This window comes from Perissodus microlepis, chromosome 2 (genome assembly GCF_051167445.1).
Source record: "Perissodus microlepis isolate ML-2025 ecotype Zambia chromosome 2, ASM5116744v1, whole genome shotgun sequence".
In the NCBI taxonomy this organism is placed as follows: domain Eukaryota; kingdom Metazoa; phylum Chordata; class Actinopteri; order Cichliformes; family Cichlidae; genus Perissodus; species Perissodus microlepis.
Window position 1 is genome coordinate 16,006,182 of NC_140462.1, and position 121,896 is coordinate 16,128,077.

General features: G+C 39.5%; 2 protein-coding genes and 1 long non-coding RNA gene across 4 annotated transcripts; 2 read left to right on the forward strand and 1 right to left on the reverse strand.

Moving 5' to 3' along the window:
• Positions 1-7,697: 7,697 nt before the first annotated feature.
• On the forward strand, positions 7,698-31,211 carry LOC146392584 (uncharacterized). The gene is made up of 3 exons (XR_014802172.1): positions 7,698-7,901; positions 16,913-16,982; positions 30,732-31,211. It is a non-coding gene; the product is annotated as an uncharacterized LOC146392584 (long non-coding RNA).
• A 13,478-nt stretch (positions 31,212-44,689) lies between these two features.
• On the reverse strand, positions 44,690-115,514 carry zic6 (zic family member 6). 2 transcript variants are annotated; one of them, XR_014802168.1, is made up of 5 exons: positions 115,144-115,514; positions 108,047-108,123; positions 53,453-53,563; positions 51,443-51,583; positions 44,690-44,803 (listed from the first exon to the last, which is right to left on the reverse strand). XR_014802168.1 is itself a non-coding variant. In XM_084950167.1 (4 exons), the coding sequence occupies exons 1-2, from the start codon at positions 60,836-60,838 to the stop codon at positions 57,580-57,582; spliced, it is 1,584 nt and encodes a 527-aa protein (XP_084806293.1). In that variant the 5' UTR covers positions 60,839-62,416; the 3' UTR covers positions 44,690-44,803; positions 51,443-51,583; positions 53,453-57,579. The 2 variants fall into 2 exon arrangements, 1 of the variants encoding a protein (XP_084806293.1); XM_084950167.1 differs by lacking the exons at positions 108,047-108,123; positions 115,144-115,514 and adding an exon at positions 59,881-62,416 and having other exon boundaries at positions 53,453-58,205.
• Positions 68,358-73,581, forward strand: zic3 (zic family member 3 heterotaxy 1 (odd-paired homolog, Drosophila)). The gene is made up of 3 exons (XM_084950180.1): positions 68,358-69,627; positions 70,391-70,554; positions 71,148-73,581. The coding sequence occupies exons 1-3, from the start codon at positions 68,637-68,639 to the stop codon at positions 71,328-71,330; spliced, it is 1,338 nt and encodes a 445-aa protein (XP_084806306.1). The 5' UTR covers positions 68,358-68,636; the 3' UTR covers positions 71,331-73,581.
• Positions 115,515-121,896: the final 6,382 nt, after the last annotated feature.

A 121,896-nucleotide genomic window follows, 5' to 3' on the forward strand; every position in this document is an offset into this window, starting at 1 on the left:
TTCTGTCATTTTAAGGTAAGTTGAATGTCTACACACCAGTGAGCGCTCTCGGGGAAGACAAACTTTAATGTAAAATGTTCATTCCTCCTATCTCGCTTTCTCTTTCTCCCGCGCTCTGTGTTCATGTTTGCACATATTTCTTACACCAATATATCTGCAAAGATTCACATGTTGCTTTTGCAATTGTAAATTATGATCTCAAATATATGTTCCCAAACAAGACCCATTTGTCTTAACAAGCATGAAAGGATTTTAGGAGATTTACACTCTGCCTGTGATTTCAACATCAAGGCTTAACCTATTTCTTTATGAATAAGCAGTTGCAGGGGATGGGGCTCCTCTCACAGTACAACCTGATGATTCACTCATTTGTGGAAAGAAGCTGCTTTCACAGCTTTATTACTCGAATATTTATTTCATGTGTATGATCAAGCACAATGTTGTTGTTTTTTTATTCGTGATGATGGTGTTATACTGTCCCATGTAAAATAGAACGCTAAATCTCGAAACACTGTGAGCTTCTCTGAGCCTTTAATCACAGAACAAGAAATAGAATACAGCTTTATTATTCACCATGAATCACAGGTTAAGGTAAACATCATCTCTGACTCTCGTCGTGTAAAATTTCAAAATGTTTGCAAAATTATTTAGAGTACTGTAAGGATGATTCCCAGCGAAATGCCATAAGTTGAACTACTGTATATTATCATCGCAATTTTTTTCCTCAGAGCTGTTTATATCTTGTTAGAAGTCATCAAATTATAAAGCATTCAGTGCAGAGAACATGATGAAGTATTGAGTCCATCTGATTCTCTCATACTCCAAGCAATTTTCTCAAGTCAGTACATCTGTCTTATCTGATGATTGCTGGAGTGTACAGTCCCGCCACATATGCTGTTTTGTTTGTGTGTATGTGTCTGTATATGTGGTTTGCTTGGTAGTCAGGACAGGTTTCAGAGTATTCTACACTATTTTCCAACTAGGCCACCTGCAGCTGGGGATCGATCAGTTCTCTGGCACCCCAACAACCAACACCAACTGGCCCCCACTTTCAGAATACCAGCCTGTCCCTGGCTGTATCAAGCAGACCAACAGGGGGCTGCCTGTTTCTTCACTTCTCTGGTGAGAGTGAAGTTCACATTAATGCAACATCATAGCTGCGCAAGAGGACACTAATAGCATAAGTTGGAACAAAATTCACAACCTCTTACAACTGCTGTATGTGCATACTAAACATCGTGCACGTGCAATGGCGTGCAAGTGGATTTTAGACTTTTAGACATTTTTTGACTGTACTATATTGTATGTTAAACTATGTTTTTTGTCAGTTAAAACAAGTGTTATCCTTCAATCTTTTTATTTCTTTATTGTGCAATTTATCATTTCCTTCCCCATTTAGCTGCATATAAACACTAACTGTGTTTGCCTTACCTAGAGGGAGGTGGCGACATTTTAAAATCTTGTTTCATTTACTTTACACCACACTTCAAAATGTCAATAATCTGCATAGAACATGTAAAACATTACATTTTTATTTGTATATATATATATATATGTTTTATGGATGGGCAATATCAAGTAGGAACTTCTCATTTGTGTATTAGATCAAATAATATTTACAGAACTGTAGAGTTAGCGCGTGCTCATTGAGACTCTCGTGGTGAAATATAAAGTGAGAATCACATGAGGGCCCAGTTAAAACGTTGCTCATCCCTGTTTGCTACTAACACTTAAACTAAGAAGGAGATTTGGAAGCCTGCTGACTCAAATCCCTCTTATTTTAGAACTCCTACACCTCATCAGCCTGCATTGTGGCACATGGGTTTTGACAAGAACAAACTGGTCCTGCTGGAGAAGTGGAGGTTGTGCCAGACCCTTACAAGGTACTCCCTGCTGAAGATTCAGAGGAGAGAAATTTTCCATTATCAAGGATTCTCCCCTAATGATGAAAGTAAACAACATGAACAAGAGTGTTTAATATTTCATAGCCCACCCACAGGTGTAGCTCTGTGCAGGGAATAACACATACATCCACACCAATGCAAGGCTGATTAAGATGAGGTTATTGTCGCAGTTGGCCAGGTCTTCTATGTGTGTGTGTGTGTGTGTGTGTGTGTGTGTGTGTGTAGGTGTATGTGTATACATGCATGTGTGTGTAGGGTCTTGAACATATTTGCTGCTTCAGTCCTTTTTTTCCCCCCCTCTCGTCCCTCCCCCTGTGCACCACCCTCTCTGTGGTGATATATGGAACATATGGGAAATTATTGTGGGGTTATAAAGGGCTGTTGACTTCAACAGACATGCAATAAATTAAGCTGTTTGTGCAGGGGAGGAAAAACATGAGCTCTTTAGGAACACTTAGAGCAGATTTCCTGTACAGACTTGACTCTTTCTTTCTGCCCACCCCCCTCTTTTCTTACTACTCCTCTTACCCTTCAGCCCTTTCCTTCAGTCTCTCTGACTCCATGTCACTGTCGTAACACAGGCCAAAGCACAAACTCATTCTGTTCTCCTAGTTGGTGGTAACACAGTGGGATATATCCACACAAATTACACACATAAAACTCGTAAAGACTAGAAAATATTTTAATAGTTTCCGCACCCCCTTAGTGGCAACAAGCTGCATGTGCAGACCTGGTGAGCACCACCAACATTATTGGTGCAGTTTAATGTGAAACACAAGAGAGGAACATGGGGGAGTGGGAGCCCAAAATGGCTGTAAACAAGGAAAATGACACTTGACAAGTTGTAATTTATGGACGTCATTTCAAAGGCAAGAGACTCACCATTTCTACAGTGGCAGAGTAGGAAGAATAAGGCACAAGGATCCAGGCATTAGAGGAACTATTCACAGAATGTTAGTGCATCAAAGCCACACAAAGACAAAAAAAGGGAAAGAGAAAGCTGTGACTTCAAAGTCGAAGCATGATGAGCAATGCAGAGAGAGAGAAACCAAGAGAGAGACAGGAAGTGTGTGTATATATGTGTCAGAGAGAGAGAGAGAAAGCTTTGCAGGATGATTGTGCCCAAAGCAAGCACGGGATGGGGGATTGAGGCGGGGGAGGCCCCTGGATACAGGCGTACTCTCCTCATCTCAAAGAATCCTAAATCATACAAACACACATACACACACACACACACACACACTGTCTGGGGAAGAGACGCCATTAAAGAGAATACAATAGGACTTCAGTTTTCATTCCCTAACCCCATATAGAAACAAATCAGCGTCACCATTTACGTGTTTACTCTTTCCAAAATGAGGACAAAACTGAACCCAAACAGTCACTGAAAATATGCATGCTGAGAAAGCTGAAGCATTGTCATGCCTGATGAAGACTTTCAATTTATCTTTCAACAACAGGAGCCAAAGCCAGGTGTGTGTTGCGATAGTTGCACCTTGTGCTTTCTCTACAAATATACTCACTAAACAAGCTCAGTATACCAACAATTCCTAAATAACCATAAGGCTAAAACACCCCTAGTCTTTAATACAACTCACAGAGTCACTTTTGAATCATGACTGAACTTTTTTGTAATCTGACAGTGTAATATTTATTGTTTCGTTAGGTTTAGGCAAGTTTATTTCTTCGGTTTAATAACTTAATTATGAATTATATTGTGGTTATTTGGTTGTGCTAAATTATTAAACATCCAGTAGAAAAATAACAGGGTACTGGTTTGAAGAGGAAAATAAAGGATTGTTTCAAATATAATGTGCTGACAACCCATCAATCCATCCCAGTGACCTCTATGTATGGATTTGTATGCTACTGTCATTCTCTTACTGGCTTCTTTCTATTTACTACAACCACTTGCTTTGCAGGGCAGCTGTGGCTCAGGAGGCAAAGCGTGTTTATCTACTATTTGGAAGGTCAGTGATTTGATCCTCTGGTTCCTGTAGTCTGTGTGTGTATGTTTGAGCAAAAATACTCAAGCCTGGGTTGTTCATGATGCATCTGTCTGAGTCTGTGAACCTGAGATGTAAAGTGCTTTTATGAATTTGTTGTTGAATGAGGTCTGTAGTAAGAGTGGTCATATAGAGTACAAATATAAGTACCAGTCAACTTAAGATTTTTATCTAATGAATAATATAGTTTGTTACAAAGTATAACAACAGACTGTAATCAGAGACTGCAAATTAAGGATGGTGGTAGACACTGTGACCTTACGCATCGGTTTGGAAAATCCAGTTTTAAAGTCTTCATTTTGAATGCTGCCATTTGTTTTTCTTTTGGAGACAACAGTGACTATACTGGGACAGGAGGGTGAAATGCTAATTTATAAGCTAAGCTTACACCAGCAAGCTTGTTAGGCATATGGCTTCCATAAAATGTGCAGAACACAGATGCGTGGTAGTTTGTGCCAAGTAATATACAAACAACTGAGAAAAAAAAAAACTTGAATTTTACCCAATCCATCAACCCCACATGTACACTCACAGTTGTTATGAAGGTAGAAAACTAACTATAGAGACACTTTTTGGCTTTTAATGTGTTTATTTCTGCTGCAAAGATGAGCATTTTGCATGGGAGTCTGTCGAAACCAAGGAATTGTAGTTAAAAACAAAACTTTATGTAATAAAGATTTGGGTTAACTGAAACAAAAATATAAACTGTACTTTTTAAAAAAGAACAATAACAAAAAACTAACTGAAACGAGGTATGGCTCATTTCTGTGTGGTCAGATTTGTCAACAATAGCAGCATGGGCTCTGGTGTTTTTGAGTCTGTGAGTTAACACTCTCCACAAATTGCAGGCCCCTTTTAAACGTCTTAAATGTGCTCCTGACAAATAGCAACCACATTTAAACTAACACTGAAACTAATAAAAACTCAACATTACCAAACAATAAAAACCAGCTGAAACCAGCAAATCTAACCTAGAAACTGTCCGGTTGTAGCTGAAACTAAGCTAAAAATGAAGAGAAACACTCAAAATGAAATGAATAAATTTAAAAAAAAAATGCAGAACTGTAATAACTTTGGTGGGGACCGACTCACTTTTGGTGCCAGCCTTAAGTGGCCATTCTAGGCACTGCAGTTTTCCCACTGCCTGTTATTTTAGCCCTGGAGTTTGCTGCTTGTTCACAGCGAGCTCCTTTCACATGCCACAAATGGAGTCATGTTTTAGGGAGGACAGGCTGCAGCATGTATATAACAGTGTAACTTTAGATCATTCTGCTAGCCCTGTGATTTAAAATGTCTGCTTTATATCAGTTTTGTATAGACAATATAAACAGAAGGAGCTAAGGTATTCTGACACTGTATTTCAAAGTGGCGTGTGTGCTTCAGCTTGCACCATTTGAAAACTTTTCATGACCAAAAAGATTTAATAAAACCTCTTTAAGTAATTTGTCATTTTTAGTCCTTTTAATCATGACTCGGACCATTTTCCTACAGAGAACCAAACCCCACTATTTAATAGTTTTTCATTTTCTTATCTGCTTTTCAAGAATTACATTTAAAACCAAATGAATAAAAGGGTCTGATGCATGCACAGCATAGTAAAAGATTATTCTTCAAAGCTGGACCTGCCAAAGGCATTGAACAGTGAAAATTTTTTAATTTTGGCAAACTGCAATCACTTTACTTAAAAGAGCCGCTTTTTCGAAATGTGATCCATTTGTTTGCATGGAATTCCACAGTGGACCAAAGGACCTAGCGGTGATTAACAAAAATTTGAAAGTCTTCACAGTAGATATGGAAGACCCATTGCCACATAAATACAGAAGCTAAATTTTGCAGTGTTGATCTCCTGTAATTTGCAAAATGACAAAATGCTTGTCTGATGCACTAAGCACCTTCAATTGCAGCTCATTAACTCAGTCAGGGGGAAACGTTCTACAAGCTCTGAGAGAAACTATTAAAATACTTCCATTAACTGGAAGAATAAATATCCCGGTTTCAATCCAAAGTGTCTTCATTTGGGCTCAAATGTGAGATATGCCGTTGCTATGGTAATATGGCGATGGCTGTAGCCCTCCTCCCAGCTGTTGGTGGGTTTTGTGTGTGAGAGGGTAAAAGAAAGAGAGAGACTGTGTGTTTGTGTGCACGCACACTTGCATTGATGCTGCCTCCGTGCTGTGTTCCCCTTTTCAGTCTTCAGAATAGTGTCTCTACTAATCCGTGAAAGTTGCGGCGCTCTGAACCAGTGGCCAAGCCTTTTCCCACTGAACCAAGGCCCAAGGTCTGTGCTCTGCTTCACACTTGATTGGTCCCTCCTGTGGCAGAACTCCCCTCCCTGCTGGGCGTGGGCCCGTCCCCCTCGCTGGGCTGCTCAACGCTCCTTAATCACCTTCTCCCCACCATAATTACCAGCGCTGAGCCCAGGACTCACCACCACACCATTAAAGTCTGGCCAGCCTGTCCTCACCAGTCCTCACACATCCAGCACTTAGCACCAGCCCAGAGACAGGCCTAAGAGAGGCCCAAGTCCACCAACAGTGCACCTGTTCATGCCTGAGATGCCCCGCAGCACTGTGGACTTGGCTGGTGCTGCTGCTAGGGTAGGATAAAGAGAGAGGGAGAGTTGGCAGCTGTGCTGTTGTCCTCCTCCCCCTGCAGTGGAGGTGATGTGTTTATTTGGGCTGCAGTGAGAAGCTGTGAGAGGTAACTATCTCCTTGTTGTGCTGTACAGAGTACCAGAGAATCCACCCTGCAGAGACAGAGCCCTTTGATATGTGACCACTTCAAACCCACAAATACAATGGAAGCAGTCAGTTGTGGAAATAGCCTAAGTTGATGTTGTGTGGGCAAGGTGAGACAAATTTTCTTTGCACAGAATCAACCCCGTACTTTATTTTTCTGCCCCTGTATATTTCCAGCACAGCAAATGTAACACATGTTGTCAATTCCAAACGCTGTGTGTAAAAATTTGAAATAGAATGCTCCCAATTTCAATTTAGTTGTGCCCACAAGGTCCCTAAATTTCAGACTATTGCAACATTGCTGAGAGCATATGGGACTGGGCAGGTGAAACGCAGTGACCTGGCAAATAGTCCAAAGACTGATGAGAGTCGGGTACACGTCAGAAGCCACTGGGTGTGCTGGCACAAACGGTAACCAGAATGTGGATCAGACAGACACCCAGCACTCGTTAGCTTATTACTCTCTTATTAGGAACATTTTTGCCTTGCATGGATTGGCAGAGTCCTGCTAGCCACCCTCTTCACATGGCCCAGGCTCTGTCAGAGCTGATCAAAAGACATTTCTTCACATCTCCAGACGCCAGGGAAAAAAGAAGAAGAAAAGAGGGAGAGAAGAAAAGAGCCAGAAGGGGGCATACTGCTCTCTCTTTACTCTGGTCTTTTGGTGAATGAGGACATTTCACAATACCCTCTCCTTTTTCTTTTTTTATTTCTTCAACTGCAAAAAAAAAAAAGAAAAGAAAAGAAAAGAAAAACAGCACTTCCCATCGCATTTGGCCAAATTGTTCTTGCCATATCAAAAACAATTATCCTCAGGTGAAGAATGTGCCTGCAGAATTACAACCATTCCAGGGGGAGAAAGAGGTCTTCACAAATCTGACTGGCTTCCAGGCAGCCAAGACCCCCTCGAAGTGGTAATGAAAAGTGTAACTTTAGCCTCCCAGCTGTACGTCTCAATCCATAATCCTTCCCCAAAAACCTCACCGTAGAGACGCCTACCACTCCCATGGCGTTCCCAGCCTGTGCCGGGCTGGGCCTACACTGATTTATGTGGCAGTCCTGTGTCATACTCTCAACCTGAAAAGGATTTGCTCTCCTATATTTACCAGGGTGGTCAGGGCAGCTCTCTGGAAACACAGAAAGCCCAGTCTCCGGGCCTCACTCCCGCACAGTCGTTTTACCCCTCTGTGCCAATAACATAGAGATTTTGGAGCTCCAGTGTTTCCAAAGTGGGGTGTTTAAGCAGTGCAGAGGTGAGTGTTTGTGTATTTAGTACGTACTATTTACAAATGTATCATAGCACTAAGATTTGGTAATTTGGCCTGTGAAGTGACAATGGGCCAACGCTGAAACGCACAGACAGATTACACTTAACCATGATTTTTTTTGTTGTTGTTGTAAAAATGCATTTATTGATCTTTGTGCAATTGCATGGCTGCTGCTCCTGTGTCATAATGGTGCAGTGTAATTTTCCATCGCAATGATATACAGTATGATCACTACTACTTCAGGCTCAGAAAAGTGTTAGAGGAAAGTGTTTTACAGTAATCTCCCAGTAGCCCACTGCTACTTTGAAAAACTAGATTAAAAATGTATTAATTTCAAATAAAAAATTCTGTCAAAGTTAAATAGGAAGATAGTAATTGGTAGAATAATAACTAATTGATGACGTGAGTGTAAATGACAGACTTTCAAAGAGTTGAACACATAAAGAAAGAGCAGTCGTAAAGTAGGTCTGTCCATCACAGTTTTTACTCCTTGGTGCAGCGGACTTGGGTAAAGTACAGATTGTGCTACTTACCCCGAAGATGACACAGGTTCCTAAAAGAGGTGAGAGCATGAACACATGTTGTTAGATGAGCTGTTGTGGATAGCGGTGGTCCACTCTGCCACTGTGCATCCACTCCAGTCAAGTAAACAAGCCAAGGTGACCTCTGGACAGCTGGGTGTATACATCCTGTGGTTGGTTGTCTACATGGTGTGGCAGTGGAATCAGCGGGTGGTTGACGCAGTCTCTAAGAATGGGATCAGCTCATCTTATTTTATGCGTGTGTGTGTGTGTTGGTGTGGGTGTGCGCGCACACTAGTATTTGATGTGCCTGCACATGAATGTCTTGTATGCATGTACATTTGACAGCCATGTGGTTAATAATGAACAGTGAACAGGAAGTGAAAGCATTATTTCTTGGAACATGCTCAGCGCATGCCTGATATAATTCGCATTTTCTGCTCGCCATCTTGGTTGATGGCTCAAAGTAAGAGAACCTGTTCTGTAAAATTTTTTCAAGAAGCTGGTGTTACCATCTCCTGAGCAGAAATTGCCAGAAATTTCTCGTGACCTTCAATACACATTTAGACCAATGCAAAATCAGACAAAATGGCCGCTGCTGCTAAGCTAACTGGGGAGGAAGAAGATGGAGCTGATGCTTATGCTTCTACATGAAAGCAGCGACTAGATGGTTGACTTCTGCAAATAGCGACATTACGAGTGTAAAATGCTACATTTGTCAAGTTTGTTTTATAAGCTAGATATCGCTGTAATACCTTTTATTTCAAATATACAGTATGCTTTGCATTGCACAAGCCAATCACTCTGCCAAAGGTTTCATTACACCACAGCTTCACACTGACTCAACACACGTGCAATTTAGTTTGCTTGGCGTTGGATTACTTACAATTAATAACACGTCGACAAAAATTTAGTAAACAAAATAACTATTCTTTTTTAACAAACTTGAATATTGGATTGAGTGAGCGCATAAACAGTTGAAAGCCTTCATTGTATGACACAATGAAAGCCTTCAGTTTTTCCCCCCTTTTTTTCTCCCTATGCATTTATAACTTTGAGGAATCATGGGAGAGATAGTTTTCTTGAAATCTAAAGGATAAGACTGCTAAGTTTTTCCACAACTATGGTTTCACACTGATCACGGTTTTTCAAGTTTAGAATGTGGAGGAGAAAAATTGGGTTTTACAGTTTTTGCCATCATTTTCAATGTTTCTTAGACAGACAAACAGAAAAAAGAAAGAAAGAACAAAGTCTTTGAAACTATAATGAAAAATTAAACTGGGAATTTTATCTGTTAAAATCATGGTAATCTATCAAATTAATCAGGGGTTATCTAAATTAATTGATTTTACAATGCCATTACACTAACCTAAATAAAAGAACTGCTATGAAAAGCAAATAGTTATTGTCTGTACTTTAACTACAATTGACCTACTGGTTTAAATACAATGTAGTAAGATTGGTAAAGAACTGATGATTTGTGGGAGTATGTCACTGTCTGCAAAAATACAAGGAACACCACTGACAGTTTAATGTCCTCTTTACAGACAATCATAAAAAAACAGATGGCGTCTTTCCTTTTACAAACTGGGAGAAGTTTCACATTTCAGTCCAGCAGAAGCATCTGATTTGAGTTGCACTTTTTGATCAAAAACTCTAGTTCTTGTTTATCATTGCATATTATTTGATTGAGATGAGAGCCTCCCATTCAAGACAATGTCCCTTGAAGAAATAAAAAGACTTGAAATAAGAGAATCTTGCCAATTAGACACGGAGAGTTAATGAATTTCATTGTCTTTTGATGCTGCACAATAAGTTTTGCAGATGTAAAAAACAATGGAAAAGAATTACAAAGAATCTTAGAAACAGATGGCTTTTTCAACAAGCAGCTAAACTAACAAAATGTATGCATAATTACTTTCTGATTGTTCTCTGTCTGACATTAGCAGGAAAACTTTTTTATTAATTCTTGCAAACTTTGATATCTCCATCTGCTGAAATTACAATGAAACTCATAGTGTTTGTTAAAGCTTTTTCTTTTTACAGAGAGTATTCGGATGTGTATGAAAGGACAAAACAAAGCTCTTATATATGTAATGAAAAAAAGTTATTTTTTGTTTTAATTACCTTTTCAAAAATGTGCATTGCCTTCTTATGCTTTATGTCGATTTTACACTTTTTTTTTTTTAAATCAGAACAAAACACCGAAAATACTTTTTTTCGATTAACCTTAAAATAGTTCTTGATGTGTTTTTGTTCTTAATGTCTCTGTGAATACATTTTTGCGCATTATTATTTTGATTTATTTCATTTTTTTATTAAACTTTTTTTTTTTTTAAAGGCATACTCTCCACCCTTAACTTTAAATCGCAACAGTAATTTCAAATAAAATTTATTTGTACAAATTTAATTTCACTCAGCGAAAATCAGCGACTGAATATTAACATTCAACAACATTTTACCAATGCTGTATAATGTGCAAATTTTTGAAGTTCTTCTTTTTATTGTTATTATTTTAGTGTTTTTCGGCACTAGTGAAATGCCAGGAATTTGAACATTTCACGGGGACAGAAAAATTCAAATCACTGTTCCTTTAGCAAAAGGAACATTTCCGTCAACAGAAAACACAGTCTTGGAATTAGATTAATCAACAGTTAGAGTGTACCGCTAATAGGTTTTCTAAATAGAGCATCTTTATTTGTATTTCTTTATTATCTTGTGATATGAGTATGCTGTGTATCATGTGAAACAAAAATGATAATCACAATAATAACGACAATGTGACCAAAAATAAAGTAAACACCCCATCATTATCGCTGAAGAGAATGCATTCAGGTAGGTGGCCTGCTCATGCCACATCAGCCTCATTTTCATTTCTTCAGGTTAAATTGATTCGCCTGAAGGTTGTGGTCAAATATTTCTTTAAATGCATTATGTACTTTAAATTAGCCCTACCATAATTCAGGTGTACAAAAGAGACATGTCAGAGTCAAACCACTGATGAGAAATAAATAGCTAAAGAGAGTTGTGGGTGTTCTTCAAAGAAGCTTCAATTTAACACAATCAAATTAAAGCACTCGTATTTTAGGCCCACAAGTGCTATTCCTGCTCTCTAGACTTTTTCTTTTCCAAAGATATAATTTAGGGAATCTGATATATTGTGGCGTGCATGTTTTGTTAAGGCAAATACATAATTAACTGTTAATAAATCATTTAAGACTAATAATCAGAAACATAATCAACATTTTTAATTGGAGATCAGGGAATTGGGAGTTGGGCCTTGAGTTTTCTGCACCTTCTAAGGCTCTATAACAAATGTGTTATGGTGTTACAAGTTTCATGACTACATGATAAATCTGAAGAGTCGTCTGAGCACTGCCAGACATCACTTTTGATTCAAGGATGTTATTTTGTATTTGCAAAAATGACATACATGAGTTGCACATGTGTCCTGTGCAGATGTTACTGCCAGAGCTGATGCCCATTTTAAGGACTCTGATGTGCAAGTTTGAACTGAGGAGATTTACTAACATATAGCTAGTTTTTAAAAACAGCAATAGCCACGTCTAGTCAAAAGTGAATGGAAAAATTGCAAAATAACACTTTCAAACAAACTGATATTAATCATATTAGTATTATGTATATTCTGAGATCTTAAATAACAGGCATGTCTTTTAATTAAAAATTAAAATTCATGTAGTGTTATGAAACCAGCCGTTTAACTGCCAACGTCCTGCCGCTTGTTTATGGTGACATCTCATTGCTTGGTCAATGGGTTCTGCCAGTGTGCATCTTTATTAGTTTCTATGCACTGCTGGCATGCACTCCCTAGTAGCAGCAGGGACAGCCCTTATCCCTCCTCTGTGCTCTACCTCATAATAAGCCTTGGATTTGAGGGACAGGCGGCTCAGGACAGAACAAGCGGGCCAAAGCAGCACGTATGCAAAGCTCTAAAGCATGAGGCCACACTCCTGTGTATCTTTCAGAGACAACAAATAAACCACACTCACTTCTTGAAAAAGACATCACAGTTTATGCTTCATCTGCCACACAGCCAGGATTCACTTTAAAAGAAAGTTAAAAAAGTTAAAACAGAAAGTTACCTGTGGAGCGTGTGAAGTCGATCTTTGAACAAACAGCACAAAAAAGAATCCATCAGCCCAAATCCACACGTGTTGGCTTAAAGTCTTCATAATAACATGGATACCGACTCCCTTCAATAAAGTCACTACAAGTTTACAACATTTTGTTAAATTATGAAAGACCAAAATAATATCAAATTCACACATGGCGAAACAGGCGATGTTACTACCTTTAAATCTGTAGAGTGAATTCTTCATTCCAAAAGGAGAAGTTTCCTCCCGGGGAGCACCAGGAGGTGCTGTAAAGCAGTTAGTCTTTGATATCATAACACCACCAAAAACAAACATGGCTGATGAGGGGGTCAGGGCCGACAGTAATGTATACTGGTTCAGAGAGTCAATGCAACATTAACGTTTGTGAAGCACTCTGGGCCCGGAGCATCAATATTAAGACCCCTCTTCATGCCCTTCTACCTGAGGCTCAGAGAGGCGAGAGGAGATGCACCCTGCTATGACCTCTGCTTAAATATTCAAAGTCATGTCCAAAAATGTAGTGCTGTGTTGACTAGGAAGTATTCAGCAATGCTTAGCACCCCGCCATGCAACGTGTCATAATCAATGTAAAGTTGCATCTTTTTCTTTAAACTACTGGACACTGGTGTTATTGAATTTATGTCACAACTTTTCCAAATGTTTTTTTTCCAATGAAATATAGGCCAGTTGATTACATTTATCTGTTGAACGAATTTAGAACATTTTAGTAAAATGTCTCAAGCAGAGGTTTACAAACAGTTTCAGTCCTTCTTAGTACGTGTTTCTGCCCATTTTACCACTGGGAATGCTAGCTATGAAGGAAAAACCATGGGTTTAGTTGGGGGAAAAGTGGATTGATTGTGTCAGTAAAACAGTAAAAGGTTATTCATAAAGTCCCAGATTAGGCCCAGCATAAAGTGACAAACTAAAAGACGAAGTGAGGCGACCCGATCCTCCTTCATCCTCATCTGAAGTGCTAAACCTCACCCTGACTTTGTAACACTCAGGCTTGTGAGTCACAACTGTGAAGATATAATGTTATTTAAACCCAATCTGTCACCAAATGGAGCAAAAAAAATGCTTGCCAAGTGCACAAGTCTAACATTACCACTTATGAGACACACACTCCCACACACACAACACTCATACACCTCCCTATCTTCATGTCATTATACAAGCAAAATCGGCAATTAATAGAAAAAAGTGAATTCGTGGAGTTATCATTAACACAATCGCTATCGAAGGTCAGGTTAGGCATTAAGGAGTAAGTGACAGAAGTATCAACACTATTATGTGACTTAATATGACACAATTAAGTGAAATAATTAGCCCCTGTAACTGTTGGGTTATTTTAGATGGTAATGAGGAAACATTTGAAAATATTTTGTTGATGTGATAACTTACAGTAATGAATCACTTTTTAGCGAGGGATATTATGGCATCCCCCTAGGGTCTTAGTTGTTGCCTCAGTGCGTGACCCACTTTGCCTTTTGCTAATTTTGACAGCTCAATTCACGGATACCCAGCCCTTCACGAGTCTGCCACCTTCTGCAGCAATATTGAAGTTGGTGACAGACGAGAAACACTGGCATGGTGGTGCCCTGATGGTGCCCAAGTGGTGCTCTGAAAATGCTTGTTGCCACATGCCCATAATGGGTGGACGTCTGCTGGCTTTAATCCATAAAAAGTTAGTTTTATCAACAGTTCTTGACTTTCATATGGGCTTTACTTATTTTTCAAGTGAAAGTACTAATAGTAATAGCAGAAAAAGTAGGAATACATGTGTACATTTTGCTTGCTTGCATTGCTATACCTACTATCCTATCAGCTCATTATTACTAGTAACACTTAAACAGCATTTAATGTTATACAGAGCTAAATTTAACTTAATCCTTCTGGGTGAGACGTGTAAAAGCAGCCACATGCCACAAAATGTTTCCATTTGAAATGCATGGCTGAAGTATAGTAATATGGCATGGAAATACGCAAGTTGAGTTATTGACGTAATTACTGTAATGATATTGCAACTTATATTTCATAACATGTTTGTCTGCGATCATGATGTCTATTTCATGTCAGTGAAAGGAAGCATTACAACCGGGTATTCCAGTCAATATCGTCTTAGAACTGTCAATTTAATATACGCATTTATATATTTCAGGGCAATGCCACACATTTCTTCATTATAAAACTTAAGATTGTTGCAAGTGTCTTTCATAGTTTTGAGGCAGTGTGATGCAACGAGGCTCCGAAGACTAATATAAGATACGTGAAGCGTGTATTAGTCATTTTCAAAAATATATACCTTCTGGTGTTTATTCTAAAAAATATGACAGAGTTCGCTGTTTATGATGCATTTTTTTTCTAAAGATCATTTGGGAATTTTGTCCCTGAAATGTTAGCGTGAGAATAGAGTTCTTGGTCTCTTTTCTGGTGTAAAGTAGTTTGACTTTGTCTTGATGAAGGCCAAAGGGTTCTGATGAATTACTCTGTGCAGGTTTGTTTAACTCAGCAGGTCTGCAGTATAATAGAATGGATTAACGTAAGTAGACTTAAGATATATCATTGAAGCATTTGAATCTGAACTGCTGAGTGATGCGGTATTTGCAGCCTCTGGCCACATTAAGAACCAAATCAACATGGCTCCTGGGCTTGAAAGAATAATAATAATCTAAAGAAATTATATATTTCCAAAATGAAACTGGAAAAGAATGCACGGTGTGCACGTGGCAAACGGCTGTTCTGTAAAGACATCTGCTGATTACACAGTTTGGGGAGGCCTGGTAGAGAGGAGACTGGCAGAGAAAAGTGTAAAGAGATTGAGACCACACGACAACTGCTGAAAGCACACAGCACTCAGGCCCTCACAGCCAGTAACTCCGAGCATGAAGCCACAAAGATGTGAGGGGGAAAGTTGCCTTCCCTCTATTTTACACAACAAGAGAACCCTGGCTTCCCAGGGTGGCAGAATAATATTAGGCCGCCAAAATTGAGTCAAGGGCTTTCTCATTTTGTTTAGGTCTGCTACTTGGCAGGCACAGAAAATACCCAGCACAGGCTAGACTGAGTTTTTCCACTGCTGTTGTGGAGTATTAGTAAAAATAAATAAATAAATAAATAAAATGTCAGAAAATCTCTATTTTACAGTCCTCTCTTGAACTTGCTTTCTGCATGCATCACACGTGCCATGTTCGCCTTCCCAAGATGGTGGCAAATTGGTGTCTGTCTGCGCTGACAGTTACATGCCTGTAGACAGGTCCACCAACATGCATCCCTGCATGAGCACATGTCAGCGCTCTATGTGGCAGGTGGAGACATAGACCTGCTTCAGGTGGCCCATGTGCTGCAGCATGGCTCCCCAGAGAGAAGTGCCATGGTGACGTACTGCAGATGTCTTACTACATGTGGCAGCAAGACCGGCTTGAGAGCTATATCACAGCATTCACAGCCTTTCACCCAACAGGGCCAAATCACTCCGCACAAGTGACGTCTACATCCTTCTGTTATGCTCCTTTTAGAGTCAATATTGAATCACCAGGAGCTATAACCTATGTGATTTGTTCATCAGACCTGTCATGCAGTAACGTATTGTCAGGGTGACTTTGATGTAAGCAAACAGGAAAACATTTGGTTCAGAAATTGATGAAAATCTAAATGCATTTCTTATTTATGCATAAACATTCAGATTGAACTCGGAATTAATTAAGTTGCACACTAAGTAATAGGCAAATATTTCCACAGTTATATTAAGCATGTTATCAGTGTAACTGCATCTGAGAAAAAGTTTCATGAGAGATTTGTTTGGATCGATTTCTCTGGTTAGTTACACACAGGCTCTACAACTGACGTACAGATTCAGAGAGAAAAGAACAGACGGATCGGACAGAGCGTCAACTATGTGTTCTTTTATCTTTTTTCTTTTATCAAATGTCTATAAATATTGGCTGGAACAACCTTTCCTCAGTGGGCTTCAGGTACTATTGTTCAGCGCGAGTGCTCATTATGACTGAGCTCAGTGTTATTTTGAAAGACAGAAATCTGAAACGGCTTCCCAATTTGCTACAGGGCAAATGCATTTTCTTTTAAATCTGAACATAACTAAATGTACACAGCGATATTGACTTTAAATCGATGTTTATACAGTATTTATGCATAATTTAGCACAATCCATTGTAAAAGGACTTGTTTACAATAGGTTTGGATTTCATCACCACATCTGAGGGTGTCTGGTCCTACCTCTTTTTAGTCATATGTGACTGTCTGATCATATGTAGTCAGTGTGTCTTATGTGTGTTTTTCCTAATCCTCCTCTGCCTCTGTGACCTCTCACCCCAGCTCTCTCCTTTTCTTTGTTGTTCAGGTCAGAGTCCATGTACTCACGCCAACACAGCCACATGGCCACGTTTTGGTATGCAGATACACAGACACAGGTAAGTCTGGTCCAGGTGCACCCCACAGTGATCCTGACCCACTCTGGTTCACCCCGCAGCTCTCAGGTCAAGCCTTGGGCCCAGCAGGTTCCCAGCACAGGTCACAGAAGGCCTCAACATCCCAGAGATGAGACTCCACACTTGCATGAAGAGGAGTGTTTGATGTGTCCCTTAGCTGGGATGTGTTACCATGTTACTATGCCTTTAATTAGCTCCAGCAGCTGCTACTTCCTGGTTGACAGGCCCTGGCAAACTCCACTGTCTCTGTAATCTCTTACAGGTGACTGTCAGTTACATGTCAGATGTTGTATAGTTTCTGGGATGTGTGTTCTCCTTTAAGTCAGGTGTTACAACTTTAGTAAGCGCCATCGGTGCTTACTGAGCTAATTAACCGTGAAGTGACAGTAGACAAGAGTAGTAAAAAAGAAAAAAAAGTGCTCGCGCTGCTGTAATGACCACAGCATGTTTCCAAATATGTTATGCAAATACGTCTCCAAGTGCCAATTCCTGCCCATTATTTTTTACAAGTTTCGTGTCTGGTTTCCGAGGATGTAATCATGACAAAGAGATAGCGAAGTTCTCCTGGTGACAGTAAAAGTGCCACTCTGCATTCTTTATGTGGATTTCCAGCTTGCACAAAGACATCTTAACCACTGGAAATTGCCCTCTGAGGACTGACAGATAAAAATTTATCTCAGATTAGATGATTGCACCTTGTTCCCTGCTCTTCTTTGTCACTCCCAAGTTGGTGGATCTTTCCTTAAAACTCCACTAGAGATGAAAAAAGGAGACTTCATAGCTGGCTATGGCATACTAATACCCTGGACTCATTAAATTAATGGGGGCCAGATTCCTCTTACTGAATGTGCACTGATGCCCTTTGAGTTTGCCGGGGCTAGAGGGTGTGCAGCACTTTGAAAGCCCTGACCGGCATATTGAACATGCTTTAATAGAACCCTTTTGAGAGTCCTGGTAGGATGCTCAGTAACTCTTTGCCTTTAAGTTCCCGCACCTCTCTGTGTGATCTCGTCAGATAGCCACTCTATCCTCGGATTCAGGCCTGGAGAGGGGGAGGGGACCTTGCACATTAAATGAGACCAGAGGTGTCCATATCTCAGCAGAAGCCATTCTTTCCTGGAGATGTGAATCTTTGAGACATGGTGCTGAGAAAGCTTTGATGTAGAACGGTGCTCAGTGTAAGGCTCTGAAACAGGAGGCTTACAGGCCTGTATTCAGTGGGATTCCCCTTCAGGGAGAAGAATCTGGGCTCTCGTTGGACATTCGTGGAGCGTTGATTTAATTACTCTATTCTGCTATCCATCCAAGCACTTGAGGCACAGGAATAAAATTCCGTCCAGCAAATGGCCATTACGAATGTCACTGTCCATTTAATGTGAAGACACCACTATCAATCGCTCCATAATCTAGGCAAGCCAAAGGAGTTTAAATAAAGATAAAAACAGCAAAGAAAAGTATATTGTTTTAAATACAATACTGTGTCACAGTGAATGCCTTAAAATAATGGGAGAAATAGAATATTAATACATGAATTTTGCATATTTGCCTGACAGCAAAAAGATGAATTGATAAGACAAGAAAGCTGTTGAACTCTAATTTGCATGATAAAAAGTCCCTTTAGAGTACCCTCGTGACTGTTGGAACCACAAGTACCAGATGTTAAGATAGAGCAAATCTACCTCAGTGAAATTAAGATATTAGGCTGGAGAATCATTTATGATTTAATTATTTCAATATTGGTGTCCTAGTAAGGCCCAAACCATGTAGCTTTTTGCTCAGCTGTAAGGATATTTTGATAAAATGATAATCTTCCTCTCTTTTCTGCTCTGTCATCTTGGCTGCACACTATTTAATGCCATGAACAGAAACATCACTGACAATGATGTGATTACATAGTCCAGTGTGAGGTAGCAAGACTCATCCAGATGGGCTGGGGGAAAAAAACTCTTTTAAACCCAGCTGAATAAGGCAAGCATCTATAGAAGTACACTGACCGAGAAGATGCAATGCATGAGCCAGACAATGAACCTCTAGCTGTTGCACATAGCGAACAAGCAGAAATCCAGTTGAACTAAAAATGGCTGACTCAGACACACAGTAGAGATAGCATCACATCTCCCGCTATAATTCTCCATATCTCTCCCTCTCCCTTTTGCATACGACAAAACAGCACCATATACTTCTTACAGCAAACCATGTTGGGCAATCATTTGATTTTCATAGCTAGCTTTGACAGTAATGATTTCATAAAGCCTTTGATTTTAGCTCAATCTCAATGGCTGCAACATTGCTGGATACCTCACCTCATTAGCGATTCCATAAGCAGAGAGTAATGCTCTGTTGTAGCTGCTGATACTTACATGCCTCCCACTCTAAAGTGTGGCGATAATTTATTCTCTCCCCAGTGCTCATCATCCTGATGCAACTCACACAGTGACAAGAATCCATCTCGTAGTACCTGGCAACAAACCGGAGGGGGGGGGGGACAAAGGAGGGGGATCACATATTTTGTGATCACAATCAGAGGCATGAGGACAGTTACTAGGAAGGTTTAAAATGTCCCAGTGTCATAAAACTCCCACTAGAACACCTTGTGAAGAGTAAAACTGGTCTGATTTATCATAGACGTGATCACTCATTCAACAGGTCTGACTGAGTTTAAATATTTTCAAGAGCAAAGGTAAAGAACAGTTCACAGATTTGAGCACATATAAGCCATCTTCTGATGCCAGAAGTTTTTCTCAGAGTCTGGCTTAAGCACTTCAAAGTTATGTAGGCTACTATATAGAGAGCACGATTCATTTGGCAGCTTGTATTGTCCAGCTTGAAAAACCTAAAGCTAGCCAAAGACACACTGTGGGCCGTTTTCAGCTTCAGAGAAGAGAAAGAATTTAGCTTGAGCTTAGGGCGCCCATCCCCATCCAGAGATGGGCTTTTTTTCATCTTATCGTAGTCTTAGAGCATTGGTGTGGTGACTATGTGCTTCACAGGTGGGAGTCTGCCTCTGTCAAATGAGGTAGTTCACTAAGGATGGGATTTGCCGCTGTTATTTTTCTATTAGGGAAGAATTATGCTAAGCCTTTAGAGGCCATCTTTGTGTTGCTATGGCAGCCCATATTTCCTACCGGGTTGCGACCTTGAATGACTACAGTGCAAAGCCAAGTAGCCCCAAAACCCTTTGAGGATTAGAACCAGTGTCTCATAGTTATGCAAAACGCCTGTGATATGATTGAACCTTGAATGGATGAATGACAAAGTTTATTGAGATTGCCTCTCTTTTCTTCTGATTGTCATTTGATCATCCCAATCACTTAGCATGCCTTTAAATGCAGCCTTTCAAACGGCAATTGTTTGGATTAAGTTTTCATGCCCACCAACCTTACATTGTTAACTACTAAACCAGTAAAAACAAGATAATTTGTGCTCGTACAAATGTAACGCTAGGAACTATTGACTAACATTCATCTTATGTGATAAAATGAATGGAAATTCTCACATAATTTCCTCTTGGATTAATAAAGTATTCTGATTATGGTTCTGATGACTGAAAACAGTAAAAAGTATGTATAAGCCGCGGTGACACCTTCAATTTGCTTTCTATGTCTAATAGTCAAAAACCAAAAGGTATTTAGTTTTACAACTATGAACACACCATAAAGACGCAATGCAGGGGTATGAGAAAATGTTGCACATTTTTCAAATAAACATTTGATTAAAATTTTATGTTTTTTTCTATTACTAGACTAATCAATTTTAGCAGTAAGTCAGACAAATTGGTACATTAATTATAAACACAATGGTCTAAAAGGGGTAATGTCCATTTTGATACTGATTTTTCTCTTCCTGTCTTATGCTGATAGATTTTTTTAATCATCACCACATACTACTGCTGGAGTTCTAGTGCTGGATTGCAATTTACAGCTGACTGGGATGTTTCTTTCTGCGGCTGGCTATTTCTAAGCTTACTAACATTTATTACAAAGTTGAGGTAGAAATATAGTTTGTGCTTATGGATCAAATTAAATGCACAACCAAATCAATGATTTATTTATTTTTTCCAATTTAGAATTTGTTGCAAACTGTTTTCAAACCAGCCATCAAAGCCTCAAGTCTATTCGGAGGCATGTATAGACAGCTACTCAAAGCTGACACAAAGATGAGGCTTTGAAAGTATGAGATTGACACTATTGTGGTCACAAAGCACAACAGGAGACTACTTTGAAGAGGAAAATGCTTTGAGTATTGGATTTCACTTCAGAAATAGTGGCCAAAGACAAGCTCAGCTGCCAGACGTGTTGAATTGGTGTACATTAAACAACAAAACCACGTACACTATATGCCACTTCCGTGTGTCCAAAAAGAAATACGGAAAGGTTAAAACTCTGGTGTTAAAGTTTTGAAACTGCAGATAAATATTATGCACTAGGCTTTTTTTCTGTCTTCTGTATCTTGGGATGGTGAAGGCTTAAGATGCATAAAAACTTGACAATATATCCAAGCAATCCTTACTTTTTTACTTCACAAAATAAAGTGCAGCTATCATAGCCATGTCTTGTTGGCAGTTTGGGAATTGATCAGTCTCAATCCCAAGCTGTATCTTTCTCAACTGGCAGGTCTCCTGAAGTTGACACACCGTCTGACAGTGTCTTGTCAATGACTGAGCTTGACTGAAATCCCCAGCCATGTTTGCTCACTGCCAAAGTGGTATCTATCATCTTATTTTTGACAAATTCGTCACACACATCTCTCAATCTAATTGGTCTTTGAGGTTCCTGTAAGACAAAGACTGCTAATCTTAGTGTGAGCGTTTGAACGGCGCTTGCCATTGAATACTTCTCAAGTCTTTGAGCGAAGTTTGAAAAACATGACAGTCACATTTTAGGTGCTCTGATGTCACACAGTCTTTCTGGCTTAAAAGTTCACTCAATATGAGGTTTGGTCTACTTTGATGTGGGGTCTCTAGTGATGTGATTTTAGCATGCTATCTGCCTCTGCTGTTCTCTGTCACCCACTCCTGCAAAGACTGACGTGGGAGCTGCCAGAGCAGAGATTCAGCCTTTTATTCCTGGTGACTACAAATTAAAGATATGGGGAAGGTAAATTCAGGCAGCACCATGACAAGCAGAAGGTACAAACTTCTGCCAGTATTTACTCCTGCGAGAGACACTATACCTAAAAACCTGGAATATAGTCTGGCTCAGTCGTAGATGTTTTTTCCCCCCGTTTTGTTTATAAGACGACAAAAATGTTATTTTTAATGTCTAGTGATCGTGAAGAGCTTCTCCTGCTTCAAATGGCAAGAAAAGCAAAGCTATCAAGCGCTGTTTTTGTAATGCATCTCCAGATTAATTTACATGAACAAGCTCACCTGCTTATAAACACCCTGGAAAACACGCAGGGAAGTTTATTTATGACTTATTAATTTAAGTTTAAAATACCTCTCTCCCAAACAACTTATAATTCATTTCCTGCACATTATGCAACATTCCCCCGTCTGGACCTGAGACTGTGAAGTAGCAGTTCTGCGAGGGGGGGTAGAAACGCTGAAACGACGATAAAGATCTAGTAATCTTGTTTTATGCTTATGGCGTCGAGAGAAGATCCTCCGCCCCCCTGCGACGAGACGCTCACCTGAAGAAGCTACCGGAGCACCACATGACTCCTCTGCTGCTCACATCACCGTGTCCTGAGAATGGGGATTTAGTGAGGATTAAAGCAGAATATTTCAATTTAGCGCCGGAATTTACCTGGCTGTGCCAAAGTAATTACCTACCCCTTCTGGAAAAAATGCAGTTATGGAAACAGTGAAACACACCTACAGACGGGAACGACGTGAATGGCTCTAAGTCGAATAAAGAGGAAATCTAGGACGTTAATGAAAGTAATTAAAAAACCCGTCTCGGTTGCCAGATCTCTTCATTATATAATAAATAGTTAATAGTGTAAAATAAAACAATGTGCCATTCGGTGTTAGTCCTGTTCGTTAGGTAGCCTATTGTGTTAACCCTTTATGTTCTGGAACATTATTATAACATCATTTTTCAGTCTGGACTGGGAGCATAGTCTGTCGAAGACTCCTTAAAACGGAAACGCTATTTTATTATTATTATTAATATTATTAATATTATTTTGTTTAGAATTTTTTTTTAACATTATGAGGTTAAATAGATATAGAGGCGAGATATCATTTGGAAATTTCACTGAGTATAAAAGGAAATATTCATATTGGATAGAAAATTATAATTGTGGGAAACCTGGTGTAGTTTCAGTGTAAGCCTGTAAGAAAATCGCAAAGGAAAATATAGATGTTAAACTTTAATATATATTCACATATGTGCGATTATTATTATATAGGCCTATTTGTTATATCCTGTAAAATACATTTTTAAACTTAAAGGCCGAATTTGAAATCATAATTTTAATATTACAATACATTAAACTGAGGTTGTTGCTAAATATTAGGGTACAGTTTAATTATTTGTACATTTACCGTCCTGCTACAAAATAGACGGAATGTGATATTTTTTTTGTAGTTTATTCTTTTTTGACTCATAACATGTTGACTTAAGTTTGTTACGCTCAAATGTAATTAGTGGAGTCCCTAGGTGCAAGCTTCTTCAGATTAAAGCTTTTATTCATCTGTGTGATGTGTTTAGGTGCTGTATGGAGAACTGCGCCAGCTCATTTGCTTTAGCTAAAAAATGAAAGAAAGAAAAAAGGCCTGAATACATTTAGGTGTTGTCTGTGGTTATGATTTATTTCACTGACCAGTTATGACCAAATATACAAACAAAAGGCCTTCATGTTCAAATATAAATACGTTTAGCTCTTTGATATGATAACTTTACACATTTTGTTGAGTAATATTTTCCTTCACTGCAAAATAAATGCTTAAATAAAGTGGAATGGTTCCTAGGAAAGTATGAAAGGAATGCAGACAGCCTAAAAAATAAGATGAAAGATGGGGACGGAGTCATATTTATGCTCTCCGCTTAGCGTCACATTCTCTGATTTGGATTTGACGCAGATTCTGTCGGTGATCTTTCATATTGCCTTTCATCACATGAGAGAGACGAAAACATCTGTAGGATACCTTGTTCGGTCTGTTCTACAGAGAAGACGAGACAGAGGGCCCCTGTGTGAGTATATCCCATGTAAACAGGGCCCTGTGCATTGTGTGAATTAGGTGGATTAGCCCCTGCTTTTGTTGGACATGGTGTGTACACACGGACACTGATTCAGCTCTCCAAAAGCCATTTTGGCCCTCACAACTTTAAGGAAGCCTTACATTCTTAGGAGATGGTCTAAATGGGGGATTCCTTTTGAAGCAACACGGCATTCATTATTGTGTTGGTTCAGGTTTTGTTTGGCAAAATGCAAAAACACTGAATTCAGTCGGAGCCTCCATTATAGTTTAGCCTACAAAGACGAATGGAAAACATCCTGTTGGTGTCTTAAACTCGTCAAACGAAGCCCCGAATTCGAGTAATAACCCAGTGAACACAGGCAGAGATAAATACCTTTAATTAGACCTATCGAATCTATAATTATTAGTTTTGATTGACTGATATTATTGGTGACATGAAATTGGAGCATGTGGAACACCCACCCATACAGTCTCATCGACCACCCGCCGCGCGTGCACGTGATTTTGAGGTGTAAATAAACATTTGCACGTATTTCTTCATATTTCCAGTTTTTGAACAATTAAGACAAACAATTTAAGGAATGGTTTATTAACGCCGCCCAATTAAAACATCCCCCAGAACCAATTTGTCTTTATATCAGCTGTCCTACCACGATTTCTTCCAAATATTTTCAAAATCATTGCGAGCGGGTTTCGTCCCTCACGTCTGTCAGGTGCGATCCAACAGATGTGACTTAGATGATATTTTAGAGTCCGTGCTTTTATTTTTTTCGTAATATTTGCCGTTTGAATAGAAACATAGTTTGTTTTTTTCCGATCTGTTCTGCTCCCATAAACTTTTGCTTAGTCCACTTCGTTTCATGTGTCCTCACTAAAAATATGAAATGCAACAGATGTCGGAGACAAAAGAGGGAAATTTAATGGGATACCGATAAAAGTCAAACTGGCCGATATGCAACGCCATGGCCTCTTTACGATTCATGATTTTAGTGGCCAAAGAAAAACTAATTGGAAAACAGTTTTAATGCGGATTTTGTAATAAGAGTACATCAGAAGGCCCGTATAGGCCCCCACTCTGCGGGACGTTTTCATCAGTATTCATCCACCTGTAGCTTCAAGGCTTCTGTTGATTTTGAAATTAATAATGATTGTTTTCGCAAACTACTCTACTCCCGTCATTTGAGTTTGTTGGGTTTTTTTTTTTTATATTGTTGCTGGTATTTGGTGAAAGTCATTAAAGCCGAGCTGTTGGAGAATAGATTAAAAACTTTAAAACGAGGACAAAAAAGTGCTTTCAGAGTACTAATTTTGACACCCACCTTCTTAAATATTTAATTTTATGCATTACTGTGCTTTTTAGTTTGGCTGAGGACCGATAAAACCGACGAAAAAAAAGTTAATGTAAATTAAATCTAAACTTAACCAAAGCTATGTTTGTTGTATTTTAATTTATAGAAAATCGTCTTTTTTCTTTTTCTTCTTTCTTTCTTTCTTTTTTCTTTTTTTTTTTTTTTACAGCAGAGCGTATTACGGAGTAAACTACTGATATTCGACCCACAGTCTATTTGTTATTAAAAAAACAAACATTTTCCATTATTGGCGCTTGCAGTGGTTTTGATTTTTCATCACTCAAATGTGGCTGTTTGAAAAAAGTACGTTTTCTATTGCAATTTAGAAGCCCGCGCTGACTGACTTTGATTGTGCTTAGTATGAAATGATTTTGCGTCTTTGTGCTTGCTTGTAAGCGGATTAGACTTGGAAAGATGAGTTTCAACATGTGGTGATAACCTCTTCAAAGAGGAGAAAAGTACAGCGGGTCATCGCAGTTTCTTATATTTCATTAACTTCATTCATGTGTTTTTTAAAGGGCCCAAAAAATATCAAGCGCCAGCTTACAAGATTTGAACTGAGTTAAGGGCTAATAGTCTTCAGGATACACATATATAAACCACATCTGAGGTCTGACTGCGCCATTAGTTTATCAGAAGGAATAAAGTTTTATGATTGAGGTTAGCCTGTTTATATGTAGGAACAAGATCCATTACTTTTAAAATCACGTTTTCTGGATATCAATATCTACGCCTGGATATTTATTAGTTAAACGTAGGCCTTCAGTCATGCAGCTTTCGCATGTATCCTGGAAACCAATTTAATCTATGAGCAAAGGGTTATTTAATAATTCTACCTTGTTTTTCCATGAGGTACAAAGTTTTATTTGGTCTGTGTTTGTAGAAAATGCGGAATGTGTCTGGTCCTCTAAGTTATAGATACTTTTGTCCAACAATCAGGGGAAATCACAGTAATTCAGCAACTACTTCAAAGTAAAATGCCTCTGGAGTCACTAAGCAAAGAAAGAATTAATTTGCATCACATTTTCTAATTAAAAACGAAACTTTTTTTCTGTGTGCAAATATATAGATATTAGGGTCCAGCTTACTGTGCCTAAAATGGCAAGAAAAATAATGGAGAATTTCACATGTTAAACTCACCTCTGCTTCCAATGTAAAAGAGTCCTTAAAGAAGTGCGGTGCGAATAATAACTGAGGCATTATAGGACTTAACTATTAAGAAATTCCATATGTTTAACTGTAATATATCACATAGATTGCAGTCAAACCTTGACACTTTGTAGATGACAAGTATGAGCACAATTTTATATCAGGTCTCCTGATAAAGATGAGTGTTCCGGACTGAGAAGTGAGTGTTTGAGAAAGAGTTATCAAACTAAATGAGGGAACTAAAGCCATTCTGTGTTTCGCATCTTAATGGATTTAAAGACAGACCCATTTAATTCACTGGCGTGCTGAACACTTGTATTCACGTGTCTAATTTTACACAATACAGTATGTCTGTGGAGCTAATTGTGCCTAATTGTGTGTGTTCTGGAATGTATGGGCTCATCATAGTTGTCTTGTTGTCTGTGCCTCCATGTGCCTGTGTGCCAGTGTCAGTGTGTGCCCATATGCGAGTGTATGCATGCTCCACTACTCTGTATCTGTGTGTGTGCACCCATGTGTGCTGTATGCAGCCTATTAGTGGAGTTTAACCCCTGTGTTCAGGGAGTCACATCCCCTCAACACACAGGCTCCATTCTTATTCTGGGCTTGCAGCACGTTAACATTTTACTCTCTTCCCTCCCCACCCACCCCGTTCACTTTTGTCCTAAGAGGGCAATTAAGGAAACAAACGTTTTCCCCAAGATAAGCTGGCTGCCAGCTTTGCATACTAATGTATTGCCAAGTGGTTACAAATAGTGAGTGCTCTAATTACCGGCACTATTTTCAATCAGAAATTGCTCAATTTCGCAGGATGAGGTCTCTATGGCTAGGAAAAAAGCCCAACCTGACAGGAGAAAGAGACAATCATCTCTATGTGGAGTGCGGCTGATTTTGTCTGGCTATGTGTGTGTTCATGTGCCCACATGTGTGCATGCATGTTTGTGCGAACAAGTTCATCTTCCTCTGTGTGGATAGACCCCGGCATGACCCACTCTTTTGCTGTTGCCCTTGACAAGTCAAGAAATGGATCCTGTCAGCCTCTCACAGCATTTAGCACCACAATTATCCCCTTTCACAGCCTGGCGGCATTAATGTAAACCACACCAGGCAGTAGTTGCCACTCAGTGATCAGCACGATGTGGTGCACCATCTCTGGGTGAGCAATTTGATGCAATTGTGTTGCTCTGTGATCATCAGTGCAAATCAGGCCCTGCTCATTTATTAAGCAATTTCTGCTGGAGAAAATGAGATGGAAGGCTGTTTTAATTTGGCAGGAGATAGTAATATCTGTAAAAGCAAAAATAATGCAGAATGTGGTTGACACCAAACCAAAAAAAAAAATGTCACTGAGTAGGGTGCATCAGCTCATCGGGGAGGGGGCTATACTGAGAGGAATGGGCATCCTCATGTGGTTACCAGAAGTAGGGGGTAATGCAGACCAAAGTGACAAGGACTCAATCCCTGGATGTGAGAATGAGTCACTCCATAGGATGCGGATGCAGGACCCATCCGTTGGCCTTAGCTGACCTTTAGCTCTAACGGTGGCTAATGGAGGGCTGGCCCTCGATCAATGCACTGAGAGACTGGGCTCCCTATCCTTGCCCTTTCACCGGGCCAGGAAGGGAGGGATGCTGCCAGAAGCCACGCCGTGCAGTCATCGACCCTGCCACTTTTCCATCCTGTGGGTGACAGCTGCAGTGCCAATGAGCCTAGGGACGCCATGCTGCCCTGCCATGTAGGAAGGACAGCCAGAAACTCTGTCTCTGTGGTGATGGTGATCTGTTTGTGAAGATGACATCCACGTAAACAACCCCAGCAAACACGTCGGTGTCAGATTCTCATATGATGCATTAGTGTTGAAAACCTTCATGAAAGATGAAACTTGTTTGAATTTGCCTGAAGTTGTGAGTTTTGTCTTAAAACTTATTCAGAATCTGTTCAAATTGTTATTATTTGACTGCTATTATACAAATTACAACTATACATATGATAAGATGCAAATCAGTCGTGGTTGTTAGATCTGCAGTGTAACGTCCGTACACACAAAGAGGTAAAGTCACCTTTACTTTACTTTTATTGCATTTGTTTATAAAACGGTACAGTCGCATTTGAAATTTAGGTGTTGTTGGTAAACCTTAAAGTGCTGCAGTGGAGAATATATTTTTTTATGCTGCACTATGTTTTTGTGCTTGGTGATGTACTTTGTAATCCAGATGGCGCACCACTGCATACCTTTTTTATCAGAACACACTCTTCTGCAAAGAGACAACATTTGCATAAAAACACCGAAAAAAACAAAAATGAAAATGAAAATATTTAGTGCGCATTTTAATTGCAGAGACTTCCAAACATGACGATGTTCAAAATAGTAGCAGATGAAACATTCTCTCCATATGGAGAGAGAAAAGAAAACATCCAAGAGGTTTAACACAGATTGTTCTTTTTATTATCATTAACAGTAATGTGATTTTGAAGCCCTCTGTGACCTCCTCACAGCAGCACCTCATTTCAGAAGTCATTCATTAGAACAAACAGAAGGCAGGCAGAAAGACAGCGAGGAAGAGACATGGGGAGCGAGCATAGTGTAAAATAAATTAGACTGTTCTTATTAGATGAACCACTTTGAGATGGTGAAAGAAAGCATGCTTCAGAAATTCAAAGGAAATCCAATAGTACAGTATTTGGAGATGAAGATGTCACGTGGAGCCCGTGATCCAGTTGTTAGTTTGTGCTATGTGTAATCAGTCAAACTACTGTCCATTTTGGACTGTAAGACCCAAGGGAAGCCTTAAAATAAGGGTCTGAGCAGCATGTTCGGACTGAGATTGGGTAACACAGCTGTTCTTCAAGACCATTGGCTGATGCTGACTGCGGTGAAACTAATCAAAAAGCTTCTTAAGTCTCCTCTGATATAAATGGATGGTACAGTCTTTCCCTTATGATTTGCACCAGTGTTTACAGAATAAGGTTTTTATACTGCAGTGACAGCAAGGCCGCATCTCTTCATTATGCACTTGGCCTCTCTTCTTATCTGCACCCCTGGAGCTGCTTATCTTACCAGGTCTGTAAAGGTCCAAATGACCTACCGCAAATATGCAAATATGTGAATCTATACGTACGTGAGAATAAAATAGTAGAAATGTGATACAGAGTGGCCAGAGGCTCGGCTGCACGAGGGGGGCAACAGTGGGTGGGGGAGGAGGGTGAAGCGAGCTGTGTGGATACTTGGAGTGGTGTGACAGACTCCCCAGCCTCCTGGTAGGATTTGTTGGAATGTGAGAGAGGAGGATTTTAGCACCAGGCGAGCCACGCCAGAGTGCTGCAGACTTCATGCCATCTGTCTCAGCCTCCATCTTCTCTTTGCCAAACTCATCAGACCTTTATTTCCTCTCCCTCTTTCTCCTTCTCATCCCTGTTCACAAGAGTAGCGGACATACTGAGATCTGCTAATGTATTGGAGGGAAAAAATGGTCCAGCTTTATAAAAAGATTCAAAATCTCAATTGATTAATATGTATTCTTGGAGCTTATTGTCCAGCAGCCCTGACGAAGATAAAAATGTGTGTTTTATAGTCCTGCCATTTGTTACTTGACCAACAGGGAAAGAGAGAGAGTTATTCATACCATAGATGATATGGTGCTCAGTTAATAATAAAATGTGTTTCAAGTGACCGCCAAAAAGTTTACTTATTTAATGCTCCTTTATAAACAAGCTCTTACCTTTGAAAAAACTGTTGGAACAATGTACACATATTGTGTTATAATATGATTAAAAGGTATGCTATAAATATTAATTCTTTGTGTGGAAGTAATTATTTTCTCTATGACTAAACTCAGAACTTTTTAATGATGCACTTTACACAATCAAACTGTGGATTACAGATTTGAAGTTCCTTACACACCTTCAAGTTCATAAAAATGTAGCAGATCCTTCACTATATACTACCAAATTAGCTCAATGTATAGACATATATATTGTTGGGCTTCGATTAAATCAAAAGCAGACTTATATTTCAAATGATTGTGTGACTCTGTGATGTTTGGGTGGGACTGATCTCTCACCCTGTCTCCGCATGTGGGCGGCTAGGGAGGAGGCTGAAGGAGATCACAGGGAGGAGCTGTACCAGCTCGATGTCCTTAACCTGTTCTGAGAAGGGCAACAGAGGGTGGAGGGACTGGAAAGGAAATGCACCCTTCGACCGAAATGGAACACCAGGTGGCAGGAAGGGGGCAGGAGGCCTTTGAAGCTGACCCTTGGTCTCTGCGCTGGGATGGCCTCAACACTCGATTCAGCCAGAGATGGCAGGGAGGGGAGCCAGGTGCCCCCAGAGGGCCTTTAGACCACACAGATCTATTATGGCCGAGGCGGAGAGATTAGGCCGGGGCTCAGCCCAATTGCTCCCAGTCATATCACTGTGAAGACAGCCAGAGTCAAGCAACTGCATCCTAACAAGCAGAAACATACTGAGTAACGTCTCGTATCATCATCAAAACTGTGTGTTTTAGGAAGATTTTCCACTGTGAAATTCTGTCAAATCAGTATGTAAAACGCTGCATAATTGGCACGTGTGCACACCTGATAAATGGAATAAATGTAGATCAGCAGAAAGCTTTTGGAAATGACAGAGTAAATGTTGAAAGCAATAAAGACAGAAACGAGTTATTTCAGCATGTTAATACATATTTATTTATTTTTCACTGAATATAAACAGAGATGAATGAGCTGGGGAAAAATGTACTCTAGAAGGTGTAGGGAAGAAAGGATCAATCAAAATCAGAAAATAAAATACACAAGATTCAATCATACTACATAACAGGAAGATTGGAGAATGATCAAAGAGGTATACAAACACAACAATATCACAAAAGAAGAAAATTAAATCAGCAGATGTTTGTTTGTGTGCAGGAGTACACATGTTATTGTGACAAACTGCTAAGTGATCCAGTAAATTGCAGGCATTATATTGAATTTCCCAACCAGGAAAATATCAGCAAATACTCAACAGAAGTTGTGTGATTTGGGATACTTTTGCCATTAAAACACAGATGTAAAACATCCAGTGATAAAGCTGCAGCAGTTTATTAGGAGATAAGCTTGCATGTCTATGAATCAGGCATCCCATTCATAGTGTTCAGCTAGGACAACACTAGGAATGCGCAGGCTGCTTTGTATTTTGGCCAGCTTTGGAGGAGGTGAGTGCTATCAGTGTCTACATGCTCATCCCTCTGTATTTCTATGTTTACTGCACACAACACGCAAGCAAACACACATTTCCACGCACACTTACACTCACAAACAGAAACTCAAATCCTGATCCTCACCCACCCCCCTATGCTTCCCTCCTCGGGTGAGGAAATGACACTCAGCGAGGATGGCTGGGAGAAATGAAGACATGTCTGATTTCCTCAGTAGCCAATGGTGTTTCTGCTCTCTGTACTCTCTGCCCTCTGATAGGTCTTTGTAACTCTCTTCATCTCAAGGCCCATGTCATTCCTTCTAATCTCCTTCCCAAACACAAACGGGCCAATCCTGAGACATGGCTCAGGGGCTGGGGAGGGATGACGCAGCTGAGGCATGGAAAGAGTGAGGGATGTTGTTCAGGAGGAGAGAAAGGTGCATCAGAAGGTGATGGTGGTGTGAGAAGGAGCCAATGTGTTATTATTAATAAAGCATTAAAAAAAAAAAAAAACGCGAGCACATCAAAGCATACAGGGGCTATGCTATCATACATGAAAGTAACGCACTATGGCTTAATGTTTCCTAAGGCATGTTATGGTGACGTCGCTTTGATTTGAAATGCATTGTGTGGAAAATGGATTTACAGGAGTGGAGGGAGAAAGCTTGGTGTGGGTTCAGACCATAATTTAAAACCTGACCTCATAGGCTCTTCAAAGTCTCTGTGAGCGTGGATATTTAGGATGTCCTTACAGTATGTGTGACAGACCTAAATCACAGCCTTGCAAACAACAAATAAACACATATATACATAAGAGCGGGATGAGGAGAACACCTGCAAAAACAAAAAATGAAAATTTTAAAAAGTCTAATATACACACGATGTTCACTAAAAATACTTGGAACTAATTTTTCAATTTGCTTTATTCTTTCTTTTTTGAGCAATTGGTGTCGCACCTGATTGAACTGTGTTCCTTTGCTGTTCAAGGCCTGCAGGAAGTCAGAGATTTTTTTTTTCATTGCTCCACCATGGCTAGGTAATTATCCTAATCTACCCTCCTCCCGTGTTCCAGCGCCAATGCCGTACTGGCTCAGACCACCTCTGTGGCTTCATTATCGGTGCTAGTACTCACTAATGGCTTTAGAGCATCACTGTGCAGGCTGCTAGAGAAGAGAAACCAGGGTAAAGGGGAACGAAGAAGACACAGGAGGAGGAGAACAGAGAAAAGAGGGAAGGAAAAAATGAGGTACTGAAGAGCAAGGGTTGCCCTGAAGGTTAACATCTCAATCATGAGGGACAATGCTCACTATGGTCCAAATGCTTCGTCATCTTAAAGTCATATTTTACTGACTGAGGATGAAGCTAAAGTGCATAACACCGTTAAAAAAAGAGGAAATCAGGAGATCGCCCGTACTCTCCACACAGCACTGTGTGTATTTGACGTGGAAGGTCGCTGTGTCTACGTGTCCATCTGATACAAACACCCACCTTGCATTTTTGAAAGAGCTAAAACCTCATAACATACAGAAGGAATGGGGGTGGGAATACAGTTTCACTTTTTTTTTTTTGTTTTTTTGTTTTTTTCTGACAAATGACACCCTGACAGTTGGAAAAAAAAATGTTGGGGTCCCTGAACAGATTTCTCAGTTATAAAAATAAAATGTGTTGGATTAGACAAAGACAGACATCTTACATTCTACTTTTGAACCCCAATGAGAGCCACCCCACCCCCACTCCGTCTGTGCCATGATTGTTGTTGTTGGGTTTTTTTTCCCTCTCTACAAATGTCATATATTAAAGATTCTATATGGCACAAACAGAAACTGATTTCTTCCATGTGTACACAACATATAGGATGACAGATTGAGATGGTGTAAAATGTCTGCGCATTACTCTAAATAGGCACGAAAGCTTTAAGCGTTCTTTATATACCCAGTAGGGGGGCCTTTTAGTCCAGTCAATCTATTTCAAAAGAGGGCCCAAGAATTTTCAGTAGTAAGATTTTTAAATACTTTTTATTTTTCCTAATAACCTTCTGCCACACATAGTGAAAATACCTTAAAGTACCTTAGTAAAACTTGTTTGTTTTTTTTTTTTGTTTTTTTTGAGGTCAAAAGCAAGTTTGACATTTTAGGGTGATGTGGTATGGTAACAAAGTATTTACCTTAGAGGGTCTATGTACACCGATCCACTGATTCAATAATATTTTCAATAAACATATATTTAGAAATGTTCAACCCTTACATTTTTGCCAGATTTTCCTGTTTGTAACACCTTGATTCTATTGGTGTACCTGCATTTAAAATAGGTATAAAATGTCCCTTATAGCCACTGTGTTATTTTAGAAATATTAATAAGAAAAAATTAATAAATGCACTTGTATTGATTACATTTATTAAATTTCTTTAGTTTTCAAATGATTGACACCAACCCACTCTTGCTTTACAATGGTTTGAATCACCCTTTCCCACTCCAACACCCTTAGCTCTCAACAGTGGTACATTATGCAGGTACAATGATTGAGTGGGAATCTGACCATCTGTGGTTGGCCACTCACCTCCAGTAAGTTGTTTAAAGAAAGGAAATATTGAATATTTTTACCATATAACACAAAATAAAACATTTAATATCATGTAAAAATACTGTTTGCTCTGAACTTGATATTTAAAGTAAATTAGATTATTAGGGGCTTATTATAGGTAAGTTTAAGGATGCCTGGACCATCTCGAGGTAGTGTGTACGCTGAGAATCCATTTAATCATTTATGTATCTATAACATTTATCAACATGTATATCTGAAGTATCCAAGAACCATTTAATAATTTATATACTAATGACAACTATTAGCATGTATACCCTAAACAGTAATAATACATTAAAAGTACATAACTTCAACTTACATGATTAATACATCCACTAATCTTATGAGGGTCTTTTGAGTGTTAATCTGGATCCTATCTAAAGAAAACAAAAGTAAATTAAGTGTAAAAATTATTTTGTTCTCTTAACTTAAACATTGCACTATTCTTTAAGGTTCCCGCTTTATTTCATGAGTAAGTATGCAAAGTGGCGGCAGCACAGTGCGTGATCTGCTTCCAGACAAGGTACAAGTACACCAACCAAAGAAATCTTAAGGAACAGACGTGACACTGAAAGAAACCTAAGTTGGAGTCTGTAGAAAAATTCCCCAAGAGCAAAGATGGTGGTAGAAGTACAAAAAAAACTTTTTAAAAGGTTATGGAGAAAGTCAGCAAAATTTGAGCTTTTTTGGCAGGTTTCATTCATGATTTTATATATGAAGTTTTTAGAATCTACTGCTGATTGAAATTAAAGTGTGGGTTCAAGCAAAGGGCTTGAAAGAAATACACCCAGCCCTTAACCTTCCCTTCTCTACACTCTACCCTTGTGCCCTGACAGGTTCTTTGTCCCTGCTCTTGACACTGAGAATCTTGAATAGCTGTCCCTTCTAAAAGGAAATATTTGAAAAGACATTTACTTTCCAGATAATTATAAATTAAGTGTTCACGAGCTAATGTCTTAAGATTACTAATTGGGCCAGAAAAGCAATATCATGCTTACCACTAATGATTCCAGGTCTCGATCTCTATGTTCCATATTTGCTCACTTATGTTTTTCTTTGGGTTTTTTTTTTTTCTTTTTTTGCTCTTTTTTTTTCCTTCACGAGACAAAGACCTGTGAGCCAAGATCATAACAATCATATTTTATCGATGCCTTTCTGCTATTTACAGAATATATGGAGGTTGGAAAGATAGTTATGGTAAATGGACTGGTTCTTATATAGTGGTTTTCCACTCTACCTGAGCACTCAAAGCACTTTATACAACTTGCCTTATTGTGCTTGTGTGCAATTCACACAAGCACTTTTTTCTCTTCTTTTTCTACGTAAGAGCTTTCTATCTAACACGACACACATCCATAATCCGATGGGGGTTAGTATCTCGCCCAAGGATATGTGAGATGTAGACTGGAGAAGCCAGGGATTGAAGGCTGTAAGCCAAAACAGGTCAGAAAGCATATTGTTGTGTTCCTGCACTTTTATATAGAGTAACACACATCACTCTCTATGGGCAATGAGATGAAATAGAGATATTAGAAATATTTCAAATATTTCAATTTTGAACTTGTTAAATACCTCTATTTGACTGAAGTCAGTGATTAAGCATTTGAACAAAACTCTCCAGGTTTTGTTTTGCATACTAAGCTGAGTCAGTATTTGTTAACCAAACTAGAGGCTTCCACTGTTGCAGCCAGTAGAGCGGTATGTTGAGAAAGGTTTTACATGCCTTTTTCTGCACTTATCATTAGACCAGTCATCCTTTTGTCCTTTTTTTTTGGGGGGGGGGGGGAGGGTGTTTACAGATTGCCTCCCTGCCATGGGGAGAATACATCAAGTAAGGTGGCTTGCTGCAAAGACCTTCTCTAGGTCTGTCCATCATCATACATCATATTTTGTAAGGAAACAGGTTGTGGGAGAACTATAGGATGAAATTAATCTGTATCTAAGGGTTCTATTTCCCAAGCCTGTTGCCCACACTGATGAGCTCTTGAAACCTGGCAAATTTAGGAGAGAGAAGAAGACAACTTTGCTGAGAAATTTCTTTGCCAGCTTCCATTCCCTCTTTAAATTCCACAGGGACTGAAAGCATCACGTTGGGCCTCTGAGAGTAAGAGGGCTTCTGTTTTGGCTCTAGTTGGGTTTGAAAGATCAAAACTGGTTTGTTGAGAAGATTCATTAATTTTCTTCACATGCGAATTTCACTGTATTCTGCCATGTGTTATATTAACAAGGATCAGGCAAGATGGGGCACTTGTTAGATTGTGTGAAACCACAAAACATATGAAATCTCCTGGGCACAGGGTGGTGGAGTAGGCTATTAGGTAGCAGGCAAGTAGAGTATTCATGACTGGCAGAGTGGGAGCAATAACTCTGACTATTTAAGAAAGACATGGCACTCAAAATAAATGCCTTAAAGGATAAATACTATCCTTTAAGGCAGAAAGACCCAAGATCCAATCAGCTGATAAACCATAAAAAACACCATCCTGTTTCCACTGACAGATGTACAACTGAAGTTGACAATTTTAACAGTGTGGTGGAAAACATATCTACCTTTTGTTGTAGTAAAGTAGATAACAGAAATGCAGCTAGACAACCAACACTGTCATCTAAAGCAGGTTAACAATTAACACGTGTCCTCAAGAAATGCTTAAAACTGTAATATAGAAAGAAAATAATAAAAAGTACCAAAAACTAGTTTAAGAATTTATCTGGATTCAAATCTGGATTCAAAAAAGTTAAGTGCACAAAAAAGTGAGTTGCAGCTTCTAAGAAAGCAATTTTGAGGATGGTGTGTATAAGAGTGTGTGTTTTTACATTTAAAGACATCGCAACTTATTTTCATACAATAATGTCCTCCAGCACAATGAACTTGCACCCTAAGCTGCTGTTAATAAAAAAGCAATTCAACTGATCATTTTATTAAATGAAAACAGAAATGATTCTTTTTTACAGAGAGAGTCTCACCTCGTTCCTACATTAAGGCAAAAATACTGAAATGCTTCCAGTAACTAAACTACTTCTTAGGACACCTATATTTGGTAAGCATATAAGTGGATAAATAACGGTGACAGTAAATGTTCATGCTTAGGGCTCAAGAGGATATTAATACATTCTTTCAACCCCAACATTGTTGTCAGTTGGCACAAGCAGTCATCAGAAGGGTACTCCAAGTGGGGTTTGGTGCAGACAAGCATGAAGACATGCTTTATTTTTTGTCAGTGGTAATGTGATGATACTTGATGCCATAACAGTCTTTTTGCACAGGATTCTGAATCAGAAATATACTATATATAAATGCTAAAAGGGGTTCAAATGGGTTTTGGGGGAAGAGAAAGAGGGAGAAGAGAGATCTACTTCAAATGTTTTCCTTTTCTTCCCAGAAGAACTATTTTAGCTAGTAAAGACTTCTTGAAGGTGAGATGCAAAACGAAACGTTACTCTGGCTTTTCCAGGTCAGAAGGTAGCTTGAAAGGTAAAGGTCTCCTTGTCTGAGCACTTCAAATTTTCTGTATTAGATCACAACCTCTTTTGTTGTTGTTGTTTTGTTATTCAACCTGGAAAAAAATGTGACTATATATTAAATATTGTGACTTCTTTCTCAGTGTGTAACATGTTTGTAGAGAAGAATACAGGCAGCCGAAGGCAAGGGTGGGGCATTTTTTTCCTACAATTCCAAGATATAAAAAAAACCTTCCATGCTTCCATAATAGGATCTTGAAGGAATGAAAAAAAAACTGCACTCCTACAGAACCTCTGCTTTGACGACCCAAAATAGGAACCAGCTAGGACAAGTATTCCCTGAAAACAACCATCTATAACAGATGAAATGTTTTTTGTTGGGAGTTTTTTTCAGTTGCTAAAGACACTGAAAAACTCACCAACAGGAATGAGAGATAATACAACTAACAAAACAGTACTGGGTGAAATATTTATTTCCCATTTTTAGGTTAATTGGAAATAGTGTACCTTTGCACTATGAGAAGAACTATATCTACAAAATTTGAGCTGACATTGTTGTGATAATGTCTAAATGGAATAATAAATCCAAACAACCTGCAGTGTTTGTTTAGACTTTTGAGTGTGAAACTATTGGCATCAGTATATTTACCAAATATACTTAAATCAAAGTTCTCATGTTTGCTTTTAGTCTTGAAATTACAAAGGCATCTGCACTGTCAATCAAAACTATTTCCCTATCACCATTTCTGAAGATAAGCCTTATATTGCATGACTCTACATTTAATTTGTTTCTCCTTAGACAATTTTCAGGTACTTTTATTTCTCTTTATTGATATTTACTCCATCACGTTTCAATTTAAAATAGTATTTTTATTACATTGCATTTTTTTAATCTATGGTTTGTTGTTACTTAACAAATTAAGTTTTACAAATAAAACATATGATGTTCTCGAACTAATCATCTATCTGATCCAAATCATATCCAAAAATCTACAACATTCAAGCTGTTGTAGCGATTAATACATCACTATATGATCAGTTAACATCATATATAACCATTTCTGCACTTTTACTTTCGGTACATTAAGCAAGTTATGTTGCACGTCTTGTTACAATTGTATTAAATGTATGAATTTAAATTGCAAATGTATTCATTTTTACTTTTTTCAAAGCATATCACTGACATCAGCTAATATGTCAGTAAACACATGGTTATTTACCAAACTCAGCAGTCCTGGGGAAAACTATTATGTGGAGTTACAGTCCTGTAACAGTAAGATAATGTATAAGAAAAAGGAACGCTCTTCTTATAGCTGCATAGCTTCATTCGTGATCTCTACTGTGTTCTTCATCAAGTCCCAATTTTGATCACTTGCTTGTTGTTGGGTGTTAGATTGTGGTACATTTGTGGACCACATATGCAACACAATGTGGTGTAACTGGAGATGTGGACACATTGTTCTTGCACATTATTGCATTTCAAGGATAACATGCATAATTTTCTTAGGGATTAGTAAAGTATTCTGATTCTGATAAGCAACAATCACATAATCAAGAACACAGGAGTTTGTGGGTTAAACGTAAAAAACGTTCTAAGCACTGGAAGGCTATATTCACAGTAGTATGCTTTCATTTTAAAACTGTGTTTTAATACTGAAACAATTTCTGTCCATACAAGGACAGTGTTACCACAGTTTCAGAAGTGATCTCTGTCCGTATTGTGTGAAGACGTGTGGATGTTCAAACAGGAAACAGAAGTTTGGTTGTGGAAATTGCTCCAGAGGAAGAAAACTACATCAAAAAATAAGACCAGAAGCCTTTTTGTTCGTACTGACAATGTTAGTGTAACTATACCTGAAGATAACACTCGAAAATGTGGCAAATATGGCAATGGGAGCACCATGGGGTATCCATCACAGAAGGATGAAATCACAATAGGTATGTGAGCAAATATTGTTTTTGTTTTTTTTAACAAAACCTCTTTCAGCACTTTTATAACAAAAAATGTTAGTATTCTGACTCTAAGATACACCCCAAATATATATTAAAGCTAGGTTATTATAGCATATATTATAGCTAGGTTATTATAGCATATATTATAGCATATATTATAGCTAGATGCTAACCTATTAAGATACCAAACGAAAAAAAATTTTGTTTCTATGTCATCTCTGATAGAAAAAAGTGATAAAACACACCCTGATATCCTTTTTTTTTCTGCAGTGTGCAAGGTGTGCTTTAACTTTAGAGCGGAGTCTGTTAGTCAAACAATGGGAGAGCATTAAAACATGCCAATATAGCAGTATTAGTCAACAGCCTCAGTCAATACATCCCACTGGGTCGTATGCCTTCCTACAAACACAAGCAATTGCTTCAGAAGGCCTCAGCACTAGATAGAAACATCAATTACAGTAAATTACACCAAAACAGTGTGTAACACTTCAATTTGTTTAATCTCTCGAGCTGTCTGAGCTGTTTTGGATGAAAGCAGAGCAGAGTAAGATAACATTAAATAGCCTTAAGATGTGTTGCATTTACTTGGTCATGTTTATGCATAGCATGAGTTATGTATTTTTGATTCCAAAGACTTACTTCGAAAGCATTATTAAACTTCCTAAATATTTTTTCCCCATGTGCAGCCTAGACTTTTAATGTTGAATTTAAATGGGAGCACTCTCCTGCACTGTGTCAGCCCAGAGACTTGCAAAATCCACACTGGTTGCTTAGTATCCTTTTGGCATTGAGACTTTTATGAAAAACAAGTGCTTTGAGTTTATAAAGTTGAAAACAATGAAAATGTTTTAGATGCTTCACGTGTTCCTTGTCCCAAAGTCCAAGGACATGGACAGATAAATTCTGAGGTGAGTCCTTTTTTACACGCTGCAAAAACAGCTAAACTATCTTGGTTTAAGTAATCTTGGGTTTCACTTGTATTTTCTTGCAATGGAAGCTAAACGGCTTCATTCAAAAGTACCAAGGCATAGGTTCATAAATTTTGAGGTAAGTCTTTTTTGACACTTTTGACACAATGGAAACAAGGGTTAAACCATCTTGGATTAAACTATCTGGGTTTACACTTTTGTTTTCTTGCAATGGAACCACAAATGATAGCTGCAGCAGCTGTGCTCCAAAACAAAAACGTCCAATTTTGACTAAACAGTGCATCAATGACTTCTCTTGCTATGGTTGATTATCCAAGAGGGGTATTGGTTGCTGCGGACAGATAAAGATTTGGCTGTTTGAGTGAACATTTTGGGAGGGGGTGGGGGTGCTGGAGTAAATGAAAGACAAATGCGAGTAGTGCCCACTCAGCTATTTTCCCAGTCAAGATCAAAGGCACGCCGGACTGGCCGCTCCACGGGAAACTTGAGATGGGTCCTGCCTTTGTTTGCTGTTGCTAGGAGACCTGCAGAAGGCTGAAAGTGTTTGCAGTGGGGTACAACATCAAAACCATTTCCAATATAAAATTTTAAGACAGCCATGTATTTTTGCTTTCAATTTACTGAGCACAGTGAAAACACTGACAATAATGATTCGACGCTCTGTTAGCCATAGATTATTGTTTGTTTAAAAAGGAAAAGTAGTTGTAGACAATTATACATGTCCACACTTTGAAAACGCTCTTGTCGGTATTGTGTATACTACACAGTACATGTATCAGTGCCTGTCATAGTACTTAGCAATTTTTAGCTGTGCCGATGAACACAATACTTTCATCAAAATACCATACACACAAGAAAACAAAATATAAGAACTGCATACATTGCAGTTACGCAACTTAACTGTTGTTTGATATATTTATAAGCTTAGGTTTGGCTTCCCAACGAAGCTAATTATGATGCTGTTATCTATTAATGGGCCCCACGATAGTAAGGGTGGCTAGACATGTGTCACAGAGAGCTCATTACATATCATTAGTTCAACACTCCAATAATGTGACCTGCTGAGCAGAAGATAATGACTTGGCCCCTGATATTTGCAGAACTATTGTGTGCTAAGCAAAGCACCACCAGGAGAATATATCTACAGGCTTAAGAGCTACATGAAAACTGATAAAGCCATACAATAACCTAAGGTACACACATTTTTCCTGTGTTGTGTGTGCAGCATAGCAAAGAAGAAAGCTGCATTTCTTTGATTTTTTTTTTCTTTAACAGAACTGGGGCATGAGAGCTAACTCATTAAATAACAATCACGATGAGCCTCTTGTGAACAAACAATTTTTCTTTCTTTACACATGGTGTTATATAATTCAGAAAAATAAATGTATATCACAAGATTTGTAATTATCTATTTACTATTGTGCCCTATTAATAGACTTGTACTATTGTAGTTGATCACTAGAGTGGCCCTAAATCACCCTGTGTTACATAACTGTGCATGGATAACCTGACCTCTTTTTTTTTTAATGAGAAGGAAATCAACACTTTCATAATTTATACAGGAATAAATCAGTTCAATTTACACATACATCCAAAGTACATGGACTCAGTCAATAACTAGCCAAACATGTAAAAACTGCAGGTGCCAAAGCAGTGACCTTTGTGTCTGGAACGATGAAAATTAGAATTGTGCTGTGTCTGCCTTGTGTTTTCACTACTTGCGCCAACTGGCACAGCACTGGCGTCCTCTCCCCGGCTCCCAGTCTGCCGTGATGACAATGGCAACCAGTTACCGCATGGCATGTAAAAATGACAAAAATACCAGCAAGCCAATGGACAGTTGGAGGATGCGAAGATACTATAATATAACTGATCAATCACTCTGACAAGAAAATGTATTCCTGGACACGGCCATCGCAAACAACATTTGAATTTCTAGGACATCCGCTTCTTTATTCGTGCCTGTAAAACAGCGAGCTTTCAGTTGCATTAAAAAGAGCCAATTTCGAGCTGGAAGGAGAAGAAATGAGGCTCCTTGAGGATTCTAAGTTTGTATCCTCTAAAGAGCTGAATTTCTCTTCTACCCAACAAGAACTAAAAATGGCCTACATTCAAGTGTGTCACGTGCTTATCTACTGTGTCCTGCCTTAACCTGCTCCAGTCAGTACTAGTGTGTGCTGGTGAGGCTTTAGCAGAGAATATGCAGCATACAGCAGACAAACAGTGTGGAGACAAAAATGATTCATCTTCTGAAAATTTGTTTCACCGCTTACAAAAAAGAATCATGACTCATCCTGCTGTTTCTGTGTTCCTATGGAAGAAAGAGTTGTCTTCTCTTGTCACTGCAACCGGGGATCCACCCCTGAGTGACATCACATCGCTGCCAAATCTTGTAAAAGCCACCTAAATTCGCATTAATTGGTGTGTGACTAGCTGGCATTAACTGAACATCATGTAGATTTATGATTTCTCAGTACAAATCTGTGCTGAGCTTGAAATAGTTTTTGACTGAGAACAACTTTGCTCATTTGGCTGCCACCTGCTTCTCACTAATACAAATACTTCACTGCAGTTATCAACACATACTCACACTGGGTTTAATTTGTTTGCCAAATCTGTGGCTACATTCATGGCTTTACTGCCAACAGGCTGCTTTTTTGGAGTAATGAAAAGCAGTTTGATTTATTACATTTTTAACAATTTTACAACATACTGTGACTTAAATCGGGCTCCAGTTGTTCTTTGGATGTTCCTCTTTGTAAAGTGCAACATTGCAATCAATAAATCATCCACGGGGAAAGTTTTAAATAATGTAGATTTAAATCACCATCAAAAGTTTGCATATAATCAACATGAAAAAAAAAAACACAGTAGGGAGGGTTTGAAAAAGTCTAAATGTTAAAAATAAGACTCATAAGTTTTGGAGCCCAGCAAAGACATCTGATGACTGTTAAATCTTAATTTGTGGTCCATTCACATTTTACAGATAATTGATGTTTTAATTCAGTCAAAATCTTTAATCGTGCACATTTCACATAAAATTCACTATTTTTTAATATGCAACAAACATAACGGGAGCTTTTGTTTATTGCTTTGCCTAATATATACTAAAATCTACAAGTCTGCATTTGCTTCGTTCCCCTCAAACTCGACAGGTCTGACTGATAAGTTAGCACAGCACCGAGAGGCTTCCCCAAACAGTTCACCTCTGTTTTGGTCGATGACTACTGCCTGAACTCACTATCCCTACTGAGACAATAAAACGGCTGGATGGCTATAGGACTAGCAGAAAGGCCAGTAGTTTACAACTCAGGAGAGGCAAAGAAATACAGCTTGTGTGAGGAAGAAAGATTTACAGTTCTCAGGCTGAGGTCACAAGGCCAAAGTTACCCTTTTCAGTTCCTGGATTGCAAATGAGGAGACACTGGACACAAGTTGAAACATACAGCTACACCCTTCCAGCTTTAGACAAAAGATTATTTCACAGTGAATCATTTCCAGATCTCATCTTTCCAGTCAATAATTGCTTACTTAGTTTGTAAAGGACATGTGCTATCTTTAGAAAGAACAGTCCACTTTAATCCAACCTTTTACTACCTAATAGAATGAGTAGTATGGACAATTATAGGAATAACAGTTCACAGTATTTATCATAATTGTCTATCAAAGCCTTTGTAAAGAGACATTTAATTTTCTCTGTACAGATTTAATTAAGACCTGTATCATTTGACTGACTTTCAAAGCATGCAAATGTTACCAGGTCGATGATTTAAGTTTCTCTGCTCATCATAGGAAATGTTTTTTTATTTTACTTTAAGCCAAGTTTAGTTCATAAAATAAACAACAACAATAAATAATCAAAATCTTTATTTCAACTATTATTTCATGTGCAATCCACTGTTTCAGACTTTGTTGTCACTACAGAAATGTAAATAAAGACAAAACGTCTGAGTAAAGATCTTTAATTGAAGCTTTTATGACAGCATTCAAGATGTTCACACACAAAACTTCAACAAGATGCGTGAAGTATTTTTTCTCATCTTGAAAAGAGCCTTCAATACTGCAAAACAAGAAAAAAAAATAAGGAAATGTAACTTTAGTTAATTTTTTTTACCTTCATATTTTTAAATTTCTATAAAATATAAATGTTTATTTTGATAAAACCTGACTTAAATAACCTTAACCTAAAGAGGAATGCATAATATTATCCATATCATAATATAAAAGACGATATATTATGATATGGGGTATTTTTTTAAGTCTTGATCCATTCGCACTATGAAAGAATTGTTATTGACAAGGATTTGCTGTGAGATTCCCCTTTCATTCTAATGGTATTTAAAAAAGAGAAAGACTGGGAGACACAAGAGTGAGGCTGACGTCACAGTCCAAGAGTCACCCGCCGTGTGTTCGGCGTCTCCGAGTAAAGACTTATCTGCAAAGAAGTTTAGACGGACAATGTGGGTGGACAGGGCGTGAAACTGCTATCATCATCAGTTCTGAATGAAAAAAAGAAAACATATCTTCCACAAAAAAGAAGGCTCATTCCAATTCAGCTGCGTTGTTAGGACAACGAAAACCATCCCTCAGATGATTAGTTCCACTTCAAAAGAATTTACTTTCCGCTGTGGAAACGTCCCCCTTTTGTGTCCTTACACAGGGTTTTCTCAGCCCAAAAGAAGAATCGTATGTTTAGTCAGCCTGTTTATTATTCCTTCTGTTCACACTACAATTGTATTAAATAAATAGAGTACTACTAACAAAGGCCTATTAGCCCATAAACATGTCCCGGTACACACAAAAAAGACTAAATCACAGTCTCTGCACAGGAATTAAGATACTCTGGTAAAGGCACAAACTACATTGCAGGAGACATGGTGCCATGTCTTGTCACTGACATCATGAAACATGCATGTTATGTTTCACATATTTTTTGTAAACCATCCATCTCAATTTTGAGAGACACCGCCCCTTGCAAAACAGCACTTGTCGCTGGTGATTTTGTGAAGCAGCAGTCAGCGGTAGAAGTTGTGCACGCGGTTTCAGAAGGATGAATGGGCTTTGCTTTTTCTGTTTGCCTAGACAGACAGGCTCATTTTAGAAGTAATAATGTGTCAATATAAATTCTAATAATACACACTTTAAATCTCAAAACAGGCCAAATTATCTGCTAAAATCTAAGAATTCAACATTTTTACATCTAATGTCTAAACTTACTCCACACTGGACTAAAATTAAAAATGATGAGTAGTTACTTGAGAGTCAGCAAGAATTAATTACAGGTAATAAGTGGGCACAAGTTACATTTGCCTTAATGATCATAAATGTGTGGCTGAAGTGGCAAATCAAAGAGTTACAGCTGTTAGCTTTGCTGCTAACTCTGACTTCCTTGAGATTTTAAGACACTATTTTAATGCTAAAAAGAGTCGGTTCAAGTTCTGTTGCGTGTGCAGATAAACAGATAGCTTGCCCAAGTCAAAATTCCAAACCACGTGGAGGAAAAAACATAAATACCTCAATGTGGATACATGGACTAAAAATGAAAGGTTATTTACGACAAGGTCTGAAACTCTAAGCGTTTACATTTTAATTATTATTTTTTAATGTCTGAAATCAAAACCCAAAAGTAGCCTGTAATAACAATATGAGCTTATGGCCTGTACGCAACATGCAACTAACAATAAGAACAGCTTGTACTGTTGAATCACTTTCTTTTCTACAAACAGATGTGACACCAGGATGAAGGAATTGTATTTATTTTTTTGCAGCGATGGATCTTTCAGTTAAACTCAGGTTTCCTTTTTACTTTTCAGGAGCTCTACTTTAAATTCCTGGTTGATTAATAAACTGTGTCATAATACTTCAGTCATTTCAGTAGCCAGCTAGTGCACTTGTAGTGGATGAGTTTATATTCCAGCAAGAATATTGGCTGGATCTGTGCCTGGTGTGGCTCGAGAGTATCCATCTTCTCATACATGATCAACAGATGAGCCTGCTCATGACCTACAGTATATTAATATGCTCAGCATAAAGAAGCCTCTTGGCACAAGACGTGCCAGAAGCAGCCCTTTAATGTTGGCAACTGTCAAAGCTTTGATTTCTGATTGATGAGTAAGGTCGGTGCAATAACGGAACGACACTACCAGTCATCTCACCCATTTTCCACAACAAGAAACATATCCTTTAACGTTACAACAGCACCAGCATCACTCGGTTGAAATTGTATATCTACAAAAAGAGCATCTCATGCCTACAAATGTAGAGCCAGCAAAGAAGAAATAACCAGAGAGGAACTAAAAAGGTGGGCGTTTATCTCTCCTATGATCTTTGGGAAATTAGAACTTCTCATTAACCTGTAGTCTGGGGCTTTTTTTTGTAATATTTCAGAGAAGCAAAATAAACTCAAACAATGTTGGCCTACTTATTTAGGAGTTTATTGTTTACACTGGAATAAAATACTATACTATTAACTACCTAACTATATTGTAATCTAATACAATGGCCTTGAATTTAAATCTACTGGCAGCAAGGATATAATTCAGTGTTTTGATGCTAATGTTATTTTAATTTCTTTTAAACGGCATGAGTATTAACAGCAGCTTAGCAGGCTGTAGTCTTATGTGCATTTGAGCTGTACTGCATTACACTGAAAAGTGTATTTTGCTCATCACATTTCAGTAGATAAAAATTTTGAAAAAACCCTCAGTATAAAGCAACAGTAGCACCATAAATCAGAGCATCCAAGTTGACCGTGAAGTTACGGTGTTAACAATTGTTACATTATTATTAATTCCACGTTCTGTTGCAATATGTTTTAGTTAACGTCTTGTGTTTTATGAGCAACATTAATTTCACTGTATGTTCTTACCATGACAATAAATACAGTTACAGTTCCAATTCTGATTCTTGACATCCCTCTATTTAGCCGTCACAAGCATAAATATGAAATAAACTGTGAGTGGCAGAGTGCAGTGAATTTGCTTGTAACTTAAACTCCTCCTACTGGCTCTCATGAGAGAACTAATCACTGAATGCAATATATGTTAATTAAAAATGTTCTCATACCTGCTGAAATATTTGCAAAAATATTACTATACTGTTATAATTTTGAACGCAGTCAAATGGTCAAACTTATGGTCAAATTTTCCTCAGATGTACCTAATGACCTGGAATCTGGGTTGGTAAAAACTAAAATGTAAAAAAGTAATCCTACCTGTAGGTCCAGCTTCTGCAGTATGATTATATGGACCACAGTAACAACAAGAAAAATTACCTTCATGTAAAAAAAAAAACGGAAATGCATGCAGTTTATGAAATATAACTAAAATTTAAAGCAACTCAGTAAAAACTGTTATAAAGTTTGTGGCAAATATGTTAGCTATTGTTTTGTTGACAAGGCCAGACAGGTGTTAATAGAAAAAAAGGAAAACATAGTAAGAGAATATAGTTCGTTTGAACTATGATCTCAAACATAATAGAAAAATTAAAGATATTTGATACCCGAACTGTTGAATGAATTGCAGTGGCATAAAAATGTGAAATAAATATGAAAGAAGTGAATGAATGCATTATTACTATTTCCCCTTTTTGTTTTAAATGAATTAAGATGAGCTGACTTGGAAAAAAAAGAACTTAACTCAACTGCAACTAATTGCTCCTTTCATCTATCCAATTAAACACAAAATTTTAATCCAAGAAGTTTATTTCTTGTTTTGAGTTCTCATCCTTTTAATAAGGACAAAAATGTAAGTGCTGCATATTAATTCTGCTCCACGAAATGAGCCGTTATTTACACCTTTGATTATCATCACTCTCTCTCTGCCCAGGACTGCTCTTGGGCCACTCCTACAATGACTGGGCTTAATTGACAGACCTACCAAAGGATGTGTTGGCAAAGTTAGCCGCTAACCGCTAACATTTTCAATCCATACCCACTCAGGTGTGTATGTGTGAGAAGGTGAGAGGAGGTTGTTAAAATGGTGCTGAAGATCAATAGGATGTTGTTGTTAGTGAGAGACCTTTCATGGGAAACATCAGTAAGGTGGCATCACAAGTTGTCATGTGTGATATTTGTGAAATGTGTCTGGAATGTCTCTTCCTTCAGCTGCCTGAATAAACAGTCAGCAGCTACAGCTCAGCTCCCCTAGATATTCTGTGATAAAACAGCTCGGTTTCATGAGGTAATCTCACCCTCACCCAAATGAGATGGTAATGCCTTCACTCAGGGAATTCAGAAATACACAGCAGTACCTAGATGGAGGCTGCGCACCTCAAATGGGACTAATAATAGAGCCCCTATTCTCTTAACTTGGAATCTATATTATATGCTTCAAGAATGAGATCAACTATATGGGTCAGTGGGATTTCTGTAAGAAAAAAACATAGAAAGGAACAACCAAAAGAAAATATGCACTACTGACAACAGATCTGAGGAATGCAGTAGCTTACAAGAAAATTATTTGGGCAGAGTCACAGCTTAGAACTTTAATTAACAGAGCTGGTTTTAACTGATTGAAAGGGAATACGTGTCCGCACTCATGTGCGCGTGAGCCTAATTATTTTCAACTCCTTGATTGTCTACAGGCTCCATAAATAAAAGCACAAGTGACTTGAAATGTTCAAAGCAAATTATTTTAGAAATGGAAATGATCAAAGAGCAGTCTTTCATAAGTTCTGTGATCTCTGAGCTAGAATACACGGGGACTTCAGTCCTCCACGCTGCTGTGGCCTAGGTCCCGTTTAACACACACATAATGCACACATGCACACACACATACTTACATATGCAGACACACACACACCACCTTCCAGTCTCACAATCTGTCTTTCTTAGCAGACAGTAAAAAAAAAAGAAAATATCTTCTTACTTGGGATCCCCAAATTAAGCTAAAATGGAAAAAACATAAATTGATATTGTTATGATATTGTATGGATTTACATGCAACAACAGTAAAAGCTGTTTTATATTAGAGATCAGTAAAAAAAAATATGTATAGGCAGTTAAGTCAGCCATTTTGCAATGATCTCTTGTTCACATGTTTCAATTTATATTATCAACAGCGCATGCTGACTTCTAAGCTGTTTACACTGTACCTGTTTGGCACATTACCGTAATGTGTTGATGAATACAAGGACATTTACACCATTTTAAAACACAGGCAGAAAAAGGGTACTTATACTGCAGCTGCGTGATATGAGTGATGGCTGTATCTTTTTTTCTCTCTCTTCCATTGGTTCCTTGGAATTACTCATGGTCCCTTTTGTGGGATATTTTGAATGAAATTAATGCATATAGCAAAGTTAATGATGCTTTCAAACGGGAAGTGATATTACGAGTCAAATATATTACACACATAGCTTTACTGATTCATTTGTAGCTGTTTCTTTGGTCTTGAAAGTCAAGAAGTGTACACTTTTAAAAACAAATATCATTGTTTCTACAGTAAACAAACTCCCTCTCTTCTCTCTTCTGTTGCACGCTCAGCTTTTGTTTGGGTATTACTGACCTGATGCATGTCAAAACGGTGGGGATTTTGTATTTGTTATACTGTAGGCATAGCATTTCCATAAGTATATTTTCCTTTTTGTTGCAGATTATTTTTTCTGAAACATACTTATAGAGATTGCATAATTCCGTCACTTACATAACTGAAAGGAATGCTATGGCATTCACAACAGCAACCAAACAGATAACATAAGGTACTGGAGTTGAGCTGAGGAAAATTGCTAATTACCTCTGCCATATCCTACTTTAATACAGGACCTAAAAAAAACAATGTGACACACTCTCCTGTTACATAAGAGATGGAGTTTTGATCCCTCTTCTCTTTCAGATATCTTAAAACTAGGATTATTCCCCGCTGACGGAAATAAATACCATCGGTTCTTCCTTGTTCTTTTTGAAAGTCATCCATGAAAAGGTGAACACGTCACAGGTCTGAGTCAGCAGTGAAGGTGGTATGCCACTGATGGTAAGACAAAAATTAATGCAGCTGTTTTTGACATTTAATGTGATGCTGTACGCATGAATCCTCACTCGATGCATTTCAAATTACCATATCATAGACTGCACCTAATAGAAGGCCAGGCTTCCTTACTGATGATTATTTTTGCCTTTAAATACATTACTTCATCTCCTCAAAGCTTCACTGGTCACTAATTACTCTCTCGCATGCCCCTGTGCTCTCTTTAGCAAGTGGCTAATAATTTCCATCGTTAGGGCTTTAATTTCAAAGGGACATAAATGAAACATTGGTCCCCTGGGGACATTATATTGTTGATGAGTGTAAATAAATATATCATCAACCGGTTACCTTGCATTCCTTCCTGTTGCCTCAATGCCATTACTCTGTTTTTGTCTGTGCTATCCACTTTAGGGTCAACAAATCACATTTGTCCCCTCCATTAATGATACACCCTTAATATAAAATATCATCGCAGTGCAAATCTTGGTCTAAATGTAATTAAAAAACATCAGGGGAAATTCCTAGGTTGTGTGAAGACCCCCCTATTCCCCGTCACCTTACATCCATCATTGTAGATTTAGGCCCTGGGGTGAACTCGTAAGGCTGAAGGTTAACAGCGAGATTGCCATGCATCCTCCCTTACAGTGTTCTAAAATGTGCTCCCACTACTGCTACAAACACTAAATATCGGCACACAGTCACATCCAGTACATAGAAATGTAACCACCACATACCAGTGAGTGCAAGCGCGAGTGCGTCAACACCTCCATGTTCGGCAAATGGATGGACTTCAATAGGGATATGATCAGAAACAGAATCCTTCCTTCAGATGTAGAGTTCACAGGCTTGATCATGCAGCTGCCTTGCAATGCATACTGCAACAGATAAAATTAAACACTGACGATTACTCACCACTTTGAAACACCCTGGACCGTGATCAATGTAATTTCTTTTTTAAGTTCAACCTCAAACAGCAGAGATTTGAGAAATCGTACAAAAAGTCTGTATCTCGCAACAGAACTGAACTGTTTCAAATGAAAGGTGACAGTTTTGAGAGACAGCAAAGACAACAGCCATTTAGGATCTCTTTGCATTGTTTTTGTAAAATCTAAGGCAATGTGCTCTTTAGGAGTCCAAATCAAAGCGATTTTCTAATAATGCTTCAAATGCATTCTGTAAAACGTGAATCATTATGCAGAAGCTCTAAGATGTATGTCAAAGATCATATACTGTTCAGAAAGACAGATGAAGATAAAGGCATCAATTTCTGGTCCAAGTGCAGATTGAAGCATATTGATGTGACTCTTCGCATACATGAAAGCTACCAGCTGCCCTTGCCAGCAAGTGGAGGACATTAAGGCTCAGACTGGTTGATCTGTGATGACAAGGGTCTGGAGGAGGGATTAGAAGCAAGGGGACCAAAGTTATGGTCATTCCCTTAAAAGGATGGCAGTGCATCTCATAGGCCTGGAGCTTGCAGGAGTTGAAAGATCTTCAAAGGTCGGCTCACCCCACACAACCTACTCTAACTCCCCCCAAAATAAAAAAAAAATTAAAAAAAAATAAAAACCTTGAAAGCATGAATTTTGAGAGATGTGGACTTCTAAAATATTATTTATTTTCCTTTTGCATTGCAACAGGCCACAACAAGTTCTGCAGGCCACATCTGAAAAGAAAACTTTTGCTTTTAGGTTGTTGTTTATTCTCCATGTGAAATGATCATTGTCAGTCATATGATTACCTCCTGAGCTTACCAGCTTACCCAGAGACCATGAAATATCAAAAACTGGCTCATCAAAAACTGTCAAAATTTCAGTTATGTAAGGCATAGATAATAAATGAAAAAGGAAAAAGGGGCATCTTTTAAGAACCAACCACAGGGGTAAATTGCAATGCATCAAAAGACAAATATGCAGCAAATATAAGGATAGACGGGACCTTTCTCTCTATACTGCTATATATTGGCTATTAAGTGATGCTCTATTTAGTGACACTAATTATTCGTAAATTCTCTAACAACAGTCAGAAAGCTGAGTATTTCAGGGACTTGGGATTAAGCTGACAGTACAGCAGCCATAGGGAAGAGTGACACGAGCCTAGTTTAATAAGACCTGGTACAAGCTGGACTACACAGGGGGTTGGCACCACTGAAATCAGAAAACTACAGTGCAGATGAAGATGAGAGGGAAAACTAAAGGATCAGTTTGGTTAAATCATAAGAGCATAGCACTGGGATTCAGCATTGCTATTCACCATTTCATGGCTCGTAACCACACAAAACATGTGCATGTAAGTGCGATGATTGCAATATCGACCATAAGAGCACAGTTTCTGAGTGTTTTATGAGCTTATTAATTGTCAACCTGCACATGCTTAGACATGAAACTGATTGCCTTACAAATGTTCTCAGATAGAAACAAGTGACCCATAAATTTCCCTCTTCTATTCTGTCTTTTTTAATAGTTGTACAGTATATTGTCCAGTAATTTACTTCAGAGTTAAAATTTGTTCATTTTTTTTTAACTGTCCTTATTATACAGTGTTGACATCACCCCTCTGTGGCAACCATTCTTTAGCTGGAAAGGGCAAGCAAAAGAAAATAAAGCAGCAGTCAGTGCAGCTGCATTCAGTTTTCCATGTGGTGTTGCAATTTTCCATGGAGTGGCAGTGTAAAGAAAAAGCAGATATGTGAGTCAAGTTCCATGCATGTCAGGGGGGGAATCTAGCAGAGGATACCTACTTACCATCAGACCACTCTGGCAGAGATTAGGGTGCCATCACGAAGAAGTCATGGAAGGTGAAGATGGGCAGGAGCTGCAGGGATAGATATAGATGAGGCAGAGGAACAAGAGGATCTGGGGAAAAAAATAAAAAATGGGAAGGGTCACAGAGGGGTGGATGAAAAGAAACCAAGAAGGGAAGCAAAAGAACCACTGGCTTGACCTAGGAAGGGGGGGGGGGGAGATCCAATTAAAAACACATTTGGTCAGTCAGAATGAACATTGACACAGATTCTCCTGCTTCTTCAGACCAAGCTCAGTCCCTAAGCTGCACCCAGAAAAGTACGCCAGCTACACAGTGTAAGTTGTGCTAGATGCCATATGTGGTTATGATAATGCATAAAACCAAAGAACACCCCCTGTTACACAGTTGGCGCTCAACCTAAGTATGGCACAACAGCAGCCCAGGGGGGCAAGATAGTAATTTACCAGATCCCAGGGTGAAATAGATTTATTTACATTAAAATGATATATACCCTGTATACCTTGTCCAAGATGGCGCCTATGCTTGTTGCTAGGCAGAGAGTACAAAAGTAAAGATGGCGGCAGACAAGTGGCAAACTGAGAAGTGGAGGTCTAATCAGTTGTGATTACTTGGGGGAAGGGTGTGGCAAGGTTCAGTGTTTATGGAAAAAAAAACAACCATGGCATGGTCAGAATATATGAAGAAAGGGTTACATGCTGGAGGCTGAGAATATCAGTGTTTAGCTTGTTACCTTTTGACTCCTAACACTACAGAAGAACTATTTTGCTTATACAAACACAGAAGCTTCTTTGAGCTCAAAATTATTTTTGATCACCTCTATTATGCTTTCTGTGGAGAGATTTATTATTTTTAGAAACAGAGCAGAAAAGGGCAGAATGCGACAGTTTGGGGTTCAGTAGAAGAAGAATGAGTTACAGAATATCTCAAGATTTTTTTAAAGATAACTGTAGTACATAAAGCATTTGATGAAAGGTATTGATATTGTTGCATTTCAGGACAAAGTGGCCTCATAATTTCAGTCATCTCATCATTAAAGCATACTGATCAAAGCACACTAGGTTGGCTTAAATTTGCTCAAAAAGGAAACACTTAAATATTTTACAATATCAGCCACTTGAAATCTTCATGTTAGGCCATATCACAGTACTTACCACAAAGAACTTCAACCCTATGAATGTTATTGTTATCAACCTAAACAGTACTGATGCAGCGGCACCAATTCGCTCAAGTCAACAATGAAATCATTAACACAGGTTAAAACTGTTTTTTCTCTTATTGAAATAGAAATGAAACATGTTGAAGCTTCTCACAAAGTCTCACACTGAAAACTTAAAAACAAAAATTAGCTGCGGTCAGATTCAAGGGGGATTTGTAAAGTGCATCATCAAAAATATCTGACTCTCCCAAAAGATCTATTCCCATGAGCATCATGAGCAACGAACACTAGAACCAGAATGCATAAACAAGTGCATCGCAGATTGCAAGTATCACCATCTCGATAACAATTACATTGTGGAAATACATGAAGAATGTGTGTTTTAGTCAAAAAAGATGAGAAGATTAAAGAAGATGTTTTTTGGACTTTTTTCCACACTTTTATAAGCGTAGAAGTAAACTTGAAATTGTTTTACAAATAACATAAAAATAAAAGCAAATGTAACTAAAACTGCAAACTCTTATGTAACGTCACAGAATGTGTATAAAGTAACATGTGTAAGGGGTCCATAATCAGATGTAGTTTCAGCCTATTTTTCCCATATATTCTATGATCAGTGCAAACTCACCTATAAGTAAAATTATTTCACTGCAATAAAGAACAATATATATATCAAAGCCTGTCAGATCAACATAATAAAATATTCCAAGGAAACATAAAATTGGTGCACATGAGACCTGATTACACAAACTGGTATATGAAGTTAGATGGCACTAGTCATTAACGTGTTTAATGGTAGAATATGCTGACATCCATACAGGTGCAATGAATAACATTTTCTAATAGTAGTACAGTGGGATTTCTTTTTCTTTTACTTTATTTGTGATTATTGCCACCTTCACAATGACCAAGCACTATACTTTCCTGAGCAGGACAAGGACATACAGTATACTTATTTGCTATACCATACATACTTGTGTACATAGTCTTTAGCTACAGAACATACCTGAACCTGATCACTTAATTTCCAGTTACTTTTTCTTTTGGTATTGTTAGAGAGGGGTGTTGCTTCTTGGACAGGAAACAGGAAGTGTGATTTCAGAATAGACTGGATAGCAACAATAGTTCACTAAAAATGAGCTATTGTCTGCACCAGGATTAGTAGCAAAACGGAGTAAAAGCTCTGTACAGACAAATACAGGCTTCAAACTGAAATCCCAATACCACGTTTCTTATTTTAAAGAGAGTTTTAATTGAAGGGTTGTATTTGAAGGAACAAAAAACAAATAAATGTGATCATATGTGTCTCTCAAAATGTGCTATAGGCGAAGTAAAACATTTAACTATTAATAATATGTGCATCCATAAAGAGCAATCAAGTGAATCATTTTGAGCTTTTTTTCCCCCACAAAAACCAAACAAACAAAAAAAACTTTCTAACTTATACCAATACCCAAATCAAACAGAACAGCACATATGTCTAGCAAAACAGTCTCAAAGTCTTAAAAAATTCAGACTCAATTAAAATTCTTAGAATGTAAATATCTTTAAAGTATGTTTAACTTATAATTTGGGTCTTTTCTTTTTTTTCTTTACAGCTTGTTCACCTTCAAAATAAAACGCTCCATGGTGTATATGTGCGTCTAAATAAGACACAGAAATAATATAAGGAGATAAAATTTATAAACTGATTTAAACATGAAGAAAAATCAGATTTGATATCACTAAATGAAAACACGCGCGAAACCCCGCAACAAAAACACATCTCCCGCCTCTCCAAAAAAAAAAAACAACAACAAAAAATTATTGCGCAGTTAAGAAAATTAAATTCGTTGAGTAGACTGCAATTTCCTTTTTGTATTGAGAAGATTTTATCTTACCACGTTACAGTTACCTTTGATTTTACCTCAATCAAATCACTTCCACATCTACTCTAGAATATAGACTCTGCATGTATGCACATATAGATTATGCAGACTCATCGGTAGGTCTGGCTTGCACAAAAATGCAAACTTGCAAATATGGCGAATAGCACTGGATGTGTTTTAAGGGGAAGAACAAGGTTTGGCATCATCCATTGATTGGGTTTAACCACACACTCCTGATCAAAGAGAATATAGACACAAAATATAGGATAATTAATTATACAGTGAGCTTATGTACAGTTGAACTGTATGCTAATTAAACGTTTGAATAGTAACACGACCACTGGTTTATACTCACACTCTTACTCTGCACAGAAATGTGAAATATACATATAATACACAGTGTGTAATAAAAAAAAAATTAAAAATGGGGCAAAAAGTGAAACATAATCAAGGGCAGGAAAAAAACTAGTGAGCCTTGCGGTATTTTAATTACAACTCATGCTCCAGGCCCGTCACGCAGGGTTGTTAAACCTCAACATTTAACTTGAGGGGGGCGAAAAAAAATTAGATATTTATTTTATCTTGCGACGTACATAAGTCATGAATAATATTTCTATTCATCCAGACATACATTAGACTAGTTTACATTCAAGAAAGACCCCTACAGTCAGGGCTACATTCAGCAAGACACTTCCCTTTACTTAAAAGATTCAAAGTTCAGAATAGACTAATCAACACGCAGGTTTCCATTAAATCCTTAGTCATTTTTTCCCCACTTAAAGATAGATATCTTCAATACTTATGCAACACAACGGAAACTAGAAATACACATAACGGTTCCTTTAATCCACTTTTGGGAGATGTATGGGCTTTAAACCAAACCCAACCGAACAGACCTCACGACAACAAATAAAGCTTGCCACATTTCCATTGAATACTCAATAGGATAACTGAGGACGTCACGCAAAATATGTAATACAACATTTACGAAAGTACAGAGAACAACAGCTGTAGGTTTGAGCTACCACATGAAAAAATAGGCCCAACATTCTAAGCCGCCTGTGTGTGTCCCAACAACACCTCACAGAGACGGGATGTTATTGCATTGCTTTGGTGGGAAAGAGTCCACGCCGCTGTGGCATGTGTACCATCCATTAACAATACTTTTCTGAAAGGAAGAAGCAGGGGAGAAAGTCCTTGAGCTCTGGGCAAAAGCGTGACCTGTCTGGCTGCAGGGGTACTGGGAGGACTGAGGCCTGTAGCTGCCTCTCTGTAACAACAAAGGGTCCAAGAGGGGCTGTGACCTGTGTGTTGAGTAGTCCAAACTGCTGTCAAATGTGTGATGGAAACGTGACCTCGGGGTCGGCTCGTCTCGACTCTCTGGGGACAAGGGGACATCTTGAGATGAGGTGGGTGGATGAGGGGGGCTGATCTGGGTTCCATCCGAGACTCGGCTTGACCTGCCCTCCGCAATGTGACCCCCACCACCAGGACGCGCGTCGCCGTCTTTGGCGACTTGGGTCTTGTTGCAGTGGAGTTTCATATGTTTTCGCAGGGAGCTTGGGTGGGTGTAACACTTGTCGCAGCCCCTGACCTTGCACATGTAGGGTTTATCACTGGAGTGCACATGTGAATGCTTCTTTCTGTCGCTGCTGTTCGCAAACCTCCGGTTGCAGCCCTCGAACTCACATTTAAAAGGTTTTTCACCTAAATGTGCAAAGAGAAAAGTGACGGCGAGTTACGAAAAGGTTTGCAGGTCTCCGCATGTTCTGCCTGACCATGTAAACTAATGTTTATGTGTCCTGGGTCAGTGAGTGGGCCATGTCATATGAAATGGGAATCTAAAAGTTTTATTTATTTATTTTTTTAAAAAGTGCACAGCCATGTTTCGCCCAACACTGTGAAATTACGTTAAATCACTCGCTCAGCAAAACACAGAGTCGCCCATAGGCATCGGTTCGAATTCTTTAAGAATGTGACACTTAAACGGTAAACTGCTAACAATTTACAAATAATAGTTGCTGAAACTTTGGTGCGGTCCTAATTGCAACAAATGAGGCAGTGTATCTGCAGAGTAAATCAAAACGGCTCCAGGGCCTAGTTAAACATGCATTAGATTAACCTGCGACCGCAGTTGATTTGTTTAAATTCAGTTACCATGCTTAGAGTGAATTATGGCCATCAGGATACTAATTGTTCTTCTAGCACAAAGCTGCCTATAGCTGCTAGCCCTCGTCCTCCTGCACATACGTGGGGAAATGTGTAAAAGCCGGACTGAAGGAAAAAAAAAGAAAATCGTAATCCTTGCGTGTGCATATTTATCTGAATTTAAAAACAGAATTAAAAAGAAAAAGCTAATATCTCAATATATATTTTTACATAAATTGATAAGCTGAACAGAGTGTGCATGTGCAGTTGTGTAATAGCTTAAATGCCATTAAGCCTCTCTGTTCTGCCTCTGTCTCTTTGCTTTCATTAGTAAAATAATTTACAGCACAAGAAAAAGAGCTGCTTAATAAACGCCTTTCGGTCCAGCTTCTCTTATTTCTAAAGAGGCTATTCAGTACAATTTGGCTGTATTTCATTGTAATTAAATCTTGTTCCGCAAATTTTGAAATATTTTATATACAACACAAGCAGAAATATTTTTTTTATATTTTTGATTCTGTGCTTATGTTAGTTGTGCAGAAAAAAGGGCAAAAGTTAGTCTGTAGAGTGACGTGATTTTTCTTTTTATAAAAGGTTCACACTGCCTCAAGTAACATGTCTATTAGAGTCAACAGGGCATAAGAAAATCATTCAAATATAACTCATTTTGTTTATACTGAATGAGGTCATCTCTGTACTTACCAACTACTGCTACATCACAGTGTGATGTGCTCTGTTAGTGTTCCTGAGTACAGGAGATGAGTCCCTGGGAGGCAGAGGCAGCGTAACGGCTACGTCACGACTCTCCGGTGTCCCGGGATTTATTTAATAATTTCACTGAATGAAGTGGGAGAGGCACCCAAACCACCAGGCCTGCTGCCTATACTACACATAGTTTGCAACTGTCTTACTACTTCTCTGTCAGGCAGTAACAGAGAAGGCGACAAGTGTCACAAAAAGCTTTGCGTAACATTTCAATAACACTTTACATTGTGCTGTGCAGATATAATAATAACAATAATAATAATAATAATAATAATAATAATAATAATAATAATAATAATAATAATAAATGTTTTTAAGAAAAACAGCTGAATATTGAAAACATAAAAAATATGTTCACATTGGTAAAAAATGAAAATTAATGATTGAGCTTGTAAAGTTGATAAAACTGACCGTTATTAATATTATTATTATTATCACTATTTGTGTCGTTGTCTTATCATTAACTGACCTGTGTGAGTCCTCTTGTGGATCTTTAGATTTTCTGATCTTGCAAAAACTTTCTCACAGCCGTGAAATGGGCAGGGAAATGGCTTTTCCCCTGTGTGGACTCTGACGTGGTTCACCAGCTTGTATTTGGCTTTGAAAGGCTTCCTGTCTCTCACACAATTCTCCCAGTGACACACATATTCAGAGTGCTCAGGTCCTCCGACATGCTCCACTGTCACATGGGTGACAAGTTCATACATGGTCCCGAAGGCTCTGGAGCAAGGCAGCTTCCCAGCCCCCTCTTGGCCGTCACTCCACTTGCACACCAGCTCATGCTTTACTGTTTGTTTTGAGCACCTGAGGAAAGCGTCTCCTCCTCCACGCTGAATTGCCATGTTCAGGGGTTTGTACAAACCCAGGAACTGAGTGACAAGTTGCTGGCTGTTTCCCTTGGGGCTGATAGTTTGGCCGTAAGGGTGAGTCCGGGTGAGGAGGTCGCCAGGCAGACCCAGCATCATCTGGCTGCCGAGATCTCGAGATGCGTCGGAGGACGCATGGGCCTGCTCCTGATAACTTGTGAAAAAAGTATGGTTTCTGTTGTCTCTGTAGCCATGAAAGTCACGATAGCGTCCAATCCCTCCATGTTGGTTCGGTCTTGATGCCAGTTGATCAGTGACGGGTGGCATGCCGGCTCCAGAAAGATTGGCTCCAATGATAATGCCCCTAGGGCTGTGCTCTAACCGGTGACTGGGGTATCCAGAGTCTGAAAAATTGGGAACCGAATGGTCAACATATGCACTGGACCTCGTCTCTGGGTAGTCTCGCAAATTGTGCGAGGGGCAGAGTTTTAAGGAACTGCCAGTGGGGTGTCCCATGTGCTCTCCTGCCAAAGGTGGCAGCACCACGCTGGGTTCAGTATTGCTCTCCCCGGGGTTGACGCAAGAGAGAGGGCAGCCACTAAACCTCGAAAGGCTTGTCATGTTTTGTTGTGAGTTTGGCTATGAGTTTGCGAAATCAACCAATTCAGCACTCAGGATACACCTAGAAATTCTGTTTCCATTTTCCTTGTTGTATATCATCTGCATGTGAAATTCTTGGCCGTGAACTTCGCAGAAGTAGGAACCAGACTCAATTTCGTTAAAGTTGGTGTGAGTCCCATGCCGTTCACTTTGCCCTCTTGATTTGTGGCAATAACCGTGGTAGTAAAAATGCTTCGAAACAGGCCATGGTGCAATATAAAAGCACAGCAGGCCGACCTGCTTTTAAAAAGGGAGCTTTGGGATTGGTTGGAATGCGCTGTGATTGACAGGCGCTGGGTTTGTTTTAAAAGGGACACGCAGGCGTTCACTGCACGACTCCGTTTTCAAATATCGCAGAGAAAATGCTTTGAAATGTGCCGCGATACTCCCAAATATTGCAGCCTCTTTAACTTCAGGCGACGTCTTATAATGCCCCTTCTCTAAATCTCTGCTTAGGAAAAACGCACAGGTTAATGCATAATACTAATCTTCTAGTAGAAATCGAGTGATTAAAAACCGACGTGAGCAAAAACACAACACAATCAGTCCCCAGCCTTCATGCCTTTTATTTCAGCAAATGTCCTGCTCCTGCCTGGCAAGTATAATAGAGAGACTGGTCCTTGCGTGTCCAGGCCAATTATTGTCAAGACTTTCATTTTGAGTAGAGCACCTCGTTTGAAAATAGTCAGAGTTACAGAATATTATTCCTCACAAATGCAGCAGTTGTTTGATTCAAACAAACAAACAAACAGACAAACAAACAAAAAAACATAATTGCTTCGGCACTTCATTAACCTATATGAGCACATTTTTTCTAATAGTAATAGAAGGCTACTGTTCTCTCTCCGGGGTAAGATCATTGTGGTACATTTTTATTTTAGAGTACATTTCCGTGAGGACGCAGTAATCTATTGGGCTCGTGTAGTGTGAAAAATACAACTTTGATAAAGCAACAAGTAGTCCTACGAGGCACGATAATCATCTTGTTGGAAATAAAAGTTGTTTCAAACATACATTTCTAGTAGTGTCACTGGGGAGTACAGCAGAACAAGATGTACTATTTTATCCATGTGCTTATTGTACATCACGTCTGTATATAACGCTGTTCTTATTAAGCCTAAATAAATTAATCATTTTCAAAAGTTCATCACGCACCGTCGTGCAGGCTGGCACAAATGTGAAAATGGTTACGTAAAATGCAGATTATGAAACGTGACGAACAGCAGTGGATGGGCTCCACTGTTCCTAGGAAACTCAGATAAACTTTCTTACTTTGGGGTGCTGTGAGGACAGCAAGCTTCAAGCTCTCCACGCTGCTGAACTGCAACACATATTTCTGCACGTTTTCGAGCTTTGACGTGGCTCTGGTTCGATAAACACGCAGCTTTTTGGGGTTTTTTTTCACCCTAACCACTTTAGCCTGATTCTTTTATCTGTTACTTTTATTTCAATCTACACAACTCGGCGTAAGATCCGAACTGCAGCTTACAGGTTTAAGGTGAAAACCCCTCTTATTTCCAAAGACTCGAGCTGGTGGTATAATCAACATCAACGTGCAAAAAAAAAAAAAAAAAAAAAAAAAAAAAACTTTCTGACGTCACCTGCAGTGGGTCCTATGCAGGGACAAAGCAAGGGGCCCACTTGACATTAAGTGCTGGAAAATAGTAGACATTCCCAGAACTGGCCTAATTCCGTGAGGATTGTAATGGACGCTCATGTTTATCAACCTTTAACCTGATGCATTTCCGAAAAAAATCGAGGTTTAAAGGCCAATAAACTGAAAGTTTCCAATCTGATATTCAGATGGCATAAAAGCCTGAGAGACCTCAAATAACCCCTGTTCCTCATTTACAGGAAACAAAGGAAAACTGTTTAGAGTAGCTGCACTTTAAGGACTTAAATTCATATGCTGATATTGTGGCTGTTCAGGTATACCTTTTCAGCAAGTTAAGTTTGAGACAAAGGCTTACACATATCTAACAATTAATAGGCCTTTTTAATATTTGCCCCATTTTTGTGCTATAGCAAGGAAATGTGAGCTCTTCAGTTAGTTAGTGTACCTGCTTTAAATATGACATAAATTTAACAATTTTTTAATTTCATGAGATAAATATTGCAAAAGGTTACCTTCAAACAATAAATCATAAAATTAGAAGCAATGGCAACGATAGTAAACAGTGTTTATTTAGTTAGGGGTTTGCAATGTTGCTTTACGCACATGCAATGTTATTATGACATACAGCTAATTTGGAAATTGCACGTCAATGTATAAAACTTCAGTTCAAATATCTACTTTGTAAGAAATGTAAGAATTTTGACATCTGAAATCGCCTCCAGCCCTGCAGCCTTATAAGTCTGGTTTATGCTGGCTGTTTGACAAGGCAGATGAAATTCTAGTGACTGCTGCATGTGAAATATCACTTGCAACAATCAAAACATTCATGTCAGGGCATAGTTTTTACAGCCACAAGGTCCATGTCGCTCCAAGTCGCTCTTAGTCAATATGAATCAAATATATTATAAAGGCGCAATGCAGAGAAAAAATGGAAGACAAGTCAAATGCCAGTTTAAATTCCAGGCTTACTGAATACGAAGCAATGTTATAGACTGGAGTGAAAATTCAGCAAGTTCAGTTAATTTAACCTTGGATGGTGATGAGAAGAAGTCTATTTTTTTTTTATTAAATAAGGCCCTTTTTGGGGAAAACTATTTGCACACAAAAGGGAAAAACAAGCACAACCACACACACACACACATAAACATACACACACATCTTAAAATGAAATGTAGCCTGTTGTAGCCTATATTATAATAATATGGCTGCTTTTCTATAATAATCTAGTCACTATCCGTATACAAATCACTAGCGTTACACACGGTGAATGCTGTAATGTAACACAAGATATAAAAAAAATTAATAATAAAAATAAAACTTCAAATGGACCCCAAGAACAAAATGATTTCAAGTATCCATATTCATTTGTGATTGTGTGAGCTGTGTTTGTGTTTTCTTGTAGTAATAAGAACGTGTGTATGTGGGTTTGTGTGGCTGTTTAAACAACTGCATGCATTAGTGTGGAGTGCGCTGAAATATTATAATTGATGAGGGATGGCAGTGCACAGTCTTGCCATGACTTTATGAAATTTAGATGAATTAACAGGTTTGGGATGAGTCCATTTGGAGACAGATGCTCGAGCAAATCACAGCAAGAAGTCATTTAGCCCTCTCCATCAGCCATATGAAGGCAAACTCCATGTGCTGTAGTCAGTCAAGGCCCAACTGACCATATAATCTATGAAACACATACAACGATCTGCACAGTTATTATTGTATTACATACAGTTATGAGCCTGTAATGAAATAAATGACGAAAATATGGAACTGCGGAAACATTTCGCCACTGAAAAACATGAGAATTGAAAAAAACTAAACACATGCATAGCACAAAAACATGCCTAGTATCAATGTAATACACGCACTGTGAAATTCTATATTACAAGACAGTTAAATTACCGTTTGTATTGTAAAGCAATATGATGAGAAAATCCTTCTCATTATCAGCTGCTACATGTGCAGGAAAAACTAAAACAGCATTTGTTGCAAGCTCCATGTGTTTTGAAAACACAAAGCATGATGTAAATTTTTGCTTTGTGAAAGCACTACGCATTCTCAAAATAAGTGGATGCACATGTTATGAAGACAAATAGCAGAACTGGAACAAATAAAAGAACCTCTATTATTCTCAGACTCTATTAAATTTACTGGATGTTCGTGTGAACCTGAGCCACTGTAGTGTTTTAAGCTCCGTCGAATATAAGAGAAGTGGGAAAAGTGACAGAGAATGCACCCTATTCAACACACAAAGCACCACAATTCATTTTCTTAATAAATCAAGCAACAGACATGCCACATTTAAACCACAGCAAAATGTGGAAGTTCAATCTTCACATTGTCTATTTATCCAAAACAGTGAATCACAGAATCATCCATGTAATTGTGCCTCTGGGATACATTGATCACTTTACTTTACATTTTAAAATGTAAATACTGAAAACAGGATCACATACAGTAGCATTCGGTTGCAGCTTTTCCATTTTAGGAGAGATTAAGGTTATACTTCTGTCTGGTCACTACTGAGTTAATGTCAAGTCCACAAACTTGTCTATAGCACTAGCGGCCTAAGCCGGCCAAACATAGTGTGGGCCACAGGCCAGACATCATGGACTAAAAAAAATCGCTCAACTTTGCTACACGCACATACACAGAGAGAGAAAAGACTGGGCTGTGATATGTCTACTGGTTTATATAAGAATAGAATTACCATGCATCTAGGTCATTTACGAAATTACACAATGGAAAAATCCTTTATAATTACTGACTCTAACACATCTAGTTAGAATAAACATATAAATGTGAGATGTTTACCATTTAGGGTGATGATTATGTTCTGCTCTTTTCCAGCAGCAGTGGGCCTACTGTCACAGAGGTATGCACACTAAAATATTCTGATATTTTTTAGGTAACGCGCATGCTCAGTTGGAAGAAGATTATGTTATAACCAATAGGCTATTCCAACGCCCAGTGAGGTAATCCCAGGAAAGATAACTAAATAAGCAAATTATAAATACCGCAGTCCTACAGAAGAGCCTTCAATAAATTGGCACGTTTCATTACGGATACTTAAAAAAGGGGGGAAGATGACATGTGTCTAGCTATAGAATAAATAAAAACACATACACCCAAATACAAAGTAATGATATATATGCATATTCCTCTAAGAATTTAATGCAATTGGCAATTAAAAGAACATATAAAAATATTAAATTAAATATACAAATCAGTATGATTGTAAAATGAATTTGCAGCTTTACCTACATTAAATTAAATAGATACGTCCAAACGTGAGAGGAAAATGCCAATCACCGCAGAGCTCGATGTTAAATATTTTGGGGTAAAAAAAAAGCTGGTGTGCATGAGACAAACGATACGCAAAACCGCAGTCACATTAGTTTTGGAAAGTTTCTTTCCCCACTATTTGGAAGTTCCCACATTTTCTATTGTTCAATAATAATAATAATAATAATAATAAATAATAATAATAATGTTAACGTTCCCGGGCAATGTTCCCCTTCCTGGCAAGAAGACGTGGATAAAATACAGAACAAAACAGAATTTTTAAAATAAAAAAATAAATAAAAATGCTACCTAATACTCTTGTAATCCTGACTCTCTTTATGTTTGTTTTGATGAGAGCATGAATAATTAGTAAATGAGTGTTTGATGTCCCCAGTTGTCAAATTCCACATTCGTGCAGTGAATTAAATAAAAAATATTAAACAAATGCCAGCCAGGATACAAGAAGAGATCAGCGATAGTTTTAAATTTAACTCTCAAGCAACAGTTGCTTTACATTAGGCCTGGCTGATGACAGCTCCCCCCCCCCCTTTTTCTCAGCAAGAGCTCGGTGCCTACGCTGCTGCTCTGTGGCTCACAAACATTTGTGACTCATCTTAACCATGTCACTTAATTATTTCATAGCGGTAATATGGCTTGCGAATACACGGCACATAACCTTAAGTGGTGTATGGAGCATTCACGTTTCAACGAGCCAATAAAATATGGAGGGAGTTTAGGAAAACTTAACAGGCTGCTTGTCGCTTGCGAAAGTTCACAAAGGTCGCAATAAATCCCGATGAGTTTTTTTCTCTGTGTGTATGTGTTCGTCTTACACTGTGTGTGTGTGTGTGTGTGTGTGTGTGTGTGTGTGTGTGTGTGTGTGTGTGTGTGTGTGTGTGTGTGTGTGTGTGTACGCGCTTACTGTGTTGCAGTATGAGAAGACGAGTGTGTGAGAATGAAGGGGGGAGTAAACTGTGAGAGGCTATCCCTTCGTCGTGAGAGAGAGAGAGAGAGAGAGAGAGAAAGGGAGAGAGATGAAGAAAAGTAGAGGGAGGGAGGGAGAGAGGCTGAGCGAGAGAGAGGGAGAGGGAAAGGGAGAGAGAGCAGCTTATGGAGGAAAAAGATGAAGTGAATCTCATTTCCCCCCCCCCCCCCCCCCCCTTCAAAATAAGTTATTGAGTTATGTTGTCGAGTCGCAATTGTTGCATTAGTATGCGAGCTGGTTAGAAAAAGAAAAAACAGAGGTTTGCGGGTTCTTGCAACAACTGAATCAACATATGAGTAACAGGCCTAAACACTAAGCAGCCGAGGTTCACTTCAACAAAACTAAATCTCGTGTAACCTCCACGGGCTAAATAAAGTGTAGATTTTAGCACTTCCACAGCATGCAGTTGACACAGGCCTCTTCTTCTCTCTCTAGCACAGAAAGACGACGGATAAGTAGGAAAACTCACCTTTTCAATCTATAACTCTTTCTCGACGAAATGTTCTGGGAGTGAATGCGGTAGGATGAGGGCGAGAACAGAATGAAGAACTGATTTGATTTTTTTCTCTCTTTTTTCTCTCGCTTTTTTTTTTTTTTTTTTTTTTTTAGCCCAGATCCCCTAAAATAAAGAATGTGAGCTCCTTCCTGGGACAGATTGAGGGGGAAAGGATGTGAAAGGCTTGGAGTTAAAAAGCGCCGCTTGAAGCACTCAGCGCGTCTCTGAACTTGATCAGATTTTATGTGTCCTGCAGCGAGTCAGCGGCAGCCCTGTGAAACTTGCTCAATGGCACGAATTTTTTGGCTGAGCGAAAAAATCTCAGGATATTACAATTACTGCCATCTTTCTTTCTGTCTTTTATTCCTCCGTCTTACACCCTATAGAGCTTTTGCAAAAAAAAAAAAAAAAAAAATACCCCCTCCCCTTTCAAGCGGCTTCAAGAAAGCCACATTTTGGAACTGCGCCAAGTACATTCAAGTTTTCAGTTAATAAGAGCCAAACTGGTCACATGAAAGAGAAAAAATAAAGGATAATTCAATGATAGATAGATAGATAGATAGATAGATAGATAGATAGATAGATAGATAGATAGATAGATAGATAGATAGATAGATAGATAGATAGATAGATAGATAGATAGATAGATAGATAGATAGATAGATACTCTATAAAACCTACAACACATTTTAGTTTTTCTAAGTTCATCGATACTACAAATTTCAGTTCAAAAGTGCCATAAGTGGTTGCTCAAAAAGTTAACTTTCTAGTATATCTTCTACAGATTGTAGATAATATATTTCTCTGAATCTTTAAAATTGTTTGGGAGTTTCATCAGGAGTACGACTCGTGTACGGCTGCATTTGACATGCGCTCCACATAACACATGCAGGATCTGCGCTAGAGCGTTGTTATACCTGCAAAATAATGCCTGCAACAACCAATCAAATGAAAGCAATTGAGACGAACTGCCATCTTCAATACCAAACTGTGCCAATCACCAGAAATCAAGCCAATTACCACCCTTCGTCGCAGTCACGTGTTACAGGGGTAGCAGAACGCCGATTGGCCGTCGTAGCACTGCCTCCCGAGTTCATTTATGTTCTGGGAGTGAGTGATTGACTTTATCAGTCCAAGGACATCATCCGCCTGGTAAGGGGGGGAAGTTTGATCCTCTTTCTCACGGATTGCAGTCAACGGGAGTTTTTTCTCCCAACTCTTTGCATAGGATTTTTCCCCATTTTGGCTTGGTTTGTTTTTGGATTTTTCCGCGCAACGTGGTACATCTCGACGCAGTGTGCAGCTTGCGCGCTCCGCTAAACTGGATTTTAATTTTCTTTTCAGTTTTTTTCTTCCCAGCTCCTGAGTTTGCTTCAAGCTCATGACTATGCTTCTTGATAGCGGTCCGCAGTTTGCATCGTTAGGAGTGGGGGGCTTCGGGACGCCGCGGCACCACGAAATCGGGAACAGAGACCCTAGTCTGGGACTGAATCCCTTCAGTGATTCCTCCCACTCCGCTGCTTTTAAAATCAGCCCCGTGGCTCACGATATCGCTTCCAGCCAGACATCAGCTTTCACACCGCAAGCCAGTGGATATGCAGCTGCCCTGGGACACTCTCACGGCGGGCAGGTGGGCTCGTACGGCGGGGGAGCTTTCAATTCAACACGAGACTTTCTCTTCCGGAACCGGAGCGTTGGAGAGTCCACAGCTCCGAGCACCCAGCATGGGATCTTTGCAGCTTCGGCGGGGAGCCTCCACGGGCCGCCCGGGATCACCGATAACCCCGGACATTTGTTGTTTCCAGGACTTCATGACCAGGGAGTGAGCCACACTTCATCCAGTGGACATGTTGTTAACAGCCAAATGCATCTTGGCTTGCGCGGGGACATTTTCGGCAGACCTGATCCGTATCGTCCTGTAGCAAGCCCTCGGACAGACCCCTACGGGGCTCAGCTCCACAACTACAACCACCCCATCAACATGAATATGGGGATGAATGTGCCGACACACCACGGTCCGGGAGCCTTCTTTAGATACATGAGGCAACCGATCAAGCAAGAATTATCATGCAAATGGATAGACGAGAACCAGATGAACAGACCCAAAAAGACTTGCGACAGGACTTTCAGCACCATGCACGAGATGGTCACTCATGTGTCCATGGAGCACGTCGGCGGCCCCGAGCAGAGCAACCACGTCTGCTACTGGGAGGACTGCCCGAGAGAAGGGAAATCTTTTAAGGCCAAGTACAAACTCGTCAATCACATCCGTGTGCACACGGGCGAGAAACCGTTCCCATGCCCGTTCCCCGGATGCGGGAAAATATTCGCCAGATCGGAAAACCTGAAAATACACAAAAGAACACATACAGGTAGGCACCAACAGCATCTTAACATAATGTAAAAAATATAGAACGTGAGCCTATTTTTAAATAGACCCCGTGCTTCAGTGTTCCAGATATAAACGTGCATGTTGTTGTGTTATTGTTTACGAGGTCCTTTTCAGAAATTGGACCAACTTTTCTAATGGCGATAAGCTCCCAGTTTCCTTTTTTCGAAATTATTTGAAAATATACAGATTGGATAATGTTTCCACAGTAGAGTATAAACCACATTGCTCTGCAACTTTGCTGTAGTGTTCACCCTCGTTAATTCTTGCAGCTTTTGTCCTGAGAAGTTTTGTGCCAGTCCAAAAGATACTTCATTTACTTTACGCCAAACTTTCGGTGCATTTGCTGTATTGGTGCTTCGGGCAGACACGGGGCTCGTGTGCTTTTTGAACACATCATTACAAGTAAGCAATTTCTGGCTGCGTTCATAATTGTCGCTCTAGTTCAGCCAGTGCACGGTACAGAATGCCCTGTTGATTCAGTATTTACTATACAAGAGCACACGCACTGAGGAGGCCAGTAGTAGCATGAAGGAGCAGGCCTCTTGAATAAATAAAGCCTGACAGAGCAGTGTGTAGTAGTGGAGCAGTATCCATGTCGCCCCGAAAATGTAGGTTACTCTGTTATATAATAGGCTGCAGACAATTTACATCTTGTGTCTTCGGATTTACAGTCGGTGTTACAATGGGGGTTTGTTTGTGCGGGCCATTGAGGGGTAATTCATGATATGTATTTAATCCTCCAGGTGAGAAGCCGTTTAAGTGTGAATTTGATGGCTGTGACAGACGCTTCGCCAACAGCAGCGACAGGAAAAAGCACATGCATGTGCACACATCAGACAAGCCATACATCTGCAAAGTGTGCGACAAGTCATACACACACCCTAGCTCTCTCAGGAAACACATGAAGGTAATTAACGTCTTCATTACTCCTTAAACACATTAACACACTCACACACACGCCACTCCTCCTCCTTTACCACAGACAGACACCATCACAACTTCAGGTTTTTCTTTAAGATGTTATAGGCTAGCAACATGCACTGCAAAAAAAGGTACAAAAAATGGTGTGCAATCACAATTAGTGTGTTAGCGACTCTTGATTTTAAATAGCTAAAAGATTAAACGATTAATAGCTTAAAAAAACTCCCCTTTGTTGTTGTTCTCTGATGATGGATTTTGATTTGTATTTTTCTTTAAAATAGCCGTCTTCTATAAATATCCGCTAGCAATAACCAATTTTTTAAAATATATTTTAACCATCTAGTACTTTGAGAAAACCTATTTTTATATAAACTTTAACAGTATGTTGATGCGGATATTTTTATGCAGTCCAGAAGCTCGCCTGTTTCACGTTTGCTGCCTGTTTACCATTACAGTTGCCCCATAAAACTCAGAGCTAATCCGCATTTAAGTTCAGCCTCCTTCCATAAAGACACTTAAAGGTCACCGTTTACAATGACTGCCTCAGTAACTCAGTGCTCGTGTCCCCATGTTTTGCAGGTTCATGAGTCTCAAGGATCTGAATCGTCTCCAGCAGCAAGCTCCGGATACGAGTCGTCCACACCGCCAGTCCTGGTCTCAGCCAGCACTGAGGACCCGACAAAAACGCCGCCGTCAGCCGTACAAAACACGTCTGGTCACAGCGAAGGACTGGCACCCAACTTTAATGAATGGTACGTTTGAAGTCAGAAGAACAAATTCCCTCTCAATGTGGACCAAGAGGATGAGGAGAAAAAAAACATAAAAAAAAAACTATTCATTTTCACTCCACACACATACACACACACACACACACACACATCATCATCATCAGATACACACGCAAACACACGCGAATGGGATTGGAACAAGAACAACAGCAGGAGATGAGAGCAAAAGCCAGCACCAAGCAGGCCACGTCCGTTCTCAGGATCACGAAATTTGACTTTTATTCCGCAGTTTTGAGGAAATCAAATAAATCACGAATAAATAAACGCTATACTTTCTCAATATAAATAAATGTTTTTTTATCTTTTAGTTTACAGTTTTCAGAAAAAAATGTTTTATTTTTCATTTTATGTATTTTCTCAAATTTTTATTTAAAAAAAAAAAGAATAAAAAAGGAAAATTATTTCACGCTGTTTTATATAACGGTGACGCTCTATTGTCGCCTCTTCAATTGATTGTTGAAACTTCAAACAGTCTTAAGAAACGTGCCAAAGTCTTTGTCATGAACTTGAACACAGAAAAAAAAAAATCATAACTAAATATTATCTCGTGAATGTATTTCCTTGTTTGATGGGGTCGAATCTGTTGTCAACGTCCGTTTTCAGGTGGAGAAATGTGGTATTAGGTTACGATTGTTACCGTTGAATATAACGTTGCCTTTTGTTAATACCGTTGTAAATACATATCCATGATGCCATATTTATCAATTTGTAATTTAATTATGGGTATAAGTTCTGAAACTTAAATGATATTTATGGAAATGTTTTCTAACAAGAACTGTACAGTTTTGGTCATAACCAGCTTAACATGGAACAAATGATAAACTCTAAAGCTCCAACATCGCGATTGTATCCTTCTGTTTTTTGTTGTTGTTTTATTTTTTCCTTTTTAACCAATAGGCCTACATGTGTCTTATTTGGATTAATTAAATCATTTATATGAATATTATGGATTTGTCTATATATAATGCAGATATTTCCGTCACTTTTATTTTGTTTATGAGACCATTGACATGTAAAATCATTGACTTTGTAGAGCTGAGTTCAGTTGAGCTGAGAAGCTATACAACGGTTCTGTTGATATCTTTATTTTTGGTTAAATTTAAACTTTTTGTGTATTTTACTTTTATAGAATCAGAACTAGATGTCAATCTTAGCATAAACTCAGTATTGGGGGAAGAAGAAAAAAAAGAGAGAAAAGAATGAACCCATCAGCCTATTGCACTCCTATACTACAGGTCTTAGAGTGTGCGAAGTCATGATTTCCAAATCAAGGTGACAGCATTTTGAGTATTTCAAATTGGGGTCAAGACCCTAACTATATGCGCCAGTATGGCAACCTTTCTAGTTCCAGCAGTGTCTTTGTGCAAGTATGTTTAAATGTGTGCATCGGCAACAATGGAACTGTCACAACACAGTATCTTCAAAAATAAAAAAGGTTTTTTTGTCTGTCAGCTTGCATTGTTTTAAATGTAATTCTGTGAAACTAAGCGTGTTATTTGTTGTGGTGTTGCATATAGAGCAGTTTGATTACACATTTGCTTGTTTTGTGTGAATAACTTGTCAAGATGACATTTTTGTGTTTAACAAAATTTAGTGGAAGGAATTCTAGATCTATGTGGGTTGGGGAGAACACGTTCAGTGGCAAAAAGAGTTACAGCATTGCATTGTAACCTATTCTCAAGAATTAAATATTATGCATACACAAAGTATATTGTACTCATATGAGAACAATTTCAGACCACCAGCACTACTTTTAAAATAAAATGTAAAAACGGTACCTCTTGACAGTGATATATGAAATAAGTTTATTTAAATAATTTAAGGAATATATGTTTTATATGCTATTTTCTATACCTTAATTTAAAAGAAGTACTTTTTCTTATTCCCACCACCTTTCTGCCCCATGTCCAGAGGTCAGAGAATAATATCTGATGTATAAACACAGCTAGAATGTGATGTTGTAACACTTTCTGGGAGAAATGGGTCACAATCCAAGTTATTCCTGAAGAGCAAAAATGTTTTACTGATGAACTGTGTCACTGTGCCACATCGAGGCAAACCATGTTACAACAGCAGGCCTATGCGTTAGCCTATAGCTACCAGAGTCAAACGTTCCTTGTACTTTTTAGGCTACTGTATGTTGGTTGATTTATTTTATCAACTATTTATGAAGAAATGTGAACGGAAATTTTGACTGAAATTAAACAAAACATTATGAAAAGCGACTGTCAGACTGCGCCGTTGATTATTATCAGCATGTTGTTCTGCACCCTGCATGTTAACGCATATAACCGACACTGCTTGCCATGCTTGCTATTTAGTAGGAGTCACTTGAACTTGACACTGATTAAGGCGCCATCTTAGTATCTTGGCCTTGTGTGTGTGTGTGTGTGTGTGTGTGTGTGTGTGTGTGTGTGTGTGTGTGTGTGTGTGTGTGTGTTCAATGGAAATCCTAGGGGGAGGAAGTTGAAGGACGACTTCTTGGCAGTGTGTAGGGACTTTAGAAAGACATCTGTTTATGACTATGAAAGCTGCAAATGTAAAGTTTATTTTCTTCTTCTTCAATGACTGCTTACAGTGATTGAAAAAAAATATATAATAATCCTATCATGCAGAGTGGAAGACGGGCAACTGAGGACACTGTGTGACCGTGAAAGTGGAGCAGGAATCGTTGCCAAAAGTGGCAGTGCCTCAGCGTCTCCCACTACCCGAACAAGGCACAGCTACATAAAAAACAACCAAAGGAGTTAACACACATCAATAGGCGCCATAATAAGCATTTAAACGGCGAAAAAAATCTGTCTGAATTACAACAAGTGCACATGCACACATCGGGAAAGCCCCGCGTAATAAATAGGAATTTATTCAGTGCTTTAAAATAAAAGAAACAACAACAAATGCACATTTCCTATTGGTCTGTCTGGGAGACTGGTGTAATCTGACGACTTTACTTCCCGGTAAGTCTGACACAGAGGGGTACTTTAAACCCCCACCACACAGTATTCTTCAGCTATAAACAGTTATTGAGAAAAACTGATTCTAATTCTGTTATATTCTACTTTTGCGCAAGCGCACCCTTCGCATTTGGTTTGATTTCATTTCTTTTCACCCCTTCCCTCCTTGCCTCCCCCTCCTACCCTTTCCTCCCTCCCTTCCCAGCTAGTCTAGTCGCACATTTCAAGTTGCTCCTCTCACACACCGTGACGTCAAATAACCGAGACCCGGCTTTCTCCGAAGCACGGCGGCTCGCACGAAGGTTGCATTTTTACGCGCGGATTTGAGATGTCCTAAACACAGACGTGGCTGCGCCCTGACCCGCAGCAGGTGACGTGATAAGAGTAAAGAAAGCATACCACGAGGAAATAAACACAACTCTAATATACCTACATTTAAGAGTTAATCACACCTCAGTTTACGTGTCATTAAAAAGCACATTCATGTGAATTTGGGTCATTAATGTAGGGGTGAGTTTAACTCTGCAATTAAAATGCAGCTTGCCAATAAGGTTTATTCAAGCTGTTTCCTAAAACAAGCCATCATTTCCACACTATATGAGAACTCGGTACCGATGATTCAACCCAGACGGAGGAAAAAAACATGAAAGGCTCTTTTCTAGTGGGTTCTCAATGGATTAGAAAGCAGTGATGGTCACGTGGATGCAGTTGTGTAAAGACTAGCGGCTGTATAACAACAATGTCCCACTGTAGCAGACAACAACTGGCTCTCAATTAGCCTGCTCATTCATCTTGGGTTATCTTATGGATTGCCGTACTGGGCTCCAGTGTGTGCACTCGGAGAATGGCAGCTGACTGTTGGCAGCGTGCAGCAGCCTATAATCTCTCCGCTTATATAGTCTTCTTGTGGTGGTGGGGGAGGAAGGGATCGGAGGCGGAGGGGAGCGGGGGGGCTGGGTGCGGCGAGAGGGGGGGGGGTGCATTTTGCAGGGGGAAAAATGGACCGAGACGTACGCCTCGCTTGCGCATGCCGCTGAAGTTTTATATCGGATTGATTGGTCAACCCCAACCCCTTTACCTTCCTCGGTCTTCTCAGTAGCAGAGTATTCGCTGGCTAAGCGGGAGAGCTCGCTCTAAGAGGATAAACTGACACAAGCAGGTCCCAAACGCCTTTTGTCACGCAACGGAGGCTGTGATCTTTAAAAGGGAAAAAAAGGAAAGAAAAAAAAAACAGCAGCTAATTTATCGCTAAATGAAAATTAAGTCATTATTGGGCACAAAGTGCAAAGATAAATTTCGATCAATTCACAAGTAACTCGGTTAGTAGGTTAAAAGATAGAGCTGAAGATGCAAGGCTATTATTAGCTTTTATTCGACACTTTAAGCAAGAGGTTATCTGGCACAAGGCTGTTTAATAACTTAGGGTGTATTCTATTTTGCTCAAAGGCACAGCAGCACGGCAGTTGGGATACTCTGTATCGGAGACAGCGCCTGCACATCTGCACATGACCGCTTTGCTGATACATGTTCAGGTTTTATCCCATCACTCCTTAATTAATGGGATGCTGCCAAAACTGAAGCATCATGGAATAACTGCACCGAGCATGGGAGTGTGTACTGTTTCTCTGTGTGAGGATATGAATGTGAGTGAAATAAGAGGGTTTCCATCTCCGCATACAGAAACGAAAAATCTGACACTGCTGATATTTATATATTTTTTAATGAAGGCATTAAAACTACACGGTTAACCAGAATAGTGCCTCTAAACTCAGCGTGACAATTAGAGATTGAAATGAAACTGATTTGTAACAGCACGCGGCTGCATATAGCTTCATAAACAATCAGTTGCATACATCTGATAATTAAAAGCCTCCTTTTGTGCTGAAGTTAATGTGTTTGCCAATAATCGAAGGTTGTTTCACCTTCGGCAGGGTGCTGAATATGCATCCGCAAGGTGCCTTAGTCCACGTGTTTCTTTATATCTTAAGGTGTTTTGTGGCTTTTGTGATGGAAACTGTTGAACACAATGGCATTGTGTTTGCCTTCAATTATCCTTCAACTCGCTCACACTAGGCTAGGTTGGACGCTCACCTAATGCACATTTCGTGACGATTTATTTGCCCCTAACACTGTGTCGCACGAAGTGATGAGTGGAAGTTGTTGGCCTGTCATTTCCACAAAAGAAAAACAAAACCCGCAAAATAAAATAAGCTACTCACCAAGTTCAGTTTCTAAAGCGTCTCACACTTTGACAGCAGCAACAAATTGCCTAAAAAATGCACCTGGGGATTATAATTCGAAATAAAATTTACTTCGAGGCTTCTTAGCCACCTCCCTTCAAGATAAACAAAGCATTCTTTCAAATAACATTTCTATTATGCTGTGAGCTGAAAGACAATCCATTAGCAGGATGTCCAACAGGAGACAGCGGCAATTCCCCAACATCTGGCAGGGTGTCAGAAACTTGATGAATTCCTTATCAGAGCGGGCGCAGGAATCAAAGCTAATAGGTCCCTGGAGTAAGGTCTCTGGCAAACGCTCATTCAGAAAAGCAGATGTTCGGCAATTGTGCCTTGCGTTTGTCTTTTGACAGATATATTTTCAACACTTTTGAGAGGTGGCAAATGGGTAAATGAGCAATTGACATCCATTTAATGACCGGTTGCTCTGCCCTGAACGCTGCTGTTGTGATGCTTCCTCCCAAACAGGAGCAATAACAAGCCTCTCCCTAACTGCTCTCCCTTGAGGAAGCGAAAGCAGTTTTATGAATCGCTGAGATGCATATTATTGAAAAAAGGTGCAATGCTGACGTTCAGTTAAACCGTTAAACAGTGTGTGCCCTTAACTCTCACCACCTGCAATTAAATCGTTAATTAAAGCCAAAGCGGCCATTATATTTGGCCTTTACATCACCTGCAGAGTCAACAAAAAGCTACAATTAGTTCAGATCGCATTAAACGCGTGATTCAGCATCTCCAACAAACTTTTTTTGTTTTTAAACTTGAGAGCACAAGACAGACTCAAGCTCACAGGACGGTTTCTCCCCCAGGGGACGGACAGCTGCGCTCACATATTCATTGCTCTCTTCAAATAAAAATGACAATGTCGTTAATTTAGCCCCCTTCTTAAGACAATGAATTAGAATTGGAGAGCGTCTTTCCATTATTTAAAGAGCTCGTTCGTCGCCTCTCGCGGCGATTTTGTTCGCGCGTGCGCAATGCCCTGAGCGGCTGCACGCTCTTAAGTTTGCTGGAACATCAGAGCAATCAGAGGGCGCACATGGGTTTGGTGTGAACATCCACATGTTGAAGGTTGGTGCTGCGCAAATATAGATAGATAGATAGATAGATAGATAGATAGATAGATAGATAGATAGATAGATAGATAGATAGATAGATAGATAGATAGACGAAGACGTAAATAAAAGCAAGCAACAATACCAATTGTGTCCCAGAAATGCCAATCAAGGCATAAAAGGGGGAGATCTAGTTGCATAATGTCTGCGCAATCTTTAATCCGTTATGGATATGCATGAGGCAGGGATAGCACCATGAACAACATCCCGCCACAGCATCAGCACGTGTTTACATGATTTCTGGCATCAGTAAAAACAAAGGAAGAAACAATGAAAGATAACTACTTTTTTCCTGCAACTTCCCATTCAGGCAGGCGGTGGGGGTTGACCTGCTTTCTTATTTTTAGAAATAGAGTATATTCACCTTTAAAGACTGAAAATCTTTGTGATTTAAATTCAGGAAACATAACATGATAACTAGTGTCACCATGATGACAAATAGATTGCATTTGAAGAAGGATGTAGGCAATATGTTGTTCAGGGGGGAATTCTGCTTTTTGTGAAAGGGTTTAAATTAGGATTATTTTACGTGATTTTTTTTAACACAACTTGACTTTGCTTTACTTTTTCTTTTATATTTGTTATATGCTTCAAATATGATCAGGACTGAGAGTCAACATTGCCAGTTACTAGTAACCAAGAACACTGATTGGAGTCTATTTCCTTAAAGACTAGGCCTAACTGCGTGAGATGAACAGACCTGTTGTGGTTATGACTACCAATGGTGCTATAATGTGCCTTCTGTGAAACAAAAATAATCTTCACCCTCCACGCATGCATCTTTTAAAGCAGGTTTCCAAATGTGCACACACAATTGCAGTCACATTCCTGCAAAGAGAATAACAATGAAAAGGGACCAATGTATATATATAGCATAAATATATACACGAAATATATTTGAGGTTCTGTGAGAGTCAAGGAAAGAAAAACATAAAAAAAATAGGAAAAATATTGTATTTTGAAGGAAACAATAGGTGTCATTTCTTGCATTTGCAGCAGTCATTCAAGAGGGTTAAGGATAGGAACCAGTGTTTTAGTATGCACTAACATCTGTGCTATGCCAGCAGCAGAGACTGCTGTAATGATTAATATAAGTAAAGAGAGGAAGCATGACACACAATGGCAAGCATAAGGCTGAATCTATTACAACAACAATGCAATCTGGATTTTCATATGTAATGCCCTGGCCCTTGTTAGCTCTTGTAAGCCCATGATCAGAGGTGATCTTATTGTAATAAGATGTGTTTGGCTAACAGGGAAAGACCAGGTTTTTGTGTGGGTGGCGGGGATTCTGGTGCTAAAAGACAGTTATATTCAACAGCTGTGTTATACAGGTTTTCAACAGCCATAATAAAAAGTGTTAGACATAGCACCAGTTATTTCCCACTTTTCCACTAATCTAGGCTCTGCTTTCCAACTGTTCCTTTTGGCCAAACAGTACACCACTGGCTCATATTTTCGCAACATTAGATATACACTCTGCAGTTTTTTGGTTTGCAGGTATTTTCACATTTCTGTGTTTAACTACTCTATCAAAGCTGAGTCAAAGAGATTTTCTCCGCCAGAAGTATCAACAATCAATTCCATCATGATGGGAAACAATGCAGTGTGATTACATGCCTTCAACTTTGTGGCATACTCAGCGAACAGTACGGATTTTTTGTCTTCTTTTTGTTGTTCTATTAATGGTCCCCATCCTGGGACAATAACAGGCACACAGGGTTTTTTTTTTGTTTTTTTGAGAGAGGAGGAGGAGGTGTAGGAGGAGAAAAAGGAACCAGGTAGGAGGGCATGATGAAGGGGGGAGGGATGGGAAAGCCAGGTGCTGGTGGAAATTGGCAGGCGATTGCCAAAGCGACCTCATGCCAGGATAATGCATGGGGCCATAGGTGTTCCCCAAGCCAATCCCAACCCTCATGCTGATAGCTTTTCAGAGCCTGTGGGACAATCTCTTCAATAATTGCTTTTCCTGTTTCAATTGTTGTCTGAAGACCAGTAACAAAAGAGAGGGGACTTTGTTTTCCACAAGCATTGCAAAAGTGCGTGCTGCACTGCACTCGGAGCCATTTGTAGTTACCTTATAGTTCTAAACAGGAAAATTTATCCTTGTGTGTTATGTAAACCAGTATGGTAGTGGTTTTGAGTTTCAGCTTTAAAAAATCATAAAAAAAAATCCAGACCCAGAGAGATCTGGGGTCATGTGAGTGACAGGTCAACTATATTGTGCATTATCTGCTATAAACGATGAGAGCTTGCAAGATACTCAAATATAACAACGGTAAATACCTCTTTTATTAGTATCTTTGAAATAAACTTTCCATCTCTGTGACATTTGTCTCCTAATGGAGAGAGTGAGGCTTAGCAGGCTTAGTGAAATTTCAAACTTTTCTCCACAGCTCTTCTGCACAGGCCCTAAACAAGTGGAAACTGACTTGTTGCTTCAACAATAACAGTACTTTTTAAAGTTGTTCCTTTCTTTGTTTTACTAAATAAACAAATTCTTCCCAATTTTGTTATTTTTATCATCTGCCCAACTTGCAAAAACATAGGTATATAAATATGCATGAAGCTAAATATATTTAAGAGGCCTTACAATGCAACATATTTTAATTAGAGTAATAAGCCAACTGTGCCAGTGTTAATATAATATTATTAGATTCATATTCTATTAATGATACAAACAACAGCATAAACAACAGCAATTTGTCCATTATCCGATTACTACTACTGTTATTATTATCAATATCACTCTTAATAATAATAACAATAATACTAATAATAATATGATCAATATTATTATGAGCTGATTATAATTTTAAATCATATGTTTCTCTGCTTACTTAAACGTTCGGACTGAGCGCATTTAAAACAAAAGAAACTACAAGGCCCGTGTTTTCCAGCTGCAGTGACCTTCCTCTTCCCCCATTGCGCAACTCCAAATAACAGAAAAAGAAAATGTACGCACGTCAAATTATTACCGACCCACTTGTCTTGTTCTTGAGAGATTTGGGAGCGATGAAGGCAGGGAAACCAAGTTCATTTAAAACGGGGTCAATGTCAGAAGAGGGGACCACTTCAAGAAAATTCTTTCCATTTTAATTAATCGCTACTGAAACTTAAATAACAGACAAATTTCGTCGTTAAAGGGTTAAAACGGCGCGATTAAAAAAAAAAAAGAAACAACAACAACATTTCAAGAATCGAATCGAGACTTTTTAAATCCATTAGTGTACTTTGTGGTGTTTTCGTCGGTAATTCATTGTTTAAACGCGATTATTTCTTTTCTTTTTTTTAAAGCGTAAAATAAAGCTAACGTAATTTAGATAGATTTCTCCTCTGAATAAAACAAAAGGGTGTGGTGCTGTAACTCAAGCTGCGCCGCAGGTCAGCAAGAAGTTTAATACTGCCAAACCTTACTACGCAGGCGTTTTGTTTTCATTCTTCCGAAGCATAAATAATGTAAGAACCTCTCCTGTCTGTCAGTTACACTTACAGCGCAGCCGTGCATACACTGGAAATAAGGCTGATGGAAGCTGTTGTAAAAGATGATATTATAAGACGTGACACTAACTCAGACTTCAACGACCAAGTTCACACCTTGAAAAGAGGTTTAAAAAATAAAATCTTAACAGAAAAGAATCTGAACAAATTAGTGAGCAAACTTCATTTTTTTTTCAACTTCAAACATTTTTTTTTAGGAAAGCTGACCTATGAATATATAAATGGCATTTTTAGGTAAGAGTTTGATGCAAAATGTGCAGTTTTATGAAATAGAGTCTGCGTTAAGGTTAATTTTGTTTCAAGCATATACAGTAAACTTTATATGGTGTTTTGTTTAGATTTTTTTTTAAATTGAAACTGGCAACAGTGTGCCAGTCCAATACCCAGTTTAATTTACCTTGTCTTGGGACTGATTTTTTTCCTGTATTACCTAAATAAGGTGAAATCTGGGGCAGGCAGACTCTGTACTGCTTGTCAGAATCAGTGGAGTGTAAAATTGCAACACCAGACAGCCAAGATAATAGCTCAGAAGGGGGCTAATGTTCCTGCTACATTCACAGAACATTTTTATAATGACCGAGTTAAAAAGAAAAAAGTATGGATTTATGCTATATTCAGTTTGCCCAGTTTATTCCTGTTTTGCTCTGTGCTTTATCTTTCCGTAGGCGCATTTGTCCTATTAAAATTAAGTAGTGTAAATTAATTTAGATCCAAAACCGTAAAAAGGAATCGACTTGTGCAGTGCACCGCAGTCTGGCTTCTCCTGTCTGGGCCTCTTAGAATATCTTTTTCTCAGCTTCCTTTGAGAGGGGAGTACCAGTTGGAGGAAAAATATCATTACTGAGTGCCCTTTCTGCCCAATCATGCCACCAGAAGATAATCCCAGTCCCACATACATGACCAAAGCCAAACCTTTCCTGTTGGTCCTTCAAACAGATGCACAGACACACAAACTTATACTCGAGCACACACATAAATTACATGGGGATTACTGAGACATGGTTCAGAGATGTCACCAGCAGGGTCTGATTTGTCAGGCTTTGCTATACCCAAAATCAGCTGGTAATACGTCTGCTTTGAGATCATTCCAAATACCCCCCAAATCCTTGCGTCTCACCATTTAAAACTCCCACAGGTGCTAAACCTAATCTTTCCTCGGACCGAGGTCACCATTCTGGTGGTCTAAGCTTTCTGGCCACTGGATCTCAACTCCTAGCAGCAACTTTTATTTCATATGGTATTAGGAGGCAACTTGCAGAGTTTATGTAGTTTCATCACGCATTTAATATAAACTCTCAATACAAAGAAAACTTATTTGCTTAATCAAAAAGAAGAAAAGCAGAAGATAAACTGGAGAAATGTTGATTAACTACTAAGTTAACAGAAGAGTTAAGGCTACTGAATTCTGACTTTATTCATAATGTTAGAGCAATGCTTCTTTTTTAAGGATGTTGTTCTGGTGATGTCAGAGTGTTCACAATAATCCCAGCTTGTTCTAAGACTTAGAACCTCATGAAATCTGTCTAAATAAGCATGTTTTCATGTTCTCTCAAGCCCATAAACTAAACCCACCCCTCTTCATTAGGAAGATATAGTGGTTTTTAGATTGTTTTGATGTGGTCAGGGAGCAGACGGACCATTGGCTAAGCATTGGAAAGAGCAGACAGTCCAAGCGGTTTAGCCTTGTTTAAAATTATTAATCCACTTCTAATTCCAGCTGGCCCCCTGACAGCACAGAACCCTATCAAAAAAAATCAGCGCCTCCATTGTGAGGCCTGGCAGAAGGGGACTGGGCGTATTTTTTCTGCTCCAATCAGTTTCTAGAGGTTGGGCGATTAAAAAAAGAATCCCAGCCCCCCCTTCCTCGCACAGCGGGGGAATAACGGAATCATTAATTCCCCATTAATTTCAGAAAAAACGAAATGTCGACTCAATATAGTCCCTTAGAGAAAAGAAAAAGATGGGAGTGACAGAAGCGACAAGTGCCTCTGGTTGCCCAAGAAGTGCTGAAAGGTGACATTCCAAAACTTTACATAAACAGGGGAAAAAACAGTTTAATGTGATGTTTAACAATCCCTTCAGTGTAACCATCACTTAAAACTACAGTCTGTAAAAGTCATATCAATGCGCACAGAGCACAATTTGCCTGCTGTACTTTATAAAAGTTCTTTTAGTGTTTTAGGAGACTTTGTATTTCATTTTAATGAAACAACCTTCAAATTTAAATCAATTTTTCAGAAAAAGGCACGTAAAAACACACAGTAAGGCAGAGGTGTGTACATTATATTTTGTGCTGTGAAATAAAAGTACAATTAGAATGCATCTGTGTAATGTTGCAACACAGTCATTTTAAAGATACCTCATTTGTCAGTTACTGAAAGTAAAGGCTACTGAAATTCTTGTTAGCGTTTGAAATCAGCTCTAAACTCAAGATATTTTCAATGCCGTTTGTAGGTCGTTTTATAGGCTTCAAATACTAACTTCTCCGTTTGTCTCCAAACCATCCTTCATAAGTTTTTAAGTTATCTTTTATTGGCTTGAAATCTCGCTAATAGCCAGACTTTATTTGCAGTCGACATTATGTTCATGAAATAAATAAAAATCTACCCGTTATGACTCACTTTGAAGGGGTCTTTGTGATTAAGTTACTTCAAGAGTTTCTGTCTTTTGTCAATAACTGGTTCACATTTTGTCTTGTCCTTTTGCAAGCTGTTCATAAATACAATGATGTTCCAGGTGGCTAACCTCACATACAACAAGGAGGCAGGAGGGGCTGGGCTAAGGAAGGGGGACAACAATGTCAAATCTTGGAGGGGACAAAGAGGTAGTTCTGCTCCGTCTCACCCTATGCAATCACTACACAGCAAGCACACAAATGCACGCACACCCAGCAAGCAGATAGTTTTTGATTGGGAAGCATGGCTGGGCCCCAAGTGTGGGCCCCTATCATCACCCTTTCATGATTACACACACATGCACATTCACTTATATGCAGACGCACACACAGACATTCATGGGGCCATTATAGCTGTCTCTGCTCAGAGTGACAGCCTTTCATATCTGTCTGTCTCTAAGCCAAGTGGTTATCATCTATGCACCCAACCATTAGCAAGTGTCACAAACACACACATGCACACACATACATGCAAGTACGCGCATCTGCGTGCAAGCACACACACTAGTTTTTCAGGAAATGAGGTCCAATTAGATGTAATCAATGGCGGATAAGTAAAAAGCATTTCAAAAAATTCAATGCTTTTAATTTTTTTAAATTGATTTTTCCACTAATTTCTTGCTCCCCCTCTCTTTCTCGCTGGCTCACCCTCTTTCTCTCTACATCTCTCAGGGTGACTTTTGAGCACTCAGATTGACAGAACAAAAGAGATTGTTGTGGGGATACTAATTATTTAATGAATTCTTTATTTATTTTAAAAGTTCCCTGGGTGGCGATGTGCCCAGACTGTTACAGTAGATGGAAAATTACAGCCTGGAAGACAGTGAGTGACACATGAACAGAGGCAGAGGTGCAGGGGGTGGGCTGTGCCATCCAAACATGCCCATGCCCTTAAAGCCATGGCAACATCCCCTGATCCTGCCAGAACCCCCCACCCACCCACTCACTTCATATCCTGCAACCCGCCTCCTCTCTTTCTCTCCACCTCCATTTGCTACATTCCATTTCAACAAAACTGCCATATTAATCGTGTGTGCTCATTTCAATCCAGCTTCGGTGATTTTTTTTTTTCTCTACTTTTTAGTAACTCGTGCTTCTTCATTCAAAGTCCCAATTTTCCAGAAACAATCCTTAAAATGGCAACAATTGACAGCCAATTTCCCTCGGCGAGGGGCCATATGTCCACTTCAATGAATTCCAACCACAAAAAAAATCTTTTCTACACAAGCTTTTTTTTCCCCAAATGATGTGGAAAACCGATAAGTAGGGCATGGGGAGAGTAGGCCACTAAAGACCCGGTCGTTATTGATTTGACAAGTGAGTGAATAATTCATCTCTAGTGGAAGGCATCAGCTGGAACAACAGTTTATGACCACTACTGTTACTAGAAGAGACATATCGCAAATCTGACCTTTGCTCTGCCTCTTCCACCAGTCTGTTATGTAGTCTAGCACTGCTCTACTGTATATCCTGTACCCCGCTTTTGTTGGCCTTCCTCGCTTCATGGGAACTCCTTTTATGGTCTCTAGTAATAATTCCAAATGTTCCTTTCAATCCCAGATTTTGTATGATTTCTTCAGCCAAGTGCTGCTTAATTTACGATCATTTCCAGTTTCCCTGCAGCTCTTGGCCAGCAGGACACAAGGACAGCTTTATGCATGGGTGTAATTCACACACGCATTGGCACCGCACCCAGCAACTGCCTGCTATACAGAAATACTGATTTACTCACTACCTCGGTAATAGAAGATGTTAGAAAACAGACAGTTTTGATTGGCTGAGTCATGTTCAAAGCTGTTGCCTGAAAAACACAGATGTGACTGCTGAGCTGTTAATACAAATCAGACATTCCCATTCATGCCAGTACTATGCTGCTGGGCAGATGAATAACTGCTAGTTAGGCAGTGGTTACAACATGCACAGTAGTGCAAATCTGCTATAAGTCAATCTTGTTAGTGCTAACAAAAACACCAGGGAGATGAAAAACAGTCCTTGTGGTGGTAACCTTACTGAAAGGTCACAGACTGATTCCAGGATTTAACTCACTAATGCTCAGTGGCCATCTGAAACTAACAAATCACTGGACCAGCTATGACCTCAGCTCTCCATCTTGATTTCTTCAAACAAGTATCACTCGAACGCACACATTAATTAAGCATAACGCTGCAGTCTTGCAGGTTATTAAAAATAATAGGTTATTAAAACAGTACAATCTTACTTACATCAAATCTCTACCAGAATGTGTACCTTGAAAGATGAGCAAACTGAGCCCATCCCATCTGTACAAAGTACAAGAAAAAAGAAGAGAGAACTCCTGCACTTTATTCTACAAGAAAGGAACAGTCATGCTCTTGAATAGAGCTCTCAGGGTGTCTCGAGCACGGAAAGGCAGAGTTAGTTTCAATCTGTACTCGGACTACCTGCTGAGTTACCAGATCCCCAGCGAGTGTGAAGTCAAGCAGACTGCTTCTCTGACTCAACGCTCCCTGCCACCACCTCCACGCTACATCATGATTTATTCCACAACAACAAGATGTTGAGACTGTAAGATTAAGATGCATTCAGCAAGATGCAGAAGGAAAACATGTAGACATGTGTAAAGCAAACACTTAGAGAATTTTTCCTGCTCCGTTTTTACATCCTCAGATTTGGTTACATTTCAGCTTTGTACAGTGCATATACGCACATACCGGCGCACACACTTTCTGTCAGTAGGTCAAGACACCATAAAGAGTGTCAGAGCAGGCTGAAAGATGAAGTTAAGATGAGTTATGTGCCTGAGCAGTCTGTGACCTTTGCTGCTCTGTCCATATGATATCACTCAGCAGGGAGGGAACCATGGAAAGCTTCAGTCTCAATCCTGCTACTCCGAAGCTGCATACTGCTCTCAGATTATCTGCATTTTAGGAACACATGCATCTACCCAAAGAGTATATTTGTTTAGTCATCCTGGGGTTTTTTTTAGCGCTACGAAGACGGAATCCATTTAAGCAGCTATGCAGCCTGAAAATACCTTTTCTTGGTGTCTTTTCTCTTTTTTCCCGCTTGTTCTTTCTTTCTTGCTCGCTTCCTGTCTTCCTTTGAGCTACGTCTCCCCACTCACTCAAGTACACACAGGGGCCACAGGGAACTCCAAGTTTCCATTCATGCTTCTCATTATCAGGGCATGTCTGTATTTTATGAGGCCGTGTAAACCACTGAATTACTGCACTTTAAAATGTATCCTGACACTATTACGTGACCATGTTGATAGAAAGGCCTTTCATTGCTAAAGCGAGGACCTAAAATGGTGGACGACAAAAGAGCATGACTTGTTAATTATTTTTAACTGCCGGATAAAAATGATTATGAAGTAAGGCAGGATACACAAATGGCTAAGGCCACATCATAAAGCGGCTCCCTGTCTCTGGAGAAACACTAACCTTAGTTTTAGAGGGGAAATGTGAGCATGCACAAAGCAGAAAAACAGACCATTGCGTCCACTTACAAAATTCATCTTAAGCTATCTAAAAACAATTAAATAACACTGAACACAAACAATGAATAATTTGCCATGATTTGCTCTTTAATTAGATGAAGTAAAGCAAATGTGTTTTGCAGTCAAAAAGGCACCACTGATTTCCGAGTCTGTTTGTTATTATCGGAACATAAAATGAAAATAAAATTGCATAAATAAGAAATTGGTCCCTCATAAAATTCAAAAGAGCATATTAAATTATGATACCACATGCAATACATTAAGTTCACACAAGCTGTATTTTTCTGACATGCTATATTAATTAAAGGAAGTCATTAATCCCGGTTGTCTTTTCAATTTAATGAACGAGCTTTTAATTAAGTGATCCTCTCATGCAGCCATACACAAAGACTTTCAGAGATATATCAGTGTGTGTGTTTGTGTGTGTGTGTGTGTGTGTGTGTGTTGCCCGGTTTTCCTGTTATTGATTTTTTTTCTTGCATAAGTGCAGAATTCATAGACGGTTTGAAATAGCAGCTTTCACAACTCTGACCATTTTCAAGTCATTAAAATTGCACGTACTCATTTATATGAAAGTGTTGGGCCACATTATATTGAAAATGTAATTTTGCTGACACATCAGCTAAGCCCTGAGGGTTATATACATATATGATAATATATGAACTTCCAGATGAGTCCCAGAAGCGCAGCTTCTTCTCCGTCTCTCTCACACCCTCCAGTGCATTTTTAATACTTGTATGCTTTATTTGACTAATGCTACGATCAAAGCCAATTACACTATTTCCAGTCCCTCCAGTGTTCCCTTGGATTTTCGTGGCTGCTTCCCACAAGTGGTGGTTGAAATATGTATATATGTTTATGTGTGCACATTTATATTCCACGTTTATATTTGTGAACTTGTGTATGCACGAACAGTAGTGCGGGCGTATCTCAGAGAGCCGCAGCGCCAGCATAGCTAGAGCAGGAGCAAGCTGTTGGTCTGCAGAGCAGTGACAATGATAGGTGGCAGACCAGTCAAAACAAGTCTTGTTCTTTCAGGCAGGGCCAAAGTGCTGCTGAAGAGGTTCTTTTGAGGCACCCTTAATGTGGTAAAGTGATCTCCTCCACAATTGGGACACTCCAAGAGGCCATCCCTGACAACCAGAGCAAAGCAAACTCCCTCCCCTTTCACTCAGCCTTGTCACTTTGCATCTAACCCATTTGGCATGGGTGTTATAAGAAAACATCCCACAACATGAGGGAAGTAGATGCACATAGAGCAAAAACTAATAATCATCTTATTACCATAAATGTTACAAAGCTGCTTTTATTTATGTGCACATACTACTATCTAACATTACCCCATTTATGTATGCATCTATTACCATGCATCACGTATATACCTTCTGGTAGAACAGCCTGCATTAACTGTTATTTTGAATGCAGATGAATTCATTTTTGGCTTGCTGACAACATATTTTTCTAACCTTTATACCTCCCATTACCATCTGAGCAGATATTTCCCCTGTGTTATTATGTTCTGGATATGGAGGTGACTTTGTGATTGGGCCAGTTTACCACGGTAACCCCTGTTGGCCCACATGAAAAACTTCTGACTGGAGAAGCTGTTTGAATGAAACAGAGGCCTAGGTTGAGAAAAAGCCAGACAGTGCCCAGAACACGACAGCACAGCCCAGTTGGCCTCCTGACAATCTGGCTGACAATACCAGCAGACTTAGCACTCACTTTTTACAAGGGCTGCCTCAAATTGCTTCTCTCTTTCTCTCTCAGCAGCACTCACAAAAGAGTGAGTGGCAAATTGAAACTGAACTTTATTTGAGGCTGTAGCCAAACATAGTCCGTAATAAGTATGGCTGCCCTGATCCAAATAAATAATCACCATCAAAGGAAGCCGTCTAAAACACAGATTTGACCATTCTGGCTAAGTCTCCGTAAAGCTTCCAAAGTGGAATAGAACTTTGGGTCTCAACCTAAATGAAAAGGGGGTTTCTTTTCTTCTTCTCACTCTATTCTAACTCTTCCTCTTTTCTTCCTTTACTTCTTCTTCTTGTCTGTTGAAACATGTGGTCAGCTGTTATGCTTCCATGTGGTCAGATGATCAAAGCTGGGGAGCAGCAGTAATTGTCCCCCGCTGAAGCCCTGCCCCGGCTGGGATCAGGATCCCAGCAGGTGGGGGGGACAGCCATGAGAACGGAGGGAGAGGGTGGAGGAACGCAAGAGGCCCTGCCTGGCAGAAATAAAGACTTCCTAAGGGCTGCTCTCTGACAACAGAGCCCCAAAGGGAGAGTGAAAAATGAAGCCTCCACACATTCGAAGGGGTTTTCACTCACGTAAAGGGGCCGCGATTGGGGTGAACATTAGAGAGAGAGGGCAAGATGGAAAGCATAAGAGAATAGGATTATAATATTTGCTCAGAGCGAAGAGGAACAATTGTGCGCCTCTTTCACAGTGTCCTTAGAACGGAGCCTGTGTCGAATCTGAGGTTTTTGATGCTTCATGAAATATGGATGCTGTTTATTTCACCTGCCAACCCTGCCTTCTGCGGTCAGACACCTTCTACTGGCAAAGACTATTACTGGCCAAAAAGAAGGAAAACTACAGAAATAAATCTAGCAGTCGTTTTTGTAGAACATACAAATACACAAACCGATGACATGGATGTAAACACAAGAGAGTCCACTCTTTCTTCTCACAAGGAAGCCAACAAACACATTATTACCATACACAAACAAAATCACACACACCGAGGTGTGGAAAGACCACGCATACCTCGGCTGGTCAATGTTTACCTGAAGACCAGAGGGAGCTGTGAATGCTCACAAGTCGGGCTACTTTGCATGTATGTGGGAGCCCGCAAAACACTTCTCACTGCTGTCCGTCATTTTGATTGCCCAGCATGACTCCTCTACCCCAAACCTCCCAGCACCCCCACATTGCAACATCCCCCCAGCCAGATGGCTTTTTTTTTTTCTTTTTTTTTTTAACTGTCTGTGGGCTCTTGCACCTCTGCTCTACCACACTAAATCCCCGAGATGGCTGGGTGGAGTGGAAGGTTTGGAGCTCTGCGTGGACAAATGGTTTGGAGGTAGCAGAGCAAATAAAACGGATTAAGAGGAGTCTTTTCACAGATACTTCAAAACTATTTTGGCGCTGAGCCATGGATCCCCCCCACACACACCCACCTTCTCCAACACCCCAACAATTCTCCCCCTCGACAAAAATCAGACACCCACAAAGACATTTCTACAGCATCCAGGTCTTGTAAAATGTGCATGCGCTTACATCACACATCATCAATATACTATTTAATCTGACATAATCTGATTAAATGTGATATGTATGAAGCTACAACAAACATCCGTATTTGCTCATTCTGTGCATTGTAGATACAGTTCTTCTTAAGAAAGGATTTTTAAATGGGTGTTGTTGTTGTTTTTAATCTAACACACAATCTATGCAAATCATGTCCCACAGTGGCTACTACAACATATGGAACAGCATGTGAATTTCATTTAATAGCATGCCATAATAGAATAACAGACATCTCTCAGGCTCTAAAACTAAACACACTAGTCCTTTTCATTTCGACATCATGGGAATAACCATGACATATTTCACAAGAACAAAGTGTGAGGAGATATAATAAAGCCAAAGCACATTATTATAGTGCAAAATGACTCACAACCCTCCATATACCAGGACTGTCATTTTCATAAGCGCTGTTAAAGCTGACTGACTGACGTTGATTGAATGCTTCAAATTTGCTCAGAGAAGTTTAAACACTTTCCAATTTTACTATATTAACAAATTTCACTCACTTTAAAACATTTAAACGGTAAAGTGCATTTCAGTCACAGTCAGAACACATCAATGGAAGGTGATATGAAGGAAATCCAAATGTCACCTCTTGGCTCGATCCAGCCAAAGGTTAGATTCTTGAATCCCTGCTGTCTCCTATCATTAGGTTGCTTAGCAACAGGCTACAGGCTATAATTAACTTAGCAAAATTAAGATTTCCATTTTGTTAACACAAAAACACTTATCTGAAAAGTGTCACATGTTCACTGAAAGATTCCAAAGGCAAGCATTGAAATATGAGTGATGATTTTTTCTTTTTTTTTTTGAAGACTTGGCATGCTTCGACTGTTGCCAATGAGTGCAATGTACAAGTGCAGCTGTTATAGCATACTTAATGAAAAATCAAAAGATGGGGCATGATGTCACCCTGTGAGCATCTGTCAAATGTTATTCTCATATGTTTGCAGCATACTAATTTCAGAACTGTCTAACTGTCCCTCAGTCCTTACATCTTATATATGAAGCCAAAAAAAAAGCAAAAAGTAAAGAAAATAAATCCTGAAGGTCCATTAAAGCTTTTAGTTCTCCCTGCCATCTTTCTCCATCCACCCACATCTTCATACAGTCACACACCAGTACATAGTTGCTTTTATTGAGTAACTCATAAAAGGCAGTAATTTCAATCATTGAGCCTTACAAGGAAATGATGCAAAAACATTAACAGCATCAGTGCTAAGACACTAAAGTGCTATTGAACTTGCATCCTAATTATGGTATACCCAATATATCCACCACTCATCTCATCATAATTTTCATCACAATACCCCACCCATCATGGAGACAGACTCCAAGTTACGACTTAAAGTGGAGGCCACCAACACCAGCTCCTGCTGACTTGTTACCAGGCAGCAAGGACAAGGTCACTAGGATCACTCAGTTAGCAGGTGTGACAAAAGACCCAGCAGGATTCAGCCCGGCATCCCCCAACACTGACAGAACATCAGCCACTACAAGCAGGGGCCCAACTGCTGCCACCAACCTTGGTCTAATTGAAGCTGTTGAGCACTGCTGTTTAGGTCAGTATTCAATATGTTTATGTTCATGTCAGACAATCTAAAGATGTCCACATGTGACATGCTCAACACGATCGCTGTGGCTGAACAGAAAATGCTGTTTTTGTCTAAATTCAGCAACTTTAAACCAAGATGGCCAATTGATCGACTGGCACGAATCTTTAAAAGAATGAATATTCACAATAGCTATTTTCACACATGAACTCTGAACAATGTCGGGAGAATCAGGTGGGGGTATCGTCCGAAGTTGCTCTTACCACACATGCAGCGCACAACAGGACACGTGTGAAAGTTATGTGATTTATTACAGCAGCATAATGAAGTAAGTGTTTGGCATCTGTTGACTAAACAGCCTCTCAACCTAGGTGGATGTTAGGGTGGTGAAGGGTATAAAACTGCAGAGGGTGAAGCAGGGCAGCAGCAGTGACATAAATAGGTCACCAAATTGGGAGAGTGAATTCTGTAATGTCCAAAAAAATTAAGAGCTGCAGTGCGTGTTTGAAAATGCCTTAACTGGAAAGTTTCTCTGCAGCTTTTTTTTAAAAAATTAATTCCAATGAAATTTGCTCAGCTATTATAGAGATTATGCCGTGGGACAATTATGTCTTGAAGTTATATTTACTATATCGTTGCATCATATTTTCAGATTACTAAGTAAATGTACTTGCTGCTTTGATTATGGGATAAAATTTTGGCAGAAAATATTTGTCACATTTACAAAGTAAAATGACATTAATGAGCCCTGTCTCACATTTCAATTTACTGTTCACTTCTTCAGGAATCATCCAGGGCTATGATCTTTGCTAAACCCTAACAACGACCTTCAAATTCTTAAAGGTAACCGTATAAGCTATTAATGGCACTTTGCTTGACACAGGCAGTTATATTCATGTTGTTAAAATTTTTTTAGACACATTCACACAAAACTTTGTAAACCGACAGACAAAAAATATGAGGCAGCATTTCTTCTAAATCTGTTTGCTATTGTAAGGGTGTGCTCTATGCATTTTTAGGAGATGGACTGAAAAGAAAAACATTCTACATACATTTTTACTCTTGAAAAACTGAGAGCTATTTATTTATTTAATCAGTTTCCAATTTTTTAAAAGTCCCACTACAGTTTCACAGAGCACTGGTAAATGTATTTTAAAGATGGGCCATTTCAAACTGACTGACCAATGATACCAAACCCATAGATACTTAAATTAACAGGAACATGTTATAATAATATTATCTTTTAAACACTGTAATCATTAAATGTCAGATTTTTTTTCATATACATACAACTTCAAAATTTAGTCAGTGAAACTAAGCAAAAGCTCTGGAAGCAAAATATATCATCAGCAGTTTTGCTGACTTTAGATCAGACCATTGCAAATGTGATTGGCATTATTCAATAACAGCGGTTTAGCAGTTGCTCATGATACGTGATCAGCTGATACTAATACACTTGTATTACAGCATTACACCAGTGAGATGTAAACACAATTTTGGTCAAGCTGCATTTTGATGAATGCAATTTGTACATACGGTGCATGTCTTCTTTTCTGTCAAAACCATCTTTGAGTATTTCCCCTTTGTTGCAACCTGTCTTATTGCATTCCTCTCCCTCTGCTGTCTTATTTGCACCAAAACGCCTCCTGTCTAGATCACTGTTCAGTATATTTCTTGTAGCAGTGAACAGACATAACCCTAAGTGTGTAATGTGCTGTCCCTGTTGAGTAAATTCTTTGGAGTTGAAAATGCTGGAAGGTGAGGAGATATTGCCAAAGATAGGTGTCTCAGCATTGTTAATTATAACATCTCCCTTGATGGGTCTCAGCCTCAGCTCTGATAGGTAAGGCAGTGCACACACGCGTCATTACACACAGGAACAATATACAGAAAAAGCTGTGGAATAAAAAGATTGAGAGACTTATAAAAGAAAATAACTCTCCTGAGTCTTTCAAAGGCTTTGTGTGCAAACCTTTTTACACATATACACACATGTGTGTTAAAACGTTTGGAAAACCACATGAGCAGATATGTACAACTGTGTTCAAAAGTTTACAGACACTCATCATGGGCATGAAGCCCATGTGATTCTGGGCAGTTTAATGGTTTCTTTGAAATCATTTTTTTCAGGGCAGGATGATTGCACAGTCATCTTTAATGACTTTAAAAAACTGGATCCACAAGTTTGAAATCATTTTGGATTTTTTTCTAATCCACATAGGATTAAAAGTATACATACGCTCAAATAAGTCTTTTAATAATAGTGCTGAAGGTTCCACAGTATCTTTTAATTTGATTAGGCCAAGGCCTAATAGCTTCTTGTTAGTGATCATGATTGACTACAACTGGCAGTTTCTCTTTGCCAGGATAGAATAGATTTGTTTGACCGCATTATAGGCTTTATAGGCTATTCTGCATTATCTTTCCTTGCAACCATTTGGCCACACTTATCCAGTCCAAATTACATCCCAATATAGATGCTGGTGAGTTGGATTGTGGTGGTCAATATACCACCAGCATCTACGTCTTACTTTATGTTACCATACAGGAGATGACTAATTGTTACTCCACTCTTGAATCTATATTCCTATCCACACTTTGCAGTGGTCTAGCTTAGGAGGTTAAGGCCTATGCAGAGCAGCACTAGGGACAATGCATCCTCTTGGTATATTCTGCACATGATGGTCACTTGTGCAATTGTGCAGTGTCCACAGTCCCAGTGATTTCCTGATGAATGTCATTAGCACACTATTACCCTTCCACAGTGCTCAGCACTCCAGTATCTATGTATGGGGTACTGGCTTTCTTGTAAACAACCAAGGTGGTGGTCAGGTTGGTCTGTCTAGTGTTAGTGTTACACTGGGGTGTAAAGCTCTATCAAAGAGTAGCTGGTATTTTGACCCTCTGGTGTTATTTCCAATGCTTTTTTGAGCAGTGCTAATGCATTGACTCATGTGTCAACTCACCTTGTTTGCTAGAATGTCTAAAGTGTCTTTTCCACTAGTACCAACTCAAGTTGATTCAACTCAACTCTATTGTTTTCTATTACAATTCAGTACCACTTCAATGTGCTTGGGGTATTTATAGCAACATGGCAGAAATTCCCAAAGTCATTCGTGTGGGACACAATCAAAACAACAATAGAGGATGTTAGAAAGCTTCATAAGAGATTACTTGGTTCAACATGTCTGGAAAAAATCATGCTTGGGTGTAGCTTGTGAAACTGAATGAAGCTTTCCAAAAAATGTGGTTAATCACAGCTGATTCATAATTTAATGAGACAGGGCCAGGTAGGTTTGGATAGTTGTTTTCCCCCTTAATAAATGAAATCATCATCTTATGTTTATTTAATATTAAAATTGAATACTAAAATTTGTTTGGTGATATGAAATATATAAGTCTGATAAATGTGCAAAAAAACCCTAAGAAATCAAAAAATTGAAAACATTCTTTCATGGCACTGTATTTGTGGTGCCAGGTACTCATGACGTTTTGTTAGGTTCTTCAGCCAGTGGGCATGAATCAGTCAGCTCCTGATCATGTCCAGCTCTTCATTCATGAGACTGAAATTGAACGTCTTTCTTTGTGATGTTGACTGGTTCTTGTCCTGGGAGATTGTTGTGGTCTGCTCTATGGTCCACTACCCACTCAGCATTAGTTTTGTGTGACACCTCTGTCTCTTCAATGCTCTTTTAGTGTTGTTCAGTCTCAGCTCTGAGCTCTGGGTGGGTTTGCTGTCATTCCCTTGAGAGTACCCTATATGGGTCTTTTGGAGAACAAAGAGCAATCCGTTGATGCCGCTGGCAATTAACAGGTGGCAACTGCCTGTTACAAGGTTACACATCTTTCCTGTGAATTTTCAGTTTTATTTCTACAAGATGTAAGATTAGAAGAAGTAAACATGAGTTAGCTGACTAACTGACAGACTGAAAACTGACACTTGTGCATTATTTGAAAGCAACAGAGAGCAAGTGAGAGCAGATGCATCCGTAGAAAGAAAACGTCGAATGTAAGCATAAATCGCGTTTCATTATGACCTGCATTACAGGATTAATTATACACACATTCAACCTTACAAATGTTGAAGGCCCAAATGCAACATAAACAGTAGGTCAAAGAAGTCCAACAGCTGGCGGCACAGCATATACAAGAAACCTTCGACAGCTGCTCTCATCCAGGAGATAAATACAGTCATCAAAATAAACATTCCTCAGAGACGAATGAACATCATGTCTTAATGCATTGCATTTACATGATGCAATTTAAATTCCTAGTTTGTTTATCTTCTGAGTTCTCCTCCTCTGAACTGCCATCAAACACCAAGCCGGAATTTCAAGCTTGCACTTCACTAATGGTTCCCTTTTGGTGTCAATTAATTGCCCAGTGATTGTCTTCACACTCTGCAAACATTAACACGTCACCTTGTGTCACCCCAACACTGGCAACTGAGAGGTAGGGGTGAGATCAAGAAGACTGAAATTATGTGAATTCATGTAAAGGTTGTTTTTTTTAAAAATCCATTAAATTCCAAGTCACACTCATGTCTGCACTTCAACTATGGAGATAGAGCTACATACTTGCCTAACAATCTCTAAAGCTCACAAATTACTGAGTTGCTTATGGGGAGTTTTTTTCAATCCATATGTAAAGAGAAATATAAAAACACTAAATTATGGCATTATAAACAAGTTCTTACTGTAAGTATTTCTTGATGGCAGTAAACCAGCAGCAGTGATCGCTGGATTCTTTGAGCAAAATTACGTGAGTCTGTAACACAGTGATGTCTAACATGACATAAACCTGCACACTGACTGTTGTTCACCAGAAGAAAACTAAACTGATCACCAGACTTCATATGAATATGTTCATAAGGTAGAGAGAGCATGAGATATGCATATTTATCCTCGTTGGCAGAGGCTATTACAGCAAAAATTTGAGTGAAGGTTTGAATAATCATAGCTTGTTTAAAACGTTTTAAATTAAATAAACTCAAATTGTAACTTTGCTACTCGTGGAAGACATCTAGGCTATATTATCTGTTGACCCTACATGTGTGTAACATTTAATCAGCTGTAATCCAATTAAGGGGTGTGGCTTCCTGTCACGAGAGGTGCAAAGAGTCTAAATAAACAGATTACAAGAATGTTAAACACTGAAGATGCAGCCTGTATCGTATAGGAGGACGAACCTCTGATCTTAATAAGCATCTCTCAGCTTTTCGAGTGTGACATGAGTAACAGGAGCTGCTTTATAGCTATGATACTTTAGCTTTGACGGATCTATAAAAGAGTTTTTCTACTGGGTATTGTTGTTTATTAAATCAGGGAAAGGAGGAAGAAAGTCACAAAAAGGGGGTGGATTGAGTGGCTAAAAGAATGAAAGAGAAAGCACACCCGGGGCCAGGGAAAATACTACTTTAGTTGTTTTTTAAAAAATGGTATATTATCTCACTTTTATCACATATTGCCCAGGGGGGCCATTAGGGTAAGATGACTGAAAATTCCTGTTCAAGGCAGATCAAAAAATATGGCTAGCATGTGTTTCTAACTAGAAATCCAGCACACACAAGCATTAAGGACATTCTGTTGTTAGGTTATTATCATAGTTATATCTTTCTTTCATCAAAGCCTCTGTTTCAAAACCACCCCTGAGCCAATGGTGTCAGCTTGTAAAGGCTCTCTCTCCATTGCTCGCTCAATCAGGCTCAAATCATCATCCAAGCCTGTTATTCTGCAGATAAATGAAATTCGGTATATACATAATTTAGAACAATTGGTTTGAAGGCTACAACAGTTGGTTGATACAGAAGGCATGGATTTTTAGAGGAATAAATAAAGCTTAGTGGTCAAAAAAGACTGATTGGAACATGGCTGAAAACCATGGCAACAGACTCCTTAGTAAACAGTTTATGGAAGCCCAGTAGGAAACCCGGTGGTTGGGTAAAGACAGCCTTGTGCTAATCAGTGCATACCAACACCTACAGTGCCCAAACCTCCATTTTCTCAGGAACAGATGTGTCAGCCCCTACTCTGTGCTGTCGCAGTGTTTAAGCCAGTCAAAACTGAATTCTTCAAAGGCTATCTCTGCAGGAAATATTGTATCTGTGGCTGCATGTTTGATAGTGGGCTTCGGTATATTTTAATGTATTCAGAAATCCTGTCAGAACCAAAAGTTGCTTTCTTCGAAAGCTAAAATGAAAATGAACAACTCCACTCTGCATTATATGAGTTTTTACCTTGTGTGCAGATGTGACCTCTGGATGAAAAGGTCAACCATTCTTTATTATGATGCACTGCTACAACTGCTGCATTTAAACTCTACAATACAGCACATACGAATCTATGCATCCATACACGTATGCAGATGTGCACACCCACGCACACACGCACACTCTCTGCCTAAGCAACTTTTAGCCTCTCTCTCCCCACAGTATGTTCTTCCCCCAATGTAACCACAATACATTATTCACCCATATCATTTATCAAAATAATTGTCCACTGGGGCAAACGGAGAAGTTTTGTGGTGAAGTAACACATCTGAGGTCAAGGGGAATCATCCTTCAGCAACTGCTCTCCACAGTGGGTTGGTGCCAAATTGTGGCACTGGATGGTGAGGTGGCCGTGGTGACGGTGGATGGGAAAATGGGGGAGGCGTGGGGGGTTGCCAGTGCAGATGCCCGCAGACAGACCGCCTTGCCTGAGAGCTGCCGGAGCCTCAGACAGCTCTCTCCATCACCCCCTCCAATTCTCCCTCCCCTCCCATTGCCATCTGTGAAGCACACACGCATACACACACACATACACACGCATACACACACACATACACACGCATACACACACACATACACAGAGCACCAAGTGAATAAGAGGCAGAGGGACACTTAGCTACGTTAGCAGCCTTACTAAGACCGCTGTGCTGGGTAACTGCTGACATGCTTTAAAAAGACCAAGAGAGAGTGAGAGTTAGTGAAGAGAGAGAGAGGGAGCTAAGCAGAGCTGCTGAGCCAGATGGCTGGTTTAAGCTAAGCTGAAGAAGATTGAGATACCAGCCAGGTGAATTTTACTGTCATTTTTTTGACAGGTGGGTAGAGGAGAGCCATCTGGGGTTGACAGTGCTGCCATGTTTTCAATAAGCAGCTACTGCGTGGCATGTGCAGCCATGCTGATGGTGCGACTGTTTTTTTGTGTGTGAATATGTATGTGTGTCTGTTATTCTGTTTCTGCGTGTCCGTATGGGCAGTATGTGTGCGTGGATGGTGGCACTTTGTTTATTGTTTTAATGCATGTGCGGATAACTCATGTGTGGTAAGCCTTAGTGTTGTAGCACAGCACTTGCATCAATTACAGTGACGCTGACAGGGGTAATGACAGAGTTAGGACCTCTAATAGGCAAAGTTGTCACAGAGACAAGTAAGCTACTGTTTTCAGCACTCTTCAAATCTCCTTTCTTTCTCCCTCTATGTGTTCTATTCTTACTTTTCCATTTTTCTTCCTTTCTTAAGGTTATGAAAGGTGATGATGAGTTTGTCAAAGCTGTTCCCACATATTCTTTGTACCCAAAAAAGTCTTTGTCCCAATGTCAAGGTTAAAGACAAACTTGTTTCCCACTAATCTTTATGCAGCAATGTAGTCATCCACATAGCAGGTGAAAAGGCACTAATTCAAACTGATGTTAAGTTTCTTTGGTGGCTCTGGAGATAAAATGAAAATTCATTTGGTGAAAGTAATTAATCAAATATTATTTTAATCAAGATAAAGTAATTATTATGCATAATTCTGTTTTGCAATGATGTGCTCATTTTGTCTTCTGTTATAAATCCAGCACAGCACCTTTGCCTTACAGCTGTGGCTTTGGGCCCTCCCTCAAAGCCCAAACTTGCTGCCCACCACAACCATAAAATATAGGTTCAAGCCACACTGACCAGATTAACTTGCATACATTCCAAGCTGACTAAAAGTAAAAACGGCCTCAGAGTATCTTTACTCACCTGATTGCACTATTTTCCTCTTTTTCCCAGTTCAGTTTGAGCATGATGATCCCACAAATCTCTACAACAACGTATATACTAACCGCCTACTATATTATCATAAGCAATTCTCAATAAACTCTCAAATTTTGATGGTTTGAAAACGTAAAAGCAAAAATATAAATGCCAAAGCAGCCTCAACAATGGATGGCTAATGCATTGATCCGGGATGCTGAGCCAAATCTGCCATTAATAATTAATGATTAGTCTCAGGGAGGAAAATGCTTTTTATGATCACTTCAGTGAGCGGAGACAGTGCAGATTTGTTCATAGAGGATAAAAGTGCTCTTGCATAGATGAGCTGTGTAGACAGTGCAGACACAAACTTACACACACACACACACACACACATACATACATACACATGTCTACGTGCAGTGGATCTAATCTGTAATTCATCCAATATGTAGAGCTATTGGCCAATACTCTGGGTGGCAAAGCTACACAGCACACAAAAACCTGCACGTTAGTCTCTGTACATCTAGCCAGTCGGCCTGGCTCCCATGCCAGTGCACCCCCCCCACCCCACCCCACCCCAGAAACCCACAAACATATCTACAATGGACACACACACCAATCCAGCTGTGATTCCTGGAAGTTATCCAAGTTGCCTGTCTGGTGCGCAGAGCAAGGTGGCATTGATGTGTGTAAGAGAAAATCTTCTAACATGAAAAGGGAGCAGCATCAGTGGCACACACAAAACATAGATGAGGTGAACACTGAAAAAGTGCTGGTCACTGGGCAAGAGAGTGACACAATAACAGACATACAAGTGAGAATTAGAGAACAGTGCGTGAGAGGAAACGTGACAGAGCTACAGAAAAGCAGGCAGTCACTGAATCATTCTCACACACAGCGCTTTGGCCCAGATCAGCCAGAGAGATAAAGGAAGAGGATTACACTCTGGCTGAAAGACTTGGAAGTATCCTGAGTCTCTTTTGACTCTCTGCCATTCCTACAAAGTCACCCTGGACAATGAATCTGCTTGCATAAGCCCCTTTTAGACATGCACTTCTTTCCATTAATCTGACGGTACCTGAACATGTCAGTCTTCTGTCTGAATGTGCACCCTGATTACTTCTTCTCTAAAGTCACAGTGGTAATCTTACTCGGCCACGACTCCTCACATATCTGTACCACTTTCAGCATGGAACAAGTCTGAATGCATGCCGTCACACTGAGGGATCAGTGTTTGCAAGATGACTGAGCGTATCTTTCGTGTGTCTTTGTGAGTTGTTCAGTTCACTAATTGTTTTGGAGAAACAGCAATAACATGAGAAAAAAACAGTGCTGCCAAGCACATGGGACACCCTCTTTCAGGATCTGTCTCATGGTCTACCACTACCCAATTATTCCCATGGCTATAAGAGGCTCAGAGCCATGTCTTTATTCATAAAAACAGTTTTCTATGCGTTAAACAGGCATTTCACTGCTGAACAGGTCAAGTATGAACATCAGGCTTTTCTCACATTGCTAAAGGTCCACACAGACCTCCCCAAAACTACCAAACAGGTTTCATCTTTCAAGTGTTTTCTCATTAACTTTGCACAAATATTCCCTATCCATTATAAATTGAAATGTTTACAAAAAAATACACATTTATGATAAAGTGTTTACACCAAGCATCTGTGACTATAATCTGTGTTTTCACAAAACTTGAACAGAAGCTGGCATGTGTTTGTTGCTTCCAGCTATTCATGTATGTCCTTCCTCGGAGTTTATCACATGCCTTTAACAACATCCAGCTGCACAATGCATTCATGGGCATTTTTAAAGTAAGTGAGATGCACACATTTCTGACACTATTTCATTTTTAATCTCTGACATTGAGACACAACTGATTAGACTAACAGCAAATGCTACTTATCTACACTTCGCTCAGATTAGCTGAAGGAGGTAAGTGTCCAGTTAGTTCATAAAACTTTAATAAAGTGCCTGTCCAATAAGTATATTTAGGACATGTCTTTCTAATTGCTTTAAAATCTTGAATAAATAAACTCCGAATGACAAAATGTTGTTATTTGAAGTCAGCAATATAACAAATACAATATCTGAAAATGAGAAAATGAGAAAGTCAGGAGAATAATTTCTCTAAGATTTAAGAAGTGTTTTGTGTAGTGTTATGAGTGCACCAGTGGTTTAATGCAGACTGCAAAGGTCAGTCAGCTCTATCCAGACTGGGAAAGCTACTTTGGAGAGAGGCAGTATCTATTACACTTAAGCACAAAACAACAGGAATTTACAACAGACACCTAAAAAAAAATTATTTCAATTTTGGCTTTATGTATTTTTTAAACTATCTGGAGGCAGCTTGAGTTTCTTATGGCTGCAACTAATACAAAACAAGTGAGATCAGGCTGTTCAACACCCAATCTCTAATCTGAATAAACTTCACTTCAGCCTCTTTTCATGTCATGTATTTTGTCAAAGTGTGTAAACAGTGTTTAGCTTTTTGCTAACATTTGCCACTAGTGAGTTTAGACTTCCCACGTCACCCTGATGCTACACTTAATCACGCTGTTGTAGAACGAGTGAACTCAGACCAAGTCCTTTCCAACTCATTTGTGAGAGCTGCTGTAGGGGGCATTAAAATGCTTCATGAGAAAAAGCTGGAGTTTCATTTTTAGTTTGCAAAAATTTGTCTCTCTGCATTAGCCCGGGGTATGCCCTGCCTCTTGCCCTATGACAGCTGGAATACACTGCAGCACCCCCTGTGACTTTAAATTGGATAAGTGGAAGATAAGTGGATGGATGGATCAATAAAAAAATGATAAATTGCTTTTGTTGATTAATTGATTAACTGCTATTTATTAATTACATATTCATTATGATGACCTGTTACTTTAGCAGGTCATCATAAAGGTCATTCATAGTGCCAACAGGAACTCTGAAGTGATGTAAAAGCCAGTCTGCAGTTGGAAACTATTTTCTTTACTGTCTTTTTCTTTATATTCTACTACAATTTCTTCACTGTATTGTACTCTGCACTTTTGGATGCCTAGTAAATGAGAAAGGCTATTAAAAATATCTCTAGTTTACTTTGATTCAATAAAAGAACATGATATTCAACCCATCCCATATAAGCTCAACAAACTCCAACCATGTTTGGTTAAAGCTTTGTTTGTGTTTTTGTTTTTTGTTTTTGTTTTTCCCAATTTTAAGAAGTCCTTTTTTCATCTTAGAGAAGTTTCTGGTGCTGCAGAGATGTGTTCAACCAACCATTGTATACTGCAAAGTTCCTCCTATACTGAGAGAACACCACACCCCACAGCAGGAGCCAAAAAGAAAAACACAACTAAACCAAGGTTCTAAGATCTACAATACTCTCCAGTTCCTGTAGTGTGGACGCATAAAAAAGAGAAAGTGGAACTTCCTCCAAAAATCAGAACTATGAAAAAAGTTTATGATGTACAAAACCTCCAAAAGGAATGGCAAGCTTCACACTAAAACTTAAACCTTTCTGTTGGTGTGCAACTGTAAATTATAAGATGGTAAAATTACAGTTTTGACTAAATAAAAGTTTGGCAGGTAAATAAAGTTTTAAATATTAAGACCCAACTGCCAAATTTCACAGAAATCCAGCAGAACATATGTGTACATATTGCTTCAGGTTGTAGAAAAATGGTCCACTGATACTCGGTGATATTTGTACTGCTTCTGGCTAAACGGCATAAATAAACTAGGGCTGTAGGTCTGGCTTTTTTAGTTTTACTTGAAAATATGAGTAAATTTTTAACTAATTTTTAACTTGGATAGAACATGCCTAATATTTTTGCAAATCTGCAAATCAAAGGACTACACTCACTTTTTTCTAGACAAGAAAACTTGTAGTGTGCATAATTAGATATCTTTGTTTGAACATTTTGCTCCCCAAAAATAGGTGCATAGAACTTACAGAGCTTCTATAGCAAACACAAATGAATCACTGCACATGATTGGCAACTCAGCATCAAAGCTGATTTGTTGATTTGATTTGATTATCCACTCCTACTTAAGACTAATTGGTTTGGGATGTCACACTCCACGTAGAAACAGAATAGAAGTGTGTGGGGAGAGGGATTGGGGGGTGGTTTGAGAAAGGCCCTTAGTGTGCTTTCAGTGTAGCAGCTGCTTGACAGTGGTGCTTCTTTCTGATGACCTTGAATAGCTTATTGATTTCTGTATAAACTCTGTAAAGACTTCATGTTTTTTTCCTCTGCCCACCTCCTTTTGTGATTTCCCTGTTCCAAGTTATTACAATGATCCTGGTCAGGTTTATTGTGATATTAAAAACGTTTTTGTTTACACACTCAGATTTATGCTAAAGACAAAAACATACAAAGACACAAAGAAAACCTTTGCTGTGTTGCTGTGTCTCTGGTCTGTGTTAGTCCCAGCTAAGAGCAGCTGGGAAGAAATCTAAAAGGGTCAAACACATAATGGGTAATGATCTCCTTGTGGAGAGTCTTCCCACCCAACAACACTGCTACTTCTAACAAAGACCTTGGCCTCAGGTCTCAGTTGTTGCTTCCCCTCTCTGGCTTCCACCAGCAGATCTCAGACGACCGGTACATTGTTGTACTGCTCATCGACTTGTTAGACGAATCCAAATTTCACATGTCAATTAAATGAGTGTTGCCCTGGTGATTAACAGATCTCACTAATTGTCCCTCCCTCCTCCTCTTTGCTCCACTTTTTTTTTGCCTCCTTCCCCTCCTCCTCTTGCTCTCCTGCCATTTTCCACATGGAGGAGCAGGGAATGGGGCTTTGTGTCGTTGGGCCCCATGCCCCATGTCAAAGATGGCTCCTCACCCTCTTACCCCAGCCACACTCGTCCTCTGAGACTTCCAGATCCTCTTTCTGAATTCTCGGGGATAAGGAAAAGATGAGCAGAGTATAAAGGGTCTATATGTGAATAGATTGCACAAGCGTTAAAGGTATGTAGGGTCGATGCATTTCATCCTATTTAAGGGAGACGCACAAAAACATAAGACCAGGATGCTTGCAAACAACTGCATGTGCACCTTGCACACATGAGCTCAGAACCCACACTCAATCTGACACACACTCCCACACGTGCACCCTGGCAGATAATTACCCCAACAGCCTCTGGAGAGCAGAATGCCCATGTGGGCCCCATAACCACTTTAGACAAGGGCCATGGCACACCCAAGACCCTCCTTCTTTGTCTGTCTCCCAAGACATGTGTTTGTTTTACTTGATTCAAAGAACTTGATCTGTGGATCCTAACCGTATTTTGTCCCATGTGCATCCTTGTGGTGTTGGAATAAAGTATGCTACATGAAGTCATGAAAACAAACCTGAGAACTAAAATCTGGCACCCCTATGAACTGTGTGATTTTCAAACTGCTGGAAAAATGTATTAAATTTTCACTTAACTTTATTCCAGTGGACTGAAATTCACCCTTTGCTGTGATAAGTATCATAACAGAAACATTAAGTAGACTTGCGCACTTCTGTAATGTACAAAACCTTTCTTTGAAAGGTACACTATATTTAAAAATATTTCTGTACTTCACTCCTTGGAAATGTTTAAATGGTTGATCAAATAAACTATTAAGATGACGTTGAAGTAGTTTGTTTGCTTCCAGCTTTACTTTGCTCAAAATCTAGGATTACAAACTCTTCATGAAATGATTTCATATTCTGTGAGTCACCCCTTACATTTCTAAGCTAAGTACTTACTGCAGGTGTTGGATGAATGCATTGAAGTAAAAACTGGGATACTTCCCACACTCACATCAACACACCCACACACATATGCCCTGCTCTGATCACTTTGACAAGTGTGTCATGCTGACTTTATATGAGAACTCTACAATATTTGGATTTTGAAACCCTTGAAAGCAAGCAAGTCATCAGACTCTTTCTAGTTTTAAGCAGAGTTCTAATGACCCATCGTCACAATTAAACACAGTGGACAGCAGCTCCAAACACTGGGTGACATCTTAAAACCACGTGAATGGGCCCTAGACCCAGCACCCCCCCCTCCCCTACATCACCTAATGTTCAACACTAACCAACCATCACACAGACCTACATTCATAGTCCAATCTACAATGGAAAGCACTGCAGCAGGCCAGTGTAGCCCAGACGGTTTCGTTTGCACTTTATCAGACCACACAAAACAGCAACGCCTCATTGAGCCACAATTTGCTGCTAGTTTCCTACAGGAAGCAGAACAAAGAATGGGGCGGCCCAGTATTTCTTTTTGTGCCAAAGCAGCGGACCAGAGAAGGAACACACACACACAAACACACAGCCAGAGTAAGTGAGGAACTGACAGAGAGAGAAAAATGTGAGAACAGCAGAACAACACACTCCAGAACACGTCTGTCACATCCTTCAAAACACACTATGAGTAAGCTGCTGAGCGGTACAACCTTTAACCAGACACTTAAAGACAAAAACACTGACACTGAACACCTGCAGCACAAATAACAATTCTCAAATGTTACTCTTGTTGGTGGAAAAATACATGTAAAAAAAGTTTGTGGCCACAACATCTACTGGAGGGAACAATGGTGTGCCATGACTGGGGTCACGGACATGGCAACATTTAAAAACCGCTTGGGGATAAAATGCTTCTGTTTGAGCAATCACTGTCCCTTTCCCTCCCTCCATTTCCCCAATCTCAGTCCCGCTTTCTGTCTTAATGTCTCTCTCACTCTTCTTCTCTGGTTTTACTACGACGATAATTCCTGAGTGAGTAACTGAGTGTGCATGAGCCAACCGAGGCCAAAGTCCTGTTTGTGCATTAGTGCAGTCATGCGAAAGCACGTGTGAATGAGTGTGTTGCTCGTGGATGAGTGCTGCAGCAGTGAGCGTGCTGAGGGAAGCAGAAGTCTGCAAATCGAGAGGAGCTTGCTTACAACCACACTACTGATTAGGGTGGCCCAGCACAAATAAGACAAAAAAAGAAACCCTGCAACTGCTGCAATTATTGTTGAAATGAGGCTAAGACAAACAACACAATAATGTCTGAAGGTTAAAGGCTCCACATAAAAAAACAAAACAAAGCAAAAAGCATGCATATATAACACCAGATTCATTACCATACATATCAAGATCAAAACATTTCATCAAGTTCAGTACATCATAGTCCTCATCTTCAAAGAAATCTATGTCTGAGTACAGTGAAGTACTTCCCTTTAACCAACTCCAACGTTACAGTCCAATTTGAAATAGAGAAGAACATCCCCTGTGGCAGAGTAAAGTATGTTGCCATGACAACACGAAGAAGTTTAACTCCTGACAAGTAAGTGCAGATGATGTGCTGATTGTGCCTTGTGTAGTTACAATGGCCTCTGCTTTCTGCACCTTAACCCACCCTAACTCTGCTACACTCTCTTCTAGCTGGCAGCTGTTTGTCCTGCTACAAGATGGGTGTGTTTTGTTTTGTCTGCCTGTGCATGCATGCATGAATAAATTATAAGAGCTTTGGACCTTTGGGACAGGACTGAGCTGCTCATCTGGCTCAACAGAGCACTTCTGATCGCTAATTGAAAGTGGCGAAGTGATCTGATGACACTGCGGGGATACTTTGGTTTGTCACAACGTGTAAAGGCCCTTGCTTTTTAAGGGTGGCTGCCTTCAAGGAGGGGTTAATCAATGCACAGCTTAACGCAGACTAGTCAGGACAGAGCACAGTTGCTGGTCTCGGGGTAACCGAGGTCAAAATTAGCGAGACATTTCGAGAAGATGCTCACTTACTGTGCTGACTTTGAAGCAATTACAACACCAACACTGTACCTTCAGCAATATATCACACAAGAAACTATGCTGATACTATGTCAGCACTGTCATCTAAAGCAGAGAGAGCACTAGGCATACTCACAACATGTTGTTTTCTTACATCAGCCATAACTGGATAGCAGACAGCATCCCTTTAAGCAGACAGCCATGATACAGAGCCTGTAAAAGTGAAGATAAAAATGCATAAGCTCAAAGCATCAATCATGGTCAGAAAAATAGTGATTCCATACACAATTGATTCCCATGGTATCTTTACTCCTTACAGCACATGCGATACTATTTCCCGACTATTTTCTTCGCACTCATAAAGACATTTGATATGGGCCACAGAAAGATGGAAGAAGAAGAAAGGTATGTGTGTCTGGCTACATTCCTGTGCCTAAACATGCCATATGTTCAAATGGAATTCCCTTCTAGAGCAAAGAGCATCATATATAATACAACTCTCATGTCTAGACACCCTCCGCAATCTAGTTTTTCCTCGCACTTTCTCTTACACAGATGTGCATTAAAAGCCACTTTTTACAGTGCACTACAGTTGCTTGTAAAATTGTGATTGTGGTTGGGCTAATTTACTAGTCATGAGACAAAAAGTTGCAGTATTTGTTTTAACATAATGGACTTCAGCTTGAAGGTGAAATCTAATAGTTGCCCCTGGATAACCCTCTGCTCCAAGACCACCTTCTATGTTTTTAAGTGAAATAGAGATCTGTAGAAACTAATTTACTTTGTAAACACACCACCCAAATCTTGTTTACACTATTGGGAGTTGCAAGAACATGTGTTTGAGGAAGGAGACCTCTTGTGTCTCCTGCACCGCTACAAATACACATACACACACTGTACTTAAACCTGCACCCACTGACTATATCACCAACCCCCTGATGTCCACTGGGAGGAGCAGCCACCCCCTGCCCTCTTCCAACAGGGGGGTCAAAGAGTATTTAACACGAGAGTCCTACATTCCTCCAAGGTGATAATTGCTGTAGCTGCTAGCGGGGGGCCATGAAGCGCAGGGTAAACAAGCAATAAGACTCTCTATGAACCACTCCATGCCCTCCTGGCTAAACAGCATGCATAACTGTGACTTGGGTAAATTATGCCATCAAGCCAGGCGTGACAGCGTGTCACCTACTGCAGTGGAGTGAGTCTATTTGGTGTCTGAGCAGCCAGGTGTTTCGGTGAACTATAAGTAAATCATCAGCAAGACAAGACTTCACACATTTTATCAAATACTGTGAAACCTAGAGGCTAAAGACTAGCTGCATTAAATCAACTAAAGATTAAGCTAAGCTTAGAAATCATAAAGAACAATAACTCAGTAACAAATTACACCAGCTGTGCAGACCCAGAAACAGGTGGGAGAAGGGATGAATATAAGTAGGAAGACAGCGAGCTCTATTCTGTCCCACATTCCAGTTCAGGTCTTGTCCCTCTCTGGCCCTCTGTTGCATCGGGGCTTCATTAGATTTTTCATAAATAATTTGTGTGTGTGTGTGTCAGTTTAAGTTGAACCAAAGTCTGATGCTGAAAATTGATTGGCTTAATTAATTTGTCCTCATCTTCTGCATTAAATGTGATTAATGTTGCAGCTATTTTATATTTTCTTTTTTCAGCCTATTCGCTTACTAACTTGATTTTATATATATTTAGGAAATTTCAACATTTCATTCAGCTTCTGCCTTTTTTGTCAAAAACAAATCAATTCCCAAAATTAACAATACATCATTAATGCTTTAAGATATGGACTTTAATTCAAAACACATATTTAAGAATCCCAGGCTCACTGAACTTACTAACCAAAGTGCATTGTACTTCACAAGAGGGCACCACAGTCTTTAAAAGTTTGTATTGCATAACTGGCTCCATAGATACTGACAAAATTCAATTTGCTAAATTCCACTGATGCATAACATGTGGCAGTGATGGATTAAAACAGCTTAGTACAATATTAAACTAAATCCAAAACCCTAAATGTCACTTTAAAAATCAAATAACTCACTCATACATTCTACAAATGTGATTTGTGAGTTTGACAGACTGCAATCTTCAGTCTATTCAAAAATCTGACTCTATATTTTAAAGAAATATGTGAAATCAGTTAACACACTGCGCCACAAGCCCTCATCCAAATCTACTAAAACTGGCAGACATTTTTGGTGACTAGATGTTCGATATTTTAAATAACTTTTCCACAACAGTTTTACCTAATTTAATCAGCAAAATGACTGGATTATTTATTTATATGGCCAAAAACATCCCAGTTTTATAGAACATCCCAACATTTGAGGTGGTGGGTGGAAAAAATATGTTTCCCCAGTGGGGTAGTCAGGAAGTCATCTGGGGATCCAAAGGTCCAAAGTTCATACACCCGGGTGGTGGAAGTCTTACTTTTTACCACAATTTATGCATGTGGTATGTTGTCAAGTGCTCATTATGAACAAGCACGTGAAAAAATGAGCACTTGACCTCACCGAGTTCACTATATTCCAGCAATTATGCCACGGCCGCTTGCAGCTATTTGTTTTGCCTAAATCCCCAAATTAAATTTCTGCTATACTAACAAACATTGTGAAGCTATTATTGCCCAAAGTGAGCCACTGCATTGGGTTTCACGCTACATCATTGTAGTGAACACTGGCAGCAGTGTTGCACGTCTGGACTTCCAAATAACATATGCCTAAAACAACTACTTCAATACTGTGTATTATTCGACAACACAAGACACACACTTGGTTTCTAATTTATTTAATTTGTCGATATTTTATTGAGAATTGTAACTGTAATTATCTTAACCTCCTAAGACCCGAAACTCTTTCATGGCATGCATTTTTAATTTCTCTTTGATATTTGGGATGATTGGGACCTGATGAATGTAAAAACAAAGAATTACCAGATTTTTTTTTTTATCTGATTTTTGTTTCTAAGAAAAATGAGGATATTCGTTTAAAATTTCGATAGAACAGTGGCAGTATAATGTCCTCGTAAGTGGATATCAGGCCCTTGTAGAGCAAGATTTAGTATTTTGGTCTAAATAACCCAAAATGTGATGTCCACATATGTGGACACCATGTCCTAGGAGGTTAATAGATAGAAATGTGTCAGAAACACTGCATAAATTTAAAAAAGACAAATAAATGCAAGTGTTTGCACTTTTAAAAGGGATAAATATTTCCCCCCTCACATGCACACACATATTAGCGCACACACATAAGAAAATATTGACAAATTAAATCAAGCGGAAACCAAATTTGCTTCCAAAATGTTTTTTGGTAAATCAAGTCCATTAAAGCAACAATGAGGATTTATTGTTAAACTTTTAAGTGCATAAAATGAAGTTGCTTAGAGAATGGTTTCAATGGTTTTCAAATACCACATTTATTCCTCTTGTTTGTTTACAATGCTGACAAAAGAGGAAAATATGTGTAAAATTAGAAAAACAAATGATTACAAGCATATAATTAGACACACTAAAACTCTACAGCTTTAGCTAATGTGATCCTATAAGCAGCAGTATTGACATTTGCAGGATTGTTTGAGTTTTCTGTGCTTTAGCCTTATTGAAAGCATTTTTAATCTTAAAAAAAGTAGGTTTAATTAGAATTTCAGTTTTATCTTCCACTTCAGTGTGAAGTTTGATTTGTATCTGTTTCATACATACAGGCCCCTGTTCTGTGCCCACATATGGTCCCCTCAGCCCCGCACAAGGCTTGGAGAGGTTATAAAAACTGAAGGGGTGATTAAAAACCAGGAATAATGGCCTCCACAAAACTAGGAATGCGTTTAACTGGTACAATTGTTCCAAATCAGGTTGCCATTAATATCAGAAATGATTCTGCAGATCTTGAGAGGGGGATTTTACGGGGATTTTAACTTGATTTTTAAAGAAACTGGCCCTGGGAAAAATGAAAGCATAGGCAGAATGTACTGTAGGTACATGATTTATGGCTGAGGATGACCTGGAAGGATTTAGGTTGGGTATATCTAGAACTGTGCTGACCTACCCACCAGTTCTGCATTGTTGAAGTTTGGTGGATCCTTCTAAATCCAGGATTAGGAAAGTCAAATATACAAACACCTTCACCCCTCCTCTTTTTCTCACATACAGACATACCAAGAAGAGGGAGAGGTTGAAAGCGTTAGCATTGGCTCCTGCCTGCCTGCTAAGCATGCCCAAACCCCAAACCCCATCACTTTCCTCATTACTTGAGCTTCATGGCTTTTTAGGGCTCTGTGCTTTATCTGGGATTTCACATTTCCCTGCCTGCCACTTGACATGGCTCAACCAGCTGCCAGCAATCAAGTAGCAGAGGGCAGCAGCGGCACCGGCTGAGTCTTCAGGCTGCACCTTGATTTGAGAATTGCACATCACAGCCACTGGCCTTGCTAAGCTTCAGTAATTATTGGCCACACATGCCATCTTCCCACCAACTCTATTTCTACCCCACTCCATAGACTGACCTGACATAATGGGTGAAGGGGAGAGGGCTGCACGTAGAGAGATAGGGATGGTCATGGGTCATGGGTGGATTGCATGGTGTTGATGTGTGCTTTAAAAGCCAAAAAGTGTTTGACAGAGCTAGAGAAAGAAGTGATAACATGTTCTGCAAATCATCCATACTGTCATACTCAGAATGTTCTATATGGATCATCCCCTTATGTGTTAAAGCATGTCAGTGCCCTTGTCTATTTGCTTGCACCTACAGTACACATTGTATGTGTGTGTGTGTGTGTGTCTGCGTGTGTGTGTGTGTGTGTGTGTGTGTGTGTGTGTGTGTGTGTGTCTGCGTGTGTGTCTGTGCCTAATTGAGAGGTAAGCAAAAAGTTGCCTTTAAAGTTTCCAATAAATATCCTGCCAGTAATGTCAAACACCTGCCCGTAAAGCCCAGAGGAATGCTAAATGAAACCAAGTTGCAGAGCCTGTCTCCTGTCTGGGGTCTCAAGTCAAGACAGCAGGATTTGTAATGGCTGTAACCAGGATTATTGAGTTCAAGCAGAACAGCCAGGAAGCAAGAAAAAACATAGCATGGTCAGCACCACTGCTTTTCCTCCCTTTAACAGCCAGTACAATGAGTTGTGTGTCCCACTAACAGTAGAGATAGATTCCAGATTATTCCTCAACTTAGTCACCCTCTTGGCATCAAAACATAACAAAACAGCCATAAACTGTTTGGTTTTTTTTTGAACCACTATTATAAGAGCCAAACGATCCAACCTTCTCAGGGACTGCTGTATAATACTAGTGGACACAAGTGTGATTAGACAAGAAGTGATCTTTTTTGTGAAAGTGTGAGCCAGATAAAGTGAGACAGATGATTACTGCAACTCAAAACATGACCCACTGACCTCCCCACCCCAGTGTCGCACACCAGTAACCATCTCATGCACACACACATGCAGTCTGAACACATACAAAAATGCACACGCTAATGCACACACATCTACAAATATTCAGTATCATGGAAGGAAGAGACTCTTGGTGAGAGCATGTGACCCTAGAAGCCAAATGATGCTGTCATTTGGCCTCGTCTCTGGTTTTGATTGCCTAAACTCCTGACGCCTTCCTCCCGCTGCACCTGTCGAACGCCAATAGACCCCCTGCCCAGACCTTTTCACCACTGAGAATATATGGCCGTGCTCCTGGGTCCAGCCTGGCTAATTACCACTGGCCTCAAATCGCCCCCAAATGCCACAGTAGGGTAGGGTTTTTAGCTGCTGTTGCCACCCTGAGGCTCAGCACAGCAGTCCTCCCTGTTATTTGGTGCCTCTCTATTCCTCAACGTGTTCCAGATAAGGCTGACCACGCAAAGGCATTTATTTCCAGAGTAACAGGCTGCCCCATTCAAGCCAGAGATTAAGCACTGCTGTCTACACGCAACCATGAATAATGAAGCTATCACTCCAGACAGGCAGGCAACAGCAGTGTGAGTTATATACACCAATAATCTCAGATGCTACTGCACACAAGTGCCCAATGTATGAAATAGCAGCACCACTGTGCAGATCATAAATTATTTTAAAATGCACAAGTGTGGTTAAGATCTATTTTGATTTAGCGTCTTAATCATAAGACTAATACAGCTGAAGCATGAATTATATATATAATGCATAAATGTACAATATGTAGATAACATCTAGCAGTATGAACTTTTACCTGGTAGGAGCAGTAAAAGTAATAATAATAAATTTATTACATTTAAATTTGTGTCTGCATAACATAATAAATAATCGGCACTTGTAGATAAGCATCTCAGCCTGACACCGCTTGTCAGGCTGAGATGCTGAGATCTGTACAGGTATGACGCAAGAAGCTTGCACTTTATGGGCTTTATTTTATTTTATCAAAACTAAGTTATGAAGCGTAGTAATGTGAGCTTTCTGGTGTTCATTTTGTATTTGTTAGTCTGTTTGTTAGAATGGATTTGGATTTTCCCTGGGAATATTAAATGTTAACATATTAAAGCTTTAAATTGTTACTAACTGAAAGGGAGAATATACAAATAATGAGTTATTTTAATTTTTCCCTACAATTTACTTTTCTCAACTTCCAAGCATATCTTCCCCGTCTTCAACTGGAGGGATATAATCCCGGAAACGGTTTCGAAACAACAGTAGGTAGGCTGTACCTGAAGCGAGGCTGGATAATAGCAGACACCACGTGACTGCAGTACTTTCAGTCTGGACGCACGGCAGGGTCTGTCAGAGCCTCCCTGATGAGGACGACATACACACACGCAGGACGGATAAAAATAGACGCCATTTATGTGTTGAGAAGCCGCTTGAAAAGCTATGTGCTACGCGTCCAACTTGTTAAACTTAATATGTGCCGTTTGTTTTTATTACTTTTGACGCTGTCATTCATGTTTTTTTAACAATCTGCACAGTTTAGTGTATCAAAATGTGCAAAAGCGCACCGAAAGCCTCGCACGGATTTCACTGCTCTCCTCCACTTGAATTCATAACAGAGGTTTTTTTTTCCTCTTCTATCGCGGTACACATCTCAACCCTCCTCTCAAAGGAACGACACCGACAAAATCCCTTAATTCAACACACAGTGAAGACTTATCGCCCGTTATGCGCTGCGTCACCGGCTTTAGACAGGGGCAAAGTATGGCACCATATCTGAACTTGCATGAATGAAAGTGACGGCATAAAGCACTCAGTCAGCAGGCGACTCACTCAGCCTCCGGTGTCTGTCTCGCCTGTGTGGCGCTCTCCTGCATCCCTCAGTGAGCATCACTCTCTGTGGAGCCGGTGCGAGGCATCCTCCCTTACAAACACCGGTCCTGGACATCCTAGACAGCCCGTCCTGCGACATATTTTTACTTTGGACCCGTTGATGTCACTTCCTGCTTGGGCAACTGCCTGTGCAAATAAACCCAGGGATGTGAGGGGGTGCTCGGGGAGCCATTTTTTGAGGTCACGCAGCAGACAAGTTCACAAGGTCATGCAGTAGCGACATGTCCCAAAGCCGACAACAAGCTCGTTACTCTTTAAAATAACAACTATCATCCCATCTGGATCATTCCAACTGTGCCCTATAGTTTTATATAACCAGCCACATCCACATCATCCTACCCCCCTGCGATGCGCCGGCAAGGTTCATTTCCTAGTACGCTGTGCGCATTTACGGCCACGATTATGCAATGAAGGCGGCATCATCACTCTTTCACAAATGCTATACAACGCAGCTGGTAAGAAAATGTTTCAGGATATACAGGACTGCGAAAGCTACAGTATTGCACCAATTTGTGGGACACCTGTTGATAAAATAATATCATCCAATTGAAAAAGCAAAGCTCAGACAGCTAAATACAGTTTTACCTTTTTTAGTTTGTCTTAAAATGAGGTAGCTGACAGACTACGACTTTTGTTACACATTTCTATATTTAATATTTAAATCCAGCAATCCTTTAAGACAGCTTGGAAGAGGAATAATGAGGGTGCACGATTTAATATAAGTACCTATACTGGTCTGTGATTAGTCAATGTGATGTGGCAGAAGCTGGTCTTCTTCTTTCCACACCCAGGTCTCTTTTCTTTACCTTTGAACCTAGGCCCGGCAGCCCATTTATGATCTACACAGGGTCTCCTTTTACCCCAATCCCCTTGTAGGCCCCAGTGATAGACGGGCATCAACATGCCAATACTTCACTGTATTTCAATATCCTGCTCAGGAAAAGGAATTCAAGGGGTTGAGCGAAGTTCAGAGTAACAGCGTGGTGCCTAAAGCTCACAACCTGTCCCCAGCCTCGTGCCGAGAACCTGAGATCCAAACATTCAGCTGAGAAAATTCTTGAGACCAGGTCCTGTATGTGTCAACAAAACAGCCCCTGCTGCCACTATCCAGACTGAGAGACAGGAGCAAAGAGGAGCAAACGACAGCAGATCCAACAGCCTGTGAGTGAAACTTTCCAGAACCAAAATTATTATTTATTTTACTCAACAACAAGTAGTCTGTCTGGATGTTTACACCAGTGTCTATCTCAGAACCTGAACCCTCAGGCAAGTATTTGTTAAACATGAGGTTTTACTGTCTCAGTCACAACTACAGCTTGTCAAAAATGTTTAACTCCATATCTCTTTTCTAACTTTGGCCGGACAAAAAGTCCTGGCACACTCCAACTCCTTTATAAAATCCTAAAAAATTTAATGTGCTTTTAAATTTTAATCCATTTTTCTATAGGCTACTGTACCAATATTCTGGAAAAAATACATATTGATGTATAACAAATACTGGAATAATGAAGATGTGTTTGCCTTTGTTGTTTGGATTTGTTATATTTATATGCCATGGCAATTCAAACAAACAGGATTATGTACATTGTATCAATGTGGTGAGTAAGGTGGGCACATATCCAGTATGTGTAGGACTGTGTGAATGCACTGAGCCTGTGCCCAAATATAAATGCATGTGTTTAGTGTAGTATTTTGCGATAGGATGACGTGCTCATGTGGTTCTGTTGTCTGTGTGCGATTGGTTGGATCAGTCAGAGGACTGTGGCAGGCAGGAAAGAGGCAGCGAAGCAGGCAGTGCGACCTAGTGGTGGAAGAGGGGTGTGTGGTGGAAGAGGGGTGTGCACTATGAATCACACCGATACACTAAAAAATATGCACATTTTCTATCTTGTTAATAAATCCACACGAGCGTGCTAACACATACAGTCAACCCAACATGCCTTTGTTAATTCACTGTATAGTAATTTATCTCCTTGAAACACATGCTCTTAAACTCTAACCCGTGTATTTGATCTAATGTCCCAAATACCTAATGTAGTGTTCCAAGTTTTAAAATAACATAATTCCCCACCAACCACCCACATATGTAACGTAACGCTCTCTAACCAGGTTTGTACCAGTGTTTTCTATCAGCCCATCCTTCCCTTCTATCCCCTCCACCTTACACCCCCTGCTCTTACTTCAGTTCTCCCATTGCTAAATCTGCTCTTGAACCAAATGGCACGAGTGGTAACTTCAAAGCCAGAACTACCTACATCCCCTTTCCCTGCTATGGAATATTTGAAAATGAAAAAAAAAAATAGACCATCTGGCATAGCAGTGGTGTCTGACTTTTCCCATATCAACCAAGTGACACTTAACCAGGCTGTGTTTTGAGATGATCGGCCTAGGATCGCAATTTAACACCCCCCCCCCCAAATCCACAAAAGCATTAAAGATTACCCACTATCCAGATGTGTTTTAGTAGAGATTGAGGGGACAGAAGGAGGAGCTTTAAAAAAGAGGGGGTTATGTAGACATGGGTGGGTGGAGTTAGTAACCAATTCTGGGAAAAAAAAGAGAAATACGGCATAGACAAGTGAAGTCCCAAAAAGCAGGGTTTAGCAGGGGCCTAGTTCTACTGGAGCTGCGGCCCATTTTGCCTTGAAGGGGATTAATAATGAATTAAGGCACTCCCACCCCCCTTCTAAAAAGATATTCATGCATGTTAATGCATCCATTATTTATAGTGTGCATAGAGGCTGGCTAGTGGTGGCCACATGCAAGTGGGAGGGATGTAAAGATGAAATGAGGAGGTGGGGGTCTCTTCCCCCTGAATGAAGCACTGAGGCTCTGGAAGCAACATCCAGCCATTGTGGCTGGGCTGGGGCTGGGTGGAGATGGCATGGGGAGTGGATATGGAAAAGTAGGAGGAGGTGGGGGATGTGGGGGCCTTGCTGCCAGACAGGCAGCTCGTGCATGGGGCCGCCAAGTGTTGTGGGGGAAGGGGTGGATTAAACAAATAAATACATGATAAGGAATAATCATGCCAGGGAGGCAGGGCGTGATAGAGACAAAGAGGCTAAGAGGGGCAAAGCGGGGGTGTTAGTTCAGTCAGACAGGATTTGTTGTCTGGACTGACCCATTCTTGATCACAAACCTACGTGAGATAACTTTTTTAGATGCTCTTTTAATTGGACTGTTTCATTCGATGACTCATACCAATTACGCTTTCGCCAAGGAGCTAACAAAGTCTGTTTGATCTGAAATAAACTACATAGATCTGAGTAAGTCAGAAATTCAGTGTCGTGTCCAGGGCATAACATTAGGTATGACTGGTTGATAATTCAATAAAGCATTACAGAAGTTGACACGGCCAAAGCAAAGATGAGAAATAGACATGTAAAATAGAGGAAAAGGCGAGAAGATGTGAACGTGAGAGATCGAGGAAGAAAGATGAGTAAGAAGAGGCTAAACTTTTTTTATGTAGCGAAGCAGTGCAGAAAGGAGCAGGGCAAGGAGGATGATAAGATAAGGCAAAAGCACGAGTCAGATGAGCTTTCTACCCTGCTGATCCCCATATTAGCATAGATACAGAGTCATAAGCATGGCAGGGAGCTTTTGCTGTGGAGGTGACATCAGGGCCATGACACCCAAACTCATCTCCATAGATATCACTGGGGCCATGTAGGTTAATCAAACATAAGGCTTATCTAGGCGTCTGTAGTGCATGAATATCTGCCAACGAGCTGCCACCTTAAATTTCAGTAATCCTTGTAAGTAACTAATTCTTAATACTGTTTCGCTTGTCGACAAAATGAAGAAATGAAGCACAGCTTCGAAAATTTGCCCTTTCTGTGTGTTTGTTTTGGGAAAATGTTTGCTTCCAGAAACTGCTTCTTCTACAGAAAAAAAAATACTTAGAGATCACTGTTCATGCCATTTAACGTGCATGCAAACACCAAACTGCTCTGGGGATATGGTGACATGTAGGCTAAGAGGTCATCAGTGTGGCTTGGCAACACCTGTTTCAATGGGATTTTCCTTTCATTTCGAAAAGATGGCCTTGTGTTATACCCATGGCACGTGAGTGGCACAAATCCTCCACTACAATGGAGTATTAAATAGTTATGCCATCATAATGGATAAAAATATTGTTACATGAACTGTATGATTCAGGAACAAAGCAGGTAACAGTGAGACATTCATTAATGGCAGACATGCCACATGTTTCTCAACAAGTAGCACCAGAGGCAAGACCTCCCAGAAGGGACAATCTGCATTGTGCAAACATTGCAACCTTTGTTCCCCCAACAAACACAAGGTGAGGCACTAAAGTGTTTTTAATACGAAAACCTCAACCACACACAGGAAAATCCATAAACATTGGAATGATGTCAAAACAACATTGTGGGGTTTGACGGTTTTAATTTTCCACTGCTCAAAGTAAAAATGGCTCCTGCAACATTTCCTGCACCCCGGTGATTTTTATGACAAATACAACAGCAGCTTAATTATACATGCGACCACCACCATAAAAGCAGAACCATTAACTACCATCTTGTTAACACAGAGGACCTGCCTTGAAAGTGCTAGAGTCGCATTTTGAAATCTTTTCACTCAGCGCCTGTCTGCAATGTCAGATTTTCACTATTTAGCAAAAACAGAAAGGACGTGGCAGTACATGCAAGCCCTACACACGAGACATCTGCTTTAATTGAACTAGACATTAAAAATAATTGTGACGACCTGTTCTTGATGTGTTGGCTAAAATATAATAAAGGAAACATGTCCAAGTCAGTCAAGTAACATCTAGGCACAGATATTTTCACTGACTTTAAGACTTTAAGAAACCTGGCTTCTGATGTTCCTGACACAGCTCAGTGTGTCCATGGAGAAAGCTTTGCAGTCTCCAAATAAGAGTGAACTTCCAACCTTTTCCTGAAGAGGCTTTGGTTAAGTTTCAAAGGCTTCCTGGTTTTACTTTACTAGCCAAACATACCCCAGCTGTACACAAAGTGGTCACTCTCAGTGAGACCCTATGGAGGCAGAGGGAGATCAGACACCCCTTGACGTAACCAAACATCTCTGTTAAAAGCAATGTGAACAGAGGGTTTGCCATTGATGTTATTGCTTGCTTAAATGGGTCAGTCTTCACTCATGGCAAGTGTGACATTACAGACGGTAATATCATACTTGTGAGCAATGCTTCAAGCCTACAGGTCCCAACAAAGAGAATTCGTTGTTTGTCGCTGTCATGAAATAGATCAGCCATCTTAATATTTCATACTCTGCCTATCCTTAAGATGTCCATATGGACTTCATAGAATATGTCAGACTCTTGAGTGATAGAATGGAAAACCTACAAAGCACACCTCTGAAGGCAATCCCATCAAGCAGCATTCACTTCGAGATGTATAGCCCTGTGTTAGGCAAATGAGCTGAGAAATGGTGAGCTACTGAATCCATTATTTCTCATTCTGTATGTATTGTCTTAAAGCCTGCCTAATGTCCCCAAAATGCCTTTAAAGACATGTTAAGAGAAAAGAGCTCTCTGCCTTGGAATGAGGTAACTTAATTATCATAGCAACTGCCAGTACTCTTTAACATGTCAATGGTACTTGGCTTGCATGCATAATTTTGCTGTGTTATTGTGGTGGCCTCTGTGTTGCTCACTGACAAAAAACCCAAACCACAGGCACGGGGGCCTATTGTCATGGATGCATCCATCTGGATCAAGGCCATTAGAGGATATTTGCACTTCCTCTGTGGATCCTGGCTCTTTTTGACATGCAGCAGAAGGAGCAGGCTTCACCCACCAGTGCAGGGCCAATTGAGGTGTAGATTGACCAGAGGGACAGTGAAGAAGGGCAGCCAGCAGGGCAGCACTCCTGTCAAGCTCAGTGATGGACACCCACATGGCAGCTGGTAGTTGGCCTGGGGTTTCTGAGGTCCTATAGCAACTGATGGGACATGACGAGGCAGGCTTCCTGGTTTCATTCCTTTGTCCCTTGGGATGTTGGAATGTGTATCAGAATGTCAGAGGATCTTGGCTTCAGCACACTTTTGGTGTCAGCTGCCTACCAATGCCCCACACTTGCCCTGACATGTATTAACAAGTAATTCAGGTAGCTGTTTCATACAAAAATACAATGCCTTTTAAAAATAATGGTAACTTTCTCTGTTTTTGTTCAACCCAATTACATGAATAAAACATTAGCATATATAGCCTATGAATACTGCAAACACTGCTTGAATTGAAATAATGGACCAAGTGATCTGAACCAAAAAGTGCATAAATTGGGCCCTTTGAAGTGATAGAAATATGCTGATCTAGATCTATTGTGGTTAACACCACAGCATTCACAAAGGACTTTGAATGCTTCTTTATATGTGTATATGCAGAGTGTGTATGCGTGTACTTGTATGCCCAGGTGGGAGAGAAGGCTAATGGTAGATGCAAAGATCACTATACACATCTGGAAAAACAGCTCTCAGAGATACATCAAATAGAACCAATTCATCTCCAACATATAAACACGTTGGCTGTCAATCTACATCTCCCCACATGTAACTTATATGCTTGTTGCGACATACGTAGCCTCTGAGCTGTGTTGGAATGCTGACAGCCCACAGATATGAATCTTGATTTGATTAAAAGGTAAGAGTTGGGGTCTAAATGCTGGAACCAATATCAGTTCGGGCGGGTGGGCA

Excerpts from the sequence above, each read along its gene's own strand:
- zic6 (XM_084950167.1), bottom strand. The coding sequence starts at position 60,838 with ATGACAAGCCTTTCGAGGTTTAGTGGCTGCCCTCTCTCTTGCGTCAAC. Across the intron at positions 58,206-59,880 it reads CCACAAGAGGACTCACACAG|GTGAAAAACCTTTTAAATGT; the intron begins GTCAGTTAATGA and ends TTGCACATTTAG.
- zic3 (XM_084950180.1), top strand. The coding sequence starts at position 68,637 with ATGACTATGCTTCTTGATAGCGGTCCGCAGTTTGCATCGTTAGGAGTG. Across the intron at positions 69,628-70,390 it reads ACACAAAAGAACACATACAG|GTGAGAAGCCGTTTAAGTGT; the intron begins GTAGGCACCAAC and ends TTAATCCTCCAG. Across the intron at positions 70,555-71,147 it reads CTCTCAGGAAACACATGAAG|GTTCATGAGTCTCAAGGATC; the intron begins GTAATTAACGTC and ends CATGTTTTGCAG.